We start from the raw sequence: 140,633 nt of genomic DNA on the forward strand, positions 1-140,633 counted from the left end.
GTCGAGCTGCAGACTCCTCCGCCCCTGGGACCGCTCACAGCAATCCCCTGGGGGACCCTGTTAGTGCAAAAGTCCTTCTCTCTGGTCACACACTCCCAGGGGTTAACCGCCCCCTGAAACTGTCTCTCTCTGAATCTTTAGCACGCCTGGTCCCCGTCAATCCCCCTTCATTTTACTGTTCCCAAGTCACTTACTGCAGGAAGCACTGTTCACGGGGTGCAGTACATCCCACCTCTGCCACCAGTTGTCACAGAGTGTGGGGGAGTCCAGCCCCTGCACCCTTCTCCCTGGGATTCACTGAAACTCTCAGCCAGCCAGTAAAACAGAAGGTTTATGGGACAACAGGAACACAGTCCAAAACAGAGCTTGTGGGTACAGGGGACCCCTCAGTCAAGTCCTTCTGGGGGAGCAGGGAGCTTAGACCCCAGCCCTGGGGTTCCCTGCGTTCCTCCACCCAGCCCCAAACTGAAAACTCAACCCCCCCCCAGCAGGTTCTCTTCTGCAGCCTCTGTCCACATTCCTGGGCAGAGGTGTTACCTCCCCCTCCCCCTCCCCCTCCTGGCTCAGGTGACAGGCTCTCAGGTCTCCCATCCCCAGTGAAACTCCCCTGCCACATTCCCAGGTCAACACTCCCCCCTCCCTGCTGCGTCACATCATCACAGGCACAAAGAAAAAATCCGTGCCGATGACATTGGCGAAATGCACAAAGATCGGCAGAGTGGTAAAAGGGGACGACTGGCGGCCATACAGCATGAGCTGGGTCGCTTGGTAAGTTGGGCCCATTCCAACAAAATGTGTTTTAACACAACCAAATGCAGAGTTACACATCAAGGCACAAGGCCCGCAGCCCATACCTACAAATGGGGACTGTACCCTGAGAAGCAGGGACTCTAGAAAGGACTTAGGGGTCATGGTGGACAAACAACTGAACACCAGCTCTCAGTGTTACACTGTGGCCAAATGGGCTAACTGTAACCTTTGTGTATAACAAGGTGTCACGGAGTCCCTGGGCGATGCTCTGGAACTGCTCCCCATGAAGCCAGTCAGGACTCTGGGGCAGTCGCCTTTCTGTGAGCAGCCTGTCTTCAGGACACACAGCTCACACAGCTTCCACCTTCCTGGGTCTGACCTCGGAGCATTCAGCATCCTCTGCCCCTCCGTGCGCTTCCCCCAGCGAGTCCGCTCAGGCGGGGTCCTGGGGAAGCCAGAGGGTCCTGCACCCCAACTTCGCAGTCAGACGTGACTCTCAGCCAGCCAGTAAAACAGAAGGTTTATTAGACGACAGGAACATGGTCTAACACAGAGCTTGCAGGTGCAGAGAACGGGACCCCTCAGCTGGGTCCATTTTGGGGGGTAGTGAGCCAGACAACCACGTCTGCACTTCACTCCATGTCCCAGCCAGCCCCAAACTGAAACTCCCTCCAGCCCCTCCTCCTCTGGGCTTTGTTCCTTTCCCGGGCCAGGTGGTCACCTGATTCCTTTGTTCTCCAACCCTTCAGCTCTCACCTTGCAGGGGGGGAAGGGCCCAGGCCATCAGTGGCCAGGAAACAGGGTGTCGGCCATTCTCTGTGTCCAGACCCCTGCACACACCTGCCCTCTAGGGCTCTGCAATGATCATACACCCTTACTCCACCCCCTAGATACTTAAGAACTGCCTGGGGGAAACTGAGGCACCCCCACACTATTCAGAGGAAACATTAAGAACAGTCCCACTTCGTCACATCTCTCCCCCCTTCGAGATCGAACTGAGCGGGGTCACTTTAGCCGGTGACCTGGGGAAGTTCGAAGCCACCAACATTCCCATGGATGCCCCAGCATCTCTCCCATTCCTTGGTAGGAGTTACACCAGGCCCTTCCAGTTTCACGCCCTCCCTTAGGTCAGGGGTGGTCGATAGCACTCGCAGGCCGCATGTGGGAAGGTTTATGCAGCCCATGCCCTTTGGCCACCCCAAGAATGTCTCCCATTTGACCATCACCTTCTGCTCCCACTGGAGGTCCGGGGGGCCTGGCCCCAGGAAACTCCACACAGACATATAGGTTGGGGTCAGGAGTGGGAGCCTGTCCACATCCCCAACCATCTGGCTGATGGAGTCTAAGGCCTTGGGACCCAGCAAGGGAGCTAGACACCGGGGCTTTTCCGCAGGGTCCCCTTGGTTCAAATCGCCAGCCTGCTCAAAGGCAGTGAGGTGGGCATCCACACCCCCGCCCTTAACCAGGGGCAGCAATTTAGTCTCGAGGTTCCCTGCAGAACTGGCCCCCCGGGGTCTATCCCCACTCACCCCTGAGGGGTCCCCTAGGCCTCTCCGCTCCCCCACCGCCAGTTCATGCTGCTGCTGCTTCTGCAGCTCTTTCTCGGGCTCTCGCTGTCTCCCACGGTCCTCTTGCTCTCTCAGACTCAGCTCCAATCCCGTCCGTCTCAATCCCCCGATGGGGAACCCGATCGTGAAGACCCCCATCTGGTCGGGGACAGGAGTCTTGGCGATGCCTGGCTCCCGCTCCAGCTGCTCCCAGATCCTGCTATAGCCCCAGTTGGGGTCAGGAATCTGTTCCTTAGAGCGGTCATCCTCCTCCAGCTGCACGATTAACTCTGCTTTGGTGAACTTTCCAACGCTCAACCCTCTCTTTCTGCACAGGGTGACAATGTCCTTCTTAAGGAGACGGTGACAGGCCATCACTCCGCTCCTCCCAAGTTGTTGTGGACTCACAGGCCCGTGTGTTCTCAGCTCCCCACGGTTTCCAGGGAGAACCCCTAGTGTGCCAGCCCTTCTCGAGGTCACCACCTCTTTGCCAGGGTCGAGCTGCAGACTCCTCCGCCCCTTGGACTGCTTGCTGCAATCCCCAGGGGAACCCTGCTACTGCACAGTCCTTCTCGCTGGTCACACACTCCCAGGGGTTAACCGCCCCCCGAAACCGCTCCTCTCTGAGCCTTCAGCAGGCCTAGTCCTCGGCAATCCCCCTTCGTGTTACTGCTCCCCAGTCACTTACTGCAGGAAGCACCATCCACAGGGTGCAGTACATCCCACCGCTGCCACCAGTTGTCACGGAGTCCCTGGGCGATGCTCTGGAACTGCTCCCCATGAAGCCAGTCAGGACTCTGGGGCAGTCGCCTTTCTGTGAGCAGCCTGTCTTCAGGACACACAGCTCACACAGCTTCCACCTTCCTGGGTCTGACCTCGGAGCATTCAGCATCCTCTGCCCCTCCGTGCGCTTCCCCCAGCGAGTCCGCTCAGGCGGGGTCCTGGGGAAGCCAGAGGGTCCTGCACCCCAACTTCGCAGTCAGACGTGACTCTCAGCCAGCCAGTAAAACAGAAGGTTTATTAGACGACAGGAACATGGTCTTGTGACGAAGTGGGACTGTTCTTAATGTTTCCTCTGAATAGTGTGGGGGTGCCTCAGTTTCCCCTAGGCAGTTCTTAAGTATCTAGGGGGTGGAGTAAGGGTGTATGATCATTGCAGAGCCCTAGAGGGCAGGTGTGTGCAGGAGTCTGGACACAGAGAATGGCCGACACCCTGTTTCCTGGCAACTGATGGCCTGGGCCCTTCCCCCCCTGCAAGGTGAGAGCTGAAGGGTTGGAGAACAAAGGAATCAGGTGACCACCTGGCCCGGGAAAGGAACAAAGCCCAGAGCAGGGGGGGCTGGAGGGGGTTTTCAGTTTGGGGCTGGCTGGGACATGGAGTGAAGTGCAGACGGGGTTGTCTGGCTCACTGCCCCCCAGAATGGACCCAGCTGAGGGGTCCCGTTCTCTGCACCTGCAAGCTCTGTTTTAGACCATGTTCCTGTCGTCTAATAAACCTTCTATTTTACTGGCTGGCTGAGAGTCACGTCTGACTGCGAAGTTGGGGTGCAGGACCCTCTGGCTTCCCCAGGAGCCCCGCCTGAGCGGACTCGCTGGGGGGAAGCGCACGGAGGGGCAGAGGATGCTGAATGCTCCGAGGTCAGACCCAGGAAGGTGGAAGCTGTGTGAGCTGTGTGTCCTGAAGACAGGCTGCTCACAGAAAGGCGACTACCCCAGAGTCCTGACTGGCTTCATGGGGAGCAGTTCCAGAGCATCGCCCATGGACTCCGTGACAACTGGTGGCAGCGGTGGGATGTACTGCACCCCGTGGATGGCGCTTCCTGCAGTAAGTGCCTGGGGAGCAGTAACACGAAGGGGGATTGCCGAGGACCAGGCCTGCTGAAGGTTCAGAAAGGAGCGGTTTCGGGGGGCGGTTAACCCCTGGGAGTGTGTGACCAGCGAGAAGGACTGTGCAGTAATGGGGTCCCTCTGGGGACTGCAGTGAGCAGTCTCAGGGGCGGAGGAGTCTGCAGCTCGACCCTGGCAAAGAGGTGGTGACCTCGAGAAGGGCTGGCACACTAGGGGTTCTCCCTGGAAACCGTGGGGAGCTGAGAACACACGGGCCTGTGAGTCCACAACAACTTGGGAGGAGCGGAGTGATGGCCTGTCACCGTCTCCTTAAGAAGGACATTGTAACCCTGTGCAGAAAGACAGGGTTGAGCGTTGGAAAGTTCACCAAAGCAGAGTTAATCGTGCAGCTGGAGGAGGATGACCGCTCTAAGGAACAGACTCCTGACCCCAACTAGGGCTATAGCAGGATCTGGGAGCAGCTGGAGCGGGAGCCAGGCATCGCCAAGACTCCTGTCCCCGACCAGACGGGGGTCTTCACGATCGGGTTCCCCATCGGGGGATCGGAGACGGACGGGATTGGAGCTGAGTCTGAGAGAGCAAGAGGACCGTGGGAGACAGCGAGAGCCCGAGAAAGAGCTGCAGAAGCAGCAGCAGCATGAACTGGCGGTGGTGGGGCGGAGAGGCCTAGGGCACCTCCCCGGGGTGAGTGGGGATAGACCCCGGGGTGCCAGTTCCGCAGGGAACCTCGAGACTAAATTGCTGCCCCTGGTTAAGGAGGGGGGGTGTGTGGATGCCACCTCACTGCCTTTGAGCAGGCTGGCGATTTGAACCAGGGGGACCCTGCGGAAAAGCCCCGGTGTCTAGCTCCCTTGCTGGGTCACAAGGCCATAGACTCCGTCAGCCAGATGGTTGGGGATGTGGACAGGCTCCCACTCCTGACCCCAAACTATATGTCTGTGTGGAGTTTCCTGGGGCCAGGCCCCCCGGACCTCCAGTGGGAGCAGAAGGTGATGGTCAATGAGGAGACATTCTTGGGGTGGCCAAAGGGCATGGGCTGCATAAACCTTCCCACATGCGGCCTGCGAGTGCTATCGATCACCCCTGACCTAAGGGAGGGCGTGAAACTGGAAGGGCCTGGTGTAACTCCTACCAAGGAATGGGAGAGATGCTGGGGCATCCATGGGAACGTTGGTGGCTTCGAACTTCCCCAGGTCACCGGCTAAAGTGACCCCGCTCAGTTCGATCTCGAAGGGGGGACAGATGTGACGAAGTGGGACTGTTCTTAATGTTTCCTCTGAATAGTGTGGGGGTGCCTCAGTTTCCCCTAGGCAGTTCTTAAGTATCTAGGGGGTGGAGTAAGGGTGTATGATCATTGCAGAGCCCTAGAGGGCAGGTGTGTGCAGGAGTCTGGACACAGAGAATGGCCGACACCCTGTTTCCTGGCAACTGATGGCCTGGGCCCTTCCCCCCCTGCAAGGTGAGAGCTGAAGGGTTGGAGAACAAAGGAATCAGGTGACCACCTGGCCCGGGAAAGGAACAAAGCCCAGAGCAGGGGGGGCTGGAGGGGGTTTTCAGTTTGGGGCTGGCTGGGACATGGAGTGAAGTGCAGACGGGGTTGTCTGGCTCACTGCCCCCCAGAATGGACCCAGCTGAGGGGTCCCGTTCTCTGCACCTGCAAGCTCTGTTTTAGACCATGTTCCTGTCGTCTAATAAACCTTCTATTTTACTGGCTGGCTGAGAGTCACGTCTGACTGCGAAGTTGGGGTGCAGGACCCTCTGGCTTCCCCAGGAGCCCCGCCTGAGCGGACTCGCTGGGGGGAAGCGCACGGAGGGGCAGAGGATGCTGAATGCTCCGAGGTCAGACCCAGGAAGGTGGAAGCTGTGTGAGCTGTGTGTCCTGAAGACAGGCTGCTCACAGAAAGGCGACTACCCCAGAGTCCTGACTGGCTTCATGGGGAGCAGTTCCAGAGCATCGCCCATGGACTCCGTGACAGGTCTAACACAGAGCTTGCAGGTGCAGAGAACGGGACCCCTCAGCTGGGTCCATTTTGGGGGGTAGTGAGCCAGACAACCACGTCTGCACTTCACTCCATGTCCCAGCCAGCCCCAAACTGAAACTCCCTCCAGCCCCTCCTCCTCTGGGCTTTGTTCCTTTCCCGGGCCAGGTGGTCACCTGATTCCTTTGTTCTCCAACCCTTCAGCTCTCACCTTGCAGGGGGGGAAGGGCCCAGGCCATCAGTGGCCAGGAAACAGGGTGTCGGCCATTCTCTGTGTCCAGACCCCTGCACACACCTGCCCTCTAGGGCTCTGCAATGATCATACACCCTTACTCCACCCCCTAGATACTTAAGAACTGCCTGGGGGAAACTGAGGCACCCCCACACTATTCAGAGGAAACATTAAGAACAGTCCCACTTCGTCACACAAGGGAGTAGGGAGATGATTTCATCTACGGCTACGGCATTGGTGAGAACAAGATACTGCTGTTCCAGCTACAGGGCTAGCTGCACCTCTGACCCCTCTGGGGTCTCTCTGAATGAACCCCATCAGCTCTCAGGCTTTGAACCTTTTCCTCTCCTGGGATGGAATCATGTGATTCTCCAACTCCTAGTCCAGGCCCTGGGCTACAGCAGCTGGTGTATCCACCATGCCTACCTTGCAGATCCAGCTGGGTTTGGTAGCTGTGGGTCTTCCCTTTGGGAGCTGTGACCAGACAGCCTTCTTAAACCAAAGTCTTGTTCAATCTTAACAGTAAGAATGAAGCACAATTTAAGAGAAAACTATTTTAAAACAACAAAAGGTATATCCGCCTGCCTGGCTGACCAAAGGATCACCATCCCCAGCACAGACCCGAAACCAGCCTCCTTTCCTTGATACCCAGATACCAGAATCTGGGTGACTGTCTGTTCCCCAGAACTGTGTCTCTCCCCTGCTTGAGGCTCTGGCTCTGTTTATGGCCCCAGACGTCCTTCATCTCTCAGTTTCCCAGCCTTGGGCCTGCTGCCCCAGCCCAGTGTTGGCCATCCAATTGCTGGCTTCTTGCCTTGTCCTGTGATTGTTGGCAGATAGGTGGTTATTGCCTAGCTTCCTGTGTGTTTCCCTGCAGCCTACTGTTAAACTCAATCAACATTAATGCAGCAAACCCCCTGCCACAATCATACGGAAAACATCTCAGTAACCAGGTCAACAATCCAGGATTCATAAATTCTTCCTGAGCACCCCACTTCCCCCACAGCTGCAGCCAGCTCAGGGGTCCACGTTGTAAAAAGAATGTTAAAAAATTGGAGAGGGTGCAGAAAAAAGCCACAAGAATGATTCAAGGGCTGCAGAAAATGCCTTGCACTGATGGGCTTAGGGTACATCTACACTGGAGTAAAAGTCCCGGGGCATGGCTGCGGCTGGCTCAGGTCAGCTGACTCAGGCTGTGTGGCTAAAAATTGCTGTGTAGATGTACCTGTAACAGGGGCTCTGGTCTGTCAGTATCTCCTTTGGCAGCCCAACTCGGGAAAACATTTCCAAGAGTTCTTTTGCTATGGCATTTGCAGTCCTTGAGCATAAGGGGACAGCCGCAGGGTATCGGGCTGCATAGTCCACCACCACCAATATGTAGCGGAACCCTGAACCGCTTTTCTCGAAGGGTCCCGCTAGGCCCATGCCTATCCTCTCAAATAGACAGACAGTGGCCATGCCTGGTGGCCTGTGGTAGGGGGATCCGGCCCCGCCGTCTCCACTGGGTTCCCACCCAGGGCCCTATGAGCCCGGGGAACTCCCCATTAGGGGTTCAGGCATCGGCTTCTACCACCTTCCCTGGGTCACTTCCGACCACAAGTTGTGTCCTGGGCACCTCCTCAGCTGGCAGCAACTTGGCTCCCCTGTCAGTCTCCGCAGTCAGAGAGTCACTTGCAGCACAGTCCGGGTCCCAGGGCTCTACCGCCTGGAGTGTCGCAGGCACCTCTGCAGGAACCTGCAGTACACGTCCCTCCTCCTCCGTAGCCCGACCCAACTGAGCGGGGCTGCCTCCTTTTACCTGGCTCTTCCACCTGGAGCGTGCACAGCAGGGGAAAGAGGGCATGGCCTCCTGGGGCCACAGGGATTGGTCCGTCCCCGTTGGCGCAATGCGGAGTTCGTACACCCCATCACAGTACCCTTAAACCGCTCAATCTGGTTAGAACACAAAGAGATCGTTTGGGGGAGGGATAGCTCAGTGGTTTGAGCATTGGCCTGCTAAACCCAGGGTTGTGAGTTCAATCCTTGAGGGGGCTGTCTGGGTTCTGGGGCAAAAACTGGGGATTGGTCCTGCTTTGAGCAGGGGGTTGGACTAGATGACCTCCTGAGGTCCCTTCCAACTCTGATATTCTATGGTCACCGTGTCTCAGCATTTTCAGAGGGAGAAAACAGTGGGTATTAATGCGCTCTTTCATCTAGTGAAGAAAGGCAGATCAAGAATCAATGGCTGGAAGTTAAACCCAGTCAAATTCAAATAAAGTGCACATTTTAAGAGTGAGCGTGATTAATCCCGGCACAAACTACCAAAGGAAGTACTGGATTTTCTGTTTCTTGGTGTCTGCTAATCCAGACTGGACATCTTTTTGGAAGAGATGTTTCAGCCAAACACAAGCTATTGGGCTCAATACAGGGATAACTGGATGACATTTTCTGGCCTGTGTATACAGGAGGTCAGACTGGATGATTTAATAATCCCTTTTGGCCATACACTCTATGAGGCTATGAAGAGAGCTTGTTTTGAATGCTGCATTGCTTATATTTAAATATAGGCTTAGCAGAATTCCATGTTTCTTGTTTTATAATTTTGATGGATAATAACAATATGTATTTTTAAGCATTTTTTCTACTTTTAGTCATAAAAATTTTCACAGGTGTGCAAAATTATGGGTTTTAAGCATTTTTTCTCCAGTTTTTATCTATTTCCATTTTCACAGTTGCAGGAAATTCTGAGGCATCAGAAATAAAGAGAGGGAGACAGTGATTATTTAATGATGGTAGACACTGAAATTCAAAAACAGCTAAATCACAAATTATCAGCATCACATGTCAGATATACAAAGTAGATATCCTGAAATCAAACTCTAATAAGTTCTTATGCAGCGTGTTTCTTACATTGTCTTTCTGAAAATGTTCATTATTCGCGATGGAAATCCTTTTTGTGGGTTTGTGTACAGTGAAACCAACATTTACTGATAAAAACTGAATCCTTCCAAGCCTGTGTAAATATAACAGAACCCAACGACGGGAGTCTGTTCTGCCCCTCCTGCTGGAACCCTGCCTTGTGGCCACTGCAGCTGCCCTCCAGCCCTCACACCACCACAGCAGCTGTTCTACTCATCTGTCTCCTTTTATAAAACCAGCGACATTGACACATCTGGGCTTGGGAAGGCTCTGGCGATGCACAGGTCTCCCGGCACAGTCCTTTCTTCACAATAGCACAGCTCCTAGTCCGTCTTCAGAGACATCTGTGGAACTTTTTGTAGCACAGGACACATCAAAATTTCACTCTGTAGGTGCACTGGTGAATAATCTTTTCAGTGTTTTGCATTCAGACTCATGTTCTTCAGTCCACTTCCGTGCCACACCCTGGAGCAGTATCCTTCTTGTATGCTTTAGCAGTCAGATGGTCAACGAATTTCCCAGTAGATTCACCACACCCCGGATCCTCTGTAGACCCTTCTTTTGTCTGGGCCTGGCATTCATAGGGCAACTTGTATGCTTTGTAGGATCTGGCCTGACACCACTTTCTGCTAGAGTTTCCCCTGAACACAAGAGTTCCTTTTTCTGGAATTGGAATTTTGCTTTGTTCACTTTCAGGCCATTGTCCCCAGCAACCTGCAGGACTTGTTCAAGCCTATCACTGTGTTCATGTTCCATGGCGCCCCATATGAAATATCATCTATTGACACCCTGACTCCATCAGCACCATCCGGGGGCTGCTGAATAGTCCACTGGAATACTTTGGGATGCACAACAAATTCCAAACGGGTGATGTTGGAAACAGTGCCTACCCAAAGGTGTGTTAAATGGGCAAAATCATGAACTCTTGAGTCAGAAGACTTTGCCAAGACCTACTGCATGCATTGAAAATCGTGAAAAATACGTCACCTTCAATGTTCCCTAGGATTTCATGTCTGGTTAGGGAGTGATAATGCTCCTTCCTTGTGCTTACTTTCAATTCTCTGGGGTCTAAACACAAGCCCAGTGCTCCCAATTCCTTCTCCACCATCGCCAGGGAATACGCCCATCTTCTTGGCTACTCCACTTCTTCCATCGTGTCCATTGAGATGACGCATTGAAGTCCTTTCTGAAATGTGTTTCTCAGGGCCACACCACATTCCTGGCTGCATGTAGGACAGGTGGTGGTGCATCTTCCCTTTCGATGCCTTTTTATCATTCCAAATCTTTGGAACCATACCTTCACATTTCTTCACTAATGTTGTGACATTCTGAGTCAAGAATTGGTCTACAGTAAACAACTTGTTTCAGAGTAGCAGCTGTGTTAGTCTGTATTCACAGAAAGAAAAGGAGGACTTGTGGCACCTTAGAGACTAACAAATTTATCTGAGCATAAGCTTTCGTGAGCTACAGCTCACTTCATCAAATGCATCCGATGAAGTGAGCTGTACCTCACGAAAGCTTATGCTCAAATAAATTTGTTAGTCTCTAAGGTGCCACAAGTCCTCCTTTTCTTTTTAGTAAACAACTTGTGTCTCACCCCAATCAATCGCATGACCCCTCCCACCTAAGATAGGTGTTCTGTCCCCTGTAATCTGGGTAAAGGTGTTGTTTACTTCTCTGTTGTTATATGGCAATATCTTCCCACTGCTGACACAGGCAGCCCACTGTATGTTTTCAGGACATGGGTTTGCTACGTCAGTGAAAGTCTGTTTGGCAGATTGCACCACAATTGTGGGATTACCATCGATTTCAGCTCCTGTGTCCAACCTGTATGTAATGTGCAGGCCATTCCGTGAAATGGGCCAACTTTTGTCTGCCAGTATCAGTTGCTGCATGGAATTAATGCTCATGCCTCATCACTGGAGTCCTTCATTGTGTGTACAGGTCTTGTTTGCTGCATTGCTGTACGGACTGGTTGTCCTTCAGGCAGACTCTGCACTTTTGCCCAACACTTGACAATCTCTGTACCCATGTTCATGTCCACACCTCCCACACAGGCATCTGGGCTGTCTGTCTGTGGCAGATTTGGGCTCTCTTTCTCTGCCCTGCCTGATTTGCTCCTATGTGTTCATCCCATGCTCATCCTTCCCATTCTCCTGCCTGATACCCTTATGTGTGGTTTTCTAGCTCTCCCCCTCCCACACCGCCTGCCTCTGCAGTTCTGCCGGCTGCATTGCTGTACCGGTTTGTGCAGCTTTTTCTAAAGTCAGATGCTCACAGGCTCTGAGCGACTGCTCACTACAGCGCCCCACCAGGCTGTCCCTGAACAGGGAATCGCTTAAGGCGCAAACTGCAATATTGGCATCCTAGCTTCACGTCTGTACCTCATTCCTCCATCCCTTGTGCCTTTGGTACTCTGTGAGGAGAGGGAATCTTTCATAGGTTTCCCTTTTCCTAAGTATACAATATGCTTTGAACTGTGCTAGGACTTTGTCAAAATCCATGCTGTCCACAGGTGAGAGCTGGAAGCTATTATAAATCTCTGGCTGTACCTGCTATGGTTAATAGTAAAGCCACTTTCCTGGCATGCTCAGCGTGTCTGCATACATTGCAGACATAAACACCACGAACCTCTGTTTGAAATGCTTCCAGACCCCTTCCACATTGCTCCCAACCTTCATTCTCATGGTGGTTTCAGACCATCCATCCTTGCTGGCTGGGTACATGCAGTTCAGGCGTCTGGAATTGCTGTGAAAATTCTTCTTGATTACGCTCAAATCCATCCGCTCCCTGCATCATGTGGTGTTCTTCTCACAAAGGCAAGGAGCGCTTGTGTTTAACAGCTACAGTCCGTTTGTTTAAACATTCCATAGCACAGCACGGACAGCCTGCAGCGTGCTCCAGTCAGCCACAATGTGCTCTGCCCCTGCCCGCTGCCCAACATGGAAGATGCCCTTTTCGCTCTGTGGCCACACCCATATCCTTACACACCCTACCAGGGGTTCTGCACATGGTGGGTGAGGATTTGCAAAGGGAAAGCAAGAGCAGGTGAAATAAAAAGTCCATTTGACTGAAAACCCTTCCACCCACAGCGAGACACTGCCCCGCTTGTTTGTGTTTGCCTGCTGTTTGCATTCATTGGCTTAGCAAGTTCCTACAGACATCCCCTGCCCAATATTGCAAACTGTCCCCCAGATTTCCTGTGGCTGTAGCTACCAGCAGCTTCCCTAGAAGGCACAGGGAGGCGAAACAACCCAGACACTCAGCACCCAGCGATACTGTCTTGAGCAAGGACGTGAGCAGCACTTCTTGAAGTGGTGTCAGAGGTTCAGGAGCCCTCCCAAAAAGCTTCATATTCTTGGCTCCACCTGTAGGGGAGAAGAAGGAGCTAAGTGACCTTGTTGCTCATGTGCATGCCCAGGATGCTCAGGAAGCTGCTGTTTTCCAGTCAGGGGATCAGTGTGCCCCGGTGACAAGAGTGGCAAAGGTGGGTGTGCCTGGAGCAGCAAGAAAGGCCAGCAGGATGCAGGCGCTCCGTGTGCACAGCCAAGGAGTGATGTGCTCACACGGAAGAGGCAGTTGCCCATGGCTTGATGTTCCAAGACGGTGGGTTTCCAGTGCTCTTGCTGAAGTTCAGCAAGAGGCACCGCGGCTCAGCACCTGGCGATCAGGCTGCCTGCCTGTGCTACCGACTGTGGAGTGTGCAGCTCCCATTGACCCCCTCCCTCTCCCAGTGAGGGGGCACGTTCCCTGCCCCTTTCTTAGTTCCTGCATGGCATGTAGCTGGGATGCTTTCTCCGCCTCATGCCTCAAGCTGGTTTCCCCACCGCACCCATGTGGCAATGAATGCTTCGTGGCTCAGGGTCCCTGAGGAGCATACTGTCTGGAGATCACAGTCCTGGGCTCTCTGCAGAGGTAGGAGCATGTGTGCCAGGGGCCACCCTCCCTTGTTTTAGCCTTTTCAAACTTCTGTCAGTTACAAAAGCTGCCCACTGGGCCTTTGCTTCGGGGTGCCATCTGCCCCCCCCACACACACACACACACAAAGTTGCTCCACCCAGCCCCAGGCCCTGAAATGCTCTCTCTAGGGGCTCTTCCTTCCAGGAGGGAGGCGGAAGAGAAGCTGGCTCTCATGCCCATGGGGCCTCCTGGAGATCTCCTGCAGGGAAGCACCCTGTGCCCCAGGACAGCTTGCGCTGGGGAGGGGGCTGGGGAAGCGTGTCCCCGGCTGCTCCCCAGAGCTTGGTGCTCTGGCAGGGAGGAGGCAGCCGCTCTGGGCTCATGTTCATCATAAAACTCTGCTTTCTCTTTTGGAAGCCTCTGTTGGGAAACGCTGGTTCTTGGGCTTTTGAACACCTCACGGATGCCCCCTAATGGCTGCTGGGTAAATGGCAGTCTGGAACCAGCTCCGCTCACTCCCGAATCTGTCCCCTCAGACATCTGCTCTTGACACAGAAACCCAAGGAGCGTCAGGACATTGCTCACCCCCCCACCGCCCCGCCTACCAGCTCCCTGTTCTCCACCGCCTCACGCACCTGCTCACGCACCCTCGCCAAGCCCTGCATTCCCCCTGCCCCACGGGGCCCTGTCACCCCACAGCCTCACCTCACCTGCCTCTCATCTAGCCGCAAATTCATCGGCATCCCAGGGTCAGCAGCCTCACCTCCCCTGGGTCTGCATCCCCCCCGTGCCCCATGGGCCTGCTGTGACCCCCCATCACTGTACTCTCCCCCCCCAAGTCTGCATCCCCCCTGTGACCCATGGGCCTGCTGTGAACCCCCATCACTGTACTCTCCCCTCACCAGTCTGCATCCCCTCTGTGCCCCATGGGCCTGCTGTGACCCCCCATCACTGTACTTTCCCCTCGCCAGTCTTCATTCCCCCTGTGCCCCATGGGTCTGCTGTGACCCCCCATCACTGTACTCTCCCCTCGCCAGTCTTCATTCCCCCTGCGGCCCATGGGTCTGCTGTGACCCCCCATCACTGTACTCTCCCCTCGCCAGTCTGCATCCCCCCTGTGCCCCATGGGCCTGCTATGACCCCCCATCACTGTACTCTCCCCTCGCCAGTCTGCATCCCCCCTGTGCCCCATGGGCCTGCTATGACCCCCCATCACTGTACTCTCCCCTCGCCAGTCTTCGTTCCCCCTGTGCCCCATGGGCCTGCTGTGACCCCCCATCACTGTACTCTCCCCTCGCCAGTCTTCATTCCCCCTGCGGCCCATGGGCCTGCTGTGACCCCCCATCACTGTACTCTCCCCTCGCCAGTCTCCATCCCCCCTATGCCCCATGGGTCTGCTGTGATCCCCCATCACTGTACTCTCCCCTCGCCAGTCTGCATCCCCCCTGTGCCCTATGGGCCTGCTATGACCCCCCATCACTGTACTCTCCCCTTGCCAGTCTGCATCCCCCCTGTGCCCCATGGGCCTGCTGTGACCCGCCATCACTGTACTCTCCCCTCGCCAGTCTGCATCCCCCCTGTGCTCCATGAGCCTGCTGTGACCCCCCATCACTGTACTCTCCCCTCGCCAGTCTGCATCCCCCCTGTGCCCCATGGGCCTGCTGTGACCCCCCATCACTGTACTCTCACCCCCCAGTCTGCATCCCCTCTGTGCCCCATGGGCCTGCTGTGACCCCCCCCATCTTTGTACTCCCCCCACCCCAGTCTGCATCCCCCCTCCAGCCCATGGGCCTGCTGTGACCCCCCCATCACTGAACTCTCACAGCATCATAACTGTCCTCACCGCATTCACCTCCACCCCACATAGAGCTGCTGGGGTCCCTGCCGCATAACCTGCCAGTCCCCTCCCCCACAGCCACTCCCACATGGCACTGCTGGGATCCCACTGACTGGCCCCCGGACCGGAGAGCTGACTCCCCCTCCGCCCACCAGAGCCCTGCTGCGGCCCATGGGGAGGCAGGGTCCTGGTTGTGCAGGGTTAAACCCTGGGCTCTGGGCTCCCCTTGGCCCTGGGATGAGCAGGGCCCTGGTACCCTGCAGGGCGAGCGCAGGTTCAGGTGTAGGGTGTCCAGCATAACCAGGATTAGCAATAGGGAAGGGGAAGCAGGCGTTGGGAGCAGGAACCCAAAGCAGATCCACCAAGATCTCTGGCCTCTCATCCCTCCCTTCCCCTGCCCTCCCTACCATGGCCTGCTGGGGCTGAGAGCTCAATCTCTTCCTGCCACCCCATCCCCCCCTCGCTGCCTGGCTGCCCCAGCCTCCCCCGCCTCCAGGGGGGGATATCGCATGCCCCCCACGAGCCACTTGTGCCCCTGACAAGCCTGGCACCCCCAGCAGGGGCTCCGACCCGGGCCTGGCAAGGGTGGTGAGGCTGTGCAGGGCTCGCCAATGGCCCTGCCTGGCTGCAAGGGGCGAGTGGGCAGGAGTGGCTCCAGGCGCTGGGTCTGGGGCCTGCCATGCCCACGTGCCCCCAGAGGCGCGATGTATGGCCTGGCCATTATGGTGCGGGGGCAGGGAGCATTCGGCAGCCCAGCCCTCCCCCTTCCTCTCGCTGAAGGCTCTCTTGGCAGCTGCCCCGCTCTCTTGGCAGAGACGCACCAGAATTGGAGAAAGCAGCAAGAGAGAAATTAAAAAGGGAAAAAAGCCCAATAGCCTGGAGAAGCTTGTGTGTTTGCCCTTTGTAATGACGTAGTGTCCTGTGCCTCTCCCCTAACTCCCTTCCCCTCCCTTCGGCCAGCCCCCACCCCTCGCCCCTCACAGCCTTGGAAGCCACAATTAAGCGGCTCTGGGATAAAACACACTGGCTGCAAGAGGACTGGGGCATTGCTTCAAGAGATGGCAAGGCAGCTGGCTGCATCCCTCCTTCCCGGAGTCCTCCTCCTCCTCGCCATCCTCCCGGCTTCTCGGCAAGGAGGTAAGGAAAGCAACAGCTGCTTCTCCCCAGCCTGAGCCAGCCATTTAGCCCCAAGCCAGGCCACCTCTCTTGGGACACCTGACCTCAGGCGCTGCCTGGCTGGGACAAGGCTCCCGGGCAGCTGGTTACGGGGCGTGTGTCCCCAAGGGAAGGGGAATGCCCAGCAGGCAGGCTGCTAATGCCACGAACCCCCTTTGGGAACGGAGCAGCTCAACAAAGCCCCCAAGCCAATCGGAGACTTTGCCGTGTCTGCGCTGCCCCTGGGCTCAACTTCCCCCTGCCGTCCGTGGGTCCCATCCACAGCTCCTCGCAGAACCTGGCCTGTCCCTTCTGCTCCCCGCCACTGGGGCAGGCATGCTCCCAACTAGCCATGCCCAAGTGTGACATGGTACTAGGGCTCTCCCTGGGGCAGGGGTCGGAGCATGTTGAGCTGGGAGCCCAGCCGGGGCTGCGCCTGGGGGTCCCTGCCTGACACTGGACAGCAGCTCTCCTGGGGGGAGAGGTGCTGGTTGAGGGGCTCCTACCAGGTCATGCAACGTCCTCCCTAGCGCATCCCAGAAGGCAAGATCCCAGCCCCAGCTAGGGTACCAGGGCCCGCCGGGCTGTCAATGTGGGGGACTGAGATACAGAGAGCAGGCGTGGGGTGAGTGTGAGAGTCCGGGGTTCACTCTGTGTGTGTGTGTGTGAGACACAACCCATGTGTATCACACTCTCAGTGTCTCATGTGTCACTCTACCTCCGCGCGTGTGACACAGCCTGTGTGTAGCCACCTCAGTGTGTATGTGAGAGACACAATACACGTGTCTCATTCTGTGTGTGTCTGACACAGCCTGTGTGTTTTGCTGTGTGTGACAGAGACACAATGTGTGTGGATCACTGTCAGCGAGTGTGTGTGACAAGGTGCCTGTGTAGCACTCTCACTGCAGGTGTGGGTGTGACAGAACCTGTTCACACACCCTTGATGTGTGGATGTGAGAGACACAACCTGTTTGGAGCACTCTATGTGTGTGTGTTTGTATGAGTGTGTATGTATGGCACAGTCCATGTATACAACCTTCAGTGTGCGGGTGTATGAAAGAAAGAGAAACAAAGCCCCTGTGTATAATTCGCAGTGTGTGTGACAGTCTTTGTGTATCACTTTGTGTGCGTGAGACAACACCCAAGTGCATTACTCTGTGTGAGTGTGTGTGTGTGTGTGACAGCCTGTGTGTATATGGGTATATGTGTGACACAGCCAGTATGGAACACTGTGTTTGTGTGTAGGTGTGATACAGCCCATCTGGATCACTGTGTGGGTATGTGACACAGCCCATCCGGATCACTCTGTGTGTGTGTGTGTGTGTGTAGCTGTGACACAGCCCATGCGGATCACTCGGTGTGTGTGTGTGTGTAGTCGTGACAAAGCCCATGTGCATCACTCCCGAAGGCAAAAGGGATGAAAATGCAGCCTGTAGTTCACAATGAACATTGCAGCTGGAGGGGCAGGGCTGGGAGAGGCTGCGGGGTGGGGCGGGGCTGGGAGTGGCTGCGGGGCGGGTGGGGCAGAGCTGGGAGTGGCTGCGGGGTGGGGCGGGGCTGGGAGTGGCTGTGGGGTGGGGCAGAGCTGGGAGTGGCTGCGGGGCGGGTGGGGCAGGGGGGGCATAGCTGTGGGGTGGGGCTAGGAGTGGCTGCGGGGTGGGGCGGGGCTGGGAGTGGCTGTGGGGTGGGGCAGAGCTGGGAGTGGCTGTGGGGCGGGTGGGGCAGGGCGAGCGTAGCTGTTGGGTGGGGCTAGGAGTGGCTGCGTGGTGGGGCAGGGCGAGCGTAGCTGTGGGGCGGGGCTGGGAGTGGCTGTGGGGTGGGGCAGGGCTGGGCGTGGCTGCGGGGCGGGTGGGGCAGGACGAGTGTAGCTGTGGGGCGGGGCTGGGAGTGGCTGTGGGGTGGGGCAGGGCGAGTGTAGCTGTGGGCGGGGCTGGGAGTGGCTGCGGGGGGGGCAGGGCTGGGAGTGGCTGCGGGGTGGGGCAGGGCGAGCGTAGCTGTGGGGCGGGGTTGGGAGTGGCTGTGGGGTGGGGCGGGGCTGGGAGTGGCTGCGGGGTGGGGCAGGGCAAGCGTAGCTGTGGGGCGGGGTTGGGAGTGGCTGTGGGGTGGGGCAGGGCGAGCGTAGCTGTGGGGCGGGGCTGGGAGTGGCTGCGGGGGGGTGGGGCTGGGAGTGGCTGTGGGGTGGGGCAGGGCGAGCTTAGCTGTGGGGCGGGGCTGGGAGTGGCTGCTTGGGGGGCGGGGCTGGGAGTGGCTGCAGGGGGCGGGGCTGGGAGTGGCTGTGGGGTGGGGCAGGGCGAGCGTAGCTGTGGGGCGGGGCTGGGAGTGGCTGCTTGGGGGGCGGGGCTGGGAGTGTCTGCGGGGGGGCGGGGCTGGGAGTGGCTGTGGGGTGGGGCAGGGCGAGCGTAGCTGTGGGGTGGGGCTGAGAGTGGCTGCGGGGGGGCGGGGCTGGGAGTGGCTGTGGGGTGGGGCAGGGCGAGCGTAGCTGTGGGGCGGGGCTGGGAGTGGCTGCTTGGGGGGCGGGGCTGGGAGTGGCTGCAGGGGGCGGGGCTGGGAGTGGCTGCGGGGTGGGGCAGGGCGAGTGTAGCTGTGGGGTGGGGCTGAGAGTGGCTGCGGGGAGGCGGGGCTGGGAGTGGCTGTGGGGTGGGGCAGGGCGAACGTAGCTGTGGGGCGGGGCTGGGAGTGGCTGCAGGGGGCGGGGCTGGGAGTGGCTGTGGGGTGGGGCAGGGCGAGTGTAGCTGTGGGGCGGGGCTGGGAGTGGCTGCTTGGGGGGCGGGGCTGGGAGTGGCTGCGGGGCGGGTGGGGCAGGGCGAGTGTAGCTGTGGGGCGGGGCTGGGAGTGGCTGCGGGGGGGCGGGGCTGGGAGTGGCTGTGGGGTGGGGCAGGGCGAGCTTAGCTGTGGGGCGGGGCTGGGAGTGGCTGCTTGGGGGGCGGGGCTGGGAGTGGCTGCAGGGGGCGGGGCTGGGAGTGGCTGTGGGGTGGGGCAGGGCGAGCGTAGCTGTGGGGCGGGGCTGGGAGTGGCGCCTGCGGGAGGGGCCGGCATGCCCAGGAAGGTCTGTGGGGGAGCGGGCAGCAGGGAGGGGGAGCGCGAGCGCTCGTGTGCCCGGGGCTGTGCCACGGGGGACCTGTCAGCTGGCCTGGGCGGGCTGCGGGCGGCACGTTCTCGGCTGCCGAGTGGAGCAGGGGAGTGCCCAGGAGGAGCTGCCTAGTGGAGGGGCTGCCGAGCAGTGGAGGGGCTCATGCCAGCGCAGACTGTCTCCTGGGGGCCTGTGGCACGTCTGCCTTTCCCAGGCGGGGCAGAGCTTTCTGCCCAGCCGTGTGGCCGTGCCGCTGGCTGCAGCAGGCTCAGATTCTGCCGCTTTGCAGCCGGTAACCCGGGCAGTGCCCTCGCTGGCTCAACGGTGGGACTGGGCTTGCCTAGGCGGGAGGTGCAGGGGACCTGCCTCCAGCGGGCCCGACCCTGCCAGGGAACTGCTGTTTGTCCAGACTCCCCTCGCCTCCCCCCATGCCCACGGGGTCTCCTTGGCCACAGGGCTGGCCCCCCCAGAGACACACCTGTAGACCTGGGGTGTGCCTCTCCCCTGCCACGTGTAGGCGGTGGGGCAAGTGGTGCTGGGGAAGTGGGAGAGGCCAGGGCTCTCTTCCCAACTCTGTGTGGGGCCCTGCTGCCCGTTGGCAGCTGTACACTGCACTCCCTCCACAGGCTTGAACTGGAAGAACCCAGGCTGCGCGAGCCATAGCATCAAGCACTCCCAGGCCAGGCAGGGTGCTGGCTTCGTCTCCCAGCTCTGCCCTGACAAATCCTGTCCACAGAGGCTCACGGGCTGCAAAGAGCAGGAGTCCCGCAGGCCAGGCAGCAGGGACCATGGAGAGTGATTCCCAACCCAGGGCTGGATCACATAGGCCTGGAACGCAGGGCCTCGCGCCCGTGGCGTTTACTGCCCAGGCCCATCCCGCCACCTGCCTGCTGCATCGCTGGGGATAATGCGAGCATGCCTGAGCCAGGCCCAAAGCCTGCGCCTGCCCCGGCCCAGCTCCGCAGTAAGGCGATTAGCACAGAGCAGCCTCAGGCTGTGACAGTCACATGCTCACTGAGCACCTCCGAGGCAAGTGTCAGGCTGTGAGAAGCCAAGGCCACCCGCGGGGGGCTTCTGGGGACTTGCAGCTCCTGACACTGTGCTCTAAGCTCTGTGTCTCGGCACTCACAGCGAGACGGACAGAGAGGCCTTTGTTCTGTGCAATGCACTCTGCCCCATCTGGGCCCCCTCCTCATTTGGGGCCCTACAGAAATGGCACCTACACTGCCCAAACCGTGGGCGCACCATCGCCGGGATGGCCAACCTGGGAGCTGCCCCGCAGCCAGCACTCCTGCATTAGTCCCTCCAGCGCCTCCCGCTGGGGCAGGCTGGGAACTAGTGCTCCTCCACTCTCTACAGCACCTCCTGCTGGCGAGGCTGGTGCTCCCTGCAGCTAGGACTTCTGCACCATTCCCTGCCGCCTGGAGGAGCTTCTCAAAGCCAGTGCTGTTCCTACTCCCTCCAGCGCCTCCTGCTGGCAGAGGCCACAATGGTGCTGTGAGCTCGCCCCTGCTCTGCTTCTTGTGCAGCAGATAAGTCCAGTGCACAGCAGCTGTGTGTGGGTACGGGAGCTGCCCTATTCCCTGTACCTGTGCAGCAGGCATGGCCCCGTTTTCAGTCCACGTGTCTCCCACCCTTGTGCTGCACACCTGATGATGGCTATTCTCAGATATGGCCAGCCTTTCATAATCTGAATTTTGCCTCTTTTCTAGGGTGACCAGACGTCCCGATAAAATCAGGACTGTCCCGATTTTTAGTTCTTTGTCCCGTGTCCCGACCGATGCACGGTCAGGACACCATGTATCCCGATATTGCGTCTTTGGCCGCCCAGTGGGTTTTTTGTTGTTGTTTCGGCAACTCTGCTCCGGCCGGTTTTTTTTGTTTTTGCTTCCCCCATGTGTCCCGATATTTGGTCCATTTCGTCTGGTCACCCTACTCTTTTCCTGCTCGTGAATTGTTCCCCAGGGGCATGACTTTCCCCCAGTGATTTCAGTGAATAATTTGCCATCTGCAGTTCCGCGATGCCCAGCACTGGCGAGCCCTGCTCCGCAGCTGGCAGCAGGAACCAGCATGGCAGAGGTCTCCTAGAAGCCAGAAGAAGGGCCCTGAATGGAGCTTTAGCCACATGGCAGCGAGTGACTGGCCTCTGATTCCTGCCAGATGGTGCCACCCATCTTATCAGAGCCTCATAGCCTAGTCCTTGCTGGGGGGGGGTCCAAGAGGGGCACTGCAATCTCAGCCCCACGCCAATGGGCAGAGAACAAATGCCTCTGTGCTGGCTGGAAGGCGAGAAGTCTGCGGGAGCCCTGGAGTGCACCATGTGGAGCTGCCCCTGACGAGCCCCCCTGGGTCGGGGATGCCCATGGGCGACCGTTGCAGTTCTGTTGGTTTCAATGCAATCGCTTGCACCAGGGCTGAATTTGGTTCCTCGTGTCTGATCATTGGCTTTATAGCTCAACAGGTTAGGGCCCCCAGGGCCAGCCTTGCACATCTGGAGGGGCTGTGCAGTCTGGGGCTCAGCAATCTCCTTAGCACAAGATCCTAGACCTGCCTGGCTGTGAGCAGCAGCCCCTGAAGCCAGCTGGAGCCTCTGAAGGAGACACTAGGGGCTATCTACTCTGCAGTTGGCAGCCAGCCGCCCAGCCTGGGCAGGGCTCTGGCAGGGCCTGAGCTAGTGCGCTAACTAGCTGTGTGGACACCGTGGCTGTGGCCAACATGCAGGCTAGCCACCCAGCTCAGGCCCAGGGCTCGGGTGGGCCTGAGACCTGAGCTGCAATGCCCACACAACTATTTCCAGCATGCTAGCTCGAGCCCTGCTAGCACGTCTGTCTGCCAGGGCTGGGAGGCTTGCCCCAGGTGCAGTGTGGACGTACCCTCATGCTCCAACAAAAGGGCAGGACAGCCAACATCTGGCACCAGCGATCTGAGAGATCTGACCCGTGGACTCTTCAGAGCGTGCAGTGAAGAGCTGGTGCTAAGCTGAGGCCTGGGACTTATTGCCGTCAATACAAATGGGCTGGGATATGAACTAGCCAGCTAGGTGCATCTTGTCCAGCCATGGGCCAAGCTAACCGAGCTCAGAACGGGGGAGTCTGCCATTAGCAGATGTCACCTCCTGATATTCTTTCGACTGTAGGATTCCAAAACCCTCCTGCCAAGCAAGACAAGCCCCCCCTTCCAGCAGCACACAAGGCCACGGTGAGCTTTGCCAAGATCCAGGGGAGGTTGGCACACTCCTCACTCAGCTCAGCTCCACTCTCAGCCCTGTCTGGGGAGGGCAGACTCGGGAAAAGTTGGGATCAGAGCCTAGGAGAGATGGAAACCTCTGTGACAGCCAGTCAGTGAACAGCTGGTGAGGAGGGCTGAGTGGGAGATAACGCTGAAGGTAGCAGGGCCCCATGAGAGACATATAAGCCTGATGGATGGCGCCCGCCCAAAGGATCCAGAGTATCCTTAGGAGCCCTTTGCCCAGCAGCTGAGAAGCATGGCTGAGGCAGCGAACATGAGAAGGTCTGCACAGAACAAGCCCGTCTCGATGACAAATCCTGAGTTAACAGGGGACCTTCCCTTGGTGCTGGGGAGTGACACCAATCAGGAGCTGGCTCTGGGGCGAAGGAGAACTAGACCGAGGAGGAATGATGCCTGGCTTCACACCCCCCACCCCAGCCTACCCGGGCTGGGCAGAGACATTCATCAGCCATGGCTCCAGGAAGGCTTCTGTCCCCTGTGCGGTGATGCCAGGTGCTGCACTAAGTGGCACCAGTGCTGGGCCAGCTCCTGCCAATGGGCGCCATCCAGGTCGTGCCCCCGCTGACTGCCGGCTCCTCTCCTCACACCCGGCCTTCTGACTGCTCTTTCTGGGAACCCAGACTCTGCGGGGAGGCTGGGCTGGGATGACTCAGCACCAAAGAATTTACCGGGAGCCAAAGGCCCCTCTGACCTCTCTGGAGGGGCAAATGGAGCCCCTCGCTCAAGTCTTGCTGAGGAATGTCCTCATCCCAGCCCAGCCGGCACTGCGCAGCTAGCTGCTTCAGCCACCGTGTGAGACCATTCCTCCCAGCAGCAGCCCAGAGGCTCCTGCGGCTGCCCCGGCTCTGGGGCAGTCACATGCCCTCAGTGCCGTGTCACGCTGGCAGCCGCGCCAGACAACCACTGCCTGGCGCACAGAGCTCCCGCCGACACAATAACCTACTTGGCCGCAATGAGCCCCGAGCTCTGAGCCCTGGAGGCAGGGGACAGGGGCTCCCCCAAGAGCTGAGGGGGTGTGTCTCCCTTTCCCCTCGAGAGTCTGCCCCCCTTCCCCTCTCTGTCCCAACAGGCAGGGGCAGCAGACTGGGGCTGCCCTCTGGACAGCTCTCCAGGGCCAGGGCTGGACGGCTTACTGGTGGGGAGGCTGGAAGCCCCACGGGGCCCCCCAGTCAGACACAAGCTGCTCCAGCTGCTCCCACCACGGCTTCCCCACTCCTCTCAGCAGCCAGGGAAGGGGTGGGTGGGAGGTGAGTTCCCCTTGCCATGCTGTCCCTTCCTGTGGCCTTGGCTCCCCGGCTGCACATCGCAGTCCATGGCTCACAGGGCCAAGCTGCAGCCCGGTGCAAACATCAGTGCAGTTCTGCCATTTACAGCAGGGCTGCAGTTGGCTCTCGGAGTGAGTCTGTGGTGCAGACAGGGCATTGCTCTGGGGAACCTCGCAGCACTGGCATCCCAGCTGCGCCCCAGTCTGGGGAGCTCCCCCTGGTAGATGTTTGCAGCAGCTGAGGCTGGCGGTGGTCTGAAGTGCAGGACAGGGAGGGGCCGCATGGACACTTTGCGTTTGTTTTTAAACAAGGAATTATCTGGGATTTGTTTTTCCGAGCCAGCGGGAGGCGAGCGGAGCGGGAGCCAGGGTTCTAATCCCTGTTTGAAAAGGTCAGAGCCCTGTCATTCATCCTAGCCAATAACGCAGTCTCTGCGACGGGAAAGCGGGGCAGGGCCAGGCCAGGGGAGTGAGAGGGACAGACAGACGGATGGGGAGACAGGAGAGCGAGGGCTGGAACGAGTGCCTTTGGCTGCGGGAACGTGTTATCGCTCTGAATTCCATGCAAAGTGAGATCAGCTCGTCTGGAATCTGGAACCAATTCCAAAGCCTGCGGAGGCTCAGTGTAATGTGCTCCACATTAGGCCGGCTCTGTGCTAGCTGCACGGGTCAAGGGCTGCGGGCCTGGGCATGCAAGCTCCTGGCAGTGCAGCAGAGGTCCACTGGGCTTTGCCTTCTCCAGGGCCTGACACCCAAGGCTCTCAAAACACTTTGCTGCCCTGTGACCTTCCCATCCCATCAGGGGCACCTAGTGCTACCTCACATTACAGGTGGGGCAACTTCCCTGAGACAGGAGGGGAAGCCCCTAGGCTGCCTGGCAAGTCATTGGCACAGGTGGGATGGCATCTATAACTCATGGATCCCAGCCTTGTACTCTGTCACCCATCCAGTACTGCTAGTGTGAACCCGGGCACTAGTGCTCTGTCTGTGTCTGGGGCTATAAGTGTGACCCATGACACTAGTGCCCTTTGTGTATCTGGTCTGTGAATGTGAACCCTGGCACTAGTGCCCTATGTGTGTCTGGGGCTGGGGGTGTGAATCCTGGCACTAGTGCCTTGTGTGTACATGGGGGCTGTGAGTGTGAACCCTGGCACTAGTGCCCTGTGTGTACATGGGGGCTGTGAGTGTGAACCCTGGCACTAGTGCCCTGTGTGTACATGGGGCTGGGAGTCTATGTCTATGTCTTGGGGCTGTCTATGGCGCAGGCAGGATGTTGTCTCCTCCCCCAGGGGCAGAAGCAGCTGGAGCAGAGAGCACTAGGAAGGCTTGTCCCAGCTGGACACGTCTCCGTGTCTCTGGCTGGAGTGGGTGAGAGGGCAGCTGTAGGGAGCCTGGTCTGGGTGTTGGGAAGGAAACGAGAACTTCTCCAAAGCCTGATAAAGCTCCCCAGCAGTGAGAGCAGCCGCCTGCGGGCAGGCTCCGTCTCAGCCCCTCGATGCCATCTGCTGGGCATGTTTATTTGGGCAGCTGCTAGTGACTCCTTCAACTTCCACGCCCGAAGAACATAACCTAGCTGGGCGAGCTGGCCCGGAAGGACCTGGCTGGGTAGAGACTGACACAGAGCACCCGGCCATGGGCTGGGCTGAGGTGGGAGCAGGACTGCCACCCGTCACCCCTCTCCAATGTGGGAACAATGCCCCCTCAGACCAGCCCTTGCCTAGGGGCAGCTGTGCACACTGGGACTGGGCCAGCTCCTGCAGGCAGCGGGTAGGACGTCTGTGCCCTCCCAGCTGGAGGTCCCACCCAGGGCAGGCAGGCAAGCCGTGTGCCCCGATTTACACAGAGGTCGCACTAGGCCACCCCAGGCAGAACTCCATGCCTAGCATGGCAACCCCGGGGCTCCCTGCTCAGCACAGCAAACCCATCCTCTGCTGTCTCCCCTGCAAGGGGGTCCTGGTCCTGCCTTTGAGGCGCTTAGTGATGTGGGCCTGGGATACCCCGTGGAACTCCAGCTCCCACATCCCAAACACCGCACCCCGTTTTGTGCTGTCTGGGAGACTCAGCAGAGGCCAAGAACTACCTGGCGCTGCCCTGTAGAAAGACGGAGGGTTCGCTCCCCAGTGCTGTGTCTAAATACAACAGCCCTCCCAGCACCGAGTCCACACACAAGGGCTTGTCAACAGAAGCATATGGCTCTGTGCAAAGGAATGGAGGTTCATGCAGCAGTGCCCCAGTATGTCCCCAGGGCTGACTAGCTAGGAGCAGGGTGGTGGCAGGCAAAGGTGGGCCCTGTCCCTGCTCCGTAGGGGGGCAACTGTTGGTGGGATTGGGGCGAAGATCCTGCCTGAGGGTATCAGCTGGGGCTCTCCTAGCCCCATGGCAGCCATCAGGTTCATTGTAGCTCAGCCTCCTCTTCCCCGCCTGAGAAATGGTGCTGGCTTGAATCCCAGGCAGCACTGGGCTGGCACAGATCCTGCTGCAGGGCAGCCGTTACTGACACAACCATGGGCCTCCCCCTTTCTGGGGCTGTCCCAGAGCTGTGTGGGGTGTTACAGGAACAGCCGGCATCCCAAAGCCGAGCCCTTCCCCGCACAGCGTGCTCAGCCGCCCAGAGATCAGGGCCCTGGAGACGGGCCTGTTGGTCCCAGACAGGCCCGTCTCCCCTGGAGACCTCCCCCCCGGAGTCTTACACCAGCTGGATAGGAATTAGAGCCAGGCCAGACTCCTGCCCCAGGGAGGAGAGCCAGGTACTCCCTTGCCTCAGGGGTGAATAGCCCTCCGCCAGGGCCCTCAGGGGTGTACAGCCCTCCCCCTTGGGCCTGAAGGGTGTCACGGCCCTCCACCATGAGTCTCAGGGGCACATGTGGCTTTTCTGGGTCCCATTAGCAAAATGACAGGGCTCTGAGCACAGCAACCCCGTGCTGCTACCTACTCTGGGCTTGCCAACTGTAGATCTCAAAGTACTTCCCCAGGGTAGGTCTGTGTCACTATCCCCACAGTAATGATGGGCAAACTGTGGCACAGGGAGGTGCAGGGAATGGCTCGTGATCCCACGGCAGAGCTGGAACCTGGCACTGCCCCGCAGCTCGTGCACTCAAGAGGGCAGTCCTGCTTTCTCTGTTTGTCCCTGGAAGGTTTCTGGGCTCCCTATGGGCTGGGTGGACGAGGCCCGGCGGATGTGTTTCCCAGCTGGCTGTGTGTGACGCTGCCTGTTCCTTTTGCAGGGGTGCCTGGTGCTGGAGCGGGAGTTCCAGCTCTAGGATATTACCCAGGTAAGAACCCACTCCCCCAGCTGGACATGGGAAGCTGCTGTTTGCAGGGAATGGGACTGTCTCCCCACCCAGCAGGGCACGCTCTCCCCTGCATGGGGAGGGAAGTGAGGGTGCAGTGGAAGAGGGGTCCCCAGGCCGGTGGATGGAAATATCAGTCTGTCCCAGAAGGGAGTGCTAGCCCCAGGGGAGAGGGGTCCCAGAGCTGGGAGCTCAGGGAATGTCTCCCTCGCCTCAGCAGGAGTGTGTTCGGATGAATCTGGCCAGCAGGAGCCATGTGCAGGGGTGGGAACCCCGCAAGGGACAGTCAGGTGTGGATCCAGGCAAGCAGAGCTGCCTGTGTCACCCCTCCACACAGCCCTCTGCTGGGCTGGCCACGGTCCCTCTGGGCAGAGGCAGAGCTGCTTGGTGTGGCTGGGCCTGAGCTGAGAGTCAGGAGAGCCCGGTTCCTGTCCCAGCTCTGGCAGTCACTTGCGCCGTGGCCCTGGCTGAGGCACTGCATGGGGTCGGGGAGACACGGAGCCCGGGGAGCGGTCTCTGCTCAGTGAGCGCAGCCGAAGCCTGGGCCCAGCAAAGCAGCCGTGCTCTGGCCTTTGTGCGCTGGTGGCCCTGACCAGTGCCTGAGGGACAATCCAGGCAGTTGGGGTGGTGGCAGCAAGGTGACATCTGGTAACACAGCAGAGGGAGGCCTATCAGCCAGGCACGCTCTAGCCCGGCCCTCTCACGAGTCATGTTGTAGCCCGGTTCCTTTGTCTTGCCCCCGGTTTATGACAACTAGGGGTCCCATCCAGGCCTGAGTCGCTGCATGGGCTCAGGCCCGGATCCACACGGGACGTAGGCACTGCAGTGCAGAGCATCACAGCGCTTAACGTGTAGGTGCCTTGAGAATCACTGGAACACGCTGCAATCCACAAAGCCCATCTAGGGGCCCAGGCCCCCTGCATAGTGCCTGGAAGAGGGGGTGCGCCGGACTGCTGGGCACAAAAGTCAGCACATGGGGCAAGGAGCCACCAAGCTAGCCAGTGGGCACGGCCGACGGCAGGGGCGTGTCTGCAGCCAGGCACCTGTCTCTGCTCGCAACCCAGGAAGGGTTCAGTAGGAAGCCCTCCGCTGGCGTCTGGGGGCGCAGCACCTGCTGGTTTCTCGCAGGCATGAGGTAGACTGTGCCTCACTCCACACACACCAGCTGGAGGAGAGCACGGGGCTATTCTGTGTGGGACCCCCTCAGGCTCTCAGTGGATCAGGGGGACTGGAACCAGGGGTCCCCCACCTCCCGGGGGGCCCAAAGCACTGGACTATAGAGCCATTCTCTTGCTGTCACTTTCTGCCCCAGTGGTTGAGCTACTGGGGATTAATGCTGGCCAGTCACTGGCCAGAGAGTGCGAGACTGTCTGTGGTTAGGGAGGTGGAAGCCCCTGGGCCTGCCCCCTCCTCTAACCCTCGGATTAGTTAGCCCCATCAGCTAACAGCTTCAGCAGGAGAGCCAGAGGGAGCCTCCCACCATCAGAATATCCCATGGCTCAGTCTTTAGAGCACCTTGGTGAGCGGTGGGAGGCCCCTGTTCAGATCCTGTGGGGGATGGGAATTGAACCTGGGTCACCTACATCCCAGGTGAGCATGCTAGCCCCTGGCTACGCATTATATGATGGGCACCACTACTCCTCCAGCTGGATTTTGAATGGGCCCTGATCTGGCAGGTGGCCTCTGAGCCCACCCCCGGATGGCGCTTGGCAATGACTCAGATGGAGGAATGCCTGTCTTCTCCCCCTCGCATCGGGGCTTGGGCCGGAGGTGGGCTTTGGGGGCCTAGAGAAGGCAGCAGGGCCTGTACGCAGACGCAGAAATGTAGGTACTGAGGGAACTTTAACCCTCAAAACGTAGGTGCCGAGAGTTTCGGCACCTCCAGCATGAGCGGGAGCTTTGTGGATTGCAGCGGGGCCTAGACCTGGGACTTGGGCGCCTAAAGCCTGGACTAGGCACTGCCTTACCTATGTCCCTCAGGGCTCAGCCCCTGCGCCGGGCTGTGACGGAGTTCAGAGTCTGCGTTCCAGGCACAGAGCCAGCCCCTCAAGTCCTTCTGGGAGCCAGGGAAGCACTGGCCTGTGAGCCCAGCTCTGGCTGGCGGGACTCTGTGCTTTGCTGCTCCATCTACTGAGAGTGCAGGGCTGCTGCAGTGCAGCACGGGCTGTCCTTGCTGCGGCGAGCACTGGAAGGGAGCTGTCCCACCGTGTGGCTTTAGCCACAGCCGGCAGCCTGGCTTCACCTGCTGCTGGCCTGACTGGGCGGGGGTGAGGCTGACAGGCAGTGACCTTCAGCAGGGTGTTTTCCGTGCCCTTTCACTGCCCACTTCCCAAAGGAAAGAGGAGTCTCACTCGGGCAGTCCAACTGCAAGCTGGCAGGGGACCAGCTGCCCACGACTTCCTGGCTCTAGTTCCTGTGGCTCTGGGCTGGAGCATGGTGGGGTGGAGGCCCTGGGATGGCAGCTCTCAGAGCTATACCCATGGGTACTGATTACTCCAAAGCCGTGATGCGGGCAGGGCTGGAGGGCAGGGCGCTAAGCACGTGTTGCTGTTTGCAGGAGCTGCTGGGGTTGGAGGCCTGGGAGCAGGAGGCCTGGGGGCGGGAGCTGGACTTGCAGGTGAGCGCTGCCCTGAGATGCACAACCCAAAGTCACCACCTACATGGCCCAAGGCAATGGTGGCTGGCGAGCAGGCTTGCTGCTGGCTGAGTCCCTGGAAGCAAGCATCTCTCCTGGGTATGGGGGCACCATACAGCGGCTCCCCCCAGTAAGGAGGCACCCCTGTCCCTGTGTGCAGAAGCACCTGTAGTGGGTCCTTCACCTTAGTGTGGAGGTATCTGCTTCCTGAGCTGCAGTGTCCCCCCATAACCAAAGGGAGTGGCACATGCCCCCTTCTGTGGTGCTATTGGATTCTCCAGGGAGAGGGCACTTCAGTCTTGCAAACTAACATCTGGAAGCTTCTGCTCCAGCCACCCAGGGATCAAATCAGGGAAGTTCTCAGACCCATGCTGTCGAGGAGACCAGCCTTGTGGGGCCTTCAAACCCATGTGCCTGGCTCTCAGGTGGGACGGTACAGGGGAGGTTCTCTGCCCCGAGCTGCATGGCCAGTGTGCCAAGTTCATCTTGCCGGCTCCAGGCCAGCTGCCTGTGTGACACAATCTCCCAAGGCCAGGGGCTGGGCAGCGCCTTGTGTGTCTCCCTCCAAACCACCAGACTTACCACATCAATTGAGCTCTTGCTTTTCTCTAGGGCTCGGTGTTGGAGCAAAACCTCTCAAGCCAGGTAAGGGACGTCTCCCCGTCTGTGGGCTCTCGGCTGTGCAGCACAGGGCTCCATTTGCTAGGGCAGGGCTCTGCAGAAGCCAGGCATGGACATGCAGGGGTTTCCCATCAGCTGCTCCCCTTGCTTCTCTCGCATGGGGCTGAGTGGGGGGTCACTACTACGACTCCTCTGCGGCTGCCTTCTCCCTCCCAGCCTGAGCCCTGCTCGCTGTGCCCTGATGGCACCCATGCCCGCACATCACACTGCCCCAGCTTAGACCCCTCCCACACTCTATAGTTCCCTGCTTTGACAGCTGCCCCCCGCCCCAGACGGGCAGAGCCCCCTGCCCTGCCTCCTTCCCCAGTGCCTTGGGATCACGAGACCTCTCTTGCTGCTCACCCGCACGGAGCTCTCCTCAGCCACAGTCACACACCATGCCTGGAGCCCAACGCAGGGATTCACGCCTTGGGGGCAGAGAACTCACTGGGTTCTCGTGGGGGAGCCTCCTTCGCACCCTGGGGCTGGCAGCTCATGACCCCTTGGAGCACTGGCAGGGGTGGTGGTGCTAGGGCTGTGGTTGGCACTGTCCCCGCCCCACAGGAAGCAGAGTGGCAGCCAATGCCTGGTTGAGAGGAAGGCCCAGGCCACAGCAGAGCTGCTGGCCTATGGTCATCTGCACCTTCCTGGTTCAGGGCCTGGCAACCTCAGGACACTGGTTCCAGGCAGCCTCTTCTGCTGCCAGCGAGGCTTGGTTAAGGCATGTCAGGCCCCAACTAGCCTGAAGTTAAATGCCAACTCCAGGGGACTGAGCCAAAGCCCAGCACTCCCCGGTGCCCAGCACCACCCGGGGAACTGCAGCATGCAGAGCCTAGGGCAGGGAGAGGATCCTGGCTCCCCCAGCCTGTCTGTAAGTCAGCCATCCCGGCGCTAGGGACAGAGCTCAGGAGCTCCAGAGTCAGTTGTGCCCATCTGAGAGCAGACGTAAAGTTGCAGTAATGTCAGCCCCGTGCCAAACCCAGTGGCTGCCAGGAGGTTGTGCCCTGGAAAGCTGGCAGAGCCTCTCTCCGCCTTTCAGGATTCAGTGTCAGGCCAGACAACCAGCCAGGTGCCTTTTTTCAGGCAAACCCCACACTGGAGCAGGAGGCACCTGTGGGGTAGAGGGTCCCATTTACAGTGAGATGTGCAGCCTGCAGGAGGCTCAGCACAGGGCTCCCAGGAGCCTGCTTGTGTCCCTCAGATGGCAGTGCCCAGCCTGCCCAGTCCAGCCTTTCCCCTGCAATGCCTGCAGTGGGGTCAGCTGGGCAGGGTGCTTCCCAGAAACCTCTCCGGCATGGCTAGACATGGCTTCGGCCCTGTGGGGTGAGGGGCTGCCCAGTGGCTGCGAGGATGCCTGGAGAAACCGAGCCCCGGGCGGCAGCATCCTCCAGGTGTGGATGGAGCTGCTGAGGAATCGTCTGGTTGTTGTAGGATGGATCCACACTTATTCCAAGGAGCATGTCGCTGGCAGTCCACATGTCATCACCGTACTGTTTGGTGGGACAGCTGGGCCAGTGCACGTCTCATCATGGGACCCTCTGCTGTGCCAGGCTGGGCCAGTGTGTTTGATCATCACCAGATCAGGGGCATGCAGCTGGGCCCTAGCTCATCTGGGTGCTAGGGAGGGAGCAGGAAGGAAGGGGGCTGAGCCCCTGGCATGTTGGGAGGCAGGTGAGAGATGCTGAGTCAGTCCCGGGAACAGGGGCTGGAGATCGACCATGCTGCCAGGTGCCCATCCGAGTGGGGCCAGGAGGCTCAAACCCCTTTGGGGTACTTCCAGGTCAGACTGCCCACCCAACCTTGGCCCTGCCCAGAGCCTAGGTGAGCAGCAATGCGATTGGCCCCTGGGCCTGTCCATCTGCATCTCCGCGGGTGTCCCTGGCAAGGTGGGTCTCCGATTTCAGTGTATGGAAAGAAAAACAAGGCCTGTATTTGTGGGTAATGAAACCCAAATGGTGCAGAGCTGTGCGGGCCCAGCCTGACTGCTGGCAGCCGCCCTCCGCCAAGGGCAGTGGAATGTGCGCCTGGAGGGAGCGAGTGGGTGATTAGGCACAGATGTTGGAAGGCAGCAAAGTCCTGAGCCAGAGCGATTGCCATTGTGTCTACTCAGAGCCTGGCTGAAATAACTGGGCTGAACTTAACTGTCCCCATCACCTGTGCCTGCCTCCAGCCTTCCCTCCTTACCCAGCATGCCAGGCTGGGCAGCCGTCCCCTGATGCCCCTTCTCACCAATCTTCTCTTTCCAGGCCTCGGGGGACTTGGCACACTTGGCCTGCAGCCAGGTGAGTGTTTTGACTCTTAGGGGCTCTCTGGGGAGGCTGAGCCCTGCGAGGGGCTGGCATTGGATCCCTCAGCCAGGGCACTCCCTTGCATACAGCACACACTGCAGATCCTTGTGCACCTCTCCTGATTCCTGTTTGCCCAAGCCACAGAGACAGGCGCTGAGATATGCAAGGCTGCCAAGGGGGTTGGACAACCTCGCAGTGCGTGGAGGTTGGGGAGCCAGGCTCCCTCGCAGCTGAGGGGCCCAGGGAGCTGGGGCTGTTCCCAGTCTTGAGCGATCAGGGTCAGGGCTCCATTGTGCCAGGCACTCCAGGCCTGGCTCCCACCCCACAGGCATGAGCACATGGGGCAGGAAGCAGGGATGGAGCCCACCTTTTGGGGAGCCACAGGACAGCTAGGTGCTCCACACCATCTCGGGATCTTTTAACTGTCTGCAGCCCAGCTTGGCTGTGGTTGGCCAGCTGGGTCCCTACCAGGGGCTGCAGGGAGCAGAGGGTGAGGGTGCCAAGGGATAAGGCAGGAACGTGGAGGAGAGCTCAGAGATATTTGTGGGACAGGGGTCAAAGCTGGGATGGGGAGAAACGTGGTCAGAGACATGGGCAGACACGTACAGAGGGGCAGAGCTGGGTAGGGGATACGGTGGGAGTTAAGGAGTCTGGACAGACATTGAAGAGGGGAGAAAATGGTCATATAATAGCAGGAAGGGAAAAGTCTGCTCACTCCAGCAGCCCCCCTGCTATCCCAGCCCAGGGCTCCCCCCACAAATCTACTGATACAACTCAATCCTGACCACAGCCCCCAGCTGTCCCAGTCTGGGGCTCCCCCCACAGCTCTGCCAGTGCCCACCCTGATCCTGCCCTTCAGTCCCTGCAGTCCCAGCCCTGGGCTCCCTACACAGTTCAGCTGGCGCTGTGAGCTGTGAGCTGGTTTCCGCTCCAGTCTGCCTGGAGCAGCGACTCACTAGGAGTCCTGTCAGGAGGTGGTCCCGCTCCCTCCACATGGGCTCTGTGACGCAGCAGGGAGGGGGAGCGTTGACCTGGGAATGTGGCAGGGGAGTTTTGGGGGGGTGGGGGGGGAGACCTGAGAGCCTGTAACCTGAGCCAGGAGGGGGAGGGGGAGGTAACACCTCTGCCGGGGAAACTGGACAGAGGCTGCAGGAGGGAGCCTGCTGGGGGGGTTTTGGTTTCAGTTTGGCACTGGGTGGTGGAATGCAGGGAACCCCAGGGCTGGGGTCTGAGCTCCCTGCCTGCCTCCCAGAAGGACTTGACTGAGGGGTCCTGGTTGTACCCACAAGCTCTGTTTTAGACTGTGTTCCTATTGCCCAATAAACCTTCTGCTTTACTGGCTGGCTGAGAGTCATGGTGAATCCCAGGAAAAGGGGTGCAGGCCCCGGACTCCCCCACACTCCGTGACAACTGGTGGAAGTGGTGGGATGTACTGCACCCCGTGAACGGCGCTTCCTGCAGTAAGTGACTAGGGAACAGTAAAACGAAGGGGGATTGATGGGGACCAGGTGTGCTGAAGATTCAGAGAGAGACGGTTTCAGGGGGCGGTTAACCCCTGGGAGTGTGTGACCAGAGAGAAGGACTTTTGCAGTAACAGGGTCCCCCAGGGGATTGCAGCGAGCGGTCCCAGGGGCGGAGGAGTCTGCAGCTCGAACCTGGCAAAGAGGTGGTGACCTCAAGAAGGACTGGCAGCCTCGGGGTTCTTCTTGGAAACCATTGGGAGGTCCACCAAGGAACAGCTGATTGTCCAGTTGGAGGATAGGGATCGCTTGGATGACCCGATCCCTGTCCCTGAGGGAAGCCGCCCGGTGGACGCAGCGTGGGCCCTGGGGCCTGACCAGGCTGGGAGGGGTCAGACTGCTGCCGAGGATATCCCGAGACCCATCCTACCTATGCCTAGGGGAGGGGTTGGGGGAAACCCAGCGAATGCCAAGGGCACCCTGACCCCGGCAGCCAGCGGGGGATCCTCCTGGCGGAGCTCCTCATCCCTGGAGAGGAGGCGGCTGGAATGGAAGAGGGAGATGAAAATGAGCAAGCTGGAGGATCATGAAAGGCAACGTCAGCATGAGCAGGAGGAGAAGGAGAAACAGAGGCAGCATGAAGAGAAGCAGAGACAGCATGAGCTGGAACTGGCCAGGCTGAGGAGCAGTGGGGCCCCGGCTGCGGTGTGTGAGGCGGGACCCAAGACTGCAAGGAGCTTTGATGAGTGCTTCCCGGCCCAGCGTAAGCAGGGGGAGGACATAGATAGCTTCCTGACGGCCTTTGAGAATGCCTGTGAGATGCACAGGGTTGACCCTGCGGACAGGCTCCAGTTCCTCACCCCCTTACTGGACCCCAAAGCTGTGGAGGTATACACCCGAATGACAGGGGTGGAGGCAGGGGACTACGAACTGTTCAAACAGGCCCTGCTCCGTGAGTTTGGGCTGACCCCCGAGATGTACCGGAGAAGGTTCCGGAGTCAACGTAAAACGCCTGAGGTCACCTACCTACAACTGGTCAACAAGATGCAGGGATAGGCCCGCAAGTGGACAGCTGGGGCCCAAGCTAAAGAGGACCTGCTTGACCTAATCATACTGGAGTAACTGTATGAACAGTGCCCTTCCGAACTGAGGCTGTGGTTGGTGGACAAAAAGCTCGAGAACCCCCAGCACGCAGGGCAGCTGGCCAACGAGTTTGTGAACAGTCGGTCAGGGGATAGCAGGGAGGAATCCCAAAAGAACAGCCCCCCCCCCCCCCCCCCCCCCCCGCCCGCGATGCAGAGAGAGAGTCACCATGGGACCTCCCAGTGGGGAAATATGGACAACCCCCTCCCAAGGGAAATGCCTGGCGCCAGGACCATCCGACCTGCTCGAGGGGACCAACGTGACCTGAGCTGCTATCACTGTGGCCAGAGAGGCCACGTACGGACCCAGTGCCCCAGGCTCAGGGACAGACTGAGCAGACCCAACCTACCCAGGGTTAACTGGGTAGGGACCCAGCTGGACGAGGGGCAGACGGCCCAGGCAAGGGGGGCTTCCAGTTTACCACCTGCTCAGGAGGGAAGAGTACCCCCGGCCAGCTCCGCCAGGGAGCTGGATGCTCTGGACTCAGGGTGCTCGGTTTACAGGGTGGGCATGGGGCTGTTCCTCCGGAGAGAGTGCCTTGTTCCCCTGGAGGTGGATGGGAGGAATGTCAATGGATACTGGGATACGGGCGCAGAGGTGATGCTGGCCCGGCCCGAGGTGGTGGCCCCAGATTGGGTGGTGCCCAACACCTACCTGACCCTGACGGGGGTGGGCGGGACCCCATATAAGGTACCCGTGGCAAGGGTACACCTGAAATGGGGGGCCAAGGAGGGTCCCAAGGACGTGGGGGTGCACCACCATTTGCCCACTGAGGTTTTGATGGGGGGGAGACCTAGAGGACTGGCTAAGCAACCCCCAGACCGCCCTGGTTGTGACCCGTAGCCAGAGCTAGCGAGGGGCACTGCGCCCTGACCTTGGGGAGGGTACCACACCGGAGGCGCAGGACCCTACCCTGGTGGGGAGGGAGCGCCGAGGGGCACGGCTCAGAGAGGCTGAGGCCTCAGACCTGGCCACTGAGCGGGAACCGGGCCCCATCCCTTCCCCAGCCGCTGAGTTCCAGGCCGAGTAGAGGAAAGATCCCTCCTTGCGGAAGCTCAGGGACCTGGCCGACCTCAGTGTGGTATGGACCATGAGGAGAGGCTGCCAGGAGAGGTTCCTGTGGGAGAAGGGGTTCCTGTACCGAGAATGGGCTCCCCCAGGGGAAGTGGAGTCCTGTGGGATCAGGAGGCAGCTGGTGGTCCCCCAGAGGTATCGCCGCAAGCTACTAAACCTGGCCCATGACATCCCCCTCGCAGGGCACCAGGGAATCCGGCGCACCTGGCAGAGGTTGCTACAGAACTTTTACTGGCCCGGGGTCTTTACCACTGTCCGGCAGTATTACCGATCCTGCGACCCCTGTCAGAGGGTGGGGAAGGCCCGGGACAAGGGGAAAGCGCCTTTGAGACTTTTGCCCATCATAGAGGAGCCTTTCCAGAAAGTGGCCATGGACATGGGGCCTCTCAGCAAGACGACCCGGTCAGGGAAGAAATACATTCTGGGGGTGGTAGATTTCGCAATCCGCTACCCTGAGGCAGTGCCCTTAGCTTCCATTGAAGCAGACACCGTGGCAGATGCGCTCCTGACCATTTTCAGCCGAGTGGGGTTCCCCAAGGGCGTCTTGACAGATCAAGAATCCAACTTCATGTCGGTCCTGCCCTGGTGCTTGTGGGAGAAATGTGGGGTCCGGCACGACTGGGCCTCAGCTTATCACCCCCAGGCCAATGGGCTGGTGGAGAGGTTCAATGGGATGCTAAAGATGATGCTGAAAACCTTTATGAACCAGCACCCACAGGATTGGGACAAGTACTTACCTCACCTGCTGTTCGCATATAGGGAGGTACCCCAGGAGTCTACCTAATTTTCGCCTTTCGAACTGTTATATGGAAGGAGAATAAAGGGCCCTCTGGACCTGATGAGAGACGAGTGGGAGGGGAAGGCCACTCCCGATGGAGTGTCAGTGGTGGAGTATGTCCTGATCTTCTGAGAGAGACTGGCTGAACTCATGGGCCTGGCCAGGGAGAATCTGGCCAGAGCCCAGAAGAAGCAGAAGGTCTGGTATGACCGCACGGCGCGGGCCCGTGCCTACGCCACCGGGGATCCGGTGATGGTTCTCATCCCCGTGAGAAAGAACAAACTACAGGCCGCCTGGGAAGGCCCTTTCAAGGTTGTCAAGCAGCTCAATGAAGTAAACTATGTGGTGGAGCTGTCGAACCGGGTGCACCTCCGCCGGGTGTACCATGTGAATATGATGAAGCCATATTATGCCAGGGGGAATGTGATGTTGGCCGTGTGTGGACAGTGGGAGAAGCAGGGAGATGACCCTTTAGTAGATCTATTCCCTGGGACCAGAGCTGGTTCCCCCCTGGAAACAATTCCCCTCTCGGATCAGCTAACCCCTGCCCAGCAAGCTGAGGTCAGGGGGGTGCTGCATCCGTACCGACAGCTGTTTTCCAACCAGCCTGGACGCACTAATCTGACTGTCCACCAGGTGCAGACCGGGTCGCACCCGCCGATAAGATGCTCCCCCTTCCGAGTCACAGGGAAAACTGCTCAGGACCTGGAAAGAGAGGTCAGGGACATGCTGTCTTTAGGGGTGATCCAGCCATCTGCCAGCCCTTGGGCCTCGCCGGTGGTGCTGGTCCCCAAAAAGGACGGGTTGATCTGGTTCTGTGTGGACTATCGGAAGCTCAATGCAATCCCTGTATCTGATGCCTACCCCATGCCCAGGCCTGACGAGCTCCTAGACAAACTGGGAGGAGCTCGGTACCTTACCACCATGGACCTTACAAAGGGCTACTGGCAAGTGCCGCTGGATGCAGATGCCTGGCTGAAATCGGCCTTTATCACCCCTCTGGGGCTCTACGAGTTCCTGACCCTGCCTTTCGGCCTCAACAGAGCGCCTGCCACCTTCCAGCACCTGGTGGACCAGCTACTGAGGGGGATGGAGAGTTTTGCCGTGGCGTATATTGATGACATCTGTGTCTTTAGCCAGACCTGGGAGGACCACGTGTCCCAGGTTAGACAAGTGCTGGACTGACTCCAGGGGGCTGGGCTGACAGTAAAAGCTGAGAAGTGCAAGATGGGGATGGCAGAAGTATCTTACCTGGGCCATCGGGTGGGGAGCGGCCGCCTAAAGCCGCAACCAGCGAAGGTGGAGGTGATCAGAGACTGGCCCGCTCCCCACACCAAAAAGCAGGTCCAGGCCTTTATTGGGTTGGCAGGATACTATCGGAGGTTTGTGCCCCGCTTTAGCACCATAGCCAACCCCATCACCGAGCTATGCAAGAAGGGGAAGCCAGACAAGGTGGTCTGGACCGAGCAGTGCCAGGAGGCTTTCTGGGCACTGAAGGAGGCTCTGGTCAGTGGCCCTCTTCTGGCAAACCCAGACTTTGACAAGCCCTTTATGGTGTTCACCGACACTTCAGACACGGGGTTGGGGGCGGTGTTAATGCAGGAGGATGGAAAGGGGAGAGACACCCCATCGTGTAGCTGAGCAAAAAGTTGCTACCCCAGGAGCAACACTACGCGGCCATCGAGAAGGAGTGCCTGGCCATGGTGTGGGCCCTCAAGAAACTAGAGCCCTATCTCTTCGGGCGGCACTTCACCATGTACACCGACCACTCTCCCAACATGAGAGCGGATGCGCTGTCCCGGAGAGGGGGCCCTGAACTTCCCCAGGTCACTGGTCAGAGTGACCCCGCTCCGTTCAGTCTCGAAGGGGGGAGAGATGTGACGCAGCAGGGAGCGGGGAGTGTTGACCTGGGAATGTGGCAGGGGAGTTTCACTGGGGATGGGAGACCTGAGAGCCTGTAACCTGAGTCAGGACGGGGAGCGGGAGGTAACACCTCTGCCCGGGAAACTGGACAAAGGCTGCAGGAGAGAGCCTGCTGGGGGGGTTTTGGTTTCAGTTTGGTGCTGGGTGGTGGAACGCAGGGAACGCCAGGGCTGTGGTCTGAGCTCCCTGCCCCCCCAGAAGGACTTGACTGAGGGGTCCTGGTTGTACCCACAAGCTCTGTTTTGGACTGTGTTCCTATTGTCCAATAAATCTTCCACTTTACTGGCTGGCTGAGAGTCACGGTGAATCCCAGGAAGAGGGGTGCAGGCCCTGGACTCCCCCACACTCCATGGCAGGCTCAACCTGACGCCTGCTGACGGGTGCCCTGGAGACCCGCTGGGGATGGAGTCTGTCCCTTGTGGGCCCTGGCAGCCATTCGCTCGATGGCACCTCAGAATACCACTGCGGTGTGACTCCGAGCACGCGGCCCTGATTTACTGAGGTGCCCCTCTGACCCAGGCAGCAGGGCACCTGGCAGAGACGTGGGTGAGTCACCAGAGTGGGTACTGAGGGGGGCTTCTTGTGCCTCCGCTCTGTAGAGCCGGCAGGGTCCAGTCCGGTCCCTGGGGTAGCCCTGAGGGCTGATTGCCCTCCCCCTGCCATGAATCTTGCGGCAGTGAAAACAACAAGGAGTCCTTGTGGCACCTTAGAGACTAATACATTTATTTGGGCATAAACTTTCGTGGGCTAGAGCTCACTTCATTAGATGCAAGGAGTGGAAAATGCAGGAGCAGGTATAAATACACAAAAGAATGGGGGTTGTCTTACCACTCTCCCCTCCCCCCAGCCCCTGGGACAGTGCAGACCCATGGCACTGGCCTGGAGCAGCATGGCTGGCAGTGGGGGACCCAGGACAGGGGTGAACCCTCCCAGCCCATGGAGCTGGAGTCTCCCGGGTCACAGCTAACTCTCCTCTTCCTGGCAGGTGGCATAGTCCAGCCAGGTTTCTACCCAGGAGGCGTCTACCCGGGCGGCATCTACCCAGGGGCTGGGCTGGGAGCCTATAAAGCTGTTGCCAAAGCTGGTGAGTGCACATGGCTTTCTGCTGCAGGGGCTGATCCCGAGTGCCTGCATGCCCCTGCCTCTCCCTGGTGCCCGTTGCCACTGCCAAAAACCAGTTGCACTGATCTGCAAGCTGGCTTAGGACAGGCACTGGGACAGGCGTCGCCTGGCACCTGGCACCGCAGCCAGACCGGGAGCTCAGGCGTCCCAAGGGGAAAGGCTGGTGCCACAGCACTTCATGGTCTGGCAGAGCTGGGATGCCCTGGGCTTGAAGAGGTGTCTCCTGCTGCCTCCCTTGCCTTACCCTCTTGCCTGGCTCTCTTGTCATGAGCCCTGGGGTTCCTGCCTTCTCTGGGACAGGTCCTGGTCTCCAGCCAGGTGTGAAGCGTCATATGAGAGGCTCTGGTCTCGTGGGCTAGAGCTGGCCTGGGGGGTGGGGTAGGGAGCTGGGGGTGAAGGGGCAGGAGTGGGCACGCACTAAGGGCCTGGAGACTGTGCCCGTGGGCCACATGCTGAGCCGAGTGCACTGGCTGGAGTTAGAGGTCGTTGCACAGGGAGCGCAGAGCTGGGTGTGCAGCACCTGGCACCTGACAGGTGGGGACCCCACTGCCCAGGCTTGGGGAGGCCTCTCCCTGTCCGATGCAACAGCGGTTGTCACTCCTGTTGCCTGTGGGACAGTGTGGGGAACCCCACATTGGATGGCACCCATTGGAGGAAGGGCAGCATGGGGAAGCCCAGAGAAGAGTGCCCACTGAGGCTGAACTTCCCTCGCACCCCTGGAGCATATGGTCCATCGAGGCTGGGCATGGGGCCCATGGCTGAGCCTGAAATACCTGGGGCTCTGGTCTCCTGCTCGGAGCTCGCTGTGCACTGTGCTGAGCGCTTCCTTTTCGTAACCAGGTGCTGGTGTGGGCGGAGTCGGCGGTGTGGGCGGAGTCGGCGGTGTGGGTGGACCCGGTGGTGTTGGGGTCTCCACAGGTAAAGTGTGTCGCAGTCCAGAGCTTGCCCACCCCTGGGCGCAACTCTGACTGCCCCGTGCCCTGCCCTGAGAGGAGCAGGGGCCTGCCGTGCTGTCTGCTGGTCCCGTGCTCATGGCCTCTGGCTCTCCTGCAGGTGCCGTAGTGCCCCAGACTGGGGTTCAGCCAGGTGTAGGCGCTGGAGGGAAACCTGCCAAGGTACCAGGTAGGTGACGGAGAAGGCTGGGAAGGGTGGGACTGTGCAGCTGGACAGAAAGTCACTGCTCTTCCTTTCTTGGCCGGCAGGTGTTGGCATTCCAGGGGTGTACCCAGGAGGCGTGCTCCCAGGAACAGGTGAGCGGTAGTCGGGCCCTGGTACTGGGCTCTACTGATGAAGCCTGTAGCCAAGGGACCCACCAGTGGCAGTGTCCCATATGCCCAGTCAGTCAGGACACCGCCCAGCCAGCCTGACTGCCACCAGCTCGCTCTGGGAAGGGCCTCACCCTGTCCAGACCGAATCTAGACCAGAAACTGAGCACTTTGCACATGGGTGCAAGCCCCGGAATGGGGCTGAGAGGGGCTCTTTGGGTGAGGGGCACGGAGTGGAGAGGGGCTGTTTGGGTTTGGGGCGTGAGGTGGGGAGGGGAGGGGACGGGCTGTTTGGGTGTGGGGTGGGGAGGGGCTGTTTGGGTTTGAGACACAAAGTGGAGAGGGGCTGTTTGGGTTTGGGGTGCAGGGTGGGGAGGGGCTGTTTGGATTTAGGGGGTGGGGTGAAGAGGGTCTGTTTGGGTTTGGGGCACAGGGTGGAGAGGGGCTGTTTGGGTTTGGGGCATGGGGTGGGGAGGGGAGAGGTTGTTTGGGTGTGGGGCGTGTGGTGGGGACGGGCTCTTTGGGTGTGGGGTGGGGAGGGTCTGTTTGGGTTTGGGGCACAGGGTGGAGAGGGTCTGTTTGGGTTTGGGGCATGGGGTGGGGAGGGTCTGTTTGGGTTTGGGGTGTGGGGTGGGGAGGGTCTGTTTGGGTGTGGGGTGGGGAGGGTCTGTTTGGGTTTGGGGCACAGGGTGGTGGGGCTGTTCGGGTGTGGGGTAGGGAAGGGCTGTTTGGGTTTGGGGCATGGGGTGGGGAGGGGCTGTTTGGGTTTGGGGCACAGGGTGGGGAGGGTCTGTTTGGGTTTGGGGCGTGGGGTGGGGAGGGGCTGTTTGGATTTAGGGGGCGTGGGGTGGGGAAGGGCTGTTTGGGCGTGGGCTGGGGAGGGGCTGTTTGGATTTAGGGGGCGTGGGGTGGGGAGGGGAGGAGCTATTTGAGTTGAGGTGGCCCAGGCTCCCCCAGGCGGCTGCTGTGGAAACCAAGCAACGGTGGGGTCGAGCACTAGCGTGGGGCAGCCACTGGCAGCAAAGCCCAGGAAATGTCAGGGTGGGGGGCAGAGTTGACAACATGGCAATGCCAGTCTCTCGTTCAGTGGACTCCCATCCCCAGGGATACCCTGTGCACTTCCCCCCGTCCCTGAGCTGGGGGCTTGGGGGTGGGGTGGGAATGATCAGGACCCTGGAAACTTCCACCTCTGTCTGGGGCTGTGAACCCCGCAGCGCTCAGTATCCACTGTGAAGGGGGTGCCGGAGAGACACAGGGGGTGAGATGGCAACTGGCATGGCCACAGGCCTGGCCAAGAGGGGTGTGGAGTTCCTGGGGACAGGGGTCTGGCCCTGGTAATCGTAGTAACCACGGAGCCCCGGCTCTAAGGGGGTGGGGGGGTGTCAGAAAGTGCAGCCCTCCCATGGCCTGCACAAGCCTGCACGTGTGGGAGCAGGGACCTGCTGGGCCATTTCCACTGTGGGGTGTGCTCTGGGCTCCTACTCCACATTCACAGGGCAGGAGCCCCGGGGCCTGTCCACCTGTCGGGAGAGCCCTGTGCCGGTGCTGCTCATGAGAGAGACATTGGCCACAGAGCTGGCCCCTCACCAGCCCTCAGAAGGCTGCAAGCTGCCCCCACAGCCACTGAGCCACCTCTAGGCATGGCTGCTTGGGCTGTTCAGTGCGGTGCCTACCCATGCACCAGGCGCCTGCCCATGCACCAGGCGCCCTCCCCTCCCCAGGACCATGGGAGACCTTGACCAGTCTCTCGTACTGCCACCGGGGGTTAGATTTCAACAGGCACCCTAGAGGAGAAAAGCCCCACCTCCCATCTCCGATTCCCTGGAGCCAGCTAGTCCCCCGCCCTGGGGCCGGATGGGAGCTGGTGCCCCCTAAAGAGGAAAGGTCCAGAGTCCTATTCCCCACCCCCTGAGTCTCCCTCACCTGGATTGGATCAGAACAAAAGCCTTTGAAGGGCCCCATCTCCCAAGCCCCTCCCTGTCCATTCGTTGTAGATGTGGCCTTGATACGTTCTCTGCTCTAGAATGGCCCGGCTTGGTGTGGCTTGTGAGAAGGCAAGTCCCAGTGGATAGAGGCATATCATGCATCCCAGACACTGACTGCAGCCCAGGCGTGCAGCGGGGACACACCTCTCTCCCTCTGCCCCAGTGCTCGTGGAATGGCAGGAATTGGTCCATCCATCCCAGGAGCACTGGGGCAGGGAGAAAGATGAGGAAATGAGAGGGTGGGGGAGCGACTCCTCCAGCAAACTCCTCCAGACTGCCCGCCTTAACTGGACCTTCCAGGTGACGTGCAGGGAACACCAAGGGAGCAACTCCCAGAGACATCTCTGCAGAGTCCAGCTCTTATCACTGGCCACGCACAGAAATGACCAAGGCAGCTGCCTCCAAAGAGGCTCAGCTGAGGTTGTCCATCTCCCTTCAGTACACAGCACTGAGATGGATTATAGAGAAACTAAGCATCAGTCTATTAATAAGGAACAGAGATTTAAGTGATACCGAGCAAGAGAAAAAGGGACAGGTCTGGTTACAAACAAAACAAAAATAACCTGCTTTCTGGTGAGCAAAACTTCACTCCAGCAAGCTACAGTCTTTGCCTGAGCAGCTTTCCCAATTACCGCCAGGTACCAGCATCTCTGGCCCCTCAGGCAGGAGGACCCACCATGCACAGAATTTTGTCCCCTAAGTGATGAATAACCAAGTCCCCTTTCTTCCCTTTTATAGTCCAGCAAACCTCGGCAATGTGTTCTTGGGAAGTGTCTCCCCAGATGAAGCTTTCCTTTCCTGGTGCTTGTGCTCCAGGAAGCTGGTGCCCCTGCTGTCCTCTCATCCCTCTCTCAATGGGCTTGTCCTGTTACTCAGATGCAAGTGTATCTCCATTGTCTCTGGCATGGCCTTGCTCAGTGACACTGGAGATACAAGCAGACAGGCAAACCAGCATTCCTTTGGCTAGGACAGACTTGTTACCCACTCTGCTTGGATTGCTTGGTCTAAACAGAGAATAGTACCGTATTTCTAGCACACCTCCATAACCTTATGCGCTAACCATACAGGCATCATGTAACATCCATGACCAGTGTCACCAGTCCATATCATACCTTGCAAGATACTTTTTGGATAAATATTATAACAGTGTGTTCTGTGTAGTAAGTTTGCCAGGCCCGGTAACAACTGTAGCTACAGACAGTGACCCCTTTGTGCACTGAGGATCAAGTGGATCAGGAGGAGACAGAAGGATGGGAATGGGGAGGGGGAGCAAGACTGCAAGAGACAGGAAGTAACAGGATCTGAGCCAGGGAACAGAACAGCCCAGCAGCAGCCGCTCAGCAGGAGTTGGGACAGAGCAGGGATCGGGGCACAGACAGGTGCCTGGCTCTCAGTCCCACGATCTGCGTTGGGACAGGGATCGGTGCGCAGGGGGGCTGGTGGGGCTGTCACTGGGGGTGTCCCTGTCCTGCATTCAGTTGGCTCCCTCTGCACTGTGTTGTAGGGGTCCGTTACCCTGGCATAGGTGTCCTGCCTGGTGTGCCCACTGGGACTGGAGTCAAGGCGAAAGCCCCAGGTATGTTGCCCTTCCCCAGGGAGTATCAGGTACCAGTGGGGCGGGAGCTGCCATGGCTCCTGTGTGGGCTGGAGTGGGCGGCGAGGTCTGGGCAGAGATGACAGGAGGCTGCATCCTTCTGTGAGGATGTGACCCAGCAGGACTGGGGGAGTGTTGACCTGGGAATGTGCCCTGGGGATGGGAGACCTGAGAGCCTGTCACCTGAGCCAGGAGGGGGAGGGGGAGGTAACACCTCTGCCCAGGAATGTGAACAGAGGCTGCAGGAGAGAGCCTGCTGGGGGGGGGGGGGGTTAGTTTTCAGTTTGGGGCTGGGTGGAGGAACGCAGGGAACCCCAGGGCTGGGGTCTAAGCTCCCTGCTCCCCCAGAAGGACTTGACTGAGGGGTCCTGGTTGTACCCACAAGCTTTGTTTTGGACTGTGTTCCTGTTGTCCAATAAACCTCCTGTTTTACTGGCTGGCTGAGAGTCTCAGTGAATCCCAGGAAGAGGGGTGCAGGGCCTGGACTCCCCCACACTCCGTGACACCTTCATCATGCCAAGAGTGCACGGGGTGGGAGAAGGCACATTTTCCTGGGGTTGTCTCAGGGTGTAGGAGGGACTTGGGTGAGGTGGAGGCCTACATTGATTGTCTCAGGCCCATATAGACCCGCTCAGGCCTCTATGGACCCGCATGGACCCCTGTGGACCAGCTAAGACCCACATGGACCAGCTCAGGCCTCTATGGACTAGCTCATACCTATATTGGCTGGCTGTGAGGCTCATGTACCTGTTTCTCTCTTTAACAGGAGCAGCAGGAGCCCTTGCAGGAATTCCCGGTGAGTCTCCTGGTTTCCCAGCCTGCTGCATGCTTTTGTTTGCATGGTCCATATACCCAAGTGATGTCTGTACAGCCCCAGGGCCTGCCCATGCTGCATTCAGGGTCTCAGAGCCCCCAGCTCTGCCCACATGTTACTTCCTGCTCTGCTCTGTTCTTGCTCTGGGATTCTGGACACCCCACAGACACTCCCCTTGTGCCCTTCGGCTGGTGGCGGGCTCATGGAGCAGGTGCTGGAAGGAGCACTGGGCGTTCGCCTGAGAGTTTCTGCTGTTGTCTTTCAGGATTTGGAGGCTTCGGGGGCCAGCAGCCTGGCGTCCCTCTGGGATACCCCATCAAAGCCCCCAAGCTCCCAGGTAAGTAGCCATCAGGCGGGACAGGAGCGGGCAAGCCTTCCCTAGCTTTGCCTTTGGGGAGAACGGGCATTGCTGCTGCTCTGCTGGGGGATTTCCTCCAACTGAGCCCCGCCTTGCCTGCTGCATTTAGACCTAAACTGGAGCCCCAGCTCTTCCTGCCACCCCCTGCGCACCAGCATATGGGAGCAGGAAAGACCTGTGCCCAGGGCGAGCCCAAGAAGGAGTGGACAGCACTAAACTCTCTGCCAGAGCAGGGAGGGGGCAGGCAAAGGGGGAGGCACAGAGAGGCTGGGAGTACGTTACCAGCTCTTCCTTTCCTTTGGATCCTATAGGCTTCTTCTTTGTTATTTGTATTACTGCAGCGCTTAGCCCGGGGCCCCACTGCGCTCGGTGCTGTACAGACATGTTCATATTTGGTGCAGCTCTTACCCCAGGGCTGCTGCTGGCTGACCCGCGAGTGACAGTTCCAGCATGAGGCCCTGAATTCATAGTAGGACCTAGAAAGTGGCCTGCCTGGAAGTTCGTGAGAGCTGCTGGGCTCAGGCATCACCTATCCAGGGACCCAGCTTTAACCTTCCATGTGTGAGGACACCAGGCCGTGCCCTTGCGCCTGCTGGGCGTGGGGGGGGACAGCAGTGTAGGAGGGGGTAATATGGAGGTGAGACCCGTCTTGTTTTACCCCCACTCCGCTGGAGATGAGCGGGAGAGTGCGAGCGCAGGGCTGGGGACACATTGGGTGCATGCCTTGGCCGGGCTGTCCAGAGACAAGCAGGGTGAGGCCTGGGAGCTCCTGCAGGTAGCAGCCTGGGCCCTTAGGCCCTGGGAGCGCTGCAATGTCTTTCCTGGCAGGCTGAGGCAACTTGCTGTTGCCAAGGTTTATTGTGCAACATGCTGATCCAGGACTGCAGCAGATGCCGCCGTCGGACGGACGGGAAGAAGGGGGTCGGGGTCAAAGCCAGGCCAGGGAGCTGCTCCCACAGGGCTGTTGCAAGGGGTAGCTTTTAAGCCCTATCTCTGAGGATAACTGGTTGCATGGTTACAAACTGCTGCTTTGGTAGCAGCCTCCCTGGAGAGAGGCAACCCTGACTTCCTGAGCCCCTGGCGCTGGGCAGGGTCCCAGACAGACAGGGCAGTGCAATGTGAAACTCCTCACCAGACCCGCCAGAGTCCCCCACTGGGGCCCATCGCAGCGAGAGGCAGAAATACTTGAACCAGGCCGACTTCCTCCCGCAGAGGCAGAGTTACACTCATTAGGGCCCTTCTCTTCCTGAGCAGCCCGGGCTGCTGATTCCTGAGAAGCCAAAGAGCCACTCAGTGAGATCGCTCCCCGAGCTGTCTGGCATCTGCCCCACAGCACGGTTTCCGCCGCCTAGCCGCTGCTCCAGACTGTCTTTGATGGGCTGCCTGGTGCTAACGATCAAGCCACCAATGTATGGCTGAGGCAGCGCCTGGCTCCTGCAGCACAGCCCCGCCAGTGGCCCAGAGCCCAGATGCGGCGTTGCCGCCGGCTGACCCACTTACTGGGGAGCCACCGTTAATAAATCGCAGGAGATAGCCCCCCTGGGGAGCCATGCTCTCAGCGTCTCCCTGCTCCAGGCAGCACTCCCCCACCCCTCCCTTCGTGCTGCGGGGCTCCCCACCAAGCGCTGACGCCCGGGTCCCTCTGCTTCTCTGCTCAGCCCTCCACAGAAATACCCTCCTCTCGAGGCAACTGTAGCAGCCCTTGTCAGAGTGCTGGGGTCGCTCCCCACACCCAAGCACCTGGAGCTGGGCAGGGAGCCGGGCTTTTTCTCCCAGGCACTCTAGTTTGGTTAGTGCTACCCCTGCACTGTAAACTACTGCCATTTTAGCATGAGTCTCACCCTCCTGGGTGTTGTTAAAGTCTCCCATGATCTCACGGGCTCTGAGCTCAGCTTCGCCAGCCTCCCCTTGCCTGTGAACCCTCCACATGGCTTATTTTTAAGCTAGTCTCCTGATTTTGTGGAGTTTGGGCCTGACTTGTTTTTGAATGCTTGCAGTTGGCCAGACTGAATCAGAACATTTTTCGAGGTGCCTAAATAGGGGTTGAGGGGCAAAAGCCCCCAGGCTTGATACAGTAAGGCATTTTTCACAAAATGGGTCTCTGTGTGGGGGGTAGGAGTGGGGCGGGTTGGGGCTAGCTGCCCCTCCAAGCACATTTAACACCAGATGATATTTTCTAAGTTGTTAGCTTTCTTGTGGCGGGAGGCACCATCCTGTGTCCTGGTGGTTATTCATAGACTTCCATAGCTTAACCATTGTGATCATCTAGTCGGACCACCGTCTAACATAGGTTGGAATATAGAATGTCCCCGTTAAAAAGGGCCACTGCCCTGAGAACGAGGATTCTGGGTCTCCACCTGCAAACTCCAGGCCTACAAATGAAGGTTTGATGCTAGGTATTACTCCCTGGTACAAAAAGTCCAGTCAAAATGAATAGGCCTCAGTCGGCTACTGCCTGTCCTAGCGTTTACGTGGTGAGGCCTTGATCACACCTTCTGTGGGTTGTTTGAATAAACAGCCGCTGCTCTTGCTATGGGTTATCAGAACAGACAGCGATCACACTTTCCAGGGGCTGTTTCCATAGGTAGCAATTTTGGTGGGTTAATTGAATAGGCCCCAGTCACTTTTTCTGTCAATATTTGAGTAGGCAGCAAACACTCTTTCTGTGGTTATTTGAACCCTGTTCTATGAGTCATCTGACGAGGTAGCTGTGACCAAGTGGGAGTTTTCTGATGAACGTTATGCATGACAGGACCTACTCGACTAGGGAATGCAACTGCAGGGGGGTTCAAATGCTGCTCCCAGGGCAAAGCAGGATACATGAGGTGTTTGGGTCACATAACTGTCTGGGGTGATATGAATGTGTTGTTTTGGTTGAAACTGACCCCTATCAATAGAGGATCCAGAAAGACAGTGGGAACCCCAAGGACTGAACAATTGACACGTAACAATGGGAAACTCCAGCAGGCAGAACATGTGAACTCAGTAGGTGTCCTGCAGGAGGATAATGGACCATTTTTGCTGATCACAAATCTGATGTGGATACAAATTTTGTATCCGCGCAGGGCTCTAGACATAGGTCTGACCTGGGACTGACAGACAAGAGCAGAAATTGACAGAAAAGAAATCAAGATGGTTCCTAGAGCAGCACAGTCAAGGGACCCCTGGCTTTAGGGGAACCTATAGCCCATGGGCCAGATCCAGCCTGCTGCTTCATTTCATATGGCCCGCAGCAAGTCTCCGCGCCGGGGGCCGTAAACCTGGAGCCTTGGCGCTCCCCCCATGGGGCTGGAGCAGCAAGTGCCGGCTCGCCCTGCTGCAGGGAGAAGAAAGGGTCGGCTCCATGTCCCTGTAGCCCGTAGCAGCAGGGGTGATCAGGGAAGCTCTGCACACTGCCCCCGCCCCCAGCGCCAGCTCTGCAGCTCCCATTGGCTGGGAACCGCAGCCACGAGGAGCTGTGGCCACAGCACCTGTGAGTGCAGGCAGCGCGCAGAGTCCCCGGACCCTCTACCTAGGGGCTGGACATGGCGGCCGCTTCTGGGAGCAGCACGGAGCCTGGGCAGGCCAGGAGCCTGCCCTAGGCCTGCTGCGCTGCCGACCGGGAACCACCAGGAGTAAGCACCGTCCAGCTGGAGCCCGCACACCGAACCCCCTGCCCCAGGTCGGAATCCCCTCCCGCACCCTAACTCCCTCCCAGATCCCGCACCCCCCACACATACCCCCAACACCCTGCCCCAGCCCTGAGCTCCCTCCCACACCCAAACTTCCTCCCAGAGCCTGCACCCTGAACCTTCTCTCACCCCAGTGCCCTGTCCCAGCCCTGACGCCACTCCCGCATTCCAAACACCTTGGCCCCAGCCCTTAGCCCCCTCCTGCACCCCAAACCTTCCTCCCCAGCCCCACCCCAGAGCCCATACTTCCAGCCGGAGCCCTCACCCCCTCCCGCACCCCCACCCTCTGCCCCAGCCTGGAGCCCCCTCCTGCACCCTGAACCCCTGGTTTCTGTCCCCACCCCAGAGCCTAGGGGAAGGCTCAAGCCTCCCCCTCCGCCCCCCACAGGGCTGTGTGTAGCCTGCAACTGATTTTTTCTGTGGGTCAATGATCCCAATAGAAAAAAGGCTTTAGTTAGTATGGAGGGGAGGGATAGCTTGGTGGTTTGAGCATTGGCCTGCTAAACCCAGGGTTGTGAGTTCAATCCTTGAGGGGGCCATTTAGGGATCTGGGGCAAAAATTGGGGATTGGTCCTGCTTTGAGCAGGGGGTGGGACTAGATGATCTCCAGAAGGCCCTTCCAACCCTGATATTCTATGACTATTCCTTAACCTTTGCTTCTTTATTGTACCCTAAGGACTTCCCGATGTTGACTAATAAACACTTCTTTGTTTCAATAAGGCGGCCTGGTGTCCCTGCAAATACCTTCTGAGGTTCACTGATCCCTGAAGAGGGCAGAAAATCTCAGAACTGGAGTCTATCTTAGAGCTCATGGAGTGAAACAGGAGTGCTGGAGCCCAAAGGCTCAGTCTTAAAGGTGTTGAGGCCACATGGCCTACCCGAAGGAGGAGTGGGACCCCTTCAAGTTCTGGTACACTGAAGGGGTTCCTCCCTGAGGTACAGCTCTGTGACAGTAGCACTCACCTCTTCTATGATTATTGGAATAGGCAGCAAGGGCTCTACCTTGACTAGGTATCAATTGCCCTTCCCATAGGCTTATTTGAATAGGATATGATCCCCCTTTCGATGGGTTCTTTGACTAGGACTCAATCCCCATCCGATGAAGTGAGCTGTAGCTCACGAAAGCTTATGCTCAAATAAATTGGTTAGTCTCTAAGGTGCCACAAGTACTCCTTTTCTTTTTGCAAATCCCCTTTCTGTGGTTATCTGTCTAGGCCTCAATCCCCCTTTGTCTAGACTTCAGTCCCCCTTTCTATGGGTTCTTTGAAGAGGCCTCAGGTGCTTTTTCTGTTGGTTGTTTGACTAGGATGCCGCACCCATTCTGTGGTTAGTAGACTATGCACTGATTGCCCTTTTCTATTGTTTATTTGACTACGCACTGGTTGCCCTTTCTGTCCACTATTTGACTAGGCAGCAATTAGCCTATGACTAGGTAGCAATGGCCCTTTGAAGAACGGCAGACGCTCTCTGTATTGGTTATTTCAGTAGATCATCATCACCCTTTTTATGGGTTATTTCCATAGGCAAAGATAACGGAATGGGATGTGATTGCCCTTTTTGTGTGTCATTTGAGTAGGCCTTGATCACCCTTTTTATGGCTATTTGAGTAGGCAGAAATCACCCTTTCTATCAGTTCTTTGGCTAAGGCTATGTACACACTACAGCTTCGGTCACTACAGCTTGTGTTGATTGCGGGTGTGAATTCACCACCCCCCAAGTGATGTAATTTACACCGATGTAAGTGCTGGCAGGGACAGCGCTATGTCGGCAGGAGAGTTTCTCATGCTAACATAGCTCATTGGGGATGCATTAATTAATTAAAAAAGAAGCTTACAAGAAGTGGAAGGTTGGACATATGACCAGGGAAGAGTATAAAAATATTGCTCGGGCATGTAGGAATGAAATTAGGAGGGCCAAATCGCACCTGGACTGCAGCTAGCGAGAGATGTCAAGAGTAACAAGAAGGGTTTCTTCAGGTCTGTTGGCAACAAGAAGAAAGCCAAGGAAAGTGTGGGCCCCTTAATGAATGAGGGAGGCAACCTAGTGACAGAGGATGTGGAAAAAGCTAATGTACTCAATGCTTTTTTTGCCTCTGTCTTCACGAACAAGGTCAGCTCCCAGACTGCTGCGCTGGGCATCACAACATGGGCAATAGATGGCCAGCCCTCTGTGGAGAAAGAGGTGGTTAGGGACTATTTAGAAAAGCTGGACGTGCACAAGTCCATGGGGCCGGACGAGTTGCATCCGAGAGTGCTAAAGGAGTTGGCGGCTGTGATTGCAGAGCCATTGGCCATTATCTTTGAAAACTCGTGGCGAACGGGGGAAGTCCCGGATGACTGGAAATAGGCTAATGTAGTGTCAATCTTTAAAAAAGGGAAGAAGGAGGATCCTGGGAACTACAGGCCAGTGAGCCTCACTTCAGTCCCCGGAAAAATCATGGAGCAGGTCCTCAAAGAATCAATCCTGAAGCACTTACATGAGAGGAAAGTGATCAGGAACAGTCAGCATGGATTCACCAAGGGAAGGTCATGCCTGACTAATCTAATCGCCTTCTATGATGAGATGACTGGTTCTGTGGTTGAAGGGAAAGCAGTGGATGTATTGTATCTTGACTTTAGCAAAGCTTTTGACATGGTCTCCCACAGTATTCTTGTCAGCAAGTTAAAGAAGTATGGGCTGGATGAATGCACTATAAGGTGGGTAGAAAGTTGGCTAGATTGTCGGGCTCAACGGGTAGGGATCAATGGCTCCATGTCTAGTTGGCAGCCGGTGTCAAGTGGAGTGCCCCAGGGGTCGGTCCTGGGGCCGGTTTTGTTCAATATCTTCATAAATGATCTGGAGGATGGTGTGGATTGCACTCTTAGCAAATTTGCGGATGATACTAAACTGGGAGGAGTGGTAGATACGCTGGAGGGCAGGGATAGGATACAGAGGGACCTAGACAAATTGGAGGATTGGGCCAAAAGAAATCTGATGAGGTTCAATAAGGATAAGTGCAGGGTCCTGCACTTAGGATGGAAGAACCCAATGCACAGCTACAGACTAGGGACCGAATGGCTAGGCAGCAGTTCTGCGGAAAAGGACCTAGGGGTGACAGTGGACAAGAAGCTGGATATGAGTCAGCAGTGTGCCCTTGTTGCCAAGAAGGCCAATGGTATTTTGGGATGTATAAGTAGGGGCATAGCGAGCATATCGAGGGACGTGATCGTCCCCCTCTATTCGACATTGGTGAGGCCTCATCTGGAGTACTGTGTCCAGTTTTGGGCCCCACACTACAAGAAGGATGTGGAAAAATTTGAGAGAGTCCAGCGAAGGGCAACAAAAATGATTAGGGGTCTGGAACACATGACTTATGAGGAGAGGCTGAGGGAACTGGGATTGTTTAGTCTGCGGAAGAGAAGAATGAGGGGGGATTTGATAGCTGCTTTCAACTACCTGAGAGGTGGTTCCAGAGAGGATGGTTCTAGACTATTCTCAGTGGTGGAAGAGGACAGGACAAGGAGTAATGGTCTCAAGTTGCAGTGGGGGAGGTTTAGGTTGGATATTAGGAAAAACTTTTTCACTAGGAGGGTGGTGAAACACTGCAGTGTATTGCCTAGGGAGGTGGTGGAATCTCCTTCCTTAGAAGTTTTTAAGGTCAGGCTTGACAGAGCCCTGGCTGGGATGATTTAATTGGGGATGGGTCCTGCTTTTGAGCAGGGGGTTGGACTAGATGACCTCCTGAGGTCCCTTCCAACCCTGATATTCTATGATTCTATGATTCTATGATTCTAAGTCGACAGGAGAGCTCTCTCCCTTGGCTTAGCTCCTCTGCACTAGCTGAGCTGCTGAAAGCCCTGTCATGTAGCTGTGCCCGAAGCAGTGATCACCCTTTCTATGTGTAAGTAGCAATCACTCTATGTGTTAGCTGTTTGACTAGGCAGTAATCGCCCTCCCTACCAGTTATTTGAATGGGCAGCTTTCACCCTTTCTGTGGGTTGTTTGACCAGGTGTTGATAGCTCTTTCTATTTGTTATTAGCCTAGGCCGCGATTGCCACCAGTAATCTGAATAAGCAGCATCTGCCCTTTCAATGGTTTAGTTGACGAGGCATCTGTTGCCCTTTCTATGCATTATTTCAGTAGGCAGCGATTACCCTCTCTAGGTTATTTGACTAGTCAGCAATCCTCCTGTTAAAGCTATTTGAATAGTATGTGATTGCCTTTTTATGAATTATTCCCATAGTTATTTGACTAAGTGTCGAAAGCCATTTATGTGAGGTATTTGTTTAGGTAGTGATTGCTCTTCCTATGGTTATGTGACTAGGCAGTGATCACGGTTTATATCGGTTATTTGAAAGGGATCACCCTTTCTGCTGTTTATTTGACCACACTTTGATCGTCCTTTCGGTGGGTTATTTCAATAATCAGCAATCACCCTTTCTATAGGATATTTGATATGATACACACAGCCTTTCTATGGGACATTTGACTAGGTGTCAATAGCCCATTTGGTCATTTGACTCGGATGCTATCTCCCTTTCTATGTGTTATTTGATATGATGCTGTGGCCCTTTCTGTGGGTTATTTGGCTGGGCATTGATACCCCTTCCTATTGGTTATTTGAATGGGCAGCGATGACTTGATTGGTGTTTTGACTAGGCATTGTTTGGCCTTTCTATCAGCTATTTGATTCAGGAGAGATTGCTTGTCAGCGTTCCCTCCCCACTCTGAACTCTGGGGTACAGATGTGGGGATCCGCATGAAAAACCTCCTAAACTTTCCACAAATTCCTTTCCTTGTCCTTGGACGGTATTGCTGCCACCACCAAGTGATTTACACAAAAATTCAGGAAAGGGTCACTTGGAGTCCCTATTTCCCCCAAAATATCTCCTCAAGCCCCTTCACCCCCTTTCCTGGGGAGGCTTGAGAATAATATATCAACCAATTGGTTACAATGTAAGCACAGACCAAACCCTTTACCTTTAGGAAACTAAAATCAATCAGGTTCTTAAAAGAAGCGCTTTATTATAAAGAAAAAAGTAAAAGAATTACACTTACAAAATCAGGATGGAAGGTAACTTTACAGGGTAATAAAAAGATTTAAAACACAGAGGACTCCCCTCTGGACTCAGCTTCACAGTTACAAAAACAGGAATAAAACTACCTCTTAGCATAGGGAAAATTCACAAGCTAAAAACAAAAGATAACCTAATGCATTTCCTTGCCTCACTTACAATTTTTGTAATTCGTAGATGGATTATACCAGGTATATTTTCAGGAGATGTTGTCCCTGCTTGGCTTTTCTTGCTGTCCGGAGAGGGAACAAACAAAAAGAGCACAAACAAAGCCTCCCCCCACCCCAGATTTGAAAGTATTTTCTTTCCTTATTTGGTCCTTTTGGTCAGGTGCCAACCAGGTTATTTGAGCTTCTTAACCCCTTACAGGTAAAGATTTAGTACAGCTGCCCAGGAGGGATTTTATGCTACCCTTCTCTATATGTTTATGACATTACTCTTTCGGAGGGTTATTTGCCTTGGCCTCGCCAGTGCTTTCTATTGGTTAATTGACTAGATAGCTATTGCCCTTTCTAGGGGTTATCTGAACCGGCAGAAATCACCTTCTGTGTGGGTTATCTGAATAGGCAGTGATTGCCCTTTCTGCTGGTTACACCAGTAGGCAGCGATGGTCACATATATCGGCTATTTGACTGTCACCATTTCCAGCCTAGGCAGCGTTCGCCCTTTCCAGTGGCTGTTTGAACAGGAAATGATTTGCTTTTCCTAGGGTGTGTTGACAGTGCAGCTGGCAGCGAGCCTCCCAGCCTGGGCAGAGAGACAGGTGCTAGCCGGGCTCAAGCTGGGCACTGAAAACAGTTGTGTGGATGTTGCAGCTCAGGCAGATTCTCAGGCTAGTCACCTGAGCTCACGCCCACCCAGGGATCGCTCTTTCTGTGGGTTATTGCACGAGGCAGACGTGCCTTTTCATTGGTGATCAGAATAGGAAGCAAATAGCGATTTAATCTTAGAGTAGGCTGAGCTCACCCCTTCTGTGAGTTATTTGACTAAGAAGCTATCACCCTTTCTGTAGGCTGGTGGACAAGGTAGCGATCGCCCTGTGTCTCTTGGGGGAATAGCAGCCCTCTCCCTTTCCATGGGTTGTCTGACAAGGCAGTATTGAAGAGGAGCCACCAGAGAGTATTGGTTGGAACGCTAGTCGTCAGGCAAGGAGCTTTGGGAGAAGTTGAGCTTCCCGGCTGGAGGCAGGTTGTCCTGTGACCTGGCTGGAAGGGACTCTAAATTAACTCACTCCTGGGCTGACTTGTAATGATCACAGTCCGAGTTTGTGAAGTCTGCAGTGGAGCTGTGGCGGCTGGGTTTTCCCGCAGTGGCCTTTGAAGAGCACCTGCTGTATGTACCAGAGGACAGGACCCTTGGAATAAGGGAGCTGAGGTAAAATTTCCAAGTGCAAAGCTTGGTGATGGTGGCAGCTACCTGACCGGCAGGTATAGGACACCCCAGGCCGTAACGAATCTGTTTGCCCTGTCGGTGGGTTATTTCAATAGGCAGCAATCAACAATTTCTTGCAAATTTTTGAATTGTGAAGTTGTTCCCTGTTTATGGGGGTTTCAAACTGGGGGGGGGAGAGGGAATTTAAAAATGTTCACAAAATATTTCTTTGACATTTTGAATGTTTGTTTTTGCCACTGAGTGCTCGACAATGTCTTTCCACTTTCTTCTTTCTCTTCCCTCTCCCACCTTTTTTCACTGTAATTTTCTCAACATTTCGATAAGTTACACAGTGAGAAAAGAAAAATGAAAAAAGGGAAAGGAATACGGGGGGGGGGGAATCTTAGGAAAAAATATCCCCAAGGGTATTTGTTTTTGGAAAACAGAAAGCAAACCAAAAACATCATTTTATATTGTTTCAAAATTTTTCACTGAAAAATCAAAAACTATCCCTGAAAATAAAATGTTACACCAAAGCTGTGGTTCATCTTCAGCTTCCTCCCATTTTTTGGTGGGAAACATTTTCAGACACAAAAATGCCGCCCAGCTCCAGTGCTCTGCTCTGCCCCACCCAGGCGAGGCGGGGATTCTGTCCCTGCGCAGGGATGCTGCAGGCTGTTTGCGACACACCGTACAGAGGAGGTGCCCGTCCCTATTACATTCCATAGGTACGAAGCGCCCCATTAAGGTTTTGTAGAACTCTCTAGGCTTCGTCTCGATACCATTTATAGGACTGTTCCCTAAGGACCGAGAAAGACAATGGGAGTTGGAGAGTTTAGGCCCCTCACTGGATCAAACGCTTACTGCTAGCAGAGAGAGGTCTAACACGATCCAATGGCTGGAAGTTGGAACTAGACAAATTCAGACTGGAGATACGGTGTAAAATGTTAACACTGAGGGGAATTACCCATTGGAACAACTTACCAGGGGCTGGGGTGGATTCTCCATCACTGGCCAGTTTTAAATCAAGACTGGCTGGTTTTCTAAAAGCTCTGCTCTAGTGCAACCAGGAATTAATTCAGGGCAGGTCTCTGGCCTGTGCTATGCAGGGTCAGACTAGATCAGTGGTTTTCAAACTGCGGGTCGCGACTCAGAACTGGGTCGTGGAATGCCAGGCACTGGGTCGCGGCAGCTCTGGTTTGGCAGTTAAAAGTCCAGTTGGGGGTGCTGCCCAACTAAGGTAGGCTGGTCCCTACCTGGTCTGACACCGAGCTGTGCCCCGAAGCGGCCAGCAGCAGATCTGGCTCCTAGGCAGGGGGGCCATGGGCTCTGCACACTGCCCCCACCTTGAGCCCCTGCTCTGCATTCCCATTGGCCAGTTCCCGGCCAGTAGGAGCTGGGGTGGGGGGACGTGCCTGCCGGTGAGAGTCGCGCGGAGCCACTTGCGTGCTTCTGCCTAGGAGCCGGACCTGCTGCTGCCCGCTTCCAGGCGCAGCGCGGTCTGCGGTGCCAGGACAGGCAGGATGCTGCCTTAGCACCCCCATGACACTGCTGATCGGGAGCCACCCAAGGTCAGCCCGCGCCCCAACCCAGCACCCCAATCCCCTGCCCCAAATCTGAGCCCCCCACAAACCCAGAGCCCCCTCCTGCACCCCAAACCCTTCATCCCCGGCCCCATCCCAGAGCCTGCACCCCCAGCCCAGAGCCCTGACCCCCTCCCGCACCCCAATCCTCTGCCCCAGCCCAGAGCTCCCTCCTACACCCTGAACCCCTCATTCCCGGCCCCACCCCACAGCCCTCACCCCTGCACCCCAATCCTCTGCCCCGTCCTAAGCCCCCTCCCACACCCCAAACCCCTCATCCCCAGCTCGGTGGGTCGCGGGCATCAAGAATTTTCTTCAACTGGGTCGCCAGAAAAAAAGTTTGAAAACCACTGGCCTAGATGATCACAGTTCTCCCTCTGGCCTTCACATCTCTGAACCTGTGGGTAAAACCCTGGCCTCACTGGAGTCAGTGGCCAGCGGCCATCTTGGAAGGAGAAGGCTCCCTGCAGCCTGGCACACATAGTTGACTTTTTCCCTGCACGGTTGAGAAAATCCCCTTCCTTCGCAGGCTGCAGTCAGTGGTGACCGGCCCGGAGTTGCATTTCGAGTTACATAGGTGCTCTCTGTGGGCAACAGCTCTGGTCTGGTAGGGCGCTGACCAAGGCCATGTGGTCTGAGGCTCAGAGACTCATGCTCCTCGGGCTGCTGGCTGAGTTTGGTGAGCACAGTACTCCGCCAATGTCCCCACTTGCAGCCCGTGGGGCTAACGGACTGGAATCTCACAGCCATGGCACAAGCATAGCCTGGTGAGCCTTCTCCCAGAGAGGCCAGGCTGTTCACCACCCAAACTGTGTATAACTCCTGGCTGTGTGAGCTCCCAGCACACAGATGACCAGTAATGCAGCCATTGATGCCTTTTGCTTCTGTTTAGAGTGCTGAGGAAACAAAATCCCGCCGTCGCCACTGCCTAGCCAATTATCAGAAAGCTCTCATGGCCGACAGGTGCAGGCCTGAGCTTGGGAGAGCTGGTTCTAGTCCAGGCTGAGTCTGTGGTCTCTGAGCAGGCTGTGCTGTACCTTAATTTCCCTGTCTGTGGAGCACGCAGGCAGGCAGAGATCAGCGCACTAACATGGCCTCACAGCTCAGCCTGCTTATCTTATCACCAGTAAGAGCCCGGCAGGCATGTCCAGGTGCCGATGGTACCGTGGGGCATGTGGAGACAACTAGCCCTAGGGACTGGTGGGTTGCTAGAATCCTGTAAAATGGAGTCTCCCCAGCACAGAGCTCACAGCAGCATCTGGCCAGAGAGCTCTGTTTTCTGTCAGGGCCGTGTTGATGTGGGAATGCCTGGAATGGGCTCAGGGAAATCTGGTCTCCACATGTTGGCTTGCAGGAGGAGCGAGAGCACTCTCCACCCACAGAGGCATGAGCAACAAAGCTCTGACTCACTTTGATCCCTGCACCCCAGCCCCCTCTGACTGGAGACGGCTCTGGTGCCAGGGGAGAAACACCTCCCCCCCCGCCCCGCCCCCCCCCGAGTGCTCTGGTGGCGCTCAGGCCCACAGTTTTTAACATGGGCTCAGATCAAGTTGTCTCAGGCTGGGCACCAAAAATGGAGATTCCTGAAACCAGCAGCCTCTCTTCAGCCTTTGGGCCTAAATCTTCCTTCTTCTCGATCTGCTCCTGCCAGAGCCCTGAGGGGCTGGTGTCCCCCCAGATACTGGGCTCCCCAGGCCCTGCCTGGCTCACTCTAGAGATGGAGCAGGCTGCCCTGCTCCCTGCAGCCAGGCTACTGGAGTTCCGTATTGACGTGTGGTTTGTCCAGCCTTGGTTCATATGTCCCATGTGATGGGGCTCCCAGCCCTTCTCTAGGAGACTGTTCCACTGCAACATGTTGCCCCTGCTCCCCAGTGGCAATGTTCCTCTCCACATGCTGCCCCAGCCCCCTTGCTGACCTCAGCAGGAACTCCCAAAGACTGACTCCACCGAAGCCTCTCATTTGGCTGTGGCCAGCACTGAGCCAAGAGGGAGCAACTCTCACTGCAGAGCCTTCCGGGGGCTCCTTGCTGAGCCTGCGCTGGGGGACATGCTCAGAAACATGCTCTGCTGGGAGGTGGGCTGTGGGAAGTGCCGTCCTCGGCCTGGGGCAGAAGCTCCCCAGAGCATCGGAGAAGTGGCACCCTAACCAGCTGGGAGGGTTCTGCTGCCACTATCAGGAGTGTGGGGCCGGGGGTCTCACTGCCTGGCGCTACCCTGGCCCAGTGGCTGACAGGAAGTGGAGTCTGCAGGCGCTTGCTGCAGGAAGAGGTGGCTCTGAGACAGTCTCCCTTGGAGTTAAGCTTGGACAGCTCATGTTCCACAGAGTGCTAGCAAAAGGGGCACTTCTGAACTGGAGCAGAGCTGGGCTTCGAATGGCGTGGCTGGTGTGCCGGTCTTGCTTGGCAGTGGCAGGGACACGATGCCCCGGGCCTGCAGGGCAGGTGGGATGGAGCTCACACGCACAGGCTGCTGCACTCACCGCCCGTCCCCGTGTGTTTTTTCTCGCTAGGTGGCTATGGGCTGCCCTACAGCACTGGAAAGCTGCCTTACGGTGAGTGCTCTTTCATTCTCTGCCCTCCCAGGATAAGGTCAGGGCCATCTGTGACTTCCCCCTTCTAATCCTAAACGCAGCTTCCCAGCAGAGACGAGGGATGAGTCCATAGCCATTGGATGAGTCCCTAGCTGTTCCAAACCTCAGAGGGGTCCGTGCCGACACCTGTCCAGGGTGGCCGATGGGAGGAGTCTCCTACTAGCTGAGACCTGTGGCCAGCCAGGCTGTGAGCTGGCACCAAATCCCCGAGCAGCTGGGGTCTGGAGAGGCCAGGCGAGCTGACAGAGGTTTGCACAGGGCTGCAGGCGGTTCGGGGGCTGCTCAGATAGCCCATGTGAGCCCTGCCCTTCCCCCAGCTGAGGGAAAGCTCTGCCTGCTCACACGACCTGGCCTCCCACCTTGGGAGGGTCTCAGGACGCACAGTGCCAGACACACCAAGCAGAGAGCACTGGGGCTGCTCCCTGTCATGCTGACAAGCTCCTAGCCTGGAGATGCGGGTGCTGAGCACTGCTCCCCCAGCACAAGGCAGCTTTTACCTCTCGGGCACCCGCTTCCCATCCTCTTGTTCAAAGGGGTGTCTCTGTGATCCCTGCCTGCCCAAGTGACCCCTGGAGCTGGGACCAGGGCAGCGCTGGTGGCCTGGCATTGGGGAGGGTGAAGGTGGCTCAGAGCTGCCTTTGTTCTGCCCTGCTGTGGTCCTGCAATGAGTACAGCTCAGCCAGGCCAGGGACTCTGGGCCCAGAAGCTGTCACTGCCAGTGCCTGCTTCGCTGGAGTTGACTGTGCAGGGCTGTGGCTCCACGTCCCTGCGCCCATAGTCAGCGCTGGCCCCAGGGCTGCCAGGCAGAGAAGGGACGGTGCTGTGACCCACCTACAGTGACCTGGCCACATGTGCAATCGAAGCCCCAGCAAGGTCAGCAGCCAGACCAGGGGCTCCATGAGGAGAGCAGGGTTTGTTGATTGCTGTACTTTGTTACCTGAGACCTGAGTGCAAGTCTCCCCTCCTGGAGGCCCATGCACCCTCCTGCTCCCCGTGCAGAGCAGCGGCCTCCCTGGGCCAACTTGCAGGGGAGGAAGAATGCTGACAACTGTGCACATCTCCCAGTTGGAGGCTGGCCCAAACTGGAGCCGTCTCCCTGAATTCCTGGCATCCCGGCAGCGCAGGGCTGTAAGCCAGATGTCCTGAGGCCCCAGCCTGGCTCCCTCCGGCGGCTCGGTAAGCTGAGCACTGGCCATCCCCGAGGACATGCCTCACGCCTCAGCCAGCCTCACTCCAAGACGTTTGGAAATCTGGCTCCCACCTAGCAGGACTCTGCCACATCCCCAGGCTGCCTTGGCATGCCCTGCCCTTTGAGCTGCCCTGCTCCCATCACAGCCTGCCTTGATGGGACGGTCTAACAGAGTCCTCTGATCTTTGTGGTTGCAGGGTACGGACCAGGTGGGCTAGGTGCTGGTGCTGCGGGAAAGGCAGGATACCCAACAGGGACAGGTGCGCTGCTTGGCCTCTTCCCAGGGAGCAGCTCTCTGAGCCGAGGGGGCAGCTGCCTAGAGCCTCCCACGCTCTTTGGCACAGGAATGGGGCCTTGAGCCAGGCCCTGCGACTGGCCAGCCAGCCTTCCTCCCAGTCTGCTCAGGCTGCAGGCCGCTCTGTGGGGACGGGCATGGGGCTGGCTCTGGGGGAGGGGGTAGAGGGACTGGCTTTGGGGGGAGGGGGAGAAGGGGCATGGGGCTGGCTCTGGGGAAGTGGTGGGCTAACTCAAGGGAGGGGGAGTGGCTGGGGCAGGGGAGAAGAGTTGACTCTCGGGGGAGGGAGCATGGGGCTGGCTCCAGGGGAGGGCGAGGTGCGTGGCAGTAGGATTGCTCTCAGTGTGGAGGCCAGGTGTCTGGGCGGTGGCCAGGGCTCCTTGACTCTGTGCCTCTCCATGGGGGAGAGGCCAGGTTGCTGCAGGGAAGGCGCCTTCACAGACACCAAGGACGAGTTCCCCTCACGTGACAGGCAGACCCAGGAGGGTCTCTCTGGCTCAGTACGGGGGTGGCCAGGGTTTGGAGGGTGGCCGATGGGGTCTGGGGGCGGCTGTTCTGCAGGCATGTGATGAAGTCCAGATCTCTGAACGTCTTCTTATTTGTGTCTCCAGGAGTTGGAGCTCAGGTAGCAGCAGCTAAAGCAGCAGCTAAATATGGTGAGTTGCCTGAGCCTAGATGCCATGGTGGTGGGCATGGGCCAAGATGCTAGAGAGTGGCACTGCGGAGCCTGCACCACCAAAGGGAACCGAGTGGTGTGTTTGGCAGGAGCCAGGCGGGTAACGGGCTCCCTTGGGAAGGCAGCATGGAGACGGATGGATAAACCTGCTCTTTGCAGACCCCAGCTCCATCCATGGGCAGCAGCACCAGGGACCCCTGTTCCCATTCAGCCTGCGAAGGAGCCACGGCTGCTGGAAACCCCAGCCCTGGGGTGCCATTGTGGGCTAGAGTGTACGTGAGCAGGAGGCAGGGAGTGATGGGGCATCAGGGCCAACCCACCTTGGGGCTTTCCAGAGAGCCAGAGCGAAAGCCTGAGACCCCCACCCTGACCTGCCAACCACAGCTCTGGGGTGTGCCCCTCAGACTGTCCCTGCACCACCCAGTACAGCCCGGCAGAGCCCTCACTGTGAGCCATGGCACTGCAGAGCAGATGGGGCCTGCAGCTCACAGCATGAGGCAGTGGGGAAAGCCTAGGGATGTGAGGCTGGGAGTGCCTCAGGGTAGGGTTAAGGTCCCACTGCAGGACCAGTGAACCCAGTTGGAGATCCAGGAGAGGGGTCCCCTGAAGGCCAGGTGCTGGTGTCCCACTGGACTTCCCCTGCCACCCGGAGGGGGTGGGCAGCATGTGTGTGCTCACGTCCTGCACCGCTCTGGCCGGCGGGGGCATGTGGGCTGCTCTGTCCCAGGCCTCTTTGGCAGCAGCGCCATTGTGGTGTTAGACTCAGCAATGATACAGGGCAACAGGGACTAATGGGCCCAGCACGTCAGCCTGGGCACGCTGCTCCAGCCCTGCGCTGCCATCCAGGCCTCGCGTACAGCTGGGAGAACGTGCACCATGAAGGACGTAACGACTGGTGTATGGGGCGACACAGTGTAGCCAGAGAGAAAGACGTTCTCTGCGAGACCTGCCTGGATGGGGGGCTGGGAGGCCTGGCCTCACTGTGCCGTTCCACAACAGGCAGGGGCACTGGTAGGGAAGCCTGGTGAGCGGGGCCCCTCCGGGACACTGCGGGCAGCTTGCTGCTCCATTCACTCTGGAGTGGACCCTGACTTTGTAACCCTGGCCACTGATTCTGCTGGGATTTGGGCCGTTCTGCACTCCCTGCACCAGAGTGCTGATGCTCGTCTGGCTCCTGTGCTCTCTGCAGGTGCTGGTGTCGTGCCTGGTGCTGCTGGCATCCCCGGAGTCGGAGGTCTCGGAGGCCTGGTGCCTGGCGTTGGGGGTCTCCCTGGAGTTGCAGGTGTCCCAGGGATTGCAGGTAAATGTGCTTGACTAGCCCAGCCGATGGGCCTGTGAGGCTGCGTTCCCCATCTCAGAGCCTGCGTTCCCCATCTCAGAGCCCTGACTCTCTTCCCTTGTGACCCAGGAGCTGGAAGCCAGGCAGCAGCAGCAGCAAAAGCAGCAGCGTATGGTGAGTGGGCTCTGATTGTTCCCCGCAGGCCCACTGGGATGAGCAGCTCCTAAGGGCTGGCTCTGGCAGTTGCTGGCCGGGAGGTGCTGCGTCCCTCTTGTGGCATGCCTGGCACAGAGTCTCTGTGATGAATCAGCACCGTAGGGCAAACAGCTGAGCCATGAGACCTTTTCACCTGCCCTGAGCCCACAATCCATCTCCCCGGGACGGACCCACCCGGAGCAGTTTCAGAGGACAGAGGATGCCACGGCCCAGGGTAGGCAGGACTCAGCCCTGCCCCAGGGACAGCTCTTCTCTGTCCTGATTTAAAGCCAGGTTACCCAGCCCTGCAGGGCAAGAGAGGGAACGTTATCCCCTGCCTGCAAAGGGGGATTTCTGCAGCCTGATGGGATATTCTGCATTTGTTTCCTGCACTAGAAGGGCCTCTGATATCAGACTTTAAAGCCATGATGTTTCACAGCTTTTTTTTATAGCTCCCTCTGAGACCTGCACAGCTGAGCTCATGGTAACCCAGGCTATGGCTACACTAGACAGCTTACAGTGCAGCTGTGCCACTGTAGGGCTGCTAGTGCAGATGGGAGAGCTCTCCCGTCCCTTGAATTACTCCAGCCCCTGTGAGTGGCGGTAGCTATGTGTCACGGAGACCCTGGGCGATGCTCTGGAACTGCTCCCCATGAAGCCAGTCAGGACTCTGGGGCAGTCGCCTTTCTGTGAGCAGCCTGTCTTCAGGACACACAGCTCACACAGCTTCCACCTTCCTGGGTCTGACCTCGGAGCATTCAGCATCCTCTGCCCCTCCGTGCGCTTCCCACAGCGAGTCCGCTCAGGCGGGGCTCCTGGGGAAGCCAGAGGGTCCTGCACCCCAACTTCGCAGTCAGACGTGACTCTCAGCCAGCCAGTAAAACAGAAGGTTTATTAGACGACAGGAACATGGTCTAACACAGAGCTTGCAGGTGCAGAGAACGGGACCCCTCAGCTGGGTCCATTTTGGGGGGTAGTGAGCCAGACAACCACGTCTGCACTTCACTCCATGTCCCAGCCAGCCCCAAACTGAAAACCCCTCCAGCCCCTCCTCCTCTGGGCTTTGTTCCTTTCCCGGGCCAGGAGGTCACCTGATTCCTTTGTTCTCCAACCCTTCAGCTCTCACCTTGCAGGGGGGGAAGGGCCCAGGCCATCAGTTGCCAGGAAACAGGGTGTCGCCCATTCTCTGTGTCCAGACTCCTGCACACACATGCCCTCTAGGGCTCTGCAATGATCATACACCCTTACCCCACCACCTAGATACTTAAGAACTGCCTAGGGGAAACTGAGGCACCCCCACACTATTCAGAGGAAACATTAAGAACAGTCCCACTTCGTCACATCTCTCCCCCCTTCGAGATCGAACTAAGCGGGGTCACTTTAGCCGGTGACCTGGGGAAGTTCGAAGCCACCAACGTTCCCATGGATGCCCCAGCATCTCTCCCATTCCTTGGTAGGAGTTACACCAGGCCCTTCCAGTTTCACGCCCTCCCTTAGGTCAGGGGTGGTCGATAGCACTCGCAGGCCGCATGTGGGAAGGTTTATGCAGCCCATGCCCTTTGGCCACCCCAAGAATGTCTCCCCATTGACCATCACCTTCTGCTCCCACTGGAGGTCCGGGGGGCCTGGCCCCAGGAAACTCCACACAGACATATAGGTTGGGGTCAGGAGTGGGAGCCTGTCCACATCCGCAACCATCTGGCTGACGGAGTCTAAGGCCTTGGGACCCAGCAAGGGAGCTAGACACCGGGGCTTTTCCGCAGGGCCCCCTTGGTTCAAATCGCCAGCCTGCTCAAAGGCAGTGAGGTGGGCATCCAAACCCCCCCCCTTAACCAGGGGCAGCAATTTAGTCTCGAGGTTCCCTGCGGAACTGGCCCCCCGGGGTCTATCCCCACTCACCCCTGAGGGGTCCCCTAGGCCTCTCCGCTCCCCCACCGCCAGTTCATGCTGCTGCTGCTTCTGCAGCTCTTTCTCGGGCTCTCGCTGTCTCTCACAGTCCTCTTGCTCTCTCAGACTCAGCTCCAATCCCGTCCGTCTCGATCCCCCGATGGGGAACCCGATCGTGAAGACCCTCGTCTGGTCGGGGACAGGAGTCTTGGCGATGCCTGGCTCCTGCTTCAGCTGCTCCCAGATCCTGCTATAGCCCCAGTTGGGGTCAGGAATCTGTTCCTTAGAGCGGTCATCCTCCTCCAGCTGCACGATTAACTCTGCTTTGGTGCACTTTCCAACGCTCAACCCTCTCTTTTTGCACAGGGTTACAATGTCCTTCTTAAGGAGACGGTGACAGGCCATCACTCCGCTCCTCCCAAGTTGTTGTGGACTCACAGGCCCGTGTGTTCTCAGCTCCCCACGGTTTCCAGGGAGAACCCCTAGTGTGCCAGCCCTTCTCGAGGTCACCACCTCTTTGCCAGGGTCGAGCTGCAGACTCCTCCGCCCCTTGGACTGCTTGCTGCAATCCCCAGGGGAACCCTGCTACTGCACAGTCCTTCTCGCTGGTCACACACTCCCAGGGGTTAACCGCCCCCCGAAACCGCTCCTCTCTGAGCCTTCAGCAGGCCTAGTCCTCGGCAATCCCCCTTCGTGTTACTGCTCCCCAGTCACTTACTGCAGGAAGCGCCATCCACGGGGTGCAGTACATCCCACCGCTGCCACCAGTTGTCACGGAGTCCCTGGGCGATGCTCTGGAACTGCTCCCCATGAAGCCAGTCAGGACTCTGGGGCAGTCGCCTTTCTGTGAGCAGCCTGTCTTCAGGACACACAGCTCACACAGCTTCCACCTTCCTGGGTCTGACCTCGGAGCATTCAGCATCCTCTGCCCCTCCGTGCGCTTCCCACAGCGAGTCCGCTCAGGCGGGGCTCCTGGGGAAGCCAGAGGGTCCTGCACCCCAACTTCGCAGTCAGACGTGACTCTCAGCCAGCCAGTAAAACAGAAGGTTTATTAGACGACAGGAACATGGTCTAACACAGAGCTTGCAGGTGCAGAGAACGGGACCCCTCAGCTGGGTCCATTTTGGGGGGTAGTGAGCCAGACAACCACGTCTGCACTTCACTCCATGTCCCAGCCAGCCCCAAACTGAAAACCCCTCCAGCCCCTCCTCCTCTGGGCTTTGTTCCTTTCCCGGGCCAGGAGGTCACCTGATTCCTTTGTTCTCCAACCCTTCAGCTCTCACCTTGCAGGGGGGGAAGGGCCCAGGCCATCAGTTGCCAGGAAACAGGGTGTCGCCCATTCTCTGTGTCCAGACTCCTGCACACACATGCCCTCTAGGGCTCTGCAATGATCATACACCCTTACCCCACCACCTAGATACTTAAGAACTGCCTAGGGGAAACTGAGGCACCCCCACACTATTCAGAGGAAACATTAAGAACAGTCCCACTTCGTCACATCATGTCAGCAGGAGACGCTCTCGGGGGTCACTGAGGAGGTCTGTGCATTCACACTGGTGTAGCTCCGAGCAGATCTGCACCAGCGGAGCATTGATGGGGAGGAGAGGAGCTTGTCCGGGTAGATTCCATTCTGCTAGCTGTGTGTTGTGATGTGTTTCCCCAGGACCTTTCAGCTCCACGACAGCAGCTGCTTTCTCTTGGGAGTTGGGGTGTGTGTGTGCGATCTTTGCTTTTGGAAAGCCCTGCTCCCAGGCAGTGTTGTGTGTGAGTGTGCGAGCGATGGTGAATGTGCACGAGACACAGCTCTGTTTCCCCTCCAGCAGTCAGCTAAGAGGCACCCCTGGTTTCAGTGGGGGTGCACACGTCACATTCGTTTCCTCAGCAACGCTGGGCGCCGGTTGTGTCTAGCTGCAGTAGGGTCCTTCGCACGGAGCACCCGCGAGCCGCGGCATCAGTGCAGTGCACTAGCCTGTGCACAAAGGGCTCCTGCTCCTCACTCCTCAACCAGCTCCATTGATTCACAGCTTGTCAGCCAGAGGACCTCTCATGGCAGCTCTGAGTACAGCACTCCTGAGGGCAGGCAATGCCTGTTGCCCCACGGCACAGGGAATCCTTCCCAGGCCGTCAGCTGAGTTCCAGCACAGCTGTCTTGCCTTATAACCGCAGAGGCGAGGGCAGGTTCTCCTCCAGTATCACCAGAGTCGCTGCTCTGGAGTGACCTGCTGTGAAAGGTGCAACCAGGACAGTCAGGGCCATGGTGCGCGGCATGCTGCAGGATCGGAGGGTCCAGCCCACGAACGCTTATGCCCAAATACATTTTTTAGTCTCTAAGGTGTCACAGGTACTCCTCGTTGTTTTTGCTGATACAGACTAACATGGCTGCTACTCTGAAACCCAGCTCCAGCCTGGCGTCCTGGCTCCCAGGGCTTTAGCCCAGAGCGCACACAGAGATGTGTCCCATCCCAGGCTGGGATAGGCTGGCCCCACAGAGCAGTGGGAAGGCTTGAGCTTGGACATCTCTCCCAGCTTTCTCCTGCAAAGGGTGCCCCGTGTGGGCAGCCCTTTTCAGTCGTGGGTGTCCAGGGTGGATTTGGATGGAGGCAAAACTCCCTGCTCGCTCCATCGTCCCTTTGTGGTGGTGATGGCACTCCAGAACTGGTTCCTGAATGGAGGCCTAGGAGGGGGCACCCCGGAAGTGGGGCTTCCTTCTCACTCCAAAAAAAGCTGCCAATCCAAGCTGGGCTCTAGCCGCACTGGTGAAGCAGGATGTTTCTGGAGTGAGAGGCCAGTCTGCTCTTCATGCCTGCCCAGGACAGAACAGGGCGCATTGTGACGAAGTGGGACTGTTCTTAATGTTTCCTCTGAATAGTGTGGGGGTGCCTCAGTTTCCCCTATGCAGTTCTTAAGTATCTAGGGGGTGGAGTAAGGGTGTATGATCGTTGCAGAGCCCTACAGAGCAGGTGTGTGCAGGGGTCTGGACACAGAGAATGGCCAACACCCTGTTTCCTGGCAACTAATGGCCTGGGCCCTTCCCCCCTGCAAAGGGTTGGAGCTAAAGGGTTGGAGAACAAAGGAATCAGGTGACCTCCTGGCCCAGGAAAGGGACAAAGCGCAGAGGAGGAGGGGCTGGAGGGAGTTTCAGTTTGGGGCTGGCTGGGACATGGAGTGAAGTGCAGATGTGGTTGTCTGGCTCACTGGCCCCAAAATGGACCCAGCTAAGGGGTCCGGTTCTCTGCACCTACAAGCTCTGTGTTAGACCATGTTCCTGTCGTCTAATAAACCTTCTGTTTTACTGGCTGGCTGAGAGTCACGTCTGACTGTGAAGTTGGGGGGCAGGACCCTCTGGCTTCCCCAGGTCCCCGCCTGAGCGGACTCGCTGTGGGAAGCGCACGGAAGGGCAGAGGATGCTGAATGCTCCGAGGTCAGACCCAGGAAGGTGGAAGCTGTGTGAGCTGTGTGTCCTGCAGACAGGCTGCTCACAGAAAGGCGACTGCCCCAGAGTCCTGACTGGCTTCATGGGGTGCAGTTCCAGAGCATCGCCCAGGGACTCTGTGACACGCATGGTCTCCGTTTTCCTGGACTTCCCTCCTCTCCCCTCAGAGGACTGGTTCTCCTCCCTGTGCTCTTACTTCATGCTGTGTCTCACTCCAGTTGCTCTCTGCAGGTGCTGGAGCCCAGCCAGGGCTGGTGGTTCCCCAGGCCTGGTGCCTGCTGTCAGTGCAGTTCCTGGTTTGGTGCCCGGTATTGGGGGCAGCCCAGGGGCTGCAGGTGTGGCAGGTGAATGCGCTTAGCTGGCTCTGCCGATGTGCCTTCTGCGTTCTGTGTCTGTGTGGTGTCAGGTTTCTGAGATTTCCTCTCCTTCCTTTATCCCCAGGAGCTGGAAGCCCAGCGGCAGCAGCAGCAGCAAAAGCAGCCAAGTACGGTAAGATGGCCTTCAGTGCACACAGAAACATGAAGAGTCCAATCCTCCCTTTGTTATGGCCACATAGTTGCCCTTCTTACCCAAACTTGTATTCTCATCCCAGACAATGCCAGGCTTCTTTCACAGGCTCTCTTCTCTGTAAGACCATACTAAATGGCATGCTGCCATTTTTAATACTTTCCTAACTGCATTCCATATCAGCCCTTCCATGACTTTGCCCAGGATTGATATCAGGCTACCTGGCCTATAGCTCCCCAGGTCATCCCACTTTCCCATTTAAAGACTGGCACACATTGGCATTTTGCTAGTCTTCTGGGACTTGCCCAGGTCTGAAGATTTATTACATCAACATTAACAGCGCTGGCACCTCCTCGGCCAGCTCTTTAAAACTCTTGAGTATAGGTTATGCAGTCCGGCACATTTGTATATCTTTAGCAGTTGCCTTTTAACACCCTCCCTAGTTCCTGGTGGAGCAGATGTTTTATTCCCTTGGAGAATGAATTCCTGTCCCATCGGACTGTCTCTCTAGTATATTGCTGAGATGAACGGGCAGGATGGTGCAGGATGTTTACAGTGCCCCTTCCTTTGGTGTGTCTGACATGATGGGAGTGCACAGCAGCAGAATAGCACTGGCCCGGCTCCACTGGGCACTTAGGGTATTTGCGTTGACCGGGACTGGGTTTCTCTCCTCTAACTCTGCAGGAGCGGCTGGTGTTGGAGGCCTGGTGCCCGGTGTCGGCGGTGTCCCTGGCTTGGTGCCCGGAGTCGGCGGTGTCCCTGGCTTGGTGCCCGGAGTCGGCGGTGTCCCTGGCGTGGTACCCGGTGTTGGCGGTGTCCCAGGAGTTGGAGGTGAAGTTGCACAATTCGACTGACCGATGGGCCTGTGGGGTTGTGTTCTCCCCGTCTCAGAGCCCTGACTCTCTCTCTACTGTGTCCCAAACAGCTGGAATCCCAGCAGGAGCAGCAGCAGCAGCAAAAGCTGCCAAGTACGGTAAGCTGACTCCCTCCCCCTTCTCCCTCCGTGCAGCCCATAGTGATGGGGTGCCCGCCTGTCACTCCTGGAAGTGGGTAGCTACTTGGATCCGAGCCCAGAGACAGTCTGTCCCTTTGGGAGCAATCAGTGGAGCCGCTGGCATGTCTGGGATATATTCACATCCCTCCCCTCCCCGTTCCCCATGGAGCTTCACCCTGCCCTGCAGCACGTGGCATAGAGAGCTCCTGCCTTTGGTCCACTGGTGATGGGGAGCAGGGTGGCCAGCGAGCGAGTTGGGAGCCCAGCTCCGGCTACAAGCCAGGCTCCCTGCAGCCAGTAGAAAGCATGGGGAAGCTTCAGACAGTGTGACAGCACAGAGCGTGTTCCCCTGTCACTCTGGGCAGGCTGCTGCCCCACGGCTCAGTTTGGAGGGCTGCGGGCGAAGCCGTTTGGGATGTGCCGGTCAGTGAATTCCCAGAGCCCCTCGCCAGGGCCCGGGGCATGTTCTTTTCAGCTCTATCATCAGCCTGTGTGAATCCACTTCATGCATAATGGCCTCAGTTCCCAATCCATCAAGCGCACACTGCAGCATGCAAGAAGGAAGAGAAGGGCCATGGGGAATTCCTGGTGTAGGGGGAATCTGTGCGGTGCAAGGCTGGCTGAGGTGGCTTCACTGACCTCAAGCCGGCACTGCCATGTGGTGCTGGGTGAGGCAGGGGGTGTGCTGGGGGAAAGGAAAAGGGGTCTCTGCTGAAGGAGGGACAGGGTACTTCAAGTGAGGGAGAGGAGACGTGTGTCAAGGTGTGAGAGAGGAGGGCTGTCAGGAGAGGGAGGGGAGGGTTGTGGGGGGAGGGGCGTGTTGGAGTGAAGGAGGGGGTGTCAGATGAGCCAGGGGATGGGTGATCAGGGGAAGGGCATGTTGGGATGGAGGAGGGGGTGTCAGATGAGGGAGGAGACAGGGGGTCAAAGTGAGCAAAAGGAGGGCATCTCCCAGAGCTAGGTTCTGCTACAGATGATTTCCCACTGGCACTTGGTCCCAGAGGGACCTATCGCCAGCAATGTAAATTAAAGTTTCCCCCCTGCACCTTATCTTAGTCTGGGGCCAAGTGCTGAGGACCTGGGAACAAAGACTGGCCCCCGTTGGCCTCCCACTTCATCTGCACTCTGACCGGGCACCATGAAGGGTCCAGTCCTCCCTTTGTTATGGCCATATAGTTTCCTTTGTCTCCCTAACTGTAGGGATGACATGGATGCTGCTATCCTTAATACTTTCCTGACTGCATTCCATATCAGCCCTTCCATGACTTTGCCCAGGATTGATGTCAGGCTACCTGGCCTATAGCTCCCCAGGTCATCCCTGGACTCCATGACTGGAGTACAGGTGTGGAAGGGCATGTGCTGTTCAGGAAAGACAGAAATAAAGGCAAAGGTGGTGGAGTAGCATTGTATATCAATGACGAGGTCGACTGTAAAGAAATTAGAAGTGATGGAATGGATAAGACAGAGTCTGTCTGGGCAAAAATCACATCGGGGAAGAAAGCTACTTGAGCGGAGGTGGGCAAACTACGGCCCACGGGCCACATCCGGCCTGCGGGACCCTCCTGCCCAGCCCCTGAGCTCCTGGCCTGGGAGACTAGCCCTGGCCCCGCCCCTGCTGTTCCCGCTCCCCCGCAGCCCCAGCTCACTGCGCTGCAAGCGCGATGCTCTGGGCAGGGGGTCTGCGAGCTCCTGGGGCCTGGCCTGACCCAGTCTCTGGGCTGGCTCCAGCCGGGCAGCCTGGCTACCTGTCCTGGTGCAGCCGCACCGCCAGCCACCGGTGCTCCAGGCAGCGTTGTCAGGGGGCAGGGAGCCGGGGGGTTGGATAGAGGGCAGGGGAGTTCGGGGGGTGGTGTTCCGGGGGCGGGAGTATGGCTAGGGGTCGGGGCGGTCAGGGGATGGGGGGTTGAATGGGGGCAGGGGTCCCGGGGGGGGGGAGTAGTCAGGAAGGAGAAGGGGTTGGATGGGGCAGGGGTCCAGGGGGCAGTCAGGGGTGGGGGTTTTGGGGGCGGTCAGGGGACAGGGAGCAGGGTGGGGTGGATGGGGCAGGAGTCCCGGGGTGGGCAACAGGGGGCGAGAAGCCGGAGGGGGGGAGGGATAAGGGGCTGGGCCACGCCTGACTGTTTGGGGAGGCACACCCTCCCCTAACCAGCCTCCATACAATTTCCGAAGCCCAATGCAGCCCTCAGGCCAAAAAGTTTGCCCGCCCCTGCACTAGAGCCTCCCCTGGGATAGTGCTTGGGGTGTGCTATAGACCACCAGGATCCGATCTGGATATGGATAGAGACCTCTTTAATGTTTTTAATGAAGTAAATACTAATGGGAATTGTGTGATCATGGGAGACTTTAACTTCCCAGATATAGACTGGAGGACAAGAGCTCATAATAATAATAGGGCTCAGATTTTCGTGGATGCGATAGCTGATGGATTCCTTCACCAAGGAGTTCCTGAACCGACTAGAGGGGATGCCGTTTTAGTTTCAGTTTTGGTGAGCAGTGAGGACCTCGTAGAAGACACGGTTGTAAGGGACAACCTTGGTTCGAGCGATCATGAGCTAATTCAGTTCAAACTGAATGGAAGGATAAACAAAAATAGATCTGTGACTAGGGTTTTTGATTTCAAAAGGGCTAACTTTAAAAAATTAAGGAAATTAGTTAGGGAAGTGGATTGGATTGAAGGATAATCTAGGCATGACCCAATATCTAAACAAATACTTTGTCTCAGTCTTTAATGAGGCTAATGAGGAGCTCAGGGATAATGGTAAGATGACAAATGGGAATGAGGATATGGAGGTAGATATTACCACATCTGAGGTTGAAACCAAACTCGAACAGCTTAATGGGACTAAATCAGGGGGCCCAGATAATCTTCATCCAAGAATATTAAAGGAATTGTTACATGAAATTGCAAGCCCATTAGGAAGAATTTTTAATGAATCTGTAAACTCAGGGGTTGTACCATATGACTGGAGAATTGCTAACATAGTTCCTATCTTTAAGAAAGGGGAAAAAAAGTTATCAAGGTAACTACAGGCCTGTTAGTTTGAAATCTGTTGTATGCGAGGTCTTGGAAAAAATTTTGAAGGAGAAAGTAGTTAAGGACATTGAGGTCAACGGTAAATAGGACAAAATTCAACATGGTTTTACAAAAGGTAGATCCTGCCAACCCAGCCTGATCTCCTTCTTTGAGAAGGTAACAGATTTTTTAGACAAAGGAAACGTAATGGTTCTAATTTACCTCGATTTCTTTTAGCAAAATTGGAAAAGATAGGGATCAACATGAAAATTGAAAGGTGGGTAAGGAACTGGTTGAAGGGAAGACTACAGCGGGTCACACTGATAGGTGAACTGTCAGACTGGAGGGAGGTTACCGGTGGAGTTCCTCAGGAATCGGTTTTGGGATCAATTTTATTTAATCTTTTTATTACTGACCTCGGCACAAAAAGAGGGAATGTGCCAATAAAGTTTGTGGATGACACAATGCTGGGAGGTATTGCCAATTTAGAGAAGGACTGGGATATCATACAGGAAAATCTGGATGACTTTGTAAACTAGAGTAATAGTAATAGGATGAAATTTAATGGTAAGAAGTGTAAGGTCATGCATTTAGGGATTAATAGCAAGAATTTTGTTTATAAGCTGGGGACGCATCACTTGGAAGTAACAGAGAAGGAGAAAGACCTTGGAGTATTGGTTGATCACAGGATGACTATGAGCCGCCAATGTGCTATGGCCGTGTAAAAAGCTAATGCAACCTTGGGATGCATCAGGCGAGGTATTTCCAGTAGGGATAAGGAGGTGTTAGTACCGTTATACAAGGCACTGGTGAGACCTCACCTGGAATACTGTGTGCAGTTCTGGTCTCCCATGTTTAAGAAGGGTGAATTCAAACCGGAGCAGGTACAGAGAAGGGCTACTAGGATGATCCAAGGAATGGAAAACATGTCTTATGAAAGGAGACTCAAAGAGCTTGGCTTGTTTAGCCTAACCAAAAGAAGGCTGAGGGGAGATATGATTGCTCTCGATAATTTTTCAGAGGGATAAATACCGGAGAGGGAGAGGAATTATTTAAGCTCAGTACCAATGTGGACACAAGAACAAATGGATATAAACTGGCCACCAGGAAGTTTAGACTCAAAATTAGATGAAGGTTTCTAACCATCAGAGAAGTGAAGTTCTGGAACAGCCTTCCAAGTGGAGCAGTAGGGGCAAAAGACATATCTGGCTTCAAGACTAAGCTTGATAAGTTTATGGAGGGGATGGAATGATGGGATAGCCTAATTTTGGCAATGAATTGATCTTTGACTATTAGCGGTAAATATGCCCAATGGCCTGTGATGGGACGTTAGATGGGGTGGGATCTGAGTTACTACAGATTGTCTGGCTGGTGAGTCCTAGGTGCCTGGCTGGTGAGTCTTGCCCACGTGCTCAGGGTTTAACGGATTGCCATATTTGGGGTCAGGAAGAAATTTTCCTCCAGGGCAGATTGGCAGAGACCCTAGGGGTTTTTCACCTTCCTCTGCAGCGTGGGGCACGGGGTCACTTGCTAAAGGATTCTCTGCACCTTCAAGTCTTTAAACCATGATTTGAGGACTTCAGTAGCTCAGACATAGGCTAGGGATTGGTTACAGGAGTGGGTGGGTGAGATCCTGTGGCCTGCATTTTGCAGGAGGTCAGGCTAGATGATCATAATGGTCCCTTCTGACCTTAAAGTCTATGATTCTATGATTTGATGATTCTATCCCACTTTCCCATTTGAATACTGGCACACATTGGCATTTTGCTAGTCTTCTGGGACTTGCCCAGGTCTGAAGATTTATTACATCAACATTAACAGCGCTGGCACCTCCTCGGCCAGCTCTTTAAAACTCTTGAGTATAGGTTATGCAGTCCGGCACATTTGTATATCTTTAGCAGTTGCCTTTTAACACCCTCCCTAGTTCCTGGTGGAGCAGATGTTTTATTCCCTTGGAGAATGAATTCCTGTCTCATCGGACTGTCTCTCTAGTATATTGCTGAGATGAACGGGCAGGATGGTGCAGGATGTTTACAGTGCCCCTTCCTTTGATGTGTCTGACATGATGGGAGCGCACAACAGCAGAATAGCACTGGCCCGGCTCCACTGGGCACTTAGGGTATTTGCGTTGACCGGGACTGGGTTTCTCTCCTCTAACTCTGCAGGAGCGGCTGGTGTTGGAGGCCTGGTGCCCGGTGTCGGCGGTGTCCCTGGCTTGGTGCCCGGAGTCGGCGGTGTCCCTGGCTTGGTGCCCGGAGTCGGCGGTGTCCCTGGCTTGGTGCCCGGAGTCGGCGGTGTCCCAGGAGTTGGAGGTGAAGTTGCACAATTCGACTGACCGATGGGCCTGTGGGGTTGTGTTCTCCCCGTCTCAGAGCCCTGACTCTCTCTCTACTGTGTCCCAAACAGCTGGAATCCCAGCAGGAGCAGCAGCAGCAGCAGCAGCAGCAAAAGCCGCCAAGTACGGTAAGCTGGCTCCCTCCCCCTTCTCCCTCCGTGCAGCCCATAGTGATGGGGTGCCCGCCTGTCACTCCTGGAAGTGGGTAGCTACTTGGATCCAAGCCCAGAGACAGTCTGTCCCTTTGGGAGCAATCAGTGGAGCCGCTCGCATGTCTGGGATATATTCACATCCCTCCCCTCCCCATTCCCCATGGAGCTTCACCCTGCCCTGCAGCACGTGGCATAGAGAGCTCCTGCCTTTGGTCCACTGGTGATGGGGAGCAGGGTGGCCAGCGAGCGAGTTGGGAGCCCAGCTCCGGCTACAAGCCAGGCTCCCTGCAGCCAGTAGAAAGCATGGGGAAGCTTCAGACAGTGTGACAGCACAGAGCGTGTTCCCCTGTCACTCTGGGCAGGCTGCTGCCCCACGGCTCAGTTTGGAGGGCTGCGGGCGAAGCCGTTTGGGATGTGCCGGTCAGTGAATTCCCCGGGGCATGTTCTTTTCAGCTCTATCATCAGCCTGTGTGATCCACTTCATGCATAATGGCCTCAGTTCCCAATCCATCAAGCGCACACTGCAGCATGCAAGAAGGAAGAGAAGGGCCATGGGGAATTCCTGGTGTAGGGGGAATCTGTGCGGTGCAAGGCTGGCTGAGGTGGCTTCACTGACCTCAAGCCGGCACTGCCATGTGGTGCTGGGTGAGGCAGGGGGTGTGCTGGGGGAAAGGAAAAGGGGTCTCTGCTGAAGGAGGGACAGGGTACTTCAAGTGAGGGAGAGGAGACGTGTGTCAAGGTGTGAGAGAGGAGGGCTGTCAGGAGAGGGAGGGGAGGGTTGTGGGGGGAGGGGCATGTTGGAGTGAAGGAGGGGGTGTCAGATGAGCCAGGGGATGGGTGATCAGGGGAAGGGCATGTTGGGATGGAGGAGGGGGTGTCAGATGAGGGAGGAGACAGGGGGTCAAAGTGAGCAAAAGGAGGGCATCTCCCAGAGCTAGGTTCTGCTACAGATGATTTCCCACTGGCACTTGGTCCCAGAGGGACCTATCGCCAGCAATGTAAATTAAAGTTTCCCCCCTGCACCTTATCTTAGTCTGGGGCCAAGTGCTGAGGACCTGGGAACAAAGACTGGCCCCCGTTGGCCTCCCACTTCATCTGCACTCTGACCGGGCACCATGAAGGGTCCAGTCCTCCCTTTGTTATGGCCATATAGTTTCCTTTGTCTCCCTAACTGTAGGGATGACATGGATGCTGCTATCCTTAATACTTTCCTGACTGCATTCCATATCAGCCCTTCCATGACTTTGCCCAGGATTGATGTCAGGCTACCTGGCCTATAGCTCCCCAGGTCATCCCTGGACTCCATGACTGGAGTACAGGTGTGGAAGGGCATGTGCTGTTCAGGAAAGACAGAAATAAAGGCAAAGGTGGTGGAGTAGCATTGTATATCAATGACGAGGTCGACTGTAAAAAAATTAGAAGTGATGGAATGGATAAGACAGAGTCTGTCTGGGCAAAAATCACATCGGGGAAGAAAGCTACTTGAGCGGAGGTGGGCAAACTACGGCCCACGGGCCACATCCGGCCTGCGGGACCCTCCTGCCCAGCCCCTGAGCTCCTGGCCTGGGAGACTAGCCCCGGCCCCGCCCCTGCTGTTCCCGCTCCCCCACAGCCCCAGCTCACTGCGCTGCAAGCGCGATGCTCTGGGCGGGGGGTCTGCGAGCTCCTGGGGCCTGGCCTGACCCAGTCTCTGGGCTGGCTCCAGCCGGGCGGCCTGGCTACCTGTCCTGGTGCAGCCGCGCCACCAGCCACCGGTGCTCCAGGTAGCGTGGTCAGGGGGCAGGGAGCCGGGGGGTTGGATAGAGGGCAAGGGAGTTCGGGGGGTGGTGTTCCGGGGGCGGGAGTATGGCTAGGGGTCGGGGTGGTCAGGGGGTGGGGGGTTGAATGGGGGCAGAGGTCCCGGGGGGGGTAGTCAGGAAGGAGAAGGGGTTGGATGGGGCAGAGGTCCGGGGGGCAGTCAGGGGTGGGGGTTTTGGGAGCGGTCAGGGGACAGGGAGCAGGGTGGGATGTATGGGGCAGGAGTCCCGGGGTGGGTGACAGGGGGCGAGAAGCCGGAGGGGGGGGAGGGATAAGGGGCTGGGCCACGCCTGGCTGTTTGGGGAGGCACACCCTCCCCTTACCAGCCTCCATACAAGTCTTCTGGGACTTGTCCAGGTTTGAAGATTTAGTACATCAACATTAACAGCGCTGGAACCGCCTTGGCCAGCTCTTTTAAAACTCTTGGATGTAAATTATACAATCTGAAATATTTGTATAACTTTTTCAGTTGCTTTTTAACATCCTCCCTAGTTCCTGCTGGAATAGAAGATGTTTCATCCCCCTGGAGAATGAATTCCTATCCCATCGGTCTGTCTCTCTAGTATATTGCTGAGATGAACGGGCAGGATGGCGCAGGATGTTTACAGTGCCCCTTCCTTTGGTGTGTCTGACATGATGGGAGCGCACAGCAGCAGAATAGCCCTGGCCCGGCTCCACTGGGCACTTAGGGTATTTGCGTTGACCGGGACTGGGTTTCTCTCCTCTAACTCTGCAGGAGCGGCTGGTATTGGAGGCCTGGTGCCCGGTGTCGGCGGTGTCCCTGGCTTGGTGCCCGGTGTCGGCGGTGTTCCTGGCGTGCTGCCCGGAGTCGGCGGTGTCCCAGGAGTTGGAGGTGAAGTTGCACAATTCGACTGACCGATGGGCCTGTGGGGTTGTGTTCTCCCCGTCTCAGAGCCTTGACTCTCTCTCTACTGTGTCCCAAACAGCTGGAATCCCAGCAGGAGCAGCAGCAGCAGCAGCAGCAAAAGCCGCCAAGTACGGTAAGCTGGCTCCCTCCCCCTTCTCCCTCCGTGCAGCCCATAGTGATGGGGTGCCCGCCTGTCACTCCTGGAAGTGGGTAGCTACTTGGATCCAAGCCCAGAGACAGTCTGTCCCTTTGGGAGCAATCAGTGGAGCCACTGGCATGTCTGGGATATATTCACATCCCTCCCCGTTCCCCATGGAGCTTCACCCTGCCCTGCAGCACGTGGCATAGAGAGCTCCTGCCTTTGGTCCACTGGTGATGGGGGGCAGGGTGGCCAGCGAGCGAGTTGGGAGCCCAGCTCCGGCTACAAGCCAGGCTCCCTGCAGCCAGTAGAAAGCATGGGGAAGCTTCAGACAGTGTGACAGCACAGAGCGTGTTCCCCTGTCACTCTGGGCAGGCTGCTGCCCCACGGCTCAGTTTGGAGGGCTGCGGGCGAAGCCGTTTGGGATGTGCCGGTCAGTGAATTCCCAGAGCCCCGCACCAGGGCCCGGGTGTGATGGGTTCCCCAGGGTGCAACCTGGACCTGGGGTACCGCTGAGCCCTCTGTCTCACCAACCTGGACTCCCTCTCACATTGCGTTGCTGTGACAAGCTGCAAATCTCTCCAGGTACTGCACTTACACAGACATCCACAGGCAGGGACACATATCCAGCTGAGTTTACTTGAATGCTTTTGCCAGCCACTCACTAACGAACAAGAGGGGCTCCAGCCAGTTCCCCCAGCTCCACAGCTTAGGACCCCAGGGCTGTACTCATAGAATCAGAGTATATCAGGTTTGGAAGGGACCTCAGGAGGTCATCTAGTCCAACCCCCTGCTCAAAGCAGGACCAATCCCCAACTAAATCATCCCAGCCAGGGCTTTGTCAAGCCTGACCTTAAAAATATCTAAGGAAGGAGATTCCACCACCTCCCTAGGTAACACATTCCAGTGTTTCACCACCCTCCTAGTGAAAACGTTTTTCCTAATATCCAACCTAAACCTCCCCCACTGCAACTTGAGACCATTACTCCTTGTTCTGTCATCAGCTACCATTGAGAACAGTCTAGATCCATTCTCTTTGGAACCCCCTTTCAGGTAGTTGAAGGCAGCTATCAAATCCCCCCTCATTCTTCTCTTCCGCAGACTAAACAATCCCAGTTCCCTCAGCCTCTCCTCATAACTCATGTGTTCCAGTCCCCTAATCATTTTTGTTGCCCTCCGCTGGACGTTTTCCAATTTTTCCACATCCTTCTTGTGGTGTGGGGCCCAAAACTGGACACAGTACTCCAGATGAGGCCTCACCAATGTTGAATAGAGGAGAAGGATCACGTCCCTCGATCTGCTGGCAATGCCCCTACTTATACATCCCAAAATGCCATTGGCCTTCTTGTCAACTAGGGCACACTGTTGACTCATATCCAGCTTCTCGTCCAGTGTAACCCCTAAGTCCTTTTCTGCAGAACTGCTGCCGAGCCATTCGGTCCCTAGTCTGTAGCGGTGCATTGGATTCTTCCGTCCTAAGTGCAGGACTGCACTTGTTCTTGTTGAACCTCATCAGATGGGCCCACCTTGTTTATCATACACATTGTAAGGAGAGTGGTCACTTTAGATAAGCTATTACCAGCAGGAGAGTGGGTTTGTGTTTGTGGGGGGGGACCTGGATTTGTGCTGGAAATGGCCCAACTTGATTATCATACACATTGTAAGGAGAGTGATCACTTTAGATAAGCTATTACCAGCAGGAGAGTGGGGTGGGGGGAGGTATTTTTTCATGTTTTGTGTGTATAAAAAGATCTTCTACACTTTCCACAGTATGCATCCGATGAAGTGAGCTGTAGCTCACGAAAGCTTATGCTCAAATAAATTGGTTAGTCTCTAAAGTGCCACAAGTCCCCATTTTCTTTTTGCGAATACAGACTAACACAGCTGTTACTCTGAAACCTGTCTTCGTGAAGACAGAGGCAAAAAAAGCATTGAGTACATTAGCTTTTTCCACATCCTCCGTCATTCAGTAAGGGGCCCGCACTTTCCTTGACTTCCTTCTTGTTGCTAACATACCTGAAGAAACCCTTCTTGTTACTCTTAACATCTCTTGCTAGCTGCAGCTCCAGGTGCGATTTGGCCCTCCTGATTTCACTCCTGCATCCCCGAGCAATATTCTTATACTCTTCCCTGGGCATTTGTCCAATCTTCCACTTCTTGTAAGCTTCTTTTTTGTGAAGCCTGAGCAGTGTAAGTTCATTACCCAGTCCACCCCTACCTCAATGTGGAGAGGACACACACCAGCCTTTGTAACCTGAGCTGAGATTCCCCAAGCACTTCAACCCAAACACAGTGTCTTAGGTAAAATATAAAACAGATTTATTAACAGCAGACAGAGAGATTTAAAGTGATTATAAGTAGTAAGCGTAGAGATCAAAGTTGGTTACCTAAGAAAGAAAAATAGAAGCACAATCTGAGTTCTATAAACTAGATAGGATTTGAATCAAGCATTGTCTCACCCTGATGGTATAGTTCCTTCATCCACAGGCTGGGATTCCTCTTTTCAGCTTGAGGAATCCTAACCCTTCCCTGTTCAAAGGCTTCGTTCTCCAGATTTGTTTCCAGGTATTGAGTTGTGAGGGGAGTGAGGCCAAGTGATGATACCACTTCCCCTCCTTTATAGGTTCTTCCAGCTTGCTGGAAAAATCTTTTGCTATGATCTGAGTCAAAAATTGTCCATTGTTTACACGCCCCCTCTGAGAATTCTTCACTGTACACAGATCCTGTGATAGTCCTTGGTACCGTGGATTCTCCTTAATGAGCCTGTGACGGGTTCGGTCACAGAGACTCTCCTCGAGACTGTCACTCAATGAGCTGGGATACCACTGAGAACACTGAGAACAACCCTCCTGCCAGAAAAGGTGCCCCTCCACTCTTCTCTTGCTGAGTGAGACACTCCAGTCAGCTCCAGCACAGACCCAGAGGTTGGGCCACACCTCTATGCAGTTCACTGAAACTGAGATTCACTCAGCCAGGGGCTTCTCCGTTAACAGGGAGTTTCCCAGCACCCAGTATTCAGCCTTTCTGGGAGTCTGAACCCCAAATAAATCTGTTTTACTCTGTATAAAGCTTATACAAGGTAAAGTCATAAAGTGTCTGCCCTCTATAACACTTGTGGCAAATTGCCGGCACTAGTATGAAGGGTCTCGCGCTTTCTCTTCTCGGGGAGGGCGGGGGGGGTATGGGGTGTTCAGGGCACCATTTCTTGCCCCTGAACTGGGGTATTAACTGCCTCACTAGTGCCTAGAGGAGTGGAGTGGAGAGGGAGGGACCCAGGCCCGCCCTCTACTCCGGGTCCCAGCCCGGGGGCCCTAGGGATAGCGGTAAACCACGGGAACTAGCAGTTCCTTCCCCTGGGCTACTTCCCTCTCCTGCCCTTCAGCTTGTGGGGCTTCCTGCCCTCCCTCTGCACAAACCAGGTGTCTCTTTACCTGGGGTCTTGGTCTTCTTAGCCCACTGCAGCACTTCTCCAAACTCTCCTCTGCTTCCGTCCAAACGGCTCTCTGCTCCAACGCCAATCCACTCTGCTTCAACTCCTTCTCCTGTCTGGCTGAAGCAGGGGTTTTTATCATGTGACTGGCTTCAGGTACTTTAATTGGCTTCAGGTGCTTTAATTAATCTATAGAAAACTTTCTTCCCCCTACAGGGAATGAGGCTCCCTTCTAACGCTTTCCTGCTGCCCTCTGGCCATGCTGTATCACATACCTCCCCCTCCCCCGCTCAACACCATGGGGTTGGGCTACTTGGGACTAGAGGCAGTTCTGTCGTGATAGGCCACCAGCGTTGCCGGGTTGGCTTCCGGCCCTGTGCTGTACCCGGAAATGGAAGGGCTGCAGGGATAGGAACCGCCTAGTCACTCTTGCATTCTTCTCCTTGTTTCTGTGCATCCACTGGAGTGGGGCATGGTCTGTCACAAGGGTAAACCGCCGCCCCAGTAGGTGGTAGTGGAGAGTCTCCATAGCCCATTTTACCGCCAGCCATTACTGCTGGGGCATTGGGCTGCTATATGCCCCAGTTCCCCACGCTCGTAACACCGCCCCCTTATTCCGGTTGCCGCCCTCTGCCTGGAGCTATTTGGCCAGCCCCCCCCAGCCCTCTCTTCCCAAACCCCCAGGTCACTTCTTGGCTACAGGCCATTCCTCGGTGTCTTTCCTCCCAGTTATGGTTCTCCTGGAGTTCTCGACAGTGCGGGGCCCTGGGTTTGAGGCTGACTTCCTGGTTTGCCGTGTCTCACCCCCTGGGGTCTGGAACAGTTCACGGGCTGCCAGCTGTCTTTCCACGAGGGAGACCAACTCATCACAGGTGGAGGGGTCATTCTGGCCAACCCAAGCCCGGAGGCCTGGTAGTAGCCCCCTCATATACCGGTCCAGTACCAAGAGCTCCATCACCTTCTCAGAGCTGAGGGCCTCAGGGCGCAGCCATTTCCGGGCCAGGTGGATCAGGTCAAACAATTGCAATCAGGGTGTCTTGTCCTCCGTATACTGCCACTCATGGAACCTCTGGGCTCGCAATGCTGTCGTTACTCCGGATCTGGCCAGGATCTCTGCCTTCAGCTGGGAGTAATCTGCTGCAGTCTCCGCGGCCATATTGTAGTAGACCTTCTGGGCCTCCCCACACAGGAACGGGGCGAGGATACCAGACCACTGATCTTAGGGCCAGGCCTCCCGCAGGGCTGCTCTTTCAAAAGCCAGGAGGTATGCCTCCACATCATCCTCCCGTGTCATTTTCTGTAGGCAGTAGCTGGCCTGTATGGTCCGGGTCCCATCGCAGTTGCGGTTCAGCTCCATAAGGGCTTTCATCTGGTTCACCAGCTCTTGCAGCAGGGCTCAGTCCTGGGCAGCCTGACTCATCAACAGACAATTAGTCTCCTGCTGCATCCGAGTCGCCTCCTGTTGGGTGGTTGCTTAAACCCGGGTAGCCTCCTGCTGGGTGGCGGTGGCTTGTATTAGGACCTTGACCACGTTGTCCATTTTAGGGACGGGAGGGTTTTGGCTAACCCTGGTTTAAGTCCCCAGCGTGTGATGGGTCTCGCGCTCTCTCTTCTTGGGGGGGGAGGGTTTCAGGGCACCGTTTCTTGCTCCTGAATTGGGGTATTAACTGCCCTACTAGTGTCCTAGAGGAGGGGAGTGGAGAGGGAGGGACCCGGGCCCGCCCTCCACTCCAGGTCCCAGCCCAGGGGCCCTAGGAATAGCGGTAAACCACTGGAACTAGCAGTTCCTTCCCCTGGGCTACTTCCCTCTCCTGTCCTTCAGCTTGTGGGGCTTCCTGCCCTCCTCTGCACAAACCAGATGTCCCTTAACCTAGGGTCTTTGTCTTCTTAGCCCATCGCAGCACTTCTCCAAATTCTCCTCTGCTTCCCTCCAAACTGCTCTCTGTTCCAACACCAATCCACTCTGCTTCAACTCCTTCTCCTGTCTGATTGAAGCAGGGGTTTTTTATCAGGTGACTGGCTTCAGGTGCTCTAATTGGCTTCCGGTGCTTTAATTGGCTTCAGGTGCTTTAATTAATCTATAGGAAACTTTCTTCCCTCTACAGGGAATAAGGCTCCCTTCTAACACTCTCCTGCTGCCCTCTGGCCCTGCTGTATCACACACTATAGAGAGGTTTCAGAGGAACAGCCGTGTTAGTCTGTATTTGCAAAAAGAAAAGGAGTACTTGTGGCACCTTAGAGACTAACCAATTTATTTGAGCATGAGCTTTCGTGAGCTACAGCTCACTTCATCAGATGTGTACCGTGGAAACTGCAGCAGACTTTATATACACACAGAGAATATGAAACAATACCTCCTCCCACCCCACTGTCCTGCTGGTAATAGCTTATCTAAAGTGATCAACAGGTGGGCCATTTCCAGCACAAATCCAGGTTTTCTCACCCTCCACCCCCCACACAAATTCACTCTCCTGCTGGCGCTAGCCCATCCAAAGTGACAACTCTTTACATAATCAAGTCGGGCTATTTCCTGCATAGATCCAGGTTTTCTCACATCCCCCCCACCCCCATACACACACAAACTTACTCTCCTGCTGGTAATAGCTCATCTAAACTGACCACTTTCCAAGTTTAAATCCAAGTTAAACCAGAACATCTGGGGGGGGGGGGTAGGAAAAAACAAGAGGAAACAGGCTACCTTGCATAATGACTTAGCCACTCCCAGTCTCTATTTAAGCCTAAATTAATAGTATCCAATTTGCAAATGAATTCCAATTCAGCAGTTTCTCGCTGGAGTCTGGATTTGAAGTTTTTTTGTTTTAAGATAGCGACCTTCATGTCTGTGATTGCGTGACCAGAGAGATTGAAGTGTTCTCCGACTGGTTTATGAATGTTATAATTCTTGACATCTGATTTGTGTCCATTTATTCTTTTACGTAGAGACTGTCCAGTTTGACCAATGTACATGGCAGAGGGGCATTGCTGGCACATGATGGCATATATCACATTGGTGGATGTGCAGGTGAACGAGCCTCTGATAGTGTGGCTGATGTTATTAGGCCCTGTGATGGTGTCCCCTGAATAGATATGTGGGCACAATTGGCAACGGGCTTTGTTGCAAGGATAAGTTCCTGGGTTAGTGGTTCTGTTGTGTGGTATGTGGTTGTTGGTGAGTATTTGCTTCAGGTTGCGGGGCTGTCTGTAGGCAAGGACTGGCCTGTCTCCCAAGACTTGTGAGAGTGTTGGGTCATCCTTTAGGATAGGTTGTAGATCCTTAATAATGCGTTGGAGGGGTTTTAGTTGGGGGCTGAAGGTGACCGCTAGTGGCGTTCTGTTATTTTCTTTGTTAGGCCTGTCCTGTAGTAGGTAACTTCTGGGAACTCTTCTGGCTCTATCAATCTGTTTCTTTACTTCTGCAGGTGGGTATTGTAGTTGTAAGAAAGCTTGACAGAGATCTTGTAGGTGTTTGTCTCTGTCTGAGGGGTTGGAGCAAATGCGGTTGTATCGCAGAGCTTGGCTGTAGACGATGGATCGTGTGGTGTGGTCAGGGTGAAAGCTGGAGGCATGCAGGTAGGAATAGCGGTCAGTAGGTTTCCGGTATAGGGTGGTGTTTATGTGGCCATTGTTTATTAGCACTGTAGTGTCCAGGAAGTGGATCTCTTGTGTGGACTGGACCAGGCTGAGGTTGGTGGTGGGATGGAAATTGTTGAAATCATGGTGGAATTCCTCAAGGGCTTCTTTTCCATGGGTCCAGATGATGAAGATGTCATCAATATAGCGCAAGTAGAGTAGGGGCTTTAGGGGACGAGAGCTGAGGAAGCGTTGTTCTAAATCAGCCATAAAAATGTTGGCATACTGTGGGGCCATGCGGGTACCCATAGCAGTGCCGCTGATCTGAGAGATCTATAGAGAGATATGCACAGCTGTTTGCTCCACCAGGTATTAATCACTTACTCTGGGTTTATTAATAAAAAAAGTGATTTTATTAAGTATAAAAAGTAGGATTTAAGTGGTTTCAAGTAATAACAGACAGAACAAAGTAAGTCACCAAGCAAAATAAAGCAAAAACACTCAAGTCTAAACCTAATACATTAAGATACTGATTACAGGTAATATCTCACCCTCAGAAATGTTCCAATAAGCTTCTTTCACAGACTAGACTCCTTCCTAGTCTAGGGCCAGTCCTTTCCCTGGTACAGTCCTTGTTAGTTTCAGCAGACATCTCAGGTGGTAAGCAGGGGTTTTCTCATGACTGGCAGCCTCCTTTGTCCCGCTCAACCCCCTTTTATAGCTTTGGCACAAGGCGGGAATCTTTTGTCTTTCTGGGTCTCCACCCCTCCTTCTAAATGGAAAAGTACCAGATTTAAGATGGATTTCATTATCAGGTGACCTGGTGACCCCTAGTCTCCATTCCCCATGGGCTGGCCCACACATACACAAGAAGGCTTTCAAGTAACTAAGGCCATTTACAACTGATTGTTTCTGGACCACCCTTAATGGCCTCCACTTAATATGTTTACATCAGTGATACAAGTTTATATCTTATTCTCTTAACTTCAGATATAGAAATAATACATGCAAACAAATAGGATGAACACATTTAGTCAATTACAAGCTTTCTAGTGACACCATACCAAGGATATTTAGTATAAAGCATATTCCAGTTACATCATATTCATAAGCATATTTCCATAAAGCATATGGAGTACAACATCACACCCTCCTTCTGAGCTTACTGCCATAGTTTTGGACACTGTCCATGGCAGAGGCAGTACATGTAAAATCCCTGTTAGTCTCTGGGCCTCAGTTTCTTTGTCTTTTAAGTCCAGGGTTTGCTGATGAGTGGCCTTTTCTTTGTCAGCCTCCAGCTGCCTGAGTTCATACATAAGGGCCTTAGTTCCCAGCTCATCAAAGGAACTCTGTACCATGAAAGCAGGGAGAGAAGGGCCATGGGGAATTCCTGGTATAGAGGGAATCTGTACTGTGCAAGGCTGGCTGAGTTGACTCTGCTGCCCCCAGCTGGCTCTGCCATCTGGTGCTGGGCGAGGCAGGGAGCATGTTGCGGGAGAAGAAAGGGGGTGTCAGGTGAAGGAGGGGAGAGGCACTTCGGGTGAGGGAGAGAAGAGGTGAAGGAAGGGAAGGGTTATCAGGTAGAGGGGTATGTTGGAGTGGAGGAGGGGCTGTCAGCAAGGGAGGGGAAGGAATGTTGGGGTGGAGGAGGGGGTGTCAGATGAGGGAGGAGAGAGTGGGTCAAAGTGAGCAAAAGGAGGGCAACTCCCAGAGCTAGGTTCTGCTACAGATGATTTCCCACTGGCACTTGGCCCCAGAGGGGCCTATCACCAGCAATGTAAATTAAAGTTTCCCCCCCTGCACCTTATCTTAGTCTGGGGCCAAGTGCTGCGGATCTGGGAACAAAGACTGGCCCCCGTTGGCCTCCCACATTGTCTGCGCTCTGACTGGGCCACATAGTTGCCTTTGTCTCCTTGACTGTATTCTCCTCACATGCTAAGACCATGCTAAACAGCATGCTGCTATCCTTAATACTTTCCTGACTGCATTCCGTATCAGCCATTCCATGACTTTGCCTAGGATCAATGTCAGGCTACCTGGCCTATAGCTACCCAGATCATCCCACTTTCCCATTTGAATACTGGCACACATTGGCATTTTGCTAGTCTTCTGGGACTTGCCCAAGTTTGAAGATTTATTACATAGCAATATCAACAGCTCTGGAACCACCTTGGCCAGCTCTTTTAAAATTCTTGGGTGTAAATTATACAATCTGAAATATTTGTATAACTTTTTCAGTTGCTTTTTAACATCCTCCGTAGTTCCTGCTGGAATAGAAGATGTTTCATCCCCCTGGAGAATGAATTCCTGTCCCATCGGACTGTCTCTCTAGTATATTGCTGAGATGAACGGGCAGGATGGTGCAGAATGTTTACAGTGCCCCTTCCTTTGGTGTGTCTGACATGATGGGAGCGCACAGCAGCAGAATAGCACTGGCCCGGCTCCACTGGGCACTTAGGGTATTTGCGTTGACCGGGACTGGGTTTCTCTCCTCTAACTCTGCAGGAGCGGCTGGTGTTGGAGGCCTGGTGCCCGGTGTCGGCGGTGTCCCTGGCTTGGTGCCCGGAGTCGGCGGTGTCCCTGGCGTGGTGCCCGGAGTCGGCGGTGTCCCAGGAGTTGGAGGTGAAGTTGCACAATTCGACTGACCGATGGGCCTGTGGGGTTGTGTTCTCCCCGTCTCAGAGCCCTGACTCTCTCTCTACTGTGTCCCAAACAGCTGGAATCCCAGCAGGAGCGGCAGCAGCAGCAAAAGCCGCCAAGTACGGTAAGCTGGCTCCCTCCCCCTTCTCCCTCCGTGCAGCCCATAGTGATGGGGTGCCCGCCTGTCACTCCTGGAAGTGGGTAGCTACTTGGATCCGAGCCCAGAGACAGTCTGTCCCTTTGGGAGCAATCAGTGGAGCCGCTGGCATGTCTGGGATATATTCACATCCCTCCCCTCCCCGTTCCCCATGGAGCTTCACCCTGCCCTGCAGCACGTGGCATAGAGAGCTCCTGCCTTTGGTCCACTGGTGATGGGGAGCAGGGTGGCCAGCGAGCGAGTTGGGAGCCCAGCTCCGGCTACAAGCCAGGCTCCCTGCAGCCAGTAGAAAGCATGGGGAAGCTTCAGACAGTGTGACAGCACAGAGCATGTTCCCCTGTCACTCTGGGCAGGCTGCTGCCCCACGGCTCAGTTTGGAGGGCTGCGGGCGAAGCCGTTTGGGATGTGCCGGTCAGTGAATTCCCAGAGCCCCTCGCCAGGGCCCGGGGCATGTTCTTTTCAGCTCTATCATCAGCCTGTGTGAATCCACTTCATACATAATGGCCTCAGTTCCCAATCCATCAAGCGCACACTGCAGCATGCAAGAAGGAAGAGAAGGGCCATGGGGAATTCCTGGTGTAGGGGGAATCTGTGCGGTGCAAGGCTGGCTGAGTTGGCTTCACTGACCTCAAGCCGGCACTGCCATCTGGTGCTTGGTGACGCAGGGGGCGTGTTGGGGGAGAGGAAAGTGGGTGTCAGGTGAAGGTGGGGAGGGTCACTTCGGGTGAGGGAGAAGAGACAGGTGTAAGAGAGGAGGGCTGTCAAGTGAAGGAGGGGAGGTGTGGTCCGGGGGAGGGGCGTTTTGGAGTGGAGGGGGGATGTTAAGTAGGGAGAAGAGGGGTGGTCAGGGCAAGGGAAGGGAGGGTGTCTGCCAGAGCTAGATTCTGCTACAGATGTTTTCCCACTGGCACCTGGTCCCAGGGACCTATCGCCAACAGTGTAAATTAAAGCTCCCTCCTGCAGTTTAACTTCGTCTGGGGCCTAGTTCTGAATACGTGGAGATACGGCTGGCCCCTGTTGGCCTCCCGATCTGTCTTCATTCTGACTGGGCACCGTCGGGATGGGTTGGATCACGGAAGCCCCCTTTGGGACTGCCACCTGATGTGCCGAGACTACCTCTGAGCCCGTTTTCCCTGCCAGCGTGGGGCTTCAGAGCCCTGCCTGGTTGTGTCAGACACGCTCACCTGCTACAAACACAGACCCAAGTCTGAACCACGTCCCCCAAAAGCTGCAGGTTTAACTGAAAACAGCTTAAGAAGTGTTCCTGTCTCCAAGACTCAGATACCCAACTCCCAGTAGGGTCCAAACCCCAAATAAATCCATTTTACCCTGTATAAAGCTTATACAGGGTAAACTCATAAATTGTTCGCCCTCTATAACACTGATAGAGAGATATGCACAGCTGTTTGCCTCCCTCGCCGGTATTAATACTTACTCTGGGTTAATTAATAAGTAAAAAGTGATTTTATCAAATACAAAAAGTGGGATTTAAGTGGTTCCAAGTAATAACAGACAGAACAAAGTGAATTACCAAGCAAAATAAAATGAAACATGCGAGTCTAAGCCTAATACAGTAAGAAAGTGATTACAGATGAAATCTCACCCTCAGAGATGTTCCAGTAAGCTTCTTTGGCAGACTAGCCTCCTTCTAGTTTGGGTCCAGCAATCACTCACACCCCCGTAGTTACTGTCCTTTGTTCCAGTTTCTTTAAGGCATCTCTTTGGGGCGGAGAGGCCATCTCTTGAGCCAGCTGAAGACAAAATGGAGGGGTCTCCCAGGGCTTTACATAGTTTCTCTCTTGTGGGTGGAAACCCCTTCCTCCCCCTGTGTAGAATTCCCTCTACAAGATGGAGTTTTGGAGTCACCTGGGCAAGTCACATGTCTATGTATGACTTAGTTCTCTACAGGAACATTCCAAGGAAAGCTCAGATGTGGATTGGCATCTATCAAAGTCTATTGTCAGCTTAAGTGTTTCTTGATTGGGCACTTACTGAGAATAGTCTTTTCTCAAGAAGCTAACCAAATGCTTCACTGAGGCTACTTAAAATCAAACAAGTACACAGCCAATATTTATAACTTCAAATACAAAAATGATACATGCATGCAAATAGGATGAATACATTCAGTAGATCACAACCTTTGCAGAGATATGTTACATGGCATATGTAGCATAAAACATATTCCAGTTATGCCATATTTACATTCATAGGCATATTTCTATAAAGCATTATGGGGTGCAAGTCACAACTGTAAAGGATCCAAACCTCTCTTTAATATCCACATTATTCTCTTTGTCACCCAGACTTGTATTCTCCTCACAAACAATGCCAGGCTTTTTTGACAGGACCTGTTGTCTGGAAGAGCATGCTAAATGCCATGCTGCTGTCCTTAATACTTTCCTGATTGCATTCCATATCAGCCCTTCCATATCTTTGCCCAGGATTGATGTCAGGCTATGTGGCCTATATCTACCCAGGTCATCCCACTTGCCCATTTGAGTACTTGCACACATTGGCATTTTTCTAGTCTTCTGGGACTTGCTCAGGTTTCCAAAATGTATTACATATCAACATCAATGACTCTGGGACCTCTTCTGCCAGCTCTTTTAAAACTCTTGGGTGCAGATTCTCCAGTCCAGCAGATTTGTATAACTTTAGCAGTTGATTTTTAACATCCTCCCTAGTTCCTGCTGGAGTAGAAGATGTTTCATCCCCCTGGAGAATGAATTCCTATTCCATCAGACTGTCCCTCTAGTGTAGGGCTGAGATGAACTTGCAGGATGTTTACAATGCCCCTTCCTCTGGTGTGTCTGACATGATGGGAGCACACAGCAGCAGAATTGCAGTGGCCCAGCTCCACTGGGCACTTAGGGCTTGTCTACATTACCCGCTGGATTGACAGGCAGCGATCGATCCAGCGGGGGTCAATTTATCACGTCTAGTCTAGATGTGATAAATCGGCCGCCAAGCACTCTCCCGTCAACTCTGGTACTCCACCAGGTGAGAGGCACAGGAGGAGTTGATGGGAGAGCATCAGCCATTGATTTACTGCAGTGAAGACACCACGGTAAGTAGATCTAAGTACGTCGACTTCAGCTACGTTATTCAATTAGCTGAAGTTGCGTAACTTAGATCGATCCCCGTCCCTAGTGTAGACCTGGCCTTAGAGTTTACGTTGAGTGGGACTGGGTTTCTCTCCTCTAACTCTGCAGGAGCGGCTGGTGTTGGAGGTCTGGTGCCCGGCGTCGGCGGTGTCCCTGGCCTGGTGCCCGGCGTCGGCGGTGTCCCTGGCCTGGTGCCCGGCGGTGTCCCAGGAGTTGGAGGTGAAGTTGCACAATTCGACTGACCAATGGGCCTGTGGGGTTGTGTTCTCCCCGTCTCAGAGCCCTGACTCTCTCTCTACTGTGTCCCAAACAGCTGGAATCCCAGCAGGAGCAGCAGCAGCAGCGAAAGCAGCAGCGAAAGCAGCAGCCTATGGTGAGTCAGCTCCTCCTCTCTTACTGCTCTGCAGCTTTGCCCTTTCCCCAGGGCTTCCTGATTGCAGGCCAGAGTCCTTTTTGCTGGCATCTGTAGCCTTCTGGCATCACTGGCATCTGTTAGTTCAGACAGGCCATCGTGCAGCAGGGCCGTCAGCATGGAGCGCAGACGGAGACCGGTCCACGCTGCGCAGCAGGATACGAGGGTCCCATGGCACAGGGGGTCACCTGGCAGGAGTGCCCAGCCTTCACTCCCCTTATGTGTCTCCGATGACACCAGGCACCGCAGAGACCTTTGCAGACCCTGCTGTACCAGAATGTGAAACTGAATTCTACTGTTCAGCCAGTAGGTGGAGCCCAGTGTCACTTATCTTATCTGGGCAGGTCATAGCTAAAGTAAGGCAGAGCACTGAAAGGTCTTGGAGTGAACCCATCTCCAGTGTATCTCTCTGGGAAGGAAGCACCGCAGCCAATCCATATCGGGTAGTAGCAGCCCTGCAATTTACCATCTACAAGAAGTACAGACATGGTGTTGGAAGTAAACTAGCGCCAGAGGAGAACAGAAACAGAAGGAAAACAGCAGCAAAGGTTGCAAACAGAAGGAACAAAAGCAACAAAGGTTGTGGGATCTCATCATCATGCAGTTCTTCTCTGCCCTTCAGAATGGCCAGACTGGAAGCCACATTTTTCAAGATTTTGCATTGCTATGAGACTCCATAAGGAAACTGGGGATGTTCCAGTATCAATATTAATTGATGCTGTGGGAAGCAGACAGAGCATATCTTTAAATCTTTTACCTTTACTGCAGACAGTCAAAAAGATAACTAGGAAAAGGTTCTGGCTATGTCTGATGCATACTGTATACCTCAGAAAAATGTAGTTTATGAAAGAGCATGTTTCCACCAGAGAATTCAAGAACCAGGAGAAAATGTTTAATGTTTTATAATAGCTCTGCATGTATTGGCCGACAACTGATTTTGGGAATGCAGAACATGAAAATATCAGAGACGGGCTGATTACTGAGTCAACAGACAACTACAGCGATAGGAATGGCAATTAAAGGCAGATTTAAACCTACTCACAGCTACTCAGAGAGCAAAGCAGGCTGAGCTTGTCAAAAAGTAGCACAAAAGGCAGGAGCAACTTGAGACATCTGAAAGTATCTTAGAAGCTGTAAACAGACACAGCATGAGTTGAAAAGGCACCAAAACCCTGAGGCTATGAGGGAGTCCCAGGCAAACTACAACGCCTTTCAGACAGAATGTACAAGACATGGAAAAATTCATAGTCCATCAGATTTATATTTAGTCAAAGGCACAAGGTATAATACATGCACCTGTAAATAATATGGACATTTTGTAGCTGTTTGCCATACCAAGGCAATCAGGGAGTTGACTAACATTACAGATGATCACATGCCATTGTTAATACAATATATCGTGTGATGACAGCCTGGAGAATGAAACAGAATATTCATGGGAAGACTATTAACTTTAATGTTAACTCAGAAGCAGATGTGACCATCATCTCAGAAGGGATTTACAATCCCCTTCTGCCCCTCCCAGAGCTGAAATCAGCTGACACAGCTCTGACTAGCCCTGGCGGTATTCTGAACTGCATGGACCACTTCACCACAGTAATACAAGACAAAAGCTGTGCATTCAGATTGCGTGTGATCAAAGACCAAGAACCTTCTCAGACACAGCATGGCAGCCATGACAGGCCTAGTGAGAAAGGTGGAAGAACTCAGAGGATTTGATGATATTGGACTTTAGAAAAGAGATCCAGTACAAATAAACTTGAGACAATGGTAGATCATGCAGTGTACAGACACTCCTACCAGAGAGACCTTAGAAGAGACAAGCTGATTTATGCAAATTCAGAGGAGATCATTACCTAGTCATTGTGGACTATTTTTCCAGGTATATAGTGTGGCAAATTATCAGCACTACTATGATGGGTCCCGCACTTTCTCTTCTTCTAGGGGAGGTTCAGGGCACCATTTCTCACCCCTGGTCTGGGGTATTAACTGTCCCACTGGTATCCCAGAGAAGGGGAGTGGAGAGGGAGGGACCTAGGCCAATCCTCTACTTGGTGTCCCAGCCCAGGGGCCCTAGAGATAGCAGCAAACCACTTGAACTATTTCAGAGTAACAGCCGTGTTAGTCTGTATTCGCAAAAAGAAAAGGAGTACTTGTGGCACCTTAGAGACTAACCAAGTTGCATCCAATGAAGTGAGCTGTAGCTCACGAAAGCTTATGCTCAAATAAATTGGTTAGTCTCTAAGGTGCCACAAGTCCTCCTTTTTTTTTCACTTGAACTAGCAATTCCTTCCCCTGGACTACTTCCCTCTCTGGCCCTTCAGCTTGTGGGACTTCCTGCCCTCCCTCTGCTTGGGCCAGGTTTCTCCCAACCCCTTGTGTCTGTGGAGTCCCTCTGCTCTGTACAAACCAGGTTTCCCTTTACCTAGGGTCTTTGTCTTCTGGCCTACCACAGCACTTCTTCAAACAGCTCTCTGCTCCAACCCCAAACCACTCTGCTTCAACTCCTCCAGCTGTCTGATTGAAGCAGAGGGTTTTTATCAGGTGACTGGCTTCAGGTGCTCTAATTAATCTATAGCAACCTCTCTTCCCTCTACAGGGAATAAGGCTCTCATCATCCTGGGGCTTACATATCTCCCTTTGATCACCCTTCTGCTGCCCTCTGGCCTGCTGTATCACAATAGAAATAGTGTAATTGAAAGACACAACATGTGTTATGGAGAAACTGAAATGCACTTTTGCTCACTTTGGTATTCCAGAACAACTTGTGATGGACAATGGACCACAACTCACTGCAGCAGAATTTAAGTCATTCTGAACAAAATATGCTTTTGTTCGTATTACTAGTAGCCCACATTACCCACAAATGAATGGAGAGGCTGAGAGAGCTGTACAGACACACAAGAAAATCCTAAGGCAGGAAGATCCATTCCTTGGTCTTCTGAGCTACAGATCAACACCAATAGTGGCTACTGTATATAGTCCCAGCACAGCTCCTGGTGGGAAGACAACTATGAACTACTGTTCCAATTCTGGAAAAGAATCTATCTCCAAAGTGGCCAGACATGAAGAAAGTAGCCAAATTGGATACAAAGGCAAAAAGAGCTTATGGAACACTTTACAACAGACATCACTCTGGGACCTGCTGGGTCTAGAAGCTGGAGATGTGTTTGTGTCAAACAGGATGGAGAAAAAGGAAGGACAACTCCAGCTGTTATAAAAAAAGAGAATTCAGCCCCCAGATCGTACATGATTGAGACCAACAGTGGAGAGTTCAACATCTAGAAGCGATCAACATCTACATTTTGTTCTTCAGAAAGAACAATCAACAAGCAAATTCTACAGATGGCAGATGCAGAATAAGAAGAAGATTCAAAGATTCCAAACTGACCAGAGACAGTTGTTACAACCAATGGACAGCCAGATGACCTAGTTGTTATGTATTCAGGTCATGTAATTAGAAAACCAGTACGATTCAGAGACACTGAACAATCTGGTCTGTACTGGTAGGAATGTAGAATTTAAAGGGGGAGACATAATGGAATGCTAAATTGTACTATACTGATCAGCCATGAATTAGCGCCAGGTGTAACATCCTTATCTGAGCAGGTCATAGCTAGAGCCAGACAGTGCATTAGAGGATCTCATGGAAGAAACATGGAAGAAACTGGTACAACAGTCTGACCTGCTAGTAACAGCCCTGCAGCCTATCGTGTACATGCAGTACATGATTCCTGCCTCTGCCAGAGTGGGGCACTTTGAACATTGGGAATGAGCACTTCACAGCATTCACTGTGCGTCACATGGGTGAATGGATGGACATGAAAAGGATAGTGGGTGGGTCTGTTTTGGGATGGCTGGATGGCCCCTATCGGTGCCTGGTTATGGGCTGAGAGGATAATGGGGGAGTGGATGGCAAACCAGGATCTCCATTCATATCTCTCTAAATCTAATGGCAGGGCACCCTTTACAGCCATATCATGGGCCCCGAGTACAGGGGGATACAGCCCTGCTTCCTGCCCTGGCCTCACCACTGAACCTCTCAACAGGGGCTGGACGCATACCAGGTGTGGTACCGGGAGTTGGAGGCTTGGTGCCCGGCATTGGTGGGGGTCTGGTGCCCGGCATTGGTGCCGGTCTGGTCCCCGGTGTTGGTGGAGCCCTGGTGCCTGGCATTGGAGGTAACTTTTGCTTTAACTGAGATAGGACTTGCCACTTGGTCTGGGATCCTCACTGCTGCAGTGATCTGTAATGGCCACTGCAGGGGAAGGAAAAGAGTCCCATGATGCTCCGCTGCAATCTGGAGCATCCCCAGGTGCTGCTGAGGGTGGGGTCTTCCCCCTTGTCCCTGCGGTGGGAGAGCATGCTGCAGGAACAGTGTTTTTTTGTGCTGGGATATGCTATGGGGTCTGTTGGATTCCATCCCTGGGGAATGCATCTCCACCCAAGTTTCATTCTCCACACATTTCTGTCCCCAGGTGTTGTCAGTCCGGCAGCAGCAGCCAAAGCAGCAGCCAAAGCAGCCAAGTACGGTGAGTCAGCTCTTCCTTCTCTGGCTATCCACAGTGCCCTGCGACTGCTGGCTCCCTGAGAGTCCCAGCAGGAGGGGGTCATGGCCAAAGCTGGGGCTTGGGGTTCCAGGAAATAACAACCTCCCACCCAGAGCAGTCTGGGCCCTCCTAAGAAGGGGTGAGGCAGCTGCCTGAGCCGCATGTGAACAGAGCAGAAGTAAAGGCACGTGGTGAGTGCCATCACCTTTCCAGCCCAGTTGGGGCAGAGATTCCTTTGGGGGCAGGGAGGGGTGGTATGTGCTGACCACAATGTGTGTAACCCACACACCTCCTGGGCTTGGGGCTCTGTCACATCTAGTGGCACCGAGACCCCTTAGAGAGAGAGTAATGAGTCTGTTCTGCAGCCTTCGCTAAGATCCATGCGGCTCTTAGCTCATGCAGTAGCTGCTCATGAGGCCCAGGTTCAATTCCGCCCACTGGCGAACGGGGTCTGTCCGTGTTACATATAAGACATGGGCAACCCAGCCCCTCGGGCGAGGACTAGCCCAGGACGCATCGTGTATTCAGTTGGCAAACTCCTCTTCCATGCACTGAGGGGTTCGTGGAGTCTGGAGAGCCGTTTAGGAAATAATGCAGCTAATTCCATCCACCCCTCCCTAAACAGAACCCCCACTATCCAATGCACCCATCCCCAAACAGACCAACCCACTGTCCACACACCTATCCCCAAAAGAGCCCTCCCACTATCCATGCAGCCATCCCCAAACAGACCCACCCACTATCCATCCACCCATTCCCAAACACACATCCACTATCCATCCAACCATCCCCAAACAGACCCATCCACTGTCCATCCACCCAGCCCCAAACAGACCCATCCACTATCCATGCAACCATCCCCAAACAGACCCTTCCACTATCCATCCACTCAGCCCCAAACAGACCCATCCGCTGTCCATCCACCCAGCCCCACACAGACCCATCCAATATCTGTCCACCCAGCCCCAAACAGACCCTTCCACTGTTCATCCACCCAGCCCCAAACAGACCCATCCACTGTCCATCCACCCAGCCCCAAACAGACCCATCCACTGTCCATCCACCCAACCCCAAACAGACCCTTCCACTGTCCATCCACCCATCTCCAAACAGACCCATCCACTGTCCGTCCACCCATCTCCAAACAGACCCATCCACTGTCCATCCAACCATCCCCAAACAGACCCTTCCACTTTCGGTCCACCCAGCCCCAAACAGACCCATCCACTGTCCGTCCACCTAGCCCCAAACAGACCCTTCCACTGTCCGTCCACCTAGCCCCAAACAGACCCTTCCACTGTCCGTCCACCTATCTCCAGACAGACCCATCCACTGTCCATCCACCCAACCCCAAACAGTCCCATCCACTGTCCATCCACCCAGCCCCAAACAGACCCATCCACTGTGCATCCACCCAGCCCCAACCAGACCCATCCAATATCTGTCTACCCACCCAGCCCCAAACAGACCCTTCCACTGTCCAACCACCCAGCCCCAAACAGACCCATCCCATATCTGTCCACCCAGCCCCAAACAGACCCTTCCACTGTCCATCCACCCAGCCCCAAACAGACTCGTCCACTGTCCGTCCACCCATCTCCAAACAGACCCATCCACTGTCCATCCACCCAGCCCCAAACAGACTCATCCACTGTCCGTCCACCCAGCCCCAAACAGACCCATCCACTGTCCATCCACCCATCTCCAGACAGAACCATCCACTCTCCGTCCACTCATCTCCAGACAGACCCATCCACTCTCCGTCCACACAGTCCCAGACAGACCCTTCCACTGTCCGTCCACCCATCTCCAAACAGACCCATCCACTGTCCATCCACCCAGACCCAAACAGACCCATCCACTGTCCATCTACCCATCTCCAAACAAACCCATCCACTGTCCATCCACACAGCCCCAAACAGACCCATCCACTGTCCATCCACGCAGCCCCAAACAGACTCATCCACTGTCCATCCACCTCCATACAGATCTCTCTCTCTCTCTTAATCAGTTCTTATACTGCACCCAGTGTTTTGCTATCTGAGCACTGCTCTCCGTTACAATCCACCTGTGTGCTATTTGAAGGCCCCACACTTTCTACCTACCTCAGTCCTTGCCATCTTCCACACCTTTATAGGCCCTGCGTTCCCAGACCACGGCTGCATTTCACATATCTAACCTTCTGCAGGAGCTGGCGGAGTCGGAGGCCTGGTGCCCGGTGGAGTCGGAGGCCTGGTGCCCGGTGGAGTCGGAGGCCTGGTGCCCGGTGGAGTTGGAGGCCTGGTGCCTGGTGGAGTCGGAGGCGTCCCAGGTGCGGGCAGAATTGGAGACCGTCTCATTCTATTACAGTAGTGGATGAGTGGGTTTGGCTCCCCGGTACCATGTGATAGGGTTGGCCAGTGACGGAGCTGAGTGTACCCCTGCCCCCTTGCTGGTCTCTCTGAGTGACCCCTCTGCTGTCCAGCCTCCTGTCCCTCCCTGTCTGGGGTGGAGTCCTGCCATTCTCCCGCTCTCAGAGTGGGATCTGGGTATGGCACCCCAGCTCTGCCAACCGCTCATTGCTGACTACGGTTCTGGCACAGGCTTGGGACCTGCCTGTAATCAAATGGGAGCTGGTGGAGTCGGCTGCGTCACAGGCAGGCAGCAGTGCCAGGCTGTGTTGGTGTCTGAGCAGCCCAGAGTCAGCGTCCCTCCGTCCCCAGGCTCAGAGCCACTGATCCCACTGGCCCATCTCCCTGGCACACAGGGGCAGGTGTTGGTGCCACCAGGTGATCTGAGCCTGCGCAGGGACGGGTCAGACAGACGCAGGCTGCTCTGCTCCTGCGAGCAGGCTGGGTCCCTTGTGCCCGTGCAGACACTGCCGGAGAGGGAATCTGCAATGGTGTACGGGGAAGAGCAGGAGGGGTTCAGCAGAGGCAGAGCTGGGCAGGGGCAGTGGTGCCCATGTTCCTGGCTGGGCAGAGGAGAGAGTGTGAATGAGCCGGGCTGTTCACCAGGGCAGAACTATAATCCCTGCCTCTCGCTCTCTTCCAGGAGTCATCAGTCCCGCAGCAGCAGCTAAAGCAGCTGCCAAAGCAGCCAAGTATGGTGAGTTGGGCTTCCCTGGCTCTCCCGCTCCAGCCTTGGTTCTCCCCCACTCTCTCCAGCCCTCCCCCTCCAGCCACAACCCTTCCCCCTTCCCTCCAGCCCTCCCCCTCTAACCCGGGCTCTCCTCCCCTTCCTTCCAGCCCTGGACCCTCTGCTCCAGCCCCAGCCTTGCATCTCCCTCTGTCCTTGGGGCCATGGAGCAGCAGACAGCCCTTCCTTGCAGGGGGCTGTCTGAGCCCTGGTCTTTCTGACCTGGGTCTGAATCCCGACTCACCACAGGAAAGGATGCTCCAGCCTCCAAGCAGCCAGGGCAGCCAACCCTGCAGCTGGCAAGCGGCTCCTCCAGGCCGTGACTGTATCTGTGGCTGGTGTGGTGTGGGTTGCATCCTAGACACAAGACCCCGCCCAGCTCGGGTGTCAGGGCCCCCGTGCAGAGTGCAGGGTTGCTCCTAGAGGCCCTGCTGCCCATCGCCTGCCCTCACCCCCATGCGGAGCGAGTGCGAGGAGTGTGAAGGGCTACGGGTCTGGCCCACTGAATGGGCCCATGTCAGAGGCACAGAGACCCAGCCCAGAAATACTCACACTGAGCCTGCACAGGCTCCTCGTGTCCCCTTCCATTCCAGCCTGCGCTTCTGGCCTTAACCCCCGTTCCTCTCCACAGGTGCTGGCGTCGTGCCCGGGGCAGGCGGGGTGCCTGGCATCGTGCCCGGGGCTGGCAGGGTGCCAGTCGCAACGCCTGGGGCTGGTGGGGTACCTGTTGTAACGCCGGGGACTGGGGGAGTGCCAGTCTTTGTGCCCGGCGCAGGACAAGTGCCAGGAACGGGCATTGTACCTGGAGCAGGTAATTGCATATCCTGTCACTCAGTGGTGCTGGTTCCCATGGAACATGCATGGCTAGACTCCTCCCACAGCACGATGGGATGCCCCTCAGAGGGTATCTCCTGGGCACTGGGGCAGCTCTGGCACGGGAGCACCAGAAGTGTTGGGCCCTGCTGTGAGTAGTAGCAGGTGGCTCTGAATGTGAAGTGCAGAACAGTCACCCATGCACCATCTTTCTCTTGAAGCCAAGTGAGGCGGGTTGGCGACGGACAGGCACCGGGTGCCATGCGGCTCCTGGGTCTAACTGCAGTGCTCTTCTCACCCTGCAGGGATTCCTCAGCTGGGCGTGCAGCCAGGCGCCAAGCCTCCAAAGTACGGTATGCACCTCCCCACCGTGACCCAGCCAATGGCTCTTCTTTGCCCGCCACTGACTGTGGCCCATCCTGTCCACTTTTCCCCGGTGCCCTCTGTGTGGAGGGCTGAGGAGCTGTCCTGTCGCTCAGCGCAGACAGCCAGAGCCAACTACCTCTCTCTCCAGACTGACAGCAACTTCCGATCGGAGCCGTCAACATCCATCCTGGGAACCCTGTCTCCACCCACCAGCCTTGGCTTTGAAATTCTGCCCCCTCCTGCCCTGCACGGCCCTGCTTGGGAGCTAGGGTCTCCAGGGCCTAGGCAGCTTCCCCATAGCCAATGTTCCTGCCCTGTTCCACACCCCTCTTCTACTGAAGGGAACGGGGGCAGATGTAACATAAGAACGGCCATACTGGGTCAGACCAAAGGTCCATCTAGCTCAGGGGTAGGCAACCTATGGCAAGCATGCCTAAGGCAGCATGTGAGCTGATCTTCAGTGGCACTCACACTGCCCGGGTCCTGGCCACCGGTCTGGGGGGCTCTGCATTTTAATTTAATTTTAAATGAAGCTGCTTAAACATTTTAAAAACCTTATTTACTTCACCTACAACAATAGTTTAGTTATATATTATAGACTTATAGAAAGAGACCTTCTAAAAACGTTAAAATGTATGACTGGCACGCGAAACCTTCCATTAGAGTGAATAAATGAAGACTCGGCACACCATATGCTCCAATACGTCTGTTAGTCTATAAGGTGCCACAGGACTCTGCCGCTTTTACAGATCCAGACTAACACGGCTACCCCTCTGGTACTTGGCACTTCTGAAAGGTTGCCGGCCCCTGATCTAGCCCAATATCCTGTCTTCCGACAGCAGCCAATGCCAGGTGCTTCAGAGGGAATGAATAGAACTGGGCAGTTTACTGAGTGATCTGTCCCCTATCATCCATTCAAAGCATCTGGCAGTCAGAGGTTTAGGGACACCCAGGACATGGGGTTGCATCCCTGACCTCTTGGTTAATAGCCATTGATGGACATGTCCACCAGGAACTGATTTAATTCTTGTCTGAACCCAGTTATACTTTTGGCCTTCACTAAGTCCCCGGCAAGGAGTTCTGTAAGTTCACTGTGCATTGTATGAAGTGCTACCTTCTGTTTGCTTTAAACTCGATGCCTACTAGACACGTCTTTGAGTGCCACAGAGCCAGTGCGTCTGCTTCCCCCTTCCGTGCCACACGCAGGGAGGGGTTGGGGCAGGAGGAGCTGTGGATTTCCTCTCCAGCTAGCACTCCAGAGCAGGCTTTGTTCTTTCCTTTGGCCGGAATTGGCCCCAGCTCCACTTCTGAGTTTAGCTGGGCAGGTTCTCACTATTTTGCCACAAACGTGCATGTCGGAGCAGAACTGTATTGTTTTGTGAGTTCAGGCCTGTGAATTCTCTGCCTTGCATTAAGGAAAAATGGCAGAAGGCATTTGGGGTGTAACTGAGCATTACAGACTATGATCTGTGGCCACGAAACCATTGCAGACTGGCCAAAGGTGCAGTGTCCACAGCGAGCAGGCAGAAATCCCTGAGCCCCTCACTGCTCTGCCTCGCAGAAAGAACTTACCTGGCAGGTGTGCAGGGCCGGGTATGTGCAGGGACCGGGCGCTTTCCTTCTCTGCCTGTAGTGCTATGGCACCACCAAGAGGCCAGTTCATTTTATGTTTCTAAAGCATTTTCCCCCTGTCTTCCTGGTGCTATTTTATTACATCTTGCAGTGCATTCTTATCGGGATCACTGATGTAGGCTGTGTGTGCGCAGCCGTGTGTGTGTGTGTGTCTCTTAGTACGTGTGCGTGTGCAGGTTGTATGTGTGGGAGTGTGTGCACTTGTGCAAGTCATGTATGCACACGTATGTGTGTGTGCGTGCAGGTCACTTACATGTGTGCATATGTGCGTGTGCAAGTCATGCCCGTGTGTGTGTGTGTGTGTGTGCACACCCTTTGGAAATCCGTAGGTTTAAAATCTTGTGACAATCCGGTTTGCTGTGACAGGGAACCAGGAGATACAGCTGTTTCACACTGGAGGGGCTGGTCGGGCAGCGGTGAATGCGCTGCCCGCCCTGCAGGGCTCAGAGCGAGGGGTTCTGGGCCTACGATTGGGGCTAAGATTTTGTCATGGTTGTTTTTAGTAAAAGTCACAGTCAGGTCACAGGCAATAAACAAAAATTCACGGGAGCTGTGACCTGCCTGTGAGTTCTGCTGTTGCGGCTCTCTGGTTTCCCCCGCCACCCTGGTGCTGGGCGCTGTAGGGTTCCCCCTCTGCCCAGGGCAGCTGGGAGCTGCAGGGTGACCATATTTCCCAAAGAGAAAATGGGACATGCCCAGCCACTCGCCCGAGGTGTCCCCCACTCCCCGCTGTTGCGGGAACCCTGAGGAGGGCCTGTCACCTGTCACTGGAACTTAGCAGGGGCCCCTGTTGCTTGTTGCTGGAACCCTGCCAGAGCCCCCGTGGCTGCCAGCTGCAGAGTCCTGCAGCCCCTGGGCTGAAGCAGAGAATGTCAGGGAGGTCTCTGGAAGTCACGGGTTCTGGGGCTCCTGTGACCTCTGTGACAGAAACGTAGCCTTACCTATGATCCAGCAGAGGCACTGGCCTAGGAAAGTACGTCCAGTGAACAGGAGGAACGTGGCTGGTGTAACCGTTTGTTCTCTGACTGACAGGTGTCCCTGGGGCTGGGGTCACAGGTGCCAGGGGCCTCCCAGGTATGCAGCTGCCAGAGATGCTGAGCTCTGTGGGCCAAGAACTCTGGAGAGGCAGAATTTGCCCCTGCGCTCTGCCCAAGTGTGCTGTCAGCATGGGAAAGAGAGGGGCTCTGCCCTCGAGCCCTGGTGGCAAGGCTTCCCAGAGCTGGTGGGCAGTCTGGTGCTGCAGGGCTCCAGTGCTCTCCCCTGGCACAGCATTGTCCCTGCTCCCAAGCTCCCCTCTGGAGCACGGAGAGCCCTGGCCAGGGACCTAGCCCTCATGGCTGCAGGCAGGCATCCAGGACGGCAAGTAGCAATGTTTGACTCATCCCTTCCCCCTTCAGCAAGGGCTGAGGGCATCCCTGTCCCTCCGAAGCTGCCCTCCCTGGCAGTGGCTCTGGTGGAGTGTGGCTGGCTGCAGGCCAGTCCCGGGTTAGGAGCCAGGCTCATGGGCTATACAGGCAAGAGCGGCTGAGGGTGGAACTGTCTCAGGCCTGGCTTCTCCCTGTGCAGCATGGAGTGGCTGGGGTGACCAGTGTGGGGTTCCAGCCCCTCTGGCCGTGGCTTCACTCAGCACATGGCACCGACACCCCAGAGCCACCGCACTCCATGCAGGAGCTGCAGCCCTTCCCCAGCCTCACCCAGTGCGTGGCCAGGCTCCACCCCACCCCGTCCCACTTGCCAGCACGCCCTCCCTGGCCTGCCATCTTTGTGTCAGTGACTCATCCCCTTGTCTCGCCTGCTGCCCTGGGGGCTGGCAGGCTGGGACATGTCTGCATTCCCTGGTCCCTGGGCTGGGAGAGACCCAAGGCAGGGACTGGCAGGGGGCGAGCGGTCAGGCACAGTGGGGGGCCACCCAGTGGTTTGTCACCTGCTCCCCTCTCCTCCCTTGCACCCCTGCTCATAGAAGGCCTCGTCCTGGCCGAGGCTGGCACTGGCCTGAAGGCTCTTTCAGCAGGCGAGGCCCTGGTGCCGGGTGGGGGTGACGTGCTGGGAAGGGTGCTGGGGGTGACGTGCTGTGTCTGCAGACGGGGAGGGCAGGATTCTCCCTATAGTCCAGTCTCCAGGCCCTGATCCTACCCCTTTGCCCCAGGCCCTTGCTATCCTGGCATCCCTGGCTAGTGCCAGACCCAGCCTGGCTAGCTCCCTTCCCCCAGAGGCCCCATCCCTAAGGGCATGCCAGCAGGAGTCTGCTCCCGGCACAGTGCTGGGGCCGGGCAGTGGCTCTGCGGGGTGCCATACCTCCCACTGGGGAGCCCTCACGGAGGAGCCAGCACGCAGGACTACCAGAGTCTCTGCACGGCCAGAGGCTTTGTCCAGAGGAGCCAGATGGAGCACAGAGTGTGTGATGGGGGCTGCCAGCCTACAGGCCACTGCCCTCCTCTCTCTCCCTTCCCCACGTGGCGCTTTCCACACACCACTCCTCACGTCTGGGAGGCCACAAGCTTCTGGGGCACTGCCCTACCCACTGGCTCTGCTCTGCCCAGAGGGGCTGGCCCAGCTGGGGCACGGCTGGCCTTGGGTGCCTGCTGCCGGCAGTGAGCAGCTGCTCTCACTGGCCAGTGGCTGACGGAGCCTTTGCTTGGCAGGCCACGGCACTGGAGCTGGGCTGCCGGGGGTCAGCCAGCACTAGAGGCTCATAGGACCTGGTTCCTCCCCACAAGGCAGTGTGTGCCCATGTTCTACCCAGGGCATCCAGGCCTGCACACAGCTCTCCAGGGCAGGTGCAGTGCTTCACTTAGCATGGACAGCCCTGCATGCATGTGTGTGCTAAGTGTGTGCGTACTGTACACTTGTGTGCGTACACATGGGGGGTGTGCATGTGTTCATGCGTGTGTGTCTGCATGGTGCACAGGTTCACAGTAAGGTTCCAGGGCCTTCTCATGCACACTACCCAGAGCACCTGTCCTGCTCCATGCCCGGCCCTGTGGGGGAGGAGGTTGCTGGGACAGTCCCTAGAGCTCCTGGCCTCAGGGCTGGGCTGTCCCCTGCTGGGCGCGGGGGGTGGCAAGGGATGGCCTCCCCGCAGATGGCAGGGTGCATGGCTACGGAGTGCTGGAGTGGGATGCCAGTCTTAGGGAATGTCGCCTGCTTGGTCCCAGGGGAAGGGGGCCCCAGCCTCAATGCCTCTTGGTCCCCATGGGAAGGCGGCCCCGGCCCCCTGGCCCCTTGGTCCCATCCAAAGCAGCCTCCAAACAGTGGCAATAATGGGATGTTCCTTTCTTAGCATCTCAGATCCAGGACACTCCACTGCCGCCCTGAGGGCCCCCATCTGTCCAGCTCTCAGCACCTTGGGCCCCCCCACACTGTCATGGAGCCATGAGACACAGGCTTGTGCCCACTTGGGGCCTTCCTCACCCCCCTCACCCAGCCTGGGGCTGCTACAGTTTTTGCTGAATGCTGATGGGGTGCATTTCCCACCTGTTCTGTGCCACAGGGTTTCTGTATCTAGGGGCTAGTGGCAAACCTCTCAAGCCATGTAACTGGCCCAGCTCCACTGGGTTCAGCCTCTCCCAGCAGGGGGTGCTGTGGGGACTAGGGCAGGAGCGCTGGCTGTAGGGAGCTCCTGGCTACTCCATCCCCTGCCTCTCCCAGCAGGGGCACTGTAGGGAGCAGGGTAGGAGCACTGGCTGTGAGCGGGGGGCGCTGTAGGGGCAGGCATGCTGGTGAGAGTGCAGTGTTAGTGTCCCTAGGGATCAGATTTCAGAGTAGCAGCCGTGTTAGTCTGTCTTTGCAAAAAGAAAAGGAGGACTTGTGGCACCTTAGAGACTAACCAATTTATTTGAGCATGAGCTTTCGTGAGCTACAGCTCACTTCCCTAGGGAGTTACTCGGGAAGCCTTTGCCCTGCAGGTTATGGGCCGGGCACCCATCCCATACTTTGAGGGCCATCCCTTGACCACTGGAACGTTAGGTTGATGCAGGTGGTAACTGCACTGGACACCTGAGGGTAGAAATGTTCACTTGAGAGAGAAATCCAGGTGGTGCTCAGAAAAATGTTGTGTCCCTAAAATGGCCCTTGAAATACTGTCTTGTCCCGTATTTTCCACGTGCTTTCCCCTTACTACCATCCAACAAAGGTGGGCAGCCTATGCCAGGTCCGCAGCCATGGCAATAAATGAGGAACTGGGTTCTCCCTGGCCCAGCTGTCAGCTTACACCAGGGACAGACCCGTGCGTAGAGACAGTGCCTCTCAGCTGGCTGTGGGGAGCAGCTTGGCCTGGGCTGCCTGCACTGGCTGGCACATAGGCCGGAGTCCGGCCCTTAAGGCCCTGTGTGCTGTGACTGGTCACCTTAGTCCCAGGGGATTGTCACTGGGCCCTGTGTCAGTCTGGGGGGCTGTGAGCCCAGGCCTGCCCCCACCCTGCCTCACCCAGCCCTGCCTTGTCACGCTGCTTTGTATTCTGGCTCTGTCCATGGATCTGGGGGTCTCAGTCCCTGGTGCCCACCTGGCTGGTCCTGGGGCAGGCAGCTGTTCCAGGCAGCTTTCCCCGTCAGAGGCTGCAGGTGACAGCATGTGCCCAGTGCAGCCACCTCTCCCTGCTCATCCCCTCAATATCCGGGCATGGTGGCCATGCTGGTGCAGACAGGTTCGAGCCTCCCCAGCACGTGCCTTCCCCTGTGCAGCGGGTTGTGAACCGTGGGCACAGGAGGGGCCAGCCCAGCTGAGTGGAGCTGTAATTAGAACGAGGGAAACATTCTCTCTGCAGCCAGCTGGACCGTGGCTGGACTGCAGGGAGCCCATGGCTGCTTAGCTTGACCCCCTCCTCTCATCTCCATGTGGCGCAGTCCTGTGAATAGCCTGTTTCCAGGCGCTGGCATCTCTTGGTTCAGAGCAGTACTGAGAAGGGAGGGTCCTGGGGAGAGGGGCATGGGCCTGTGAGATGAAGCTCACTGGAGCTGCGCCAGGTGACACCAGCAGCAATCGCCTGTGCCCAGTTCCTCTGGCCAGTCCCCAGAGCCCTGGGCCTCGGCTGAGCAGCCAGCTGTGCCTTGCCCTTTGCAGCGGGACCTCTAGCCTTAGGGCCTCCCATCTGGCAACAGTGTAGGAAACAGGGCAGGAGCGCTGGCTGGGGCAGGGGGGCTCCAGTCCTGACTATACCAGCCCAGCCTCTCCCAGCATGGGGCGCTGTGGGGGGTGGGGGATGGCAGGGAGGTCATGACTCTGGCGCTGCTGTCATTGTGTTAGTGACTGGCTGTGTTTGCTGTTGTAGGGTTCGGTGTTGGGGGCCTGCAGCCAGGTGAGTGAACGGGGCTGTGGGGGGAGCTCACGCTTGCTCTCCTGCGGCTCTGCTGGGCATTGCCTAGGGAATGCCTTAGCCTCCCTGGGTGGGGATGCTGATGCCAGTGGTGCCTTCGGCAGGGCCCTGTTCTTTAGCCGCTCCCCAGGCAGGCTCGTGGAGAAGCTGGACTGTGCTGTTCTGGCAGGAGGAGCAAACCCAGGCAGGCTAGTGTCCCGGACAAGCTGCCAGGACCTACGGACGCTGCGCCCTGGGCACCAGGGAACCGAACTTCTCTTTAGCTACCCATGGCCTGGGAGGGCTTTCCGGGGCACAGGAGCCAGCGGGGCCCCATTCAGCCAGATGTCCTGGAACTGGGTGCCCTGGTCTGGGTTCCCACAGCCCAGCTCTGGGGATGTGGCCAGGCATTCACAGCCGTTGCTGCTCAGGTGGGACTGAGCCTTGATCAGATGAGAACTGGACCTTGGGGCTCAACTTCCTGGCCAGGGTGGGGCCAGGAATGCTGTGGCCCAAGGTGGTGCCAGGCCATGCCCTGGGTCTCCTCTGGCACAGCCTCTGGTACTGCTAGGCAGCCCCCCGTGGGGCAGGGTGTTACTGTGACCTGCAGGCCCAGAGTATGCTTGTGGGGTGCATGGCACAACCCTCCTCAAGCCAGGCCAGTGGCTTGCCCCAGCTTCACCCACTCTCATTTTGTTCTAGGGGCTGGAGTTCCTGGCTTCGGTTTGTCTCCCATTTACCCAGGTATATTTGGCAGCTCAGTTCCTATCTCCTAACAGCTGGGTCATGAGCCCGGCCTAGTGCCCCATCCCCCTGCATGGGCCTCTTGGCCGCACCTGGGGTCCCAGCATGGCCCTGCCACATTGTGCTGCAGTCAGGCCAACATCGACAGGCGGGGCCTGTGCACAGGGGACTATGCCCAATGGCTGGGGCCCAGGAGGGGGGCCTGTGGCCAGGGGGATGGGCCAAGGACTGGAGCCTGTGCCCATGGGACTGTGCCACTGGCTGGGGCCTATGGCCAGGAGGCTGTGCCCGCTGGCTGGGCCCTGGTCTATGCTGGCCTCCATACCGCATACACTCAGTCTGCCTGGAAGACTGATTGAGCTGGTGGAGCTGGGGCAGCCCTCAGGGGATGGTGCCAGGTCCCCTGCAAGAGGCCCCAGTTCAGCACAGGGGTGTCTAAAGGAGGGGGTGAGGCACCAACAGGACTGGCACTGAGGATTTTGCTTTCTTCCAGGTGGACTCGCTGGCCAGCTGGGATACGGCGGTGAGTGGGTGCCCGTGCCTGCCAGGGCTGGGTGAGGCAGGACTCAGTGATGCCCGGAGAACCAGCCCCTCTCCCTGGGGAAGCCCAGTGTGGCTGGGGGCCCCCAGAGCCTGCTCTCCCCAGCCCTGAGCTGGGGCAGTTTTCCCAGCTCCTGAGGACAATGCCAGGCAGCTGCCAGTGCGAGGGGGTGGGCACCGTGTCTGGGACAGGCGTGCGGCCTGTGAGCGCAAAGCCATTTGCTCTCCCCTAGGGCTCATTACAGCGCAGTGGTTTCTGCTCAGGCCCCACCTTCTCTGGTAATGGGGCATGGGGTAAGAGCAGCCCTTTCCCGATTCCTTAGGTACAGTCCCTGTGGCCTGGGGCATGGGCCCGAGACAGGTCCCCACGTCAGCCCGGCCCTGCCCAGGTGCACGCAGCCCAAACCAGCAGACACGGGCTGGGTCTCTCCTCACGTTATACATGGGGACCCTGCGGCCCCTTCCCAAGGCCTGGATTCCCCAGCACTCTGCAGCTGTGGGGCCAGATTCCCCAAGGACTGCGCCCATTGGAAACCCAGGCCCAGAGTGAATTGCCCTGGGTGGGGAGTCCTCATCTCCTGAGTGCCCGTGCAGTGCCTTAGCTCCCAGATCCACCCTCCTCAGCAGCACCCCTGCAGCAGCCAGGGGGAGTGGGTCCAGCAGCCCCAGATCCCTTACTCTGTGGAGGCAGTGGGCCCCATCACTAGTACACAGCACTTCCAGTGGGCAAGCCAGGCTCCAGTGCTGGGCTCCTCTACCCCTACCCCCCGTGCCTTCACCCATCTGAGCAGGGGTGCCTTCTGCAGCCAGGTACCCTGACTTAGTCCCTGGCTGAATGCCTGGGAGGTGGGCCCTGCACCCAGCCTGGTGCACACAGCAGGGGCGGGCACGTCTCTGTGCCTTGCAGCTGCAGCCAGGCCCTGGGGCAAAGGGGTTCGATCGCATTGCTCTGCTGGTCGATAGGGATCGTTGGCTTCGGGGCAGGGAACCGCTCTCTGCTGCCTTTGGGAACTGGCATCCTGGATGAGCTGCCAACAGTTCTGCTGCTCCAGGGAGTCCCCCTGGGGTCCCATGAAGTGCCCCTTGTGAGAGGTGCTCGGGGGAGAGGGCCCATGAGGCACACCGCCGGTCCTCAGGCTCCCAGGGACTGTGGCTGGCAGAGCGGGGAACTGGTAGCACATGCTCCCTGCTGCCCCCTCTTGGGCTGCGCACTCATGGGGCCTGTGCTGATGGATTGTTTTCTCTGCCTCTCCACAGGAAAACCTCTCAAGACCTATGGTGGGGCCCTGGGAGCCCTGGGATACAGAGGTAGGTGTCCCCTACAGGGACTGTGCCAGACAGGGCTAAGTGGTCGCCAGGCTTTGCCAGCACGCGCTGGAGGAGCAGGATAGGAAAGCCCCACTCACCGTTTGCACTTGGAAGGAGGAAGCCATGTGACCTCTCAGCCTGGGGCTCCCCCGGCCTCGTCACTTCGTGCAGCCTGGTTCTGCTGCGCTGGCCACGCCAGGTGCCAGCCGAGGTGCTCATGCTGCCCATGCTCAGGCTTCTGGCCATAGCCTTGGTGCTTGGTTCGGCATGCCCCACTGCCAGGGGCTCACCCAGGCCACTCCCACTTTGGGAGCAGCCTTTGTCTCCCCACATCGCAGCTGTGCCCACAGGGCGGCAGTGGCCCGCCTCTGGCACAACAGTCAACCCTTCATTCATAGCATGTTGCTGCCTGACCTGGCCTCATGTTCGCTGCCTCACGCAGCAGCCCGTTTGTCAGGCTGGGGAGAGCCCACGCCCTCCGCAGCGTTGTGCCCGGGCCGGGAGCACATCACACCGCTCGCCCAGCCGGCAGCAGGGAGCCTGTTGGCCTACGCCATCACCACCAGGCGGCAGCCTCGTGTCCCACACCCTGCTGCCCCTGTCTGGGGGGAGCCCAGGGGCTTGGAGTGCTGGGACTGACGCCCTCTTTTGTCCCCTGCCAGGTGGCGTGGGCTGTGCGCAAGGGAAGTACTGTGGCAGGAAGCGGAAGTAACCCAGCCAGGCTGCTACCATTAACCTCATGAACTTTGGTGCTACTGCATGGTCTAGAATGTAAACCCTGAGTAAAGCAGCGATCCCGCCCCATCCCCCGTTCCCCCGCCAGCCCCCCGGAGGGAATTCCATGGCCCCTGATGCTCCCTTCGCTCCGGCCCAGGGGTCCCTGCCCTCTCTCCAGCGGGAAGCACAGAACAAACTGTGGGAAATGCCGTTCCCACTGGTGCTAAAGCTCCCTGCAGGGAGAGCTGGGCAGGCCTCCATGGGGCAGGACTGGACCCTCCCCAGGGGACGGGAGCCATGGGCCCTCGGGGAGGAGGAGATGGGGGCTGGTTTCCAAGAGGACAGCAAGGGGCTGGGCTCCACCTGCCTCCAGCATATGGGCAAATGACCCATCAGCAGTGCCCAGGCCCAGCATATCCCAGCTGCTCCCAAGACTCCGTCCAGCTGGCCAGGAACTGCTTAGCAGCTAGCCAGCCTTGATCCCCCGCCCCTCATGTCTGTCAGCCCCCTCCGTGCCTGCCCGCCCCAGTGCCCACGCTGCGGGATGCCACGGGATGGGGCTTGTGGGCTCCATGCAGGCGGGCAGGGGAATTCCTCCTGCTCTGACACTCATGCCAGCGGGGCCTGTAGGGGCTCATGGGTGGGTTAAATTCGCCTAGAGTTCTTTGCGGTGGGGCCATCTGATTGGCTGACGCGTCCCCACGCTGGAGGACACGGCCCTTCCGGTGTGTGGGGAGGGGTTGGCACTATCAGCAGAGCCAAGTCACTAACACTGATGGGATTAGCCATGTGCCCGCCCTCACTCAGCAGTACTGTACGGGCAGCCAGCGCCAGCCCAGCCCTGCCATGTCTCTGAGGCCCCGCTGGGACCTGCCCTTCCTCTTGCCCTGGATGCCCGTGTGTTCCTGAGCCGTGGGCCGGAAGGAATCGCACCTCTCCATGTTACTCACTTGGTATAGCTCGGGTGGGACATGTTATAAAGAGGGAAAGTAACTGCTTCCAAACGACTAATAAACAATGATTTCTAAAGGACTGCAGCCTCCTGCTTCTTCTTCGCTGCTTCTCCAGACCCAGAGCTGGCGATCCACCCCAGCAATCTGTCCCCCCAACCCCCCCAGGATTTGGCTTGCACCCCCCCGTCCCCAGGGATCCATCCTGCCCCCCAGGATCCTCACACACACACACCCCAAACGGTTCTGCCCTGCCTTCCCAGGATCCTCACAGCCTCCCACCCCCTGGGGATCCTCCCTGCCCACCTGGGGATCTGCCCCACCCAGTTCCTCACTGCACCTGTCCGGGACTCACCCCATTTCTCCAGCTCTACTGCCTGCAGCACCTGGCCCCTTCTGCTGCAGGTGTCTGCCATGTAATGTGCCCATTCCGCATGGGGCTACATCAACCCCTGTTGCCAGCTAGAGTCTCTCTAGGGCTTCTACTCCTGTGCTCTCGCTGCTGGCACTCACAGGGCACTGCTGCAGGGAAGCTCACAGTGCTGGTGGCCTGCTGGGACTGAGGTCACAGTGAAGTTGTGCTATGTTCGTGTTAGATTGCTGGCCTGCCAGAGTCTGGGGCAGCAGGACGGAGCTGAGCACTGTGCTGGAGCCAGGCAGGGAGTGACTGGACTAGCAGGTGTGTTCACCCTGCACAAGCAGGGGCTGGAGTGTCCACACACAGGGTCAGCCCCCTGCCCCCAGCCCAGCTGCAGTGGGAGCCAAGCTACAGTCCCCTGAAGAAGAGGGTTTAGGTGCAGCAATAACTGGGCTCTGTGCTGAGAGACACCAAACCAAAGTCCTCTCCGGAGCACTAAGGCCAGCAAAATGAGGCCAGGAGCAGAGCAGCCCATAGCTAGAGTTGCCAGGCATCCAGTTTTCTACCAGAATGCCTGGTTGTAAAGGAACCCTGGTGGCTCCGGTCAGCACTGCTGACTGGGTGGCTAAAAGTCCCACTCGGCGGCGCAGCGGGCTCAGCCTGCCCTGGCTCTGTGTGGCTCCCCGAAGTGGCTGGCATGTCTGGCTCCTAGGAGCAGGAGTGGCCAAAGGGAGCTCTATGCACTGCCCCTGCCCTGAGCACCAACTCCACAGCTCCCATTGGCCGGGAACCACGGCCAATGGGAACCACGGCCAATGGGAACCACAGCCAATAGGAACTACGGCCAATGGGAGCTATGGAGGCAGTGCCTGTGGGCACAGCAGCACGCGGAGCCCCCTGGTCCCTCCACCTAGTAGCCAGACATGCCAGCCACTTCCGGAAGCCACCTGAGGTAGGCACCGCATGGCCACAGCCCGCACTCCACACCCCTCAACTCCATTCCAGATCCCACACCCCAAACCCCCTGCCCCAGCCCGGAGCCCGCTCCCACACTCCAAACCCCTCAACCCCAGCCCAGAGCCCCCTCCTGTACCCCAAGCCTTCATCCCCAGCCCCACTCCAGAGCCCGCACCCCCAGTTGGAGCCATCACTCCCCCCCCACCTCCTGCCCCAGCCCAGAGCCCCCTCACTCACCCCAAATCCCTCATCCCCAGCCCCATCTCAGAGCCCACACCGCCAGCCAGAGCCCTCACCCCCTCCTACACCCCAACCCCCTGCCCCAGCCCTGAGCCCCCTCCAGCACCCTGAACCCCTCATATCTGGCCCCACCCCAGAGCCCTCACCCCTTCCCGCACCCCAACCCCCTGTCCCAGCCCAGTGAAAATGAGCGAGGGTGGGGGAGAGCAAGCAACAGAGGGACGGGGGATGGAGTAAGCGGGGGGCGGGGCCTTGGAGAAGGGGCAGGCAGGGGTCAGGCAAGGATGTTAGGATTTCTGCAATCAGAAAAGTGGCTACCCGTAGCTGGCATGCATAGTGCGTGTGTCACAAGGCAGGCATGCCTGCCCAGACCGTAGAGCAGTGATCCTCAGCCTCAGACTGAGGCTAGCAAGCTGCAAGCGGCGATTCAATGCTCCTTGCAGCACCTGACTTTAAAACTCTGGGTGATTTAATTATTAACCAATCTAAGTTAGTAACCAATGAGCATGCTTTTACTATGTAATTAATCAATTGCAGTTGATAAATAATGCTTGGCCAGTCATTTTGCTGTGAGAATAATAGATATAAAACAATAGTAAATGAGCCAATGAAGTCACATGACTGTGGCTCTTCTGGGCATAAGAACATAAGAACGGCTAGACTGGGTCAGACCAAAGGCCCACCCAGCCCAGTATCCTGTCTGCTGACAGTGGCCAATGCCAGGTGCCCCAGAGGGAGTGAACCTAACAGGTAATGATCAAGTGATCTCGCTCCGGCCATCCAGCTCCACCCTCTGACAAACAGAGGCTAGGGACACCAGTCCTTACCCATCCTGGCTAATAGCCCTTAACGGACTTAACCTCCATGAATTTATCCAGTTCTCTTTTAAACCCTGTTATAGTCCTAGCCTTCACAACCTCCTCAGGCAAGGAGTTCCACAGGTTGACTGTGCGCTGAGTGAAGAACTTCCCTTTATTTGTGTTAAACCTGCTACCCATTAATTTCATTTGGTGGCCCCTAGTTCTTATATTATGGGAACAAGTAAATAACTTTTCCTTATTCACTTTCTCCACACCACTCATGATTTTATAGACCTCGATCATATCCCCCCTTAGTCGCCTCTTTTCCACGCTGAAAAGTCCTAGCCTCTTTAATCTCTCCTCAGATGGGACCCGTTCCAAACCCCTAATCATTTTAGTTGCCCTTTTCTGAACCTTTTCTAATGCCAGTATATCTTTTTGGAGATGAGGGGACCACATCTGTACGCAGTATTCAAGATGTGGGCGCACCATGGATTTATATAAGGGCGATAAGATATTCTCCATCTTATTCTGTATCCATTTTTAAATGATTCCCAACATCGTGTTTGCTTTTTTGACTGCCGCTGCACACTGCGAGGACGTCTTCAGAGAACTCTCCACAATGACTCCAAGATCTTTCTCCCGGTTAGTTGTAGCTAAATTAGCCCCCATCGTATTGTATGTACAGTTGGGGTTATTTTTTCCAATGTGCATTACTTTACATTTATCCACATTAAATTTCATTTGCCATTTTGTTGCCCAATCACTTAGTTTTGTGAGATCTTTTTGAAGTTCTTCACAGTCTGCTTTGGTCTTAACTATCTTGAGCAGTTTAGTATCATCTGCAAACTTCACCACCTCACCGTTTACCCCTTTCTCCAGATCATTTATGAATAAGTTGAATAGGATTGGTCCTAGGACTGATCCTTGGGGAACACCACTAGTTACCCCTCTCCATGTTGAAAATTTACCATCTATTCCTACCCTTTGTTCCCTGTCTTTTAACCAGTTCTCAATTCATGAGAGGATCTTCCCTCTTATCCCATGAGAACTTAATTTACGTAAGACCTTTTGGTGAGGGACTTTGTCAAAGGCTTTCTGGAAATCTAAGCACACTATGTCCACTGGATCCCCCTTGTCCACATGTTTGTACTCTAGTAGAACAGTAAGAACTCTAGTAGATCAGTAAGACATGATCTCCCTTTACAGAAACCATGTTGACTTTTGCCCAACAATTTACGTTCGTCTATGTGTCTAACAATTTTATTCTTTACTATTGTTTCAACTAATTTGCCCGGTACTGACGTTAGACTTACCGGTCTGTAATTGCCAGGATCACCTCTAGAGCCCTTCTTAAATATTGGTGTTACATTAGCTATCTTCCAGTCATTGGGTACAGTAGCTGATTTAAAGGACAGGTTACAAACCAATCATAGTTAATAGTTCCACAATTTCACATTTGAGTTCTTTCAGAACCCTTGGGTGATGCCATCTGTTCCCGGTGACTTGTTACTGTTAAGTTTCTCAATTAATTCCAAAACCTCCTCTAGTGACACTTCAATCTGTGACAATTCCTCAGATTTGTCACCTACAAAAGACAGCTCAGGTTTGGAAATCTCCCTAACATCCTCAGCCATGAAGACTGAAGCAAAGAATTCATTTAGTTTCTCTGCGATGACTTTACCGTCTTTAAGTGCTCCTTTTGTATCTCGATCGTCCAGGGGCCCCACTGGTTGGTTAGCAAGCTTCCTGCTTCTGATGTACTTAAATAACATTTTGTTATTACCTTTTGAGTTTTTGGCTAGCTGTTCTTCAAACTCCTTTTTGGCTTTTCTTATTACATTTTTACACTTAATTCGTTTATGCTCCTTTCTATTTACCTCACTAGGATTTGACTTCCACTTTTTAAAAGATGCCTTTTTATCTCTCATTGCTTCTTTACCTGGTTGTTAAGCCACAGTGGCTCTTTTTTCATTCTTTTACTGTGTTTTTTAATTTTGGGTATACATTTAAGTTGGGCCTCTATCATAAATATAAAGGGAAGGGTAACCACCTTTCTGTATACAGTGCTGTAAAATCCCTCCTGGCCAGAGGCAACATCCTGTTACCTGTAAAGGGTTAAGAAGCTCAGCTAACCTGGCTGGCACCTGACCCGAAGGACCAATAAGGGAACAAGATACTTTCAAATCTTGGGGGTGGGGGGGAAGGCTTTTGTTTGTGCTCTTTGTTTGTGTGTTGGTTCTCTCTTGGGACTGAGAGAGGCCAGATAGAAATCCATCTTCTCCAACCCATCCTAATCCAAGTCTCCAGTACTGCAACCAGTGTAGGTAAGCCAGGCAAGGCGGATTAGTTTATCTTTTGTTTTATGTAAATTTTCCCTGTGCTAAGAGGGAGGTTTATTCCTGTTTTCTGTAACTTTTAAGGTTTTGCCCAGAGGGGGATCCTCTGTGTTTTGAATCTGAATACCCTGTAAAGTATTTCCCATCCTGATTTTACAGAGGTGATTTTTACCTTTCTTTTTTTTTAAAAAAACCCTTCTTTTAAGAACCTGACTGATTTTTCCATTGTTCCAAGATCCAGGCGTTTGGGTCTTTGATGATTTTGTAACCAATTGGTTAGGATATTATTCTCAAGCCTCCCCAGGAAAGGGGGTGTAGGGCTTGGGGGGATATTTTGGGGGAAGATGTCTCCAAGCGGGCTCTTTCTCTCTTCTTTGTTTAAAATGCTCGGTGGTGGCAGCATACTGTTCAAGAACAAGGCAAAGTTTGTACCTTGGGGAAGTTTTTAACCTAAGCTGGTAAGAATAAGCTTAGGGGGTCTTTCATGCAGGTCCCCACATCTGTACCCTAGAGTTCAGAGTGGGGAAGGAATCCTGACAGCCTCTATTATGGTGTCTTTGAAAAGTATCCATGCAGCTGGCAGGGATTTCACTCTAGTCACTGTACCTTTTAATTTCTGTTTAACTAACCTCCTCATTTTTGCATAGTTCCCCTTTCTGAAATTAAATGCCATGGTGTTGGGCTGTTGAGGTATTCTTCCCACCACAGGAATGTTATGATGTAAGCGGAGTCAGGTTGAGCTCTACCCTGACATCTGGTGGTGAGTTGTGGAAAAGGACTTCAAGGGCTGGTTATGTGAATCAAGGACAGTAGAACTGTACCTGGCATTTTATGAAGGAGGGACTTGCCCTCAACTAAGGAGCACTTGCTAGGCAAGGGACATGGGTTCTAGAAGCTTGTGAGCTGAGAGGCAGGAGGCAGGCAGGCAGGCAGGCAGGCTGGCTGGCTGGCTGGCTTCTCCCCCTCCCTGTGTAATCGCAGAGCTAATTTGATCCTATTGGGAGTCTGGTTACAGGCTGCTGAGTTTACTTTAGATCAGTGGTGCACCAGTGATGTGGCTCCCCTGCTATGAGCTGAAATCACTAAGTGGTGTTAAGTACTGGGGGAGTCTGAAGATATATTGGTGGGACGTCTGCTGGAGATGAGTGGCTGGTGGGATGGCTGGTGGAGATGAGTGTCTTGCGGGATGGCTGGCAGAGTGGCTCGCAGGGCTGTCAGGATGGCTGGCAGAGTGGCTCGCAGGGCTATCAGGATGGCTGCTGGAGATGAGCGTCTCACAGGATGGCTGGTGGAGATGAGTGTCTTGTGGGATGGCTGGCAGAGTGGCTCGCAGGGCTGTCAGGATGGCTGGCGGAGTGGCTCGTAGGGCTCTCGGGATGGCTGGTGGAGATGAGTGGCTGGTGGGATGGCTGGTGGAGCGGAGTAGCTCATGGTGAAGGCTGCAGCAGACCCCTGTGGAAAAGCAGGGCAGTTGGCCGTCGACATGAGCAGTGGAGCAAATAAGGTGCCCCCATACCTCTCCCCTTTTCCACCCAGGCTGGGAGGTAAACTCTGCAAATGAACTTTTCAACTCTGGGGCTGCGCTGTACTTTGGGTGACTTTTGGGTTGCTGGACTCAAGAACCAAAGGGAAAGGACACAGCCCAATCTGCTTGGGGGGGGGTCTTCTGGTTCACAGTTTGTGTTTATGAACCCTAGTTGTGGTGTTTCCTCAGCATAATGCCGCATTATTTCCCTCCTTTATTAAAAGGGTTTTTTTTTGCTACACTCAGACTCTGTGCTTGCAAGAAGAGAAGTATGGCCTCTTAGAGGCGCCCAGGGGCGTGGTCATTAGGTTGTCCCAGGTCATTAGGTGGGGGCTTGAGCCGGTTTTGCATTGTGTCATGTCATAAATATAAAGGGAAGGGTAAACACCTTTAAATCCCTCCTGGCCAGAGGAAAAACCCTTTCACCTGTAAAGGGTTAAGAAGCTAAGATAACCTCGCGGGTACCTGACCAAAATGACCAATGAGGAGACAAGATACTTTCAAAGCTGGAGCGGGGGGAAGTAAAGGGTTCTCTCTGTCTGTATGATGTTTTTGCATCACACAGACAGAGCAGGAATGCAGGTCAAAACTCCTGTAAAGAGTTAGGAGGACTTGTGGCACCTTAGAAACTAACAAATTTATTTGAGCATAAGCTTTCGTGAGCTACAGCTCACTTCATCGGATGCATAGCTCACAAAAGCTTATGCTCAAATAAATTGGTTAGTCTCTAAGGTGCCACAAGTCCTCCTTTTCTTTTTGCGAATACAGACTAACACGGCTGCTACTCTGAAAGCTGTAAAGAGTTAGTAAGTAATCTAGCTAGATATGCGTTAGATTCTGTTTTGTTTAAATGGCTGATAAAATAAGCTGCGCTGAATGGAATGTAGATTCCTGTTTTTGTGTCTTTTTGTAACTTAAGGTTTTGCATAGAGGGATTCTCTGTGTTTTGAATCTGATTACCCTGTAAGGTATTTACCATCCTGATTTTACAGAGGTGATTCTTTTACTTTGTCTTTAATTAAAATTCTCTTTTAAGAACCTGATTGCTTTTTCATTGTTCTTAAGATCCAAGGGTTTGGGTCTGTGTTCACCTATGCAAATTGGTGAGGATTTTTATCAAGCCTTCCCCAGGAAAGGGGGTGTAGGGCTTGGGTGGATACTTTGAGGGGGAGAGTTTCCAAGTGGGTACTTCCCCTGTTCTTTGTGTAACACTTTGGTGGTGGCAGCGTTTAACCTATCCTGGTAAAATAAGCTTAGGGGGTCTTTCATGCAGGTCCCCACATCTGTACCCTAGAGTTCAGTGTGGGGAAAGAACCTTGACAGTGTTATTTAAACAGAACCCCCTAGATACTGAACCCGGCCCTTGTTGCTGCCAACTATGACGGGCAGAAGGGTTACATTATATTATGGTCACTATCTCCAAGCGGTCCTGTTATAGTTACCTCCTGGACCAGATCCTGCGCGGCACTCAGGACTAAAGCGAGAGTTGCCTTTCTCCTTGTGGGTTCCTGTACCAGCTGCTCCAAGAAGCAGTCATTTAAAGTATCGAGAAATTTTGTCTCTGCATTTCTTCCTGAGGTGACATGTACCCAGTCAGTATGGGGATAACTGAAATCCCCCACTATTATTGAATTCTTTATTTTGATAGCCTCTCTAATCTCCCTGAGCAATGGGCAATGGCGAGCGCTAATTTGGCTCCTGAACCACTGCGGTCTGCGTATCACAGATGGAGAGTCATAGATCCCGAGGCCAGAAGGGACCACTGTACAGCACAGGCCAGAGAACTGCCCTAGAGCAGGTCTTTTAGACAACCATCCCATCTGATTCAAAAATTGCTAGTGATGGAGAATCCACCACGGCTCTTGATGAATTGTTCCAGTGGTTAATTTCTCTCAGCTGTTAAAAACGTACATCTCATTTCCAGTCTGAATTTGTCTAGTTCAGGGGTTCTCAAACTTCATTGCACCATGGACCCCTTCTGACAACAAAAATTACGTGACCCCCAGGAGGGAGGACCAAAGCTTGAGCCCACAGAAGCCCTGCCAGTGTGGGGAGTCAAAGCCCAAAGTCTTCAGCTCAAGGTGGGGGGACCTGTAACCTGAATCCCACCGCTCAGGGTGCTTTGGCCCCAAGCAGTGGATCTCAGGCTTTGGCCCTGGGCTCCAGCAAGTCAAACGCCAGCCTTGGTGACCCCATTAAAATGGGGTTGCAACCCATTTTGGGGTCCCAACCCACAGTTTGAGAACCGCTGGTCTAGTTCTACCTTCCAGCCATAGGATCGTGTTACACCTTTCTCTGCTAGACTGAAGATCCCATTGCTTAGTATTTGTTCCCCATGAAAACACTTATAGATTATAATCGTCACCCCTTAACCTTCTCTGTTAAAATAAACAAGATTGAGCTAATTAATTCTCTCACTAGAAGGCAGGTTTTCTAATCCTTCAGTCATTCTCTGGCTCTTCTCTGAACCCTCTGCAATTTATCAGCATCTTTCTTGAATTGTGGACACGAGACCTGGACACGGAATCTGAGCATTGGTTGTATCAGTGCCTAATACAGAGGTAAAATCACCTCTCTGCTCCTATTCAAGATTCCCTCGTTTATGCATCCCAGGATCACATTAGCTCTTTTGGCCACAGCATCGCATTGGGAGCTCATGGTCATCTACCAAGACCCCCAAGTCTTTTTCAGAGTCCATGCTTTCCGGGATAGAGTCCCCCAGGCTGTAAGGGTGGCCTGCATGCTTTGTTCCTAGATGTGTACATGTACATTTAGTCGTATGAAAACACACATTGTTTGCTAGTGCCCAGCTTACCATGTGATCCAGATTGCTCTGAATTAGTGACCAGCCCTCTTCATTATTTACCGTCCCCTAAGTGTTGTGTCATCTGCAAACTTTAACAGTGAGGATTTTAATCCATTTAATTTTCACCATATTAATTTTATATCTTGCTTGTTTTTTAGTCAAAATGTCATCTGGTGCCAAGTCACCTGCCAGTGGAAGACTCAGTCTCTTACATGTAGTAAATGGGTCACTACAAAAAGTAAAAAGAACAGGAGGACTTGTGGCACCTTAGAGACTAACAAATTTATTAGAGCATAAGCTTTCGTGAGCTACAGCTCACTTCATCGGATGCATGCAGTGGGAAATACAGTGGGGAGATTTATATACACAGAGAACATGAAACAATGGGTGTTACCATACACACTGTAACGAGAGTGATCAGGACAAGGACTTCTCATTGTTTTTGCTGATACAGACTAACACGGCTACCACTCTGCGAGCTGAGCTGGCTTCTTTCCACCCAGCTCCCCAGTAACAAAGGTGCTGTAGGCAGAGAGTGCCTTCAGGAACAATGGTGCACACCCTTCTGCCTCCACTGGACTCTCACGGAATGGGGTTCAGGAAGCAATTCTCTTCCTGACACACAAGAAGGAACAGATCCTGCATCCCTCTTTGTCACTGCGCCGGCCAGGCAGAGCTAATGGGGGTAGACTTGAGCCCCCTCTCCCATCACTGGACTGACTGGGCAGGTAGGGTTGCCAACTTTCTTATCCCACAAAACCGAACACCCTAGCCCCATCCCTTCCCAGGGTGGAGCCAGGGATGAGGGGTTTGGGTGTAGGAGGGGACTCCAAGCTGGGGGGTGGGGCAGAAGGATTCACGTTGTGGGAGGGGGCTCCAGGCTGGCAGAGGGGTTCAGAGTGTGGGAGGGGGCTCTCATAGAATCATAGAATATCAGGGTTGGAAGGGACCTCAGGAGGTCATCTAGTCCAACCCCCTGCTCAAAGCAGGACCAGTCCCCAAATAAATCATCCCAGCCAGGGCTTTGTCAAGCCTGACCTTAAAAACTTCTAAGGAAGGAGATTCCACCACCTCCCTAGGTAACCCATTCCAGTGCTTCATCACCCACGTAGTGAAAAAGGTTTTCCTAATATCCAACCTAAACCTCCCCCACTGCAACTTGAGACCATTCCTCCTTGTTATCTCATCTGCCACCACTGAGAACAGCCTAGAGCCATCCTCTTTGGAACCCCCTTTCAGGTAGTTGAAAGCAGCTATCAAATCCCCCCCCCCCCATTCTTCTCTTCTGCAGACGAAACAATCCCATTTCCCTCAGCCTCTCCTCATAAGTCATGTGCCCCAGTCCCCTAATCATTTTTGTTGCCCTCAGCTGGACTCTTCCCAATTTTTCCACATCCTTCTTGTAGTGTGGGGCCTAAAACTGGACACAGTACTCCAGATGAGGCCTCACCAATGTCGAATAGAGGGGAATGATCACGTCCCTTCATCTGCTGGCAATGCCCCTACTTATACAGCCCAAAATGCCATTGGCCTTCTTGGCAACAAGGGCACACTGTTGACTCATATCCAGCTTCTCGTCCACTGTCACCCCGAGCTCCTTTTCTGCAGAACTGCTGCCGAGCCATTCGGTCCCTAGTCTGTAGTGGTGCATGGGATTCTTCCATCCTAAGTGCAGGACTCTGCACTTGTCCTTGTTGAACCTCATCAGATTTCTTTTAGCCCAATCCTCTCATTTGTCTAGGTCTCTCTGTATCCTATCCCTACCCTCCAGCGTCTCTACCTCTCCTCCCAGTTTAGTGTCATCTGCAAACTTGCTGAGGGTGCAGCCCATGCCATCCTCCAGATGATTAATGAAGATATTGAACAAAACTGGCCCCAGGCCCAACCCTTGGGGCACTCCGCTTGATACCAGCTGCCAACTAGACCATTCCAGTTGCCAACTAGACAGGGCTGGGGCAGAGGCTTTGGTGTGCAGGAGGGGGCTCTGGGTTGAATGGGGCTCAGGGTTTGGGCCAAGGGTTGGCTCTCAGGGTTAGGGCATGGGCTTACCTATGGCAGCTCCTGGTCAGCAGCGCAGCGCGGCGGCTAAGGCAGGCTTCCTATCTATCCTGGCATCATGGACCGCGCTACACCCTGGAAGCTTCCAGCTGGTCCAGCTCCTAGGTGGGTGGACCAGGAGGCTGCACACACTGCTCTCACCTGCAGGTACTACCCCTGCAGCTCCCATTGGCCGCAGTTCCCAGCCAATGGGAGTGCGGAGCCGGTGCTCTGGGCGGGAGCAGCACATGGAGCCCTGTGGCCTCCCCTGCCTAGGGGTCAGACCAACTGGCTGCTTTTGGGGCACAGTGCGGAGCCAGGACCAGGAGGGACTAGACTGCCTTAGCTCCACAGCACCACCAACCAGACTTTTAACGGAGGCAGTGCTGACTGAAACCACCATGGTCCCTTTTTTGAAAACCAGACACCTGGTCACCCTATGTGCAGGGCTAATGGGGGTAAGATCCATTTCCCTCACCTCACCTCATCAGCCTCACCTCAGTCCCTGGAAAAATCATGGAGCAGGTCCTCAAAGAATCAATCCTGAAGCACTTACACGAGAGGAAAGTGATCAGGAACAGACAGCATGGATTCACCAAGGGAAGGTCATGCCTGACTAATCTAATCGCCTTTTATGATGAGATTACTGGTTCTGTGGATGAAGGGAAAGCAGTGGATGTATTGTTTCTTGACTTTAGCAAAGCTTTTGACACGGTCTCCCACAGTATTCTTGTCAGCAAGTTAAGGAAGTATGGGCTGGATGAATGCACTATAAGGTGGGTAGAAAGCTGGCTAGATTGTCGGGCTCAACGGGTAGTGATCAATGGCTCCATGTCTAGTTGGCAGCTGGTATCAAGTGGAGTGCCCCAAGGGTCGGTCCTGGGGCCGGTTTTGTTCAATATCTTCATAAATGATCTGGAGGATGGTGTGGATTGCACTCTCAGCAAATTTGCGGATGATACTAAACTGGGAGGAGTGGTAGATACGCTGGAGGGGAGGGATAGGATACAGAAGGACCTAGACAAATTGGAGGATTGGGCCAAAAGAAATCTGATGAGGTTCAATAAGGACAAGTGCAGGGTCCTGCACTTAGGACGGAAGAACCCAATGCACAGCTACAGACTAGGGACCGAATGGCTAGGCAGCAGTTCTGCGGAAAAGGACCTAGGGGTGACAGTGGACAAGAAGCTGGATATGAGTCAGCAGTGTGCCCTTGTTGCCAAGAAGGCCAATGGCATTTTGGGATGTATAAGTAGGGGCATAGCGAGCAGATTGAGGGACGTGATCGTTCCCCTCTATTCGACATTGGTGAGGCCTCATCTGGAGTACTGTGTCCAGTTTTGGGCCCCACACTTCAAGAAGGATGTGGATAAATTGGAGAGAGTCCAGCGAAGGGCAACAAAAATGATTAGGGGTCTGGAACACATGAGTTATGAGGAGAGGCTGAGGGAGCTGGGATTGTTTAGCCTGCAGAAGAGAAGAATGAGGGGGGATTTGATAGCTGCTTTCAACTACCTGAAAGGGGGTTCCAAAGAGGATGGCTCTAGACTGTTCTCAATGGTAGCAGATGACAGAACGAGGAGTAATGGTCTCAAGTTGCAGTGGGGGAGGTTTAGATTGGATATTAGGAAAAACTTTTTCACTAAGAGGGTGGTGAAACACTGGAATGCGTTACCTAGGGAGGTGGTAGAATCTCCTTCCTTAGAAGTTTTTAAGGTCAGGCTTGACAAAGCCCTGGCTGGGATGATTTAACTGGGAATTGGTCCTGCTTCGAGCAGGGGGTTGGACTAGATGACCTTCTGGGGTCCCTTCCAACCCTGATATTCTATGATTCTATGATTCTATGATTCCCTCTCTATTGCTGGGCCTACCAGGCAGGGATAATGGGATAGAATCCAGCTCCTGTTGCTGGGCCGGCTGGGCAGGCCTAATGGGGGTAGAATCTCCTTCCTCTCCCATCGCTGGGCAGGACTAATGAGGGGAGAAAGCGGCTCCCTCTGCCGTCACTGGGAATGCTGATGAGGGCTCATGGGGGTAAGATCTAGTTCCCTGTCTCATTCCTGGGCTTGGCTGGCTGGGCAGGGCTCATGGGGGTAAGATCCTGTTCCCTCTGCCGTTGCAGGGTCGGTTGGGCAGGGCTAATGGAAAATAATCCAGCTCCCTCTCCCAGAGGTGATGCAGGGCCAGATTAATGCAGGGGTATTAGGGGCTGCAGCCCAGGGCCTCAGGCTAAGGGGGCCCTGTGACGTTCCCCTGGTGTTATCTGGACCGGTGATCTGCTAGGTCACTCCAATCCTTGACCCTGGACAGCCTTACCCTGCTCTGCTGTGAGAAGCCCAACTCCTCAGCTGTTCAGGCACAGCCTCTGGCATGTAAACTGCTTGGATTGTGCAACTGAATGGCACTAGTCAATATCTCCAGTCCCAGACACAACCCTAGGAACCTCCATTTTGCAGTGTCCAGTTATGCCCGCTGGATGCTGCAAGGTTGTATGACTTCGTCAATTTAACAAAGAAATTGATATGTACCAGGCTTGTTATCCCAAGGGGAGTCTCTGACATGCTTCAAACCAAACATACTGCTTCAGGTAGAATAAACAAACAGATTTATTAACTACAAAGATAGATTTTCAGTGATTATAAGTCAAAGCACAAGTCAGATTTCGTCAAATGAAATAAAAGCAAAACACATTCTAAGCTGATCTTAACACTTTCAATGCCCTTACAAACTTAGATGCATCTCACCACAGGCTGGCTCTTCAGCCAGGCTCTCCCCTTTGATCAGCACTTCAGTCATTTGGTGGTGATGTCTGTAGATGGAGGTGGAAGAGAGAAGAAGAGCATGGCAAAAGTCTCTCCCTTTTATCATGTTCTTTCTTCCCTCTTGGCTTCCCCCCCACCTTCAGAGTCAGGTGAGCATTACCTCATCGCAGTCCCAAACTGACCAAAGGAAGGGGGGTGACTCACTCAGGAGTACAACAGATCCTTTGTTGCTGCCTAAGCCAGTGTCCTTTGTTCCTGTGAGGCTGGGCTGGGTTTGTCCCATACATGCCTTGATGAGGTGTGAATTGCCCCTCTGCTCTTGGAGAGTTTTTGCCTGGGCCTGTTTTAAGCCATGAGGACACATTGTCAGACTCATAACTATATCCATGAAATCACAACCTATAACATCACTGTGACATCACTGTGACAACCATGCTCAGTGTATCCTGAGCCTTTCAAAGACATCCGAGATAAAAAATGTTTCATTGGATACCACACAACATTATGATAAGGATGAACATGGGGGTGCTGGGGGTTCCCTCAAGGCACAGAGTGTCACAGGCACCTGCAAAAATAAACCCATTATTATATACAATTCAGTGGTAACCAACCCATCGATTGCAATCAATGGTCGATCCGGGAGCCTTGGCCAGTTGATCGTGATCTCCTGGCTGCTAGAAGTCCAGCGGCACAGTAGGGCTCAGGAGGCTGCCTGCCGGCCGTGGCCCCACACCTCTCCCGGCTGGCTGCTGACACAACTCTGCGGCCCCTGGAAGGGGTGGTGGGAGGAGGCGCCGTGTGCTGCCCCCACCTCCAGCACTGTCCCTACAGCTCCCATTGGCTGGGAACCAGTCAATGGGAGTGGTGGGGGTGATGCTTGCAGGCACAGACAGCACATGGAGACATGCTGTCCCCCTTCACCTAGGGGCACACAGAGACGTGTCAGCAGCTGGCCAGCTGCCGGGGGTGGGGGAGGAGAAGGGACTCCAGCTCACTCAGTCCCTGTCCCCCCATCTAGGCCCTGCTGCAGGGACAGGGGCTGAGCGAGCTGGAGTCCCGCTCCCTCCCCCCGGCAGCCAAGCCCAGGCTGCCTCCCAGCCAGGCTCTCTCAGACAGAAGCAGCTCTGTGCCACTCCCTGCCTGGCTGCCAGGGAGAGTGGGTCAAACTTGCTTGGGGGATGGGGGATCCCAGGGAGAGAAGGACAGAACCCCCCCAGGCCCCTCCCCGCAGGTAACGTGGGGCGGGGAGAATGCGAAGGCCCCTGGCTGGGGTTAGGTGTCACTCAGCAGGGGAGACATGTGGGGCAGTCACATGTCCTCCCATTTAGCTTGTGCCACCCCCCCAGTCCTAACTTGCTCCCAGAGTGGGGGACAGTAGTGGATTGGATTTAGTGCAGGGGTTGCCCTCTGAGCTGGAGATAGAGGGTCCATTGGCATTTAACAGAGGCGCTGGTGTTTAACAGGGCACGTCAGTGCCCCTCACAGACACTTCGGCTCCCCAGAAGGCTTCCATTGTATTTCCCCAGCTGTGAGGCTCCCACGTGCTTGTGAGCACAGGAAGGGTGGCTGGGGTTAAAATAATGGAACAATGAATGCTGAGACATTTGGTAGGCTGGGACCTTACCTGTGAACTTTCCCATGAGCAGGGATTCCCATTCACAAGCCTGACATCATCTCCTGCCTGGAGTGAGGAGAGGAGCCCTTGTCCCAGCTGCCCAGGGCCTTGATGAAGCAGAGAGCCTGAGAGGCATCTACACAGGGGAGGGATGGGATAAAGCACTTCCGAACCCATGGACGAGTGAAATGAAACATTAAGACCCTGGGAAAGCAGCGTGTGTGCCCCCAGCTCTGCCTCCTCTTGTGAGCTCCACAGCTGTTCTCTTAGTCAGGATACATGTTGCTGATGAGTTTCATAGCTATCTCCATCCTCTGATACACCAAATCACAGGTCTATGGGTAATCTTGGTTCTCGCCCAAACATCAAGAGATATGGGATGACTCCTGTAGCATCATTCTTTGGTGCCTGCAGGCGCCTGGACAATGCATCCACATCTACACTGCTTATCCCTGATCGGTACTGAATGCTGAAGTCATAGCTAACCAAAGCGGCCACCCATCTTTGCCCTGTAGCATCCAGCTTAGCACTTGTTAACACATAAGTCAGTGGATTGTTGTCTGTCCACACCTGGAGCTGAGCACCATACCAGTAGTCTTGAAATTTCTCAGTGATGGCCATTTCAAGGCCAAGAACTCCAGCTTGTGGGTGGAATAGCGAGTTTCACTATCAGACAGTCCTCGGCTGGCAAAAGCTACAGATTTATGTTTGCCTTCCACTTCCTGGTAAAGGACTGCTCCCAGACCCTCCAAACTGGCATCAGTATTCAGGATAAACGGCTTGCTTGGGTCAGCAAAGACTAGGACTGGATCATGAGTTAGGCAAGTAATGATTTCTCGAAAAGCCGTTTCACATCTCTCATCCCACCGTGGTCCAAATGGTTCGAAGGGGCCATAGTGTCTCTGCACAGGAGGCTTTGGGGACCTCCCCTTATTCTTGGTCTTAGATTTGTTCTTGCTGGACTGGTATCCCCTGGTAAGATCATTCAAAGGTTTTACAGTCGTAGCATAATTTTTCACAAATCTGCGGTAGTAGCCACTAAATCGAAGAAAGGTCTTGAGTTCTCTGTAGTTACTTGGGCATGGCCATCTAGTGAGTGCTTCTACTTTGTCAGGATCAGTACTCACACCCCCTTGGGACACGATGTGACCCACATACTTCACTGAGGTTCTGAAGAACTGGCATTTGTCAATTGAAAGCTTCAAACCATAATCCTCCAACCTATCAAGCACTTTAAGAAGTCTTTCTTCATGCTCCTCCAAGGTTCTTCCAAACACAATCAGGTCATCCAAATAAACTAACACTTGCAGTAAATTCATGTCTCCCACAACTTTCTCCATAAGACTTGAAATGTGGCAGGTGCTCCAGAAATCCTTTGGGGCATGTGTTCGAGCTGATAAAACCCTAATGGGCAGATGAAGGCTGTCTTCTCCTTATCTTCTTCTCCCAGAGGGGTCTGGTAGTATCCACTCTGAAGATCCAACATGGAGAACCACTGGCTTGCCAGTCTAAGGCATCCTGGACTCGAGGCATAGTGTACTGGTAAACCACAGTACGGCTGTTTAGGGTGTGGTAGTCTATACACATCCGGATTTTCCCATTCTTTTTACGGACCACCACAATGGGTGAGGCGTACGGGCTGTGGGACTCTGTAACGATGCCATTCTCAGCCAGCTCCTGAAGATGACATTGCACATCTTCCATCTTGGAGAGAGCAATCCTCCTAGATCTCTCCCTGAAAGGTCGAGAGTCATGTAGTCTGATGTTGTGCTCTACTCCTTTTGCACATCCCACATCCCACTCATGCAGTGAGAACACCTTGGAGCTTTCACAAAGTTTTCCTCCTCAGGTGATCTTTCCACTCCTCGGACACTGGTGAATCTCCAAAATCAAACTTTGCTGGGTCTGTTGTTGGAACTTGAGTTTCACACTGGGGTTTTACAATTGATTCAGGCTCAAAGAGGTCTGCCACCTTTTGTCCTTGCTTCACAACAACATCACGACTTGTTTCATTAGCAATCAGTATAGTTACCTTTTCCTGGGCTCCAGCAGGTAGGGTTATGACTCCACTGGGGACCAGCACTCCTTCCGGGAGCTCTCCTCCCACCGGCTGCTCTACCATGGCTAATGCCCCTTTACTGCCTTTCAGCCAGGTACTCAGGACAAGCACCTCTCGCTCCATCCTTGCAGGCACTACTAAGGGGGTCGTGCTCACGTATTTCATTGCCCCAGTCGGTACCTCAGATGTCTCCTTTTTAGCGCTCTCAATTTTCCTATAGGCTTCAGCACAAAGCGTATGGATCATCAGGGTATTCAGGTACTGGTCCCCAGCCCGTCGTCTGCAGTAATCCACGAGTACCTTGAAGAGACTGGCGTTGGTCCCTATCAGCACAGACACATCAGAGGTCCCTTTAGGGTCAGGGCATATTAAGGCAGCTGTGTCTACCTCTTCTCTTACCCCAGCAACCTCCTCTGGGAATTCCAGGTGCACGATGACATACCCTTGGTAGGGGTCTTCCTCCATGCTGAGGCCACACAGGCCAAGGCCGGTCAGTGGCTGTATAGGCAGGTGCCTAAGCATGTGTTGGTAGAATGACTGAAATATAATAGTCACTTGAGATCCAGTGTCAAGCACTGCTTTACACTCCACCCCTTCGATCCTCACCGTGACCTCTGCTCGAGGCCCTGTGAGTCCTGCGGGGATCCCAGCTGGACAGTCTTTTCTGGAGGGATCTTCAAATCCTGCAGGCCTGGGTGGTCCCCGTCCCCAGACCCTCTGGCAGTTACTGGATCTCTCCCAACTGATCCTCAGCTCTCCATACACTAAGGGGGGATTTTCTTCATTATGGCACTTGGCAGCTCCATGTCCATCCTGACCACATCAGTAGCAGAAGAATTGTCCTTTCCCCCTTTGCCTGAATGGGATAGTGGCTCTAAATGCCGACTTCTCCATTACCACAATCTGAGGCTCCTTATTCCTGGAAGTCTTAGCTAGGTCAATGGTGCTTTGCAGTTCAGCTATCCATTCTGTCAGGACCTGCATTTGTTGGGCAAGTCCCTCTCTGGTGCTCACCATCAGTACACTGGCCGTTTGCAGTGGTGTTGTGCTGGCTGGCTCCAATGCTTGGGCTTCCCAAAAATCATTGTCAGCCTGCCTTTCTTATTCCTCTCTGACCTCTTTTATCAGCTGGGAGTAACTTGGGGGATGTTCCTGTCGTTCTCTTAGCCGGAGATGAAGTAGAATCAGGTTCTGATACTGAGTTCCTCTTACAATTTGAGCCAGTCTGGTCTGATCCATCTGCTCAGCAGTCACTGCTCACCTCATGACAGCTCTCTGAAGCAGTCTCTCCAGCCTCTGTATATAGGCTGAAACCTTCTCGCCCCTTTGCTGTTGGGAATTAAGGGACTTACAGTAACTGTCTTTGGAGCCCTCTACGCTCCCAAAGGTGTGATGAAGGGCCTCTAGGCAGTCCTTCGCACTGACCCCAGGGTCAATGAGCTTCAGGGTACAAATCACATCTAATGCTGGGCCACTAAGGCTCTCTATTAGACATCTTCGCTTTTCTGCATCGGGTACAGCCCACTCCTGAAGCATTTCAGTGGTATGCTCCAACCAGGGTTCAAACTCCTCCTCCCAGCAAATAACCTTAACTTACGACAAGAGTTTGACGTAGCATGAGACAGAACAACCTTTTCCAATGTTTGCCCCAGTGCTTTTGCCCATTCATCTGCCGAGGCTGCAGCCCGTGAGCTGTGGCCCGACAAACCCAACATATTAGCCATTATACAAATTTCCTCAAAATATAAACACAATTGTTTCCCAGTGTAGTGCAACACTCAACAGGTGCTTGCGAAGGGTACTGACCCAGGACATCCTGGACGAGCCCCCCAAAATGTAACCCTTCTGCCCGTCAGAATTGGCATCAACAAGGGCCGGGTTCAGTATCTAGGGGTTCTGTTTCAATAACATAATGCAAAACCAGCTCGAGCCCCCACCCAGTGACCTGGGACAATTACATACCACCTCCCTGGGTGCCTCTAAGAGGCAATACTTCCCCTCTTGCAAGCACAGAGTCTGAGTGTAGCAAAAGCCTTTTTATAAAGGAGGGAAACAATGTGGCATTATGTTGGGGAAACACCACAAACAGGACTCATAACACCAACCATGAGCAAAAGACTCACCCCCCAAGTAAGTTTGGCAGTGTCCCTCAGGGTCTTAAGTCCAGCAACCCAATAGTCACCCCCCCTCCCAGTTTCTGTCCTTGGTCCCCCAGAGTTCAGAAGTTCATCTGCAGAGTTTACCTCCCAGCCTGGGTGGAAGTGGAGGGAGGGATGGGGGCATCTTACATGCTCCGCTGTTTGGGTCAACGGCCAAGTGCCATGCCTCTCCATGGGGTTCTGCTGCAGTCTTCCCCACCAGCCGCGCCTCTCCGCCAGCTGTCCTGCTGTCCGCTCCACTCTGCTCTGCTCTGCTCTCCACCAGCCGTCTGCTCCACTCCACTCTCCCCACCTCTCTCCTAGCTGTCCACTCCTCTCTGCCAGTCCAGCTATCCTCTCCACTCTCGCCATCCTGGTGTCCACTCACCAACTTGTCTTCAGGCCCCCCCACACTTAACACAGCTCTCAGCAACTTCAGCTCATGCATCCTACAAAGTGGGTATTCACTCACAAAAGCTTATGCGCCAATATATCTGTTAGTCTATAAGGTACCACAGGACTCTTTGCTGCTTTTTCAGCTCTTTAGTGATTTTAGCTCGTAGTAGGGGGACCCTCAGTACTAGTGCACCACTAACCCAAAGTAGGTCTAATGCTCAGACCTAGGTATCAGTGATTTCAACTATTCAGCATATAACAAGACTCCTAATGAAGCCAAAATTAGCTCAGTTAGCACACCATGTAGATAGAAGGGATCAAAGCAGTGTTTAGCCCCCACACCGCAAGTGCCAGCAATGCCCCTCTGCCATGTACATTGGGCAAACTGGACAGTCTCTATGTAAAAGAATAAATGGACACAAATCAGATGTCAAGAATTATAACATTCATAAACCAGTCGGAGAACACTTCAATCTCTCTGGTCACTCGATTTCTGATCTCAAAGTGACTATCCTTCAATAAAAAAACTTCGAAAACATACTCCAACGAGAGACTGCTGAATTGGAATTAATTTGCAAATTGGATACAATTAACTTAGGCTTGAATAGAGACTGAGAATGGTTGATTCATTATAAAAAGTAACCTATTTCCCCTTGTTTATTCCTTCCCCCCCCCACTGTTCCTCAGATGTTCTTGTTAAACCCTGGATTTGTGCTGGAAATGGCCTACCTTGATTATCATACACATTGTAAGGAGAGTGATCACTTTAGATAAGCTATTACTAGCAGGAGAGAAAACCTTTTGTAGTGATAAACACCCACTTTTTCATGGTCTGTGTGTATAAAAACATTTTCTGTATTTTCCACAGTATACATCCAATGAAGTGAGCTGTATCTCACAAAAGCTTATACTCAAATAAATTGGCTAGTTGCTAAGGTGCCACAAGTACTCCTTTTCTTTTTGCCTATACTTGTCCCCAGCCTCCCTTAATTTACTGGGTTTTGGAACCCATGTCCCTTGCCTAGCAAGTGCTCCTTAGTTGAGGGCAAGTCCCTCTGTCATAAAATGCCAAGTACAGTTCTACTGTCCTTGATTCACATAACCAGGATAACAATGCTTTATTACTCCTGCCCCAATAACAGAGAGACTGGGGATCCCACAGCAGCCAAAGTGATCATTTGGGCAAGCAGTTCATAATGCTAGGCAGGGTGGGTGTGCCTATGCAAATGAGATCAGCCCCTGAAGGCCTTTTCCACAGCCCACCACCAGATGTCAGGGTAGAGCTCATTCTGACTCTGCTTACAGAAAGAAGCTGCTAAAAGAGAGGAGAGGATTTGCTAGATGCAACAGGACATGGCCAGACTTCAGCTTCAAGTGAAAAAAGCAAGGGAAGAACAGCTGAAATTGTAACGTCTTGAAAGTCCAGTTTCTAACAATGTTGGTATGTTGTATAACTCTGAGCAGTTGTCTGGGTGTAACCAAATGTACCCCAGCACGGCCACCTTTTATGTAAATGCTGTTACTGTGAGTTCAGCAGATGGTGACTCCAAAACCTGTGCTAATGCTCTGTATGGGAGTGGTAATGAAAAATTCTTAGGGAGTGTAAAAATCAATGGTAAAAGCTGTTTAGGGCAAATTATGGCTTCTATCATCACTCTTGTTAAAGCAGATCTTGTCAAAGAGGAAGATTACTTACCAAATCAGAGTGTGAATGTTGTAGTCTTCTATGAGTTTACGGTAAGCGTGCCTTTAGCCAGAATCCACCTTGAATGGAATGGTACTGAGCATGAAGTTATAGCTGGTGTAAGGAAGTTATTGCCGAAGGATCTTTTGACTGGGGAAAATATTAAAGCTTTGTTCAGTCCAGGTAACCAGTCACAGGAAATGAATGATCTTAAACCTGTGTCTATTATGGACAATGATTTGCCTGGGGAGGGTTTCTCCAAATGTTTGTCTGAGGAAAAGAACTGTTTGTCTGTGACTGAAGTTTCTGAATGTTTGTCTAATGTCTCAGAAGTGAATCTGGAATTAGATAAAGAGCAGAAAAAACTCATTGGTCAGGAAAATATTTCTCAGGAGCAGATTAAAGTGGTTAGTCAGGCGGAAGCCCTAACTGAGAAAGGAAAGGGTAGATTTTTGATGGGTGATGGATTGTTGGCTAGTACAGCTTATAAAAGTGAACCTGGAAAAGGGTAACTGTGATTTGCTGGAAGTAGCTCAGTGTAGCGAGAAGAGCAGCAGTTTATCTGTGGGGAGTGGCAATGTGCCTGGGAAGGACATTTTGGATGAGCCTAGGCAGCCTTGTGAGCTGATGGCTTTGTCTAGTTAGCAGGGTGGGAAGGCGAGGAGAGTGGAAGATGAGTGTCCCTTGACCTTACCTGTTAGCTGGGTGGAGAATTGTGACAGTGAAGGAAACGTGCCTGTGTCTGTCAGGGGTATTGACTTGCCTATGGAGGGAGCCACCCTGGTCTTCAAGCAGTTGTCTGTGAACACCCCTGTGTGCTGGGACAAGGGAAATGAGATCCCAAGATGTGTGTCTGGTAAGGGGGAATGTGTCTCCGGCTCTTCTTTGTCTGTGGAGCAGACAGAAGGGGCCTTTCAGCCTGTGATGGTTGAGGGTCGTGCAGTTGTCTCAGAGTTGGTTCTGGATTCAACTAAAGCCCAGGAAGGGAATGGTCCTAAGTTTGTGTCTGCTCGGGAGAATGGCACTAGGTTGCATCCAGTTAGTGTCTTAGCAAAGTCCCAGAGACCAAACAATTCTGGTGCTTGTATTTCACCTGTTGCTAGTGTGTTGTTGGGAAAGGGTGTCGCAACTCTGTCTAATCAGGGTGATACCCTAGCCAGGGCACAAGGAGAGCATAAAAGTGATTTGATTGTGTTGCCTACTGACAGTTTGACAACTTGTAGCAAGAAGGAAAAGATTCCTGAACTTGTGTGTGGCAAAAGGAAGGACAATTCTTCTAACCTTTTGTCTAGTGAGTCTACAAGTTTGCCTGAAAGGGGATTGTGTAGAAATCCGCCTGATGGGCCACAGGTAATTCTGGATGTAAGTGTAAGCAGAGACAGGGTGGGCTCCACCCTGACATCTGGTGGTGAGGTGTGGCAAGTTGTGGAAAAGAACTTCAGGGGCTGATCTCATTTGCATAGGCACACCCACCCCGCCTAGCAATAGGCCATAACTGCCCAAATGGTCACTTTGGCTGCTGTGGGATCCCCAGTGTCTCTGTTATTGGGGCAGGAAGAATAAATTGTTAGTACCCTGATTATGGGAACTGTGCTTGGAACTGTACTTGGCCTTTTTGTTATGATGGAGGACTCACCATCAACTGAGTAGCACTCACTAGGCAAGGGACATGGGTTCCAAAACTCTGTGAATTGAGAGAGACTTGAGATAGGTATTAGTGCCTGGTGGTGTAGGCCCCTTTGTGAGGGCCTGAAGCACCAATGGCACCTCTGTCTCTCTCCACTGTGGAATGTCAGAGCTAATTTTGGGTCTATTAAGAGTTTTGTTACAGGTACTGTGCTGAATTCACTTCAGCCTTATGGTGCACCAGCACTAAGGCTCCCACTACTATGAGCTGAAATCACTGAGCACCGTGTCACGTAGTGGGGAGCCGGAAGATCTAGTGTGCAGCGGAGCTATTTGTGAGACGGCGGCGTGAGCAGAACTGTTTGTGAGACAGCGGGGTGTTCGTGAGACGGCGAGCTGAGCGGAGCCGGGCGTGAGACGGCGGGGTGTTCGTGAGACGGTGAGCGGAGCCGGGCGTGAGACGGCGGGGTGTTCGTGAGACGGCGAGCTGAGCGGAGCCGGGCGTGAGACGGCGGGGTGTTCGTGAGACGGCGAGCTGAGCGGAGCCGGGCGTGAGACGGCGGGGTGTTCGTGAGACGGCGAGCTGAGCGGAGCCGGGCGTGAGACGGCGGGGTGTTCGTGAGACGGCGAGCTGAGCGGAGCCGGGCGTGAGACGGCGGGGTGTTCGTGAGACGGCGAGCTGAGCGGAGCCGGGCGTGAGACGGCGGGGTGTTCGTGAGACGGCGAGCTGAGCGGAGCCGGGCGTGAGACGGCGGGGTGTTCGTGAGACGGCGAGCTGAGCGGAGCCGGGCGTGAGACGGCGGGGTGTTCGTGAGACGGCGAGCTGAGCGGAGCCGGGCGTGAGACGGCGGGGTGTTCGTGAGACGGCGAGCTGAGCGGAGCCGGGCGTGAGACGGCGGGGTGTTCGTGAGACGGCGAGCTGAGCGGAGCCGGGCGTGAGACGGCGGCGTGTTCGTGAGACGGCGAGCTGAGCGGAGCCGGGCGTGAGACGGCGGGGTGTTCGTGAGACGGTGAGCGGAGCCGGGCGTGAGACGGCGGGGTGTTCGTGAGACGGCGAGCTGAGCGGAGCCGGGCGTGAGACGGCGGGGTGTTCGTGAGACGGCGAGCTGAGCGGAGCCGGGCGTGAGACGGCGGGGTGTTCGTGAGACGGCGAGCTGAGCGGAGCCGGGCGTGAGACGGCGGGGTGTTCGTGAGACGGCGAGCTGAGCGGAGCCGGGCGTGAGACGGCGGGGTGTTCGTGAGACGGCGAGCTGAGCGGAGCCGGGCGTGAGACGGCGGCGTGTTCGTGAGACGGCGAGCTGAGCGGAGCCGGGCGTGAGACGGCGGGGTGTTCGTGAGACGGTGAGCGGAGCCGGGCGTGAGACGGCGGGGTGTTCGTGAGACGGCGAGCTGAGCGGAGCCGGGCGTGAGACGGCGGGGTGTTCGTGAGACGGCGAGCTGAGCGGAGCCGGGCGTGAGACGGCGGCGTGTTCGTGAGACGGCGAGCTGAGCGGAGCCGGGCGTGAGACGGCGGGGTGTTCGTGAGACGGCGAGCTGAGCGGAGCCGGGCGTGAGACGGCGGCGTGTTCGTGAGACGGCGAGCTGAGCGGAGCCGGGCGTGAGACGGCGGCGTGTTCGTGAGACGGCGAGCTGAGCGGAGCCGGGCGTGAGACGGCGGCGTGTTCGTGAGACGGCGAGCTGAGCGGAGCCGGGCGTGAGACGGCGGGGTGTTCGTGAGACGGCGAGCTGAGCGGAGCCGGGCGTGAGACGGCGGCGTGTTCGTGAGACGGCGAGCTGAGCGGAGCCGGGCGTGAGACGGCGGGGTGTTCGTGAGACGGTGAGCGGAGCCGGGCGTGAGACGGCGGGGTGTTCGTGAGACGGCGAGCTGAGCGGAGCCGGGCGTGAGACGGCGGGGTGTTCGTGAGACGGCGAGCTGAGCGGAGCCGGGCGTGAGACGGCGGCGTGTTCGTGAGACGGCGAGCTGAGCGGAGCCGGGCGTGAGACGGCGGGGTGTTCGTGAGACGGCGAGCTGAGCGGAGCCGGGCGTGAGACGGCGGCGTGTTCGTGAGACGGCGAGCTGAGCGGAGCCGGGCGTGAGACGGCGGCGTGTTCGTGAGACGGCGAGCTGAGCGGAGCCGGGCGTGAGACGGCGGGGTGTTCGTGAGACGGCGAGCTGAGCGGAGCCGGGCGTGAGACGGCGGGGTGTTCGTGAGACGGCGAGCTGAGCGGAGCCGGGCGTGAGACGGCGGGGTGTTCGTGAGACGGCGAGCTGAGCGGAGCCGGGCGTGAGACGGCGGGGTGTTCGTGAGACGGCGAGCTGAGCGGAGCCGGGCGTGAGACGGCGGCGTGTTCGTGAGACGGCGAGCTGAGCGGAGCCGGGCGTGAGACGGCGGCGTGTTCGTGAGACGGCGAGCTGAGCGGAGCCGGGCGTGAGACGGCGGGGTGTTCGTGAGACGGCGAGCTGAGCGGAGCCGGGCGTGAGACGGCGGCGTGTTTGTGAGACGGCGAGCTGAGCGGAGCCGGGCGTGAGACGGCGGCGTGTTCGTGAGACGGCGAGCTGAGCGGAGCCGGGCGTGAGACGGCGGGGTGTTCGTGAGACGGCGAGCTGAGCGGAGCCGGGCGTGAGACGGCGGCGTGTTCGTGAGACGGCGAGCTGAGCGGAGCCGGGCGTGAGACGGCGGCGTGTTCGTGAGACGCCGAGCTGAGCGGAGCCGGGCGTGAGACGGCGGGGTGTTCGTGAGACGGCGAGCTGAGCGGAGCCGGGCGTGAGACGGCGGGGTGTTCGTGAGACGGCGAGCTGAGCGGAGCCGGGCGTGAGACGGCGGGGTGTTCGTGAGACGGCGAGCTGAGCGGAGCCGGGCGTGAGACGGCGGGGTGTTCGTGAGACGGCGAGCTGAGCGGAGCCGGGCGTGAGACGGCGGGGTGTTCGTGAGACGGCGAGCTGAGCGGAGCCGGGCGTGAGACGGCGGGGTGTTCGTGAGACGGCGAGCTGAGCGGAGCCGGGCGTGAGACGGCGGGGTGTTCGTGAGACGGCGAGCTGAGCGGAGCCGGGCGTGAGACGGCGGGGTGTTCGTGAGACGGCGAGCTGAGCGGAGCCGGGCGTGAGACGGCGGGGTGTTCGTGAGACGGCGAGCTGAGCGGAGCCGGGCGTGAGACGGCGGGGTGTTCGTGAGACGGCGAGCTGAGCGGAGCCGGGCGTGAGACGGCGGGGTGTTCGTGAGACGGCGAGCTGAGCGGAGCCGGGCGTGAGACGGCGGGGTGTTCGTGAGACGGCGAGCTGAGCGGAGCCGGGCGTGAGACGGCGGGGTGTTCGTGAGACGGCGAGCTGAGCGGAGCCGGGCGTGAGACGGCGAGCTGTGCAGAGTGGAGCCGGTCGTGGTGGAGCGGAGCAGAGCCCTGTGGGGCAGTCAGCTTCAGGACACGTAAGGTGCCCCTTACCTCTTTCCCCCACACCCAGGCACATTTTAGCCAGATTGGGGAGTAACTTTTTGAACTTTTTGAACTCCGGGGCTGGACTTTTTTTGGACTTTGGGTGATTTGTGGATTGCTGGACTCAAGAGACGTTTGGGTTCTGGGACTCAAGAGCCTGAGGGAAAGGATGTGGCCCAATTTTTCTGGGGTGGGTCGGTGTTCATGGTTTGGTTAATGAACACTAGTCGTGGTGTTTCCCCAATTTAATGCTGATGTTGTTTGCCTCATGTTATTAAAGATTCTCTACTACACCAAGACTCTGTGCTTGCAGAGGGGAAGTATTGCCTCCTTGAGGCGCCCAGGGGGTGTGTAAGATTTTCCCAGGTCACTGGGTGGGGGCTCGAGCCAATTTTGCATTTGCTTTAGTGAGAGGGAACCCCTGTCTACTGAACCCGGCCCTTGCTGCTATCAACTTGGTCTGGCAGAAGGGTTACATAAGGGAGACCCAGAAAGAGTCTGTTGTTGCTCAGGGAAGTGTTCCTTCAGAGCAAGCCCTAGGTGAAGAGGGTAAGGGCAAAATTTCTGTGAGGAGTAAATTGTTGCTTAAAGAAGTTCCTGGAGAAAGGAATCCTCAAGGTAATCTGTGCAAGCAGTTTGCTGCAACTGAAGGGTGTGAAAGTGATTTAATCAAGGAAGTTTCAGTTCCTAATAGCCAGAAATTTTCTGTTGTGAATGGATCCACTGACTTTCCTTTTGAAAGATCCAGTGTGGATAGCTTTGAGAAGGTCTCAGATGGAGTGAAAGCTGTTAAGGAAGTTGAAGAGTCCTATAACCAAGTGGCTGGGTTTGGCCAGCTTGTTGGGGAGACAAGGTTGTTGAGAGAGGAATGTCTCCATGCTGATTCTGTGAGTGAACAGTCTGTGTCTCAGGTTCGGAGGGAAGACTGGGTAGCTGAGTCTGCAGAGTAGAACAGCTGGGCAGTTAATCTCTCGAGAATGCAGGGGATGGCAGGTCTACTCTCATCTCTAGACGCTTTGGATATGACTTGTATTCTCTCAGTGAACTTAACATCTGATTCCATGTGGAAGCAGAGGTTGGTAAGGGAAGGACAGCAGAACTTTGAGTCTGGCTTGTTCGTGAAAATGGATGGTTTCTCTTTAAGACAGAGTACAGCCTTGGAATTGGTAGCAGCAAAGGATCTGAAAACTGGTGAACTGGCTCCTGTTTGTTTGAATGCAAATTACCTGACTTACTGGGAGAAGAAAGACTAGCTAATAGCTGTTAGCACAGAGAGCACAGGCAATCAGCCAGTGAATTCTGTTAGGCAAGAGAAAGCAGGGTTTGATCCTTCAGGACAAGTAGGAAAAAGATAACTTAATTTTGCAAAGGGAAGCCACAGGTTAACCCTAAAATG

The 140,633-nt window shown here is 55.6% G+C and overlaps 1 protein-coding gene across 6 annotated transcripts; it reads left to right on the forward strand.

Moving 5' to 3' along the window:
- Positions 1-15,818: 15,818 nt before the first annotated feature.
- On the forward strand, positions 15,819-112,569 carry ELN (elastin). 6 transcript variants are annotated; one of them, XM_048823883.2, is made up of 39 exons: positions 15,821-16,128; positions 26,954-27,001; positions 29,577-29,636; positions 30,267-30,299; positions 32,561-32,596; positions 39,966-40,064; positions 40,943-41,020; positions 41,156-41,224; positions 41,305-41,352; positions 44,857-44,928; positions 45,713-45,742; positions 46,026-46,097; positions 60,308-60,349; positions 61,775-61,837; positions 62,484-62,528; positions 63,738-63,848; positions 63,957-64,001; positions 69,784-69,831; positions 70,534-70,680; positions 70,775-70,822; positions 76,022-76,168; positions 76,263-76,319; positions 78,877-78,993; positions 79,088-79,141; positions 88,653-88,769; positions 88,864-88,911; positions 92,157-92,267; positions 92,362-92,421; positions 96,510-96,641; positions 96,939-96,992; positions 99,199-99,321; positions 100,044-100,097; positions 100,759-100,938; positions 101,246-101,293; positions 108,205-108,231; positions 108,931-108,972; positions 109,466-109,495; positions 110,770-110,820; positions 111,483-112,569. In XM_048823883.2, exons 1-39 carry the CDS (start codon positions 16,050-16,052, stop codon positions 111,530-111,532), a joined length of 2,775 nt encoding a protein of 924 aa, XP_048679840.1. In that variant the 5' UTR covers positions 15,821-16,049; the 3' UTR covers positions 111,533-112,569. The 6 variants fall into 6 exon arrangements, with proteins under 6 accessions (XP_048679854.1, XP_048679843.1, XP_048679844.1 ...); XM_048823886.2 differs by lacking the exon at positions 96,510-96,641 and having other exon boundaries at positions 15,820-16,128; XM_048823885.2 differs by lacking the exon at positions 40,943-41,020.
- Positions 112,570-140,633: the final 28,064 nt, after the last annotated feature.

Source organism: Caretta caretta, chromosome 17 (assembly GCF_965140235.1).
Source record: "Caretta caretta isolate rCarCar2 chromosome 17, rCarCar1.hap1, whole genome shotgun sequence".
Classification (NCBI taxonomy): Eukaryota; Metazoa; Chordata; order Testudines; family Cheloniidae; genus Caretta; species Caretta caretta.

Coding starts and splice junctions, on each gene's coding strand:
- ELN (XM_048823883.2), top strand. CDS start 16,050: ATGGCAAGGCAGCTGGCTGCATCCCTCCTTCCCGGAGTCCTCCTCCTC. Junction 30,300..32,560: donor AGCAAAACCTCTCAAGCCAG/GTAAGGGACGTC, acceptor TTCTCTTTCCAG/GCCTCGGGGGACTTGGCACA. Junction 46,098..60,307: donor CAAAGCCCCCAAGCTCCCAG/GTAAGTAGCCAT, acceptor TTTTCTCGCTAG/GTGGCTATGGGCTGCCCTAC.